The 121,896-nt window shown below is 47.8% G+C and overlaps 1 protein-coding gene and 1 pseudogene across 1 annotated transcript; both read right to left on the bottom strand.

Annotated features, from left to right (window-relative positions):
- Positions 1–243: 243 nt before the first annotated feature.
- On the bottom strand, positions 244–25,149 carry LOC133628627 (tRNA N(3)-methylcytidine methyltransferase METTL2-like). Its single transcript, XM_062017042.1, has 8 exons — positions 25,124–25,149; positions 22,730–22,864; positions 21,407–21,498; positions 8,131–8,492; positions 4,853–4,992; positions 4,400–4,472; positions 3,918–3,983; positions 244–787 (listed from the first exon to the last, which is right to left on the bottom strand). The coding sequence occupies exons 1-7, from the start codon at positions 25,147–25,149 to the stop codon at positions 3,954–3,956; spliced, it is 858 nt and encodes a 285-aa protein (XP_061873026.1). The 3' UTR covers positions 244–787; positions 3,918–3,953.
- Positions 25,150–28,302: 3,153 nt separating this feature from the next.
- LOC133628626 (integrin beta-3-like) lies at positions 28,303–65,996 on the bottom strand (annotated as a pseudogene).
- Positions 65,997–121,896: the final 55,900 nt, after the last annotated feature.

Genomic DNA, 121,896 nt, shown 5'->3' with positions numbered 1-121,896 from the left:
GTGTGGTTTGTGACCTGGGGGGCTGCAGTCAGTAAAAACAGCTTCATAGAATCATAGAATGGGAGGGTTGGAAGGGACTTTTAGAGCTCATCCAGTGCAATCCCCCCTGCAGAAGGAGCCTTCACACCCTCCCTGGGCATCCAGCCAGCCAGTTATGCCCTCATAGAAGGCATTAGGTTGGTCAAACAGGACTTCCCCTTAGTGAATCCACAGAGCCAAATAAAAAAAAGGAATATTTCAAGCTCTGATACAGGCTATTTTAATAAATATAGCAGATTTACTCTTTCAATGCTTTTTGTTCCCAAGACAAGAAGAAACAACATAGAGGCAAGGTCAAAGCTCTCCTTCTGTTTCATCGCAAAACCCCAGAGAAAGAGTGACTTGATACTCAACTGTATGACAGCATCACAGTTTCTGAAGTTGTTAAAACTATAAATCATTCAAACCAACTCAGATCAGACACATTTCAAACACTGCTTGGGTCTCTTCTTAAAGCATTTGCCCTTAGCAGAGCTCCCTTGAATTGATGCACGGCAACGTGAAAGGCACTGAGGTGCTGTGTGTGAGATGAACTCCATCAAAAACACACCTCACCAGGAGGAGACACCGAAGAGGTTCTAAACTAAACAGTTGCCCTGTTTCCTTGGAGCTGAGGGGCAGCTGGTTTTGCACTGGATCCACACTCGATACATGGTCATTTGCTTCCCTCAGTTCACTTGCAATCGTCGATCAACCAGGTTCTGCATCTTCTCCAGCCCAGCTGTTGTGAAGAGATCACTTAATTCATCTGAAAGCAGAGAGAGGAGGAGATTGAGGATGCCATAGCTTTTCAGTTCACCTGCTCACATTGAGGGCTAAGTGATGTTGAAAGATGGGCCAGTGGAAACTCACGGTCTCGCTCTGGCAGGACAATGTAAGGATCACACAAGACTCAACTACTGTGTTATGGGGGGATTAAGATCATGGTTTGTCTAGTTTCCTTTGAGTTTCCCTTCTATTAAGGAAGGAAATAATTGTTTGGAGGATCATCAGAATCACTGAGACTTGAGTGCACAATTGACTGGCTAGATGAGGGGAGAACAGTGGATGGCATCTGCCTTGACTTCAGCAAGGCTTTTGACACTGTCGCCCACAACATCCTCATCAGAAAGCTCAGGCAGTGTGGCTGGGATGAGTGGAAGTGAGGTGGATCGAGAGCTGGCTGAATGAGAGAGCCCAGAGAGTGGTGATCAGTGGCACAGAATGGAGTTGGAGGCCTGTGGTCAGTGGAGTTCCACAGAGATGGGTTCTGGGGCCAGTCTTGGTCAACATCTTCATCAAGCACCTGGGTGAGGGCACAGAGGGACCCTCAGCAAGTTCCCTGCTGGCACCAAACTGGGAGGACTGGCTGATTCCCCAGAGGCTGTGCTGCCAGTCAGCCAGATCTCAACCAGCTGGAGAGTTGGACACAGAGGAACCTGCTGAGCTTCAACAAGGGCAAGGGCAGAGTCCTGCAGCTGAGGAGGAACAACCCCCTGCAGCAGGCCAGGCTGGGGGTGACCTGCTGGAGAGCAGCTCAAGGAGGTCTCTACCTGGCAGTGCTGGGGGATAATAAACTGACCATGAGCCAGCAACGTGCCCTCGTGGGCAAGAAGCCAATGGCAGCCTGGGGGCATCCAGCAGAGTGTGGGCAGCAGGACCAGGGAGGTTCTGCTCCCCCTCTGCTCTGCCATATGTGCTGAGGCCTCATCTGGAGTCCTGTGTCCAGTTGTGGGCTCCCCAGCTGCAGAGGGACAGGGAAGTGCTGGAGAGAGGCCAGCACAGGGCCACCAAGATGCTCAGGGCACTGGAGCATCTTCCTGCTGAGGAAAGGCTGTGGGCCCTGGGGCTGTTCAGTCTGGAGAAGAGGAAGCTGAGGAGGGGATCTCATTCATAGTTACCAAGATCTAAATGGTGGGAGTCAGGAGGTTGGGGCAGCACTTTTTTTCTGTTGTTTCCAGTGACAGGACAAGGGGTGATGGGATGAAGCTGGAACACAAACAGTTCCATTTAAACATAAGGCCAAACTGTTTCAGTGTGAGGTGAGGGAGCCCTGGCCCAGGCTGCCCAGGGAAGGTGTGGAGGCTCCTTCCTTGGAGCTCTTCAGGACCCACCTGGACACATTCCTGTGTGACCTGATCTAGGTGGGAGCTGCTTCTGCAGGAGGTTGCACTGGATGAGCTCTAAAGGTCCCTTCCAACCCCCACCATTCTGTGATTCTATGACAAAGAGAAAACTGTGGTAGTTACAGACACGGGTTTTGCCTTTAGTAAGTGATTAAGGGAGCATCTTCCAGTGAGTAGTGACAGCTCCATTCCTCCCCCTTCCCTTTTCTCTCCAGAGGAACAAGAGCAAAGAAAAGGATCAACCCTACACTTTTAAATGGTGGCAGTAAGATCTGTGTTGTACAAGCTGGAGGGGAGGAGGATTCATTAAAGTTAAGTTGCTGAAGGCAAAAAGATCTCCTTTGAAAAGCACCACATCCTGTTGGGACCCAATCAAAGCACTAAGAGCTCTCAAGGCTTCAACACTTCTATGGGCAGGTATTCCTGACCAAGCAAATAAATGTCATGGTGCCCCAGCATTAACTGGCTCTGGGCAAAGGCAGACTTGAGCCCTGCTGAGCTTCAGAGAGAGCTTGTTCAACTGCAGCCTGAGAGCACGTGACCTGGATGGAGTTTCTGTAGCAAAGGTGTCAACAGGTCTCAAATTGTGCCCTTTTATCAGATGTTTGCCATGGTGAAACCTGTGCCAGACGTGCACTAAACATTCATTTTTGCTTGGGAGAAACAAGGTTTGTGCAGTGGGGAAAGGGGGGGGGGTTAGCTGCTTGTAGTTGTGTCACTGCTCTACAAGGGACTGTGGTGGAAGTGAGTGGAGATGGAGCTGCTGATAAGCAAGGGGGAATAAAAGCCATGCTGACTAGCAGCAGTAGAACTGGAGAGGCTAGCTCAGCTCTCTGCTCAACCACACCCTTCTTCTTTCCTTGTAAAACAGTAAAGAGGAATTCCTTTAAGTGGTGTCCATCCTCTGCAGGCAACAAGAGTTCAACCCAGGAAACTACAGGCCGGTCAGCCTCACCTCCATCCCTGGAAAGGTAATGGAACAACTCATCCTGAATGTTGTCACTAAACATACGAAGGATAAGATGGTTATCAGGGGGAGTCAACATGGCTTCACCAAGGGGAAATCCTGTCTGACTAACCTGATATCCTTCTATGAGTGCATAACTGGCTGGCTAGATGAGGGGAGAGCAGCGGATGTCATCTACCTTGACTTCAACAAGGCTTTTGATACTGTCTCCCACAACATCCTCATCAGAAAGCTCAGGCAGTGTGGCTTGGATGAGTGAAGGTGAGGTGGATGCAGAACTGGCTGAATGACGGAGCCCAGAGGGAGGTGATCAATGGCACAGAGTCGAGTTGGAGGCCTGTGGAGTTGCACAGGGATGGGTTCTGGGGCCAGTCTTGGTCAACATCTTCATCAAGCACCTGGGTGAGGGCACAGAGGGTGTGGAGGCTCCTTCCTCGGAGGTCTTCAAGACCCACCTGGACACATTCCTGTGTGACCTGATCTAGGTGGGACCTACTTCTGCACGGGGGTTGGACTGGATGAGCTCTAAAGGTCCCTTCCATCCCCCATCACTCTGTGATTCTATGATTCCTGAAATCCCAGGGTAGCACACACATCCCAACCTTCCTCTGAGAGGCTTTTCCACTCAGGAATTCACCATAGCACAACATTTCCATCAGTAACTGAGAAACCCAGCTCCCTGTGCAATGGACAGACACTTAACATTTCACACTGCTGCAAGAAAGACAGGCTGGAGGGAGCTAGCTGCAGCAAGAGAGGCTAAAAAGAGGTGAGGAGAGTCAGAGGGATATTTCCTAGCCTCCTACCTTGTGTGAAGAAGTAGACTCTGGTGCCATCACCTCTCACATAGAAGTTAGCTGAGAGACATTGACCTAAGGGCAAGAAGGATTTAAACAGTTACCAGCTATCACTTAACAAATCAACAACTGCCATCCAACAAGAGGCATTTCTCTTAGGGATAGTGACAAAACTCCTCCAGGGAAAGCAAATATCTTTCTTAAAGTGAAGCTGAGACAGGTCATAACAGCCATAATCTCATAACAAGATCATCCCTCCTGCTTTCAGGAGGCGACTCAGTCTGGTCACCACACTCTGCATCCTGAGGAAGCAACCAAACAGGAGAATTCAACCTTCTGCAAACAAAGGTGCTTGTTTGAAAAATAAGGTGGAAAGGTTTAAACAGCCTCTTTGGACTTTAAGAGCTCTCAAAAGCTGGCACTTGTCTGAGTGAGCTTTCTTAGACTTCAAGGGGTTGATTTGAGGTGGCTACTTGATTTGTAGCACTTACCTGGTTCTGCTGTTTGCCACAGCAGGGATTAACTGCTCTCTCTCTCTTATAATAAAAATGTCTCCACTGGGTTCTGTTAAAACAATTAACAAGTGAATGGGAAGCAAAATGGCTGAGGAATAAAAGCAAAGAGAAAGAGAACCCAGAGACTAGTGTAGGTTGGAACACACACTGAGCTCACAACAGGTCACACTCACACTGAGATCCCATCTTCCTTCTTGCCATCTCTCATATGAGACATCCATCAAGCCTCTGAGCCTCAGAGCAGCAGATGTTCCATAAATGGCTGCAAGACCACCTCTAGCCACTTAACACCAACAAAATCACACCCAAGCTATAGCAGGATTTGTTACCACAGGTCTGGACTCAATGATCTTAAAGCTCTCTCCCAGCTGAAATTATTCTAAAGCACCTGCACCTTTGATTTTGAGAAGCTTCATGGAAAACACTTACTTCTCTGGGTGAATTGCTAAGAGGACAAAGATGAGAATAACAACATCAAGGCTCTCATCTGGCATTGGGAAAGGACTTTGGTCATTGCACAGGTCATGGATGAATGCAAAGCAGCGAGAAGAATCATACTCTGCATTGTTCTGTAGTTAAAAAGGAGAGAAATGAGTGTGTTAGGAGCAGACTCATCTCAATATTATCTAGATATAGGAGCAGTTCAACTTTTATATCATCAAGTGATGTGTCCAGAGGTGTTTCAGCCTCACTGGACTCAGATAGGGTCAGTTAGGCTCCCTTGTCAGATAAGGAAGATGTTAAAAGCAAGTACATGTGGGAGATGTAACAAAGAGCTTTGGATTTGTTCCATTCTGACAATCAGCACAGTCAAAACCCCCAAACTACTACAATTTCAAGTCAGATGGAGGGAAGAAGTGAAGTATTTACACTGTTAAGCTGGAGATCTGTACAGAAGTGAGAGCATCAGGGTCTCTCTCTCTGCATCACTGAATGCAATATTCATCTCAACTACAAGCTGTCTACTCCCTATACTCCAAAAACCAATTCCATTTCAACCTCCACAAGTTGTGGATTCTTCTAAAGCTGCTGATCCAGACTCTAAATAGTGTTTGTGTCACCTTAAGAGGATGAAATGCTGCCTCTGCTGCTGTGCTCCCCATCTCATCAAGTGACTGATTGCATCTGCCACTTTCTACATCCTCAGCTCTGTGCTGAGCCCAAATTTATTATCAGTTATTTGTCCTTTCACTTGATTCCAACCTCCTGCTTCACACACAGCAGCATCCCTTCCTCAGCTGTCTGTGCACAAGCAATCCAGCCACATTCCCAGATAACACACAAACCAAACCCACCTTTGGTTCCTGTTAAAAAATAGCCTGAATGTTTCCAAGGTTCAGCGGTTAATCAGCTAAAAGAACACTGGATTTAGCTAAACACTGCCAAGCACAGGGGAAAGAACTGACTGACTTGTCTGCTGCCAAGGTGATACTTTGAGATCTCCAATTTCTTTCACTTCTACAACCTCTAATGAGTTGTTTCCCTGATTTCCCAATCCAAGGCTCATCAGGGCTGACTAAAACAGAAAGCAAGCTGTCAACCATAACCTGAGAGCTTGTGGCAGTCGGGATAGGTGTGTGTGAAACTGGCAGCATGGGCTTCCTACTGCCCTAAGTCACTATTGGATTTACCTGGACAAGATCCACAGCTGTTACAGAAAAATCACAACAATAAACAAAAAGGCCTGGGTCACTGAAAGAAAGGGAAGAAATGATCAGCATTTCTATAAAGGTGCTCCACAGGATTGAATAAGTGGCTCAAATGCACAGAGCTGGGAAGCCAGAAACATTGGGTTTTAGTCTACTCTTGTCAATAAGGCCTTGTGCAGAATGTGTTGGATCACAGAATGGTGGGGGTTGGAAGGGAGCTTTAGAGCTCATCCAGTGCAACCCCCCTGCAGAAGCAGCTCCCACCTAGATCAGGGAGCACAGGAACATGTCCGGGTGGGTTTTGAAGACCTCCAAGGAAGAAGCCTCCGCACCTTCCCTGGGCAGCCTGGGCCAGGGCTCCTTCACCTCACACTGAAACAGTTTGGCCTTATGTTTAAATGGAACTGTTTGTGTTCCAGCTTCATCCCATCACCCCTTGTCCTGTCACTGGAAACAACAGAAAAAAAGTGCTGCCCCAACCTCCTGACACCCACCATTTGGATCTTGGTAACTATGAATGAGATCCCCCCCTCAGCCTCCTCTTCTCCAGACTGAACAGCCCCAGGGCCCACAGCCTTTCCTCAGCAGGAAGATGCTCCAGTGCCCTGAGCATCTTGGTGGCCCTGTGCTGGCCTCTCTCCAGCACTTCCCTGTCCCTCTGCAGCTGGGGAGCCCACAACTGGACACAGGACTCCAGATGAGGCCTCAGCACATATGGCAGAGCAGAGGGGGAGCAGAACCTCCCTGGCCTTGCTGCTGGATGCCCCCAGGCTGCCATTGGCTTCTTGCCCACAAGGGCATGTTGCTGGCTCATGGTCAGTTTATTATCCCCCAGCACTGCCAGGTCTCTCTCCTTGAGCTGCTCTCCAGCACTGCACACCAGTGAAATGATTCCTCTACAGCCACAGAACAAAGAGCAACTCCAGAGCAACAACCGAGCACAGCTGTGAATGTCCCTGCAAGATCTGAGCATGTTCAGCTCTGAGGAGCAACCTTGAGCATTTGTGGGAAACAAATCTTACTAACAAGCTATATATTGTGTTTTGAAAGCTCTTAGTGTTGGAATCCCAAGCCTAACAACCACCATGAGTCACTGAAGCATTGGCAGAGGCCACAGATGAGTTGCCTTCCACAGAAAAATCAGAGCAGTGGAGCAAGAAGTTTGTTTGCCTGTAATTACATCCTGCCGTTGCAGAGTTCCCTTCATTAAATGTCTCTTCCTCAAGTTACAAGCAGGTCTGCGAAGCTTCTGCCTTATTATTCCTCTTGCTTGTTGCCATTTGGAGAGGGCTCACACAAATGGGTTGGGGGAAATTTGCCTCTGAATGTTTAAGGGGTCAATGGAATTGAATGATTGATCAGACAACACTCCTGATGGCTGGTAGTGACAGGGATTGGGGATAGTACTGAGGTGAGACAGGAAAGGCACAATGACCCGAGAACATCAGGAAGGGGATGGAGGGAGGGAGGGAGGAAGGAAGGACCTTCCCCAGAACATGAAGCATTCCACAAACGCAGAGCTACTGACAGTGAACAAACCAGAGGTGGCAGAGTACATGGTCATTGCCAGCTGTCAGGAGCCTACTCTTGAGAAGTCCTCCAGACTCTTGTGGGACAAACCCAGTCTGAGATTCCCTGTTACTACATGGGCCACAAGGACCAACCCAAACAGCATCTTTCTAGGCTTGCTTTCATTGTTTTGTTTCACACCTCGCAGGGCAAACACACAAGACATAAAAGACAAGGGAAAGCTTTATAGAGAACAAGGAAAAGAGTCAGCTGCTTCCCAAGATGACTTTTAAATGCTTGCTTCAACATCTGACAGGAAGAGTTGGTCTCTTGAACTCAAAGTTCTTTGTGGCCCTTGTGCTCTGCCTCTTCACAGACTGAAGAAAAAGACTCACAACAGGTTTCACTCACTTCTAAGCTGCCTTCTGCTTCTTTCTGCATTTTACTAACTTAAGGCCACCACTCCCTGCTTGCCAGGGATATACATTTCTCTGTCTAACCCTGGTACAAAGGACTGTTTGATGCCTGCCTCTGGTTTATAGCTCTTACCTCTAAAACACAGTAAGATGCAGATGATCCTGGGTAATCCCCATCATTTCCCTTCAACTCATTGCACTTCTGTAGAGCCAACTCTTCCCTGCAACTCTCAGGTGTGCTTTTCATCAGGTTGAACTGATCCTCTGCCTTGGTTTCCAATGAACAATGTCCATTTTCACAGCTTCTCAGTCCTTCAATGCTGGATTCTTCCTTGCTATTAAATTCATGCACAGAATCCTTCTTCTGACTTGTGTTCCTTTGAGGTGCCAGCCCAGGAAATTCAGTGAACAGCCAGTGTCTGTCCTTGAAGAAGCCATTCTCATGGATTTGATAGAAGTCATCCCAGTACCTTTTAGCATTCACCTCATACTCCTCTGTGAACACAAATAAAACCATCAGTAGTGGTCAAATGACGAGGTGTCAAGAGTTGAATCAGTTCAGCCAGAGAGGGATCAGTGCAGCCATCTCCTCAGCAATCTACTTTAGGGAGTCAGGTTAGTGATTGAAATGCCCCTTTATTTCAATTCTGCCATCCCATAGAAACACTTGATTGACTGTCATTTGGTTAGGAGGAACAAAAAGGGATGAGAGACAAGAGGAAATTGTCTTCTGGTAGGATTTAAAGGATGCTGGCAAGTGGAGTAAAGATATCCATCTTTTACTTTCACCTCTAACTTGTTCGGGTCACTGGAAGAATTAATTTGGAGCCTCATGACACTGTGGCAAGCTGTTAGAGCTTCTAAGGAATTCTGTGACAGCTGCCGGGAGCTGAAGAGTTTCAGTTCAACAGTTTGTTTCAGATGGAGAAAGAGGGAAAATTAGCTATACAGGGCCTGGCAGAAAGCTCAATACTCCAAGACTGCAGGACAAGTGTTGGTTAGTGTTGATTCTACAGGATTTCTTCTTCCATGGTTCTGTGTATGTTAGAGTCACACAGAGTCTGAATGTGCTGTGTATTGAAGCACATCAGTAATATAAGAGTCTCAAGGGTTAGAAAAGATCTCAAAAGTTCCTCCAGTGCAACCTCCCTGCCTGCCAGAGCAGCACCACCTCGAGTAGGGCACACAGGAACTCATCCAGCTGGGTTGGAATGTCTCCAGAGAAGGAGACTCCACAGCCCATCTGGGCAGCCCCTTCCAGTGCTCCCTCACCTCAACAGGGAAGAAATCCTGCCTTGTGTTGCTTTGGAACCTCTTCTGTTCCAGCTTGTACCCATTGCCCCTTGTCCTACCACTCGCAACCCCACCACTCAGTGATTCTGTGATAACCAGGGCAAGGGCATTAAAGCCTACAGTGGTTACCAGCTCCATGAACATGGAAATCCAGCCTCAAACTCACAAAGTCACAGAATCTGAAGGGTTGGAAGGGACCTGGAAAGCTCATCCAGTGTAACTCCCCTGCCAGAGCAGCACCACCTAGAGTAGGGCACACATGAACTCATCCAGCTGGGTTTGGGATGTCTCCAGAGAAGGAGACTCCACAGCCCATCTGGGCAGCCCCTTCCAGTGCTCCCTCACTCTAAAATTAGAACAAAAGAGGGCAATTGTTCTGGTTTAGCAAGGAGCAGCTTTTGGCTTAGTAACAGGGGGAGCGGGTTGCAGTGAAGACCCGGTAAAGAGTTTGCGGACCCTCCCCCGGCTCCTGGGTTCACACCCACCTCCGGCCCGGCTGGGCCAATCTGGCGCCTCTGCGATCACTATTTAGGGGACGGGAATTTGGAATGCGGGTCAGGAGGTGTAAGAGGGATACAAGATGGAGGCGACCACGCGGACCCTTCAGCCAGAGGGGGAAGGAAGGAGGAGCAGTAGACCGGAGACCCTTCTGCAAGCCGTGGCGAGAGTGCAGGCTGTGCCCCTGAAACCTGTGGAGATCCGTGGCAGGACTGAGAGCCACCAGCAGCTCCATGTGAGTGAGCCCGGACGGGCGAGGGACTGTGTGGGGAGATGGCCATGGCCCAGGCCGTGTTGGAGAGCCTGCGCGCCGCAGAGCAGCCCCACACGAGAGGCGGAGGGGAGCTGCAGCCTTTGGAATGGGTGCACGTCGGAGCAGCCCGTGCAGGGCTGCCGTGCGTGTGAGTTGCCCCACGGACTCGCAGGGAGGACTGGTGTGGAGTTCGCCCGTCCTGAGGAGGGACAGACGGCAGAAGCTATTGGGAGCAGACTGACTGAGACCTCCACTGCCTGCCCCCCCGAACCGTTCACGGGGGGGCAAGGTAAAAACCTCGGGATCAGGGCTCTGAGCCCGGGAAGAGGGGAGGTGTGGCGGGAAGGTGTTCTTAAAAAGGCTGGTTGGACTCTTCATTGACGTATTCCTCTGTGTTGTTTCGTTTTGGTTATGTTTTGGGTTTTTGTGGGTATGTTTTAGTTGATGTTGCATTAAATTATTTTCTGGTTTTTTTTTCTTCCCCAAACCGAGTAGCCTGGTCCGTTTTGTCCTGAACCTTAAGCGGCAATTAAGCCCTCCCTGCCCTTGAGCAATTCTCAGCCTCTTCGGTACTTGAGGCTAATCGTGGTCTTTGTTCCCTGATGGGCCTAAACCACGACAGCAATCAACACAATTGACCTTTAAAGTAAGAGTGGAGAGCTCAAAAAGATGAAGTTCCAAAACCCACTTGGCTTCCTGAATTCTCACATCAAAAGGATGAGTTGTCTGGCCTGGGAAATCAAAGCTGATGATCATCCTCTGCTTGGCATCACCTAGAGGCATGAACATCCACTGCCAGAGATCGCAGCTGCATTTTAAACACATACAATCTCCCCCTTAGCAACAAGTGCAATGCTGAATGCCAATGATTCTCCCACAATTCAAGATGATGGCTGGCTGTGGGAATGGATAACTCCTGTCCAACATTTCCCATAAGGAGGGATAAGAGGAAAAGCAGGGATCTTGAAATTAGACGTTAGTGTTACTATTTGAACTGCAGTTTGCGTATTAATCTCTCAGAAGCACACAAAGTGGTTAGAAGATATCTGTCATGGTTTTGCCCAGCCGGGAACAAAGAACCAGGAGGGTGCTCGCTCACTCCCCCTCCCGGTGGAGCGGGAAGGGGAACCAGAGAAAAAGGGGGAAAACCCACGTAGGTTGAAATAAGAACGGTTTCATAGAACAACAATAAGAAGAAACAGGTTCAGGGGGAAAAAGGAACAGTTTTAACAGTAAATGAGGGGAATATACAAGAGGAATGGCGTGTGCCGCGGCTGCTTACCACCCGGGACCCAACGCGACCCCCTCTGGCGGGCAGCCCCGCCTCTGCGCCCGAAGCCCCGCCCCCGACTAGCTCCCTGCCTATATGTACTGGGCATGATGTCAGTATGGTATCGAATACCTGTTGGCCAGCCCAGGTCAGCTGCCCATGCTGTGCCCCTTCCTACTTCCTCATCAAAGTTAACTCTATCCTAGCCCAAACCAGGACATTCCACCCCTTATTCTATACCATCTACATCATGCCTAGTTTCACAATATACAACATCTGAGCACCGCATTTCCTCTCCCTGAAAAAAATAGGGGCACACACAGAGAAGTATATCATTCCCTCAGTTTATAGGCCACCCCCTTAACATTCCCATTAAATCCATTTAGTCCATAACTTCAGGTCTTATTCGTCATAAATCTTTCACAGCAGGGCAGATGGTGTGTGTGTGGGGGATAGGTCACTGCATGCAGTATCAGGATTTTGCAGTTGGTCTATTAGGTGTGTCTTATCTGTAAGTTGAAAGCACTGATCTTGAGGACGTCACTGGGCAACAATTCACATTTCGCCATTCTGTATCTTGCTTGTTGTCGTGGTTTTGCCCAGCCGGGAACAAAGAGCCACGAGGGTGCTCGCTCACTCCTCCCCTCCCGGTGGAGTGGGAAGGGGAACCAGAGAAAAAGGGGAAAAACCCGCGTAGGTTGAAATAAGAGCGGTTTAATAGAACAACAATAAGAAGAAACAGGTTCAGGGGGGAAAAGGAACAGTTTTAACAGTACCCGAGGGGAATATACAAAAGGAATGGCGTGTGCCGCGGCTGCTCACCACCCGGGACCCGACGCGACTCCCCCTCCGACCGGTAGCCCCGTCTGTGCTCCCGAAGCCCCGCCCCCGACTAGCTCCCTGCCTATATGTACTGGGCATGATGTCAGTATGGTATCGAATACCTGTTGGCCAGCCCAGGTCAGCTGCCCATGCTGTGCCCCTTCCTACTTCCTCATCAAAGTTAACTCTATCCTAGCCAAAACCAGGACATTCCACCCCTTATTCTATACCATCTACATCATGCCTAGTTTCACAATATACAACATCTGAGCACCACATTTCCTCTTCCTGAAAAAAATAGGGGCACACACAGAGAAGTATATCATTCCCTCAGTTTATAGGCCACCCCCCTAACATTCCTGTTAAGTCCATTTGGCCGTTTAGTTCATAACGTCAGGTCTTATTCATCATAAATCTTTCACAGCAGGGCAGATGGGGTGTGTGTGTAGGATAGGTCACTGTATCAGGATTTTGCAGTTGGTCTTTTAGGTGTGTCTTATCTGTAAGTTGAAAGCACTGATCTTGAGGACGTCACTGGGCACCAATTCACATTCTGCTATTCTGTATCTTGCTTGTCCATGTCCATCTTTCGGTGATCTGGGTGGTCCTTACTGTAGTGTCAGTGATATGGCATAGAGCAACTATGGTAATGACGACATACAACAACAATGTTATTTAACAACTAACATAATACAATTTGATTCAACAAATTCACAGGCTATTCTCACCCAAAATCAATTTTCCTTGAGGTACACACTGGGTTGTCCCATCCTTACACATCACCCACCAAGTGTACCCAGGTCCCTGAGCAAAAACAATCCCACGAATGGGTTTACCTTTACCCAAGGTAGGACTCACCCATACTGCTTTCCCTAACAGATCTTTTACATGCACTACAGGGACTTTATCCCCTTCTACAGTATGTAAAAGTTCCGATTGGGCAGGGCCAGCTCTGTTCACAGATCCTCTGGAGTTGACTAGCCAGGTGGCCTTTTCTAAATTTGTGTCCCAGTGTTTGAATGTTCCACCCCCCATTGCTCTCAGTGTGGTCTTCAATAGTCCATTGTGTCGTTCAACTTTTCCTGAGGCTGGTGCATGATAGGGGATGTGATAAACCCATTCAATGCCATGCTCTTTGGCCCAGGCATCTATGAGATTGTTCCTGAAGTGCGTCCCATTGTCTGACTCAATTCTTTCTGGGGTGCCATGTCGCCAGAGGACTTTCCTTTCAAGGCCCTGGATGGTGCTCCGAGCGGTGGCATGAGACACAGGATACGTTTCCAACCAGCCAGTGGTCGCCTCCACCATTGTGAGCACATGGCGTTTGCCTTGGCGAGTCTGTGGCAGTGTGATATAATCAATCTGCCAGGCCTCTCCGTATTTATATTTCTGCCATCGTCCTCCATACCATATGGGCTTCCACCGTTTGGCTTGTCTGATTGTAGCACACGTCTCACACTCATGGACAACCTGTGCAATGGCATCCAAGGTTAAATCCACCCCTCGATCACGAGCCCATTTATAGGTGGCATCTCTGCCTTGATGACCTGAGGTGTCATGGGCCCACCGAGCTAAAAATAACCCCCCCTTGTGTTGCCAGTCTAAATCTATCTGAGCTGCTCCAATCTTTGCAGCCTTGTCCACTTGCTGGTTATGCAGATGTTCTTCAGTGGCCCTGTTCTTAGGTATGTGGGCATCTACATGGCGCACTTTCACAACCAGCTTCTCCAGCCGAGCAGCAATGTCTTGCCATATTGGGGCAGCCCAGATGGGTTTGCCCCGTCGTTGCCAGTTGTTCTGCTTCCATTGCTGTAATCATCCCCACACAGCATTTGCTGCCATCCACAAGTCAGTGTAGACATAAAGCCTTGGCCAGTTTTCTCGTTCAGCAATGTCTAAAGCTAACTGGATGGCTTTTACCTCTGCAAACTGGCTCGATTCACCCTCTCCTTCTGCAGCTTCTGAAACTTTGCGTAGGGGGCTCCACACAGCTGCCTTCCACCTCCGATGCTTCCCCACAAGACAACAGGACCCATCGGTGAACAGGGCATACCGCTTCTCATCTTCTGGAAGTTCCTCATATGATGGGGCCTCTTCAGCACGGGTTGCCTCCTTTTCCGGTGATATTTCACTGTCTTCACACTCTGGCCAGTTCGTGATCAGTTCCAGAATTCCAGGGCAGCTAGAACTTCCTACACGAGCTCGTTGTGTGATCAATGCGATCCACTTACTCCATGTAGCATCAGTTGCATGATGTGTGGAGGAGGCCCTCCCTTTGAACATCCAGCCCAGCACTGGCAGTCGGGGTGCTAGGAGAAGTTGTGTTTCTGTGCCGATCACTTCTGATGCAGCTTGAACCCCTTCGTATGCCGCCAGTATCTCCTTCTCAGTTGGAGTGTATCGGGCCTCGGATCCTCTGTATCCCCGACTCCAGAATCCAAGGGGTCGGCCTCGACCCTCCCCAGGTGCTCTCTGCCAAAGACTCCAAGTAGGGCCATTCTCCCCAGCTGCTGTGTAGAGCACATTTTTAACATCTGATCCTGTCCGGACTGGCCCAAGCGCCATCACATGAACAATCTCCTGTTTAATTTGTTCAAAACTTTGTTGCTGTTCAGGACCCCATTCAAAATCATTTTTCTTCCGTGTTACGTGGTAGAGAGGGCGCACAATCATACTGTAATTTGGAATATGCATCCTCCAAAAACCCACAACACCTAGGAAAGCTTGTGTTTCCTTTTTGCTAGTTGGGGGAGACATGGCTGCAATTTTGTTGATCACATCTATTGGGATATGGCGACGTCCATCCTGCCATTTTACTCCTAAAAACTGGATCTCCTGCGCAGGCCCTCTGATCTTACTTCGTTTAATGGCAAAACCAGCCTTCAGAAGAGTTTGAATTATCTTCTTTCCCTTCTCAAGAACTTCCTCTGCTGAGTCACCCCACACAACAATGTCATCAATGTATTGCAGGTGTTCTGGGGCCTCGCCCTTCTCCAGCGTGGCCTGGATCAGTCCATGGCAGATGGTGGGACTGTGTTTCCACCCCTGGGGCAGTCGATTCCAGGTATACTGAACCCCTCTCCAAGTGAAAGCGAACTGGGACCTGCACTCTACTGCCAAAGGAATTGAGAAGAATGCACTGGCAATATCAATGGTGGCATACCATTTGGCTGCCTTGGACTCCAGTTCATATTGGAGTTCCAGCATGTCCGGCACAGCTGCGCTCAGCGGTGGCGTGACTTCATTCAGGCCATGATAGTCTACTGTCAGTCTCCACTCTCCAGTAGACTTTCGCACTGGCCATATAGGGCTGTTAAAGGGTGAGTGAGTTTTGCTGATCACCCCTTGGCTCTCCAGTTGGCGAATCAACTTATGAATGGGAATCACTGAATCTCTGCTGGTGCGATATTGCCGCCGGTGCACTGTTGTGGTTGCAATTGGTACCTGTTGCTCCTCAACCTTCAGCAAACTCACAACAGAAGGGTCCTCTGAAAGGCCAGGCATGCTGGATAGTTGTTCAATTTCCTCTGTCTCCGCTGCAGCCACACCAAAGGCCCACCAGTACCCTTTTGGGTCCTTAAAATACCCTCTCTTAAGGTAGTCTATGCCCAGGATACACGGGGCTTCTGGGCCTGTTACAATGGGGTGTTTGTGCCACTCATCTCCAGTTAAACTCACTTCAGCTTCTAACAAGGTTAGCTGTTGAGATCCCCCGTCACTCCAGAAATACAAACAGATTCTGTCCCTTTACAACTTGATGGCATCAGAGTGCACTGTGCTCCAGTATCCACTAAAGCCTTGTACTCTTGTGGGTTTGATGTGCCAGGCCATTGGATCCACACTGTCCAATAAACTCAGTTGTCCCTCTCCTCCACCTGGCTGGAGGCAGGGCCTCCCTAGTACTGGCCATGGCAGTCATTGGATACTTTTTGTAGGAAAGAGCTAGAAGTCCCCTCGAGGGGACTAGAATAGAGCTCAACCCTTCTATTCTGTCTAGGGAGTTGCTCACTGGAAACTGGAGCAGCATCTTTCCAAGAGAAATTGCTCCTTGTAGCGGTTTTTCCTCGTAACTGCCGTGCCCTTAAGGCCGAAGTAGGTTGCCCATGCCACTTGTTCATGTTCTCTCCCTGGTCCTGCAGGTAAGACCACAAAGCACCTCATGGTGTCTGCCCTCTATATTCCCTCTCTTGAACAGAGGGACATCTACTAATAGCTGAAGTATGGACTCGGGCAGGTGGAGTGCGGGACATATCTTCTTTGAATTGGTGGAACTCTTTTGACATTTTATCTACAGCCGAGACAACAGCCTGTAGGGAGGAAGACAGACTTTCTTCATATTGCCGAAGTTGAACACCCATTTCCCCCACTGTTTTCCCCTCGCCTTCTTTCCAGGAGATGACTGCCAATGAGTTAGCATAAGATGATGGTGCACTCTGCAGAAATCTTCACCACATAGATTGTGTGCACTGGACCTCATCTGGGTCTGTTGGTAACTGCTCATTATAAATCATTTCCCGCACAGCTAACTCCCTCAGGTACTGGATACCTTTGTCCATTGTGGTCCACTTGCCTGGGTGGCATATGATATCTTCTTTGAAGGGGTATCTTTCCTCCACACCTGACAAAAGTCTTCTCCAGAGGCTGAGGACTTCTGTCTTCCTTCCAATCGCCTTGTCAATGCCGCCATCCCAGGACAGAGAGTCCAGCTGCCTGGCTTCCCTGCCCTCCAAGTCCAAGCTGTGGGCCCCATTCTCCCAGCATCGGAGCAGCCAGACAACAAGGTGCTCGCTTGGGTGGCGACTGTAATCTTTTCGCCCTTCTCGCAGTTTGCTCAGGGACAAGGATCGGGTGATTATCTCTGGCTCTGACTCTTCCTCCCACTCCCGTGATGACACTGGTTCATCTTCATCCCTCACAAGGCGAACTGATTTTTTTATGTGTTTCTTTTTCTGGACAGGAGCAACTGACACTGCCACAGGTTGATCCTCTGATTCAGGATCAGTGTCTGCTGTTGGAGTTAGGGCAGCAACAGCATCAGTTGCCTCAGTTTGAATAGCCACAGTGGTTGTTAGGGTGGCATTCCTAATCTGTACAAGTAAAAAACTCTTCCAATACCTGTTCACATTCTTCTGTATATCAATCCCTCCATAGCTGCCCAACCTCATAACAGTCTGGAAAACACATTTCGCAACTCTACCCAAGAAAAACACCCTACCTAGAGGACAGAGCAATAAAACCACAATGGCTGGGACATCCCAAGTGCATTCTGAATTGTCAAAAGCTATTGCAGTTAACTTGAATGAGTAAGGGAGGATGGAGAAAATGGAAAAATTATATCCCTCCATTTTTCCCATGAACTGAGTGTCATTACTGTCACTACATTCTGAAAATAAATGTCCAAGTTGCAGAAATGCCAACCAAGTCATGTACAAGTATTGGCCTAGCTCCATACCCAGTGATACAACCATACCATAAGCCAGTAACAACCAGTATATCAGAACGAGTGCTTTCGTCCCTTTCCCAAAGGACATAAACACTATCAGAGAGAATACATAGTGCATATGAGAAATTATGGGCCAACAGCATTTAAGCAAATACATCAACATTGTGACCATTGTTTCAGCCTACTGTGTCTTATTTCAACCCTGCAGGCCCCACGTTGGGTGCCAAATAATGTCGTGGTTTTGCCCAGCCGGGAACAAAGAGTCACGAGGGTGCTCGCTCATTCCTCCCCCTCCCGGTGGAGTTCCCGGTGGGAACCAGAGAAAAAGGGGGAAAACCCGCGTAGGTTGAAATAAGAACGGTTTCATAGAACAACAATAAGAAGAAACAGGTTCAGGGGGGAAAAGGAACAGTTTTAACAGTAAATGAGGGGAATATACAAGAGGAATGGCGTGTGCCGCGGCTGCTTACCACCCGGGACCCAACGCGACCCCCTCTGGCGGGTAGCCCCGCCTCTGCGCCCGAAGCCCCGCCCCCGACTAGCTCCCTGCCTATATGTACTGGGCATGATGTCAGTATGGTATCGAATACCTGTTGGCCAGCCCAGGTCAGCTGCCCATGTTGTGCCCCTTCCTACTTCTTCATCAAAGTTAACTCTATCCTAGCCCAAACCAGGACAATATCTGAAGAAATGAATCAGGAACACCTAGCAAAATCTGTAGCCTCATCCAAAAGCAGCTTGAAGGAAGTAGCAGAAATCAATGGTCTGTGTGTTTTTAGCAGCATCTATCCCTGGAGCACATATAAAAATCATCTCCACTTCAAGGACTTGCTCCTTTGAAGAAACCTTGTCCTTGAGCCCCAAACTGAAAGGAAGATCTCCTGTCTGCTACTAGACTACAGCAGGAAGTTTGTGCCATGAGCTCACTGTAAGTCAGCAGGGTCATGTCAGTTTACCATTTGCATAGGTGAACTCAGTGACTGCTCATGGTACTGAGGAAGGAACTTTACCGATTCACACCCTGGCACACTCCTGCCTCAACTGTCACTTCTTGTGGGTGCTAGCATGGACAAGACAAGGCTGCTGGAAGTGCTCTTTCATCTCTTCTGGTGTTAAGTTGTTGTTGAGACTTCATTGGATGCTACTGAACAGCTGCTCTATTCAACCCATGTATGTGGAAGGTTTATTTAAAGCTCCCTTACCTCCCAGCCCAGTGTTTTCCAAGCACTATCAGGACTAATATCAAGGCAAGAAATCAAGGGCCAGCTGACCAAGCTCATGCAACAAACCAAAGCAAACAAAGAATTGACCATACTAAGTTTTCCTGCACAAACTTATGCCACAAGAGCTCACATCATCCTTGTTTCAATATCCCTTTTTTGTGGTGTTAGCTCATGGGGACATGAGCCAGATTCCTCCAGAGACTTTCTTGATAAGGACTCCTGCTTCTGCAAGGGGGTTGGACTGGATGATCTCTAAAGATCCCTTCCAACCCTTCCCATTCTATGATTCTATGACTCCCGACTTTTCTCTTCCTCTTTGTTAAGGATAACCCCCAAAGCCAAGCCCATACTCACCCCTTTCACATTGCAGAAGAAGGGTAAACAAAAGGAAGTGTTCACAAAAGACAGGAAGAGAAGCAGGGACCCCCTGAATTGTATGAAGCCTCAAAAGGAAACCAAGGAACTCTTCCACTTCTTTCTTTGTTCCCAAGCCTGGAGAAACAGCTTCAACACACTCCAAAGAACTTCCTCTCCTCCTTCAGACCAAATCCTGACAGCCCCAAGAAGTCTCCAGAATAACACAGCCATAATGATCAATAGCCTGCTTTTGTTCTCTTGATTCTCAAGACACTAAACCCTTCAGGCTCATTTGGCTGAGCTGCTTTCCCTACATTTCAGCCATCCCATTGTGTCTAAACTGAATAGCAACCATCCCAATTGGACTGGTTTCCATTGTTCAGCCTGGGAAATCCATCAGGGAGACCTGACAAAACTGTTCTAACAGGCAATTGCTTCCCAAATGTCAGAGTTGTTACATAGGTTCTCCAAGCACACCAGGAAAACAGCCTTTAATGTTAACCAGATTTTGGATAATGAGCTCAAGACAGTCAAGCATCACAATAGAAACTGTTGGATGCTTTTGGGAAGCCAAGGAATTAAGAGGGTTTGCTCTTTTGGTAGAATTCCATGGAGTTATTGTGAATATAACTGAGTTATATGGGATGTGGCTCAACAGCTCCAGTAGTGTTCAGTGTTGCCCTTACAGATGACGCACTCAATGGAATTGGAACAAAAAGGAGCAGAGGCAGCCTAGAGCTGGGGAAGGTGGAATAAGATCATGATGAAACAAGCCTCTTATCACACCAAAGAACAGGAAAACCATCTCAGCTTCATTTAAGGGACTGGATGGTATCTAACAGGGCATTATTAACTAACTCAGAAGAGTGTTTTTTGGTAGCAGGGGGAGCTACATGGGTGGTTTCTTTAAACAAAGAGCTACCAGATGCTTCCTCTGTAGCTCACAGGGCTGATGCCAGTCAGTTCTAAGATGGACCAGTCTAAGGCCTGGCCAATTAGTGATGGAACTAACACCTCTGTGATTGATGTACTGGAGAAGGGGAAGAAGTTGCTGGGCAGTTGCTGAACTGCAGCAGCAACAGGGAGTGAGAGTGTGAAAACATCTCTGCAAAAAAGGTCAGTGGAGAAGGAGGGGGAGGAGGGTGCTTAGGCCCTGGAAGAAAGAGTCCCCTGTGATATGTGGTGAGGACCATGTTGAGGCAGCTGTGCCCCTGCAGCCCAGGGAGGCCCCAGGGAGCAGAGACCCACTGGCAGCCCATGGAGGAGCCCATGCCGCAGCCCACACCGCAGCGGGTGGATGCCTGAAGGAGGCTGTGACTCCGTGGGAAGCTCATCCTGGAGCAAGCTCCTGGCAGCACCTGGGAGTCTGTGGGCAGAGAGGAGCCCAGGCCAGAGCAGGTTTGCTGTCAGGGCCCCAGGCTGGAGCAGTCTGTCCCTGAAGGACTGTTCTCCCCATGCATGACCCACGCTGAGACAGGGTGTGAGGAGCTGCCCTATGGCAGGCTCCAGGCTGCAGCAGTTCCTGAGGAGCTGCAGCCTATGGGAAGGAGTCACGTTGGAAAAGTTCGTGGGGGACTATCTCCCATGGGAAGGGACCCCACAGTGTAGCAGTGGGAAGTGTGAGGAGGCCTCCCCCTGAGAAGCAGCAGCAGCAAAGTCCATCTGTGATGAACTGACCCCATCCCCTGCAGTATTAAGGGAGGAGGAAGAAGAGTCCAGGGAGGAGATGTTTTAAGACTCAGTTTTATTTCTCATCTCCCTGCTCTGATGGTTCATTAATAAATCAAACCTTTTCTCCCCAAGCTGAGTCTGTTTTACCCCTGACACTACTCAAAAACCTCTCTCTCCCCTGTCCAGTTCAGGAAGGGGAGTAACAAAACAACTTGATGAACATCTGGCACCCAGCCAGGGCTTAAACCACCTCAACCTTCAACAATATGACTTGATACTAGAGCTGTGCACCTTCAGTTTGATTGAGGCTCAGCTAAGCTTTGCATTTGGGATGTATAAATATCCTTTAAGCCAACTTTGGGAGGAAACAAAACCTGTGGAATCCCTTTTGTGTCTCACAAACAATGCAGTGACTCCTCCCAACCCAAACCCTTTGTGTTCAAGTAAAATGAGACTCTGGAGGAGGAAGAAAAGCCAAGGGAGAAGTAAATTAACAAGGAGAATGTAGCTCTAGCCTGATCGTTCAGCTCTTTGCATGCACAAGTCAAGATGTAGCATTAGAAGACTATCCAAAAGTACCTTGTTTATCTTGGGGCAAGAGCTGGGACCTGTTCTCTTGAACTTTACTCCTGGCATTGGCTTCCTGCTCTTCTGACCATTCCACATGATCCCTGTTGTGAAAAACAAAGAGAAGCTGCTCAGCTGAGAACAGCAGAGAGAAAACAGAAAGGTTTAGAGAGCTGGGGAGCTTTTCCACCTGCTCTAACTTGGCCAGAAGTACAAGAGCTAGCAGCACAGCTCCTGCTTCTAAATGGAAGGTCAAATGTTCCATCCCCATCAAATCCAATCCTGAGGAAAACAGCTTGAAAGCATTGAGGAGTATCAATAACCCCAATGTGGAGCTATTGAAGGGTTTCACTTTGTCTCATTGAAGTGAAGGAAAAGCAGAATACAAGGAACAAAAAGCACTATTCTGGCCTCAGGAGGTATGAAATCTTTCGATATTAACTCCTCAAACAAAGACTTGTGTGGAAAAACTTGATTACTAAGAGTTTCTGGAGGAAAAAAGACCATTGGGGAGCTGCTTTTATAACATCCCTTTTGCACAGCACAGTCTCAGAATGAACTACAAGATGCTACGTGCACATATGACTTTATTACAAATGAAACATCCCCAATTCCTAAGAGGATACAACAGCCAGAGACCAAAAAATGGATGCATTTACCTCCCAACATGCAAAATACCTTTACCTCAGAGCAAACTAGGTGGTCAACACAGCTTAAAACAACAGCTTTCTCCAAACAAAGAGCTCCTGTTCCACACTAACACTTCACACAATCTAACACATCATGAAATGACCTTTAGCTGGGTTTATACACCAGTCCCTGCTGGATAGAGATGGGGAAGGGTTATGTTTTCCTGAGGGCACATCACTCTAACTACAGCAAGGGAACAACTTCAACAGAGCAAAACAACCCCTTCTCCTGCAACATCAAAGGAGTTGATGGTTGAGGAACTCCAGCTGCTTCGGGAAGAGCCGAGGAAGGCTCGGGATGTCTCCACCCTCGGCCGGGGGCACTGAGCCTCCCCTCGCTGTCCATCCGCCAGCCCCGTGGCTTCCCCGGCTGCTTGGGAACCGGACCCAGGCCACGAATCAGATCTACGGGCCAGGCCCCACTGTGCACCGACAGTCCCGTGAAACAGCAGCTCGCCACATCCCACCTAAAGCCCAGGGGGGGGGGGGGGGGGGTGAGGAACCCCAACCCCCCCCCCCCGCCCCCTGCGGGCGGCCACCACAGGGCAGCAGCGCCCCAGAGCGCTCCGGCAGCGGCTGCCAAAGGCCAGGTGATGCTCAGCGAGCACGGATGGGGCGAGGAGAAGAAGGAAACGGCCACTCTCACCAGGCGTTGTACTGGAAGTGACGAGCGGGGTCGGTGAGGAGCCGCTTCCCGAAGGGCCGCCGCCTCTCTGGACGCCGCCATGATGGCGCGAGCGACAGCGGAAGCGTCGCTCCCCCAGTCCGACCCGAAAGAGGACTAAGAATCACGTGGGGGGGGGCGGTGGCGGTCTGAAATTACCTGGGGGCCTGTCCAGAGTCACTCGGGGGCGGGGCCTGAGGCAGCCGTTGCCCTCAGCGCGATGGCGGGAAGTGGCCGCCGCCATTAAGAAGCGTCTCTCCCGTGTTTCCTCCCCCGGCGCTTCACACACCGGGGCGAGCCCTATCCCGGCCTCAGCCGTCCCTGGGTGTCCAGACGTAGCCCTTGTTGCTCCCTAAAGGATTGTGTGTGTGGATCTGCTAATTAAGTTGCTAAAGAACAAGCCAGCTTGGCAGGGAGAAGGGGCTGGGGATCCTCGGCTGATGAACTGCCTCAGTTATAATGCTAATAAACACACCCACAGGGCAAAAAGACCCCTGCTCGGGTGAAGAGCCTGCCCCTGGGCATGCAGAGGCTTAAAATGGTGATGTAAGCTATATTAGAGCATCCTGGGGGCATCAAGAAGAATGTGGGCAGCAGGGCCAGGGAGGTTCTGCTCCCCCTCTGCTCTGCCATATGTGCTGAGGCCTCATCTGGAGTCCTGTGTCCACTTCTGGGCTCCCCAGCTCCAGAGGGACAGGCTGGAGAGAGGCCAGCACAGGGCCACCAAGATGCTCAGGGCACTGGAGCATCTCTGTGAGGAGGAAAGGCTGTGGGCCCTGGGGCTGTTCAGTCTGGAGGAGACTGAGGGGGGAGCTCATCAGTACTTAGGGTGGGTATCAGGAGCGGTGACAGTGTTTTCTGTGGTGGCCAGTGACAGGACAAGGGGGGATGGACATAAGCTGGAACACAAAAGGTTCCACTCACCCAGGAGGAGAAACTCCTTTGGTGCTGAGCTGAGGGAGCCCTGGCCCAGGCTGCCCAGGGAGGGTGTGGAGGCTCCTTCTCAGGAGGTTTCCAAACCCACCTGGACACGTTCCTGTGCCCTCTGAGTGAGGGTAACCTGCTTTAGCAGGAGATTGGGCTGGAGGAGCTCTGCAGGACCTTTCCCATCCCCACCATGCTGGGATTCTGTGATCAGGCTGGGCCTGGTGGGTTGGCAGAGACCACCCAACCCCACCAGGACAGGACCATGAGCCCTGTGAAGCTGCTGTGGGGTTCAGATCTGGAGAGGATGAACAGTCAACTACAACATTTCCAGAGCAATAGCCTTGGCAAGGGAACAACAGGGCTGCTCTTACATGGTCCTGGGAGGAGAGAGGAGAAGAGCGGGTGCTTGGGAACTGATGATGATTCCATGTCAGCCCTACAGTCATTAGCCACTTTGATTAGCAAGTTAAAATCTGTCATGGGACAAGCAGCCCATGGCCTCCAGAGCCCACACACCCCTCACAGCCGTTCCCTGGGAGCACACAGGCTTGTGCAAAGCTGAAATAAAGCAGCTGTGTGTGTGTAGATTGGCTCACTGCACACAAAAAGAAGACAGGAGGCATGTGGATTGACCCCACTGTGCATGCTCCAAAGGAGAAGTTCAACTAAGTGACACCAAGAAAACACTTCCCAGAGGGTCCCAAAGATCCCTGAAGACCACCAAAGGTCCTTGAAGACCACCAGAGACCTTCACAGAAGACCATAGGTAATTTGAATTAGTTTATCATTACCCTTCTGGCTTCGTTTGTCCCTGGCACTTAGGACAAAGTTGCTCCTTAATACCTGTGTCTAGTGAAAGCATTCATCACCCAGTTAATGGATAGGTTAGTTGAGCTACCAGCCACACTTAGTTCTGCTTTAATTAGAGTCCCCATATAACAAAGGTTGATGTGTGGGCATGAGAGCTGCCTCAATAGGGCAAAGAGGAACAGGCAGATGCCTCCTGCCTCTTGGTTTGCCTCTTCTCACTGGGGAAGGACTCAGTAAGACCTCAATTCCTCACTCCTCTGAACCATGAGAGGGAATAGTCCCTTTCTTTGTGTACTCCTGGTGATTGTCTCAGGAGGATCATGCAGTGCTGCAGGACCAAGCTCAAGGTTGTACAATCATAGAGCTGTTTTGGTTGGAAAAGACCTTTTAAGCTCCTGGAATCCAAGCTCTGTCCTCACCCTGCCAAGCCCACCACTAACCAACCCAGTTAAGGCTGATGGAGCTGGAGCAACAAGACAGGCACCAGTCCTCCCAGGCCTAAGGGACAGACAGTGCTGGAAGGATTGCCAGAGAAGAACTCACTACCCAGCTATACACTCACAGCCATGAAAGTGAATCACTGCCCAGCAGCTCACCTTAACTGCTCAGGGCTTCACAGGAACCAGAATGGGATCTCACTTGTCTTGAAGGTAGAACCCCTGCATGGTATCACCTAACAGCCCAGGGTCAGCAGTGTTCCCACACACCCTCTTTCCACCTTTGTGCTCAGCTTTTTTTTTTTTTTTTCCCTGGGAGGGGTTTTATCACCTTCTTTGTTTGGGGAGCACAGACAGAAGGAGCAACTCTTCCTAGATGTGGAAAGATTAAGTGGAGAGGCTTCCCTCCAGGCAAGATTCCTGTGGCTCTGGGGTCAAACAAGTCTGCACTGAGGCCAAATTATCCACAGTGGCTGTAACAAACCTCTGTTGGCAACCTCCTGTGCAATGCTGGCAGTCAGCAGAGAGAGACTTGGCAAGGAAAAGGTGACTAATAATAGTAATAGAGACTCCTTTGCCTTTCCCCTACCTTTTGTATCCCAGGATCTAAAGGACTGTAGCCACAATAATGCAATGAAACTCCCTCCCCCCAGGCAGGGTTGGATGCTGAGGCTAAGAAGGATTCAATTCCCTTTCCATGGCCATTCATCACCCATCACCTCCCCCTGTGCTGCACCACATGTTCTAGACACAACCCCCTTCTCTTTGGATATGCTGAGGGATGGCATTTGGATCTTGCTGAGACACACTGAGATCACCCTGTGCCCAAATGATGCAAAGCAAGAAGTTCAACATCAGATTAAAGGGGAGAAAAGTGCTGCTGTGCTCCTGTTGCTGGCTGGAAGGGCCAGGTAGGAGCAGAGAGGAGGGAGGGGAGTATCAATCTAATCCTAGGGGATCTCCATGATACCTCATGGATGTCAGCCTGGAGGATGGGGGAAGATGGGACTTAATCAACAGGGAAATATGTTTGTGGAAGAGGAGCCCAAACTATGACAAGAGTTTGCAGAGAGGCTCTTGCCTGCAGCTTTAAATGTCTCAGCCAAAAGAGAGACAGTTCTTGAGTTTCCAATGTGGAGAACCCTCCTGTCCACAAAGAACTGGGTGATTGTAGAGTCCCACCCCAAAAGTGCTTCTCAAACCAGAGACTGGTTCTTTCTCCTCATCTCCCTCAAAGCTTAAGCTTTCCGGCCCAGCAGATGCTCCAGATCATGAACAATCCTGAAGTGCTGATATACTCACCATCCATAGCCACATCCACATAAGGACTCTGGTCTGGGAAGTGGATTTCCACTGGTGGTGGGTGAGATTCCACCTCTCTGACACTCTCCTGCTTCCCTAGAATCAAGGGGAAGGTGTTTCAGGTAGTTTCCTAGAGACCTAGAAAGCACAGTTTTGGGGTTGTGAATGGGACAGAACATGCCTTAAATCATCTCCCAGCTGCATCAGGGAGCACTCTGCTCACCTTCAGGTTTATGAACTGGTTTGCTGCAGGAGCTGTGTGTATGGGATGGATTGCAGGGTGTCCCCACTCACTGGAAACCTCCATAGGGGAAGTTTCCCCGTCTGCAGTGGGAGATTATGAAAAAGCAGCATGGGAAGGTGGAAGCACCTGGCTGTGAGTGCACAGACATCCCCATCTAGTGGTTCCAGACACCAACAGCCTCAGTTTGCCCCAGCTTTGCAGGTTCAGCAAATTAGAGTCTCTTAAGGATCCTGCTTTTAGAATCACTGAATCACACTGGTTGGAAAAGCCCTTGAAGCTCCTGGAATCCCAGCTCTCCCCTCACAGTGTCAAGGCAACCACTACCCCATGGCCCTCAGCTCCACAGCTTTGGGATCCCTCCAGGGCTGGGCACTCCCCCAGCTCCCTGGGCAGCCTGGCACAGGGGCTGACAACCCTCTCAGGGAAACAGTTCTGCCTCAGCTCCAGTCTCAACCTCCCCTGGTGCAACCTGAGGCTGTTTCCTCTTGTCCTTTCACTTGGGAGCAGAGCCTGACCCCCCAGCTCACTGCAGCCTCCTGTCAGGGAGCTGCAGAGTGCTCCTGTCTCCCCTCAGCCTCCTCCAGGCTCAACATCCCTGTGCCCCAAACTCCATCTCCAGTTCACTCTGCCCTGGAGAAGCCCCAATCAGCTCAAGGGGGTCTCCTCCTCCTTCATGCTACAGACAGACACCCCTTTGCCTTCCCTTCAGCTCACCCTGAAACTGAATTACTCCTCCTGAGGCCAAACCCAACCCCAGAGCTCACTTGGATGCTGGAAATAGTCCCGTGAGCCCTGCCCAGTGCAGCTGGAGGTGCTGAGTGCTGCCCCAGGTGCCTGATCACCCTTCATGGGCTGGGATAGGGGTGTTAGAGAACCAGACAAACAGCTTTTGTGGCACCTCGTTTCATCCCGAACTGCTGCTTTGAAGGGTGGCCGCTGGGTGTCCCTGCAGCCCCGTGCCACATGGTGCTGAGTGCCTGTACAGGCTGGGTGCTGGGGACACATACAGGATCCTCCTCACGGGTTTAGCGCCTTCACCCTCAACCCAGCTCCCCTCCTCTAAGGGCTTCTCAGCACATTGGAGGGCTCAGAGGAACCTGGGGGGCAAGATTGGAGGCTGCTGGGGTTTGTCCCCCCTACAATGAAGTGAGGTGGCTGCCAGCAGTACCCACAGCTTGCCCTGTGCCCCCAAACACATCATCCCCACTCAGGAGGGCACCAATAACACAGCAGGGATGCCCATGGGAGCCCTACAGGCACTGAATCCACCATCCCTCACCCCATCTCTGCTCAGAGCAGCTCCTAGAGTCCTGCTGGTGTACCAGGGGCTGTCCCTGGGGCAGGAAGCCTGGGCACAGAGCACTGCGGACACCAACACTTCATGGTTTGAGGTTTACAAATGGTCTTTATTGGTATTTTAGTGGTGTGAATTGCTGCTGCTCTGGTGCTGCTCATTTAAACCCCCCTTCCCCAACCTCCCAGCCCCTGGGGACAGGGACACACAGCCACGGTGCTGCTGGGACCCTCAGGACCAGCCCCACACTGGGCACATGGCCTTGGTTGCTTTTTGGAGTATGGGAGGGGAGTAGAGCCCCAAAGCTCTGTCTGGGGCAGGGCCCAGGCAGCAGCACTGCTCCAGCCACACTCTGCTCCTGGGATGATGCTTACGGTCTTCCTCACAAGACAAAAGCATGAGTGATACACAGCCCCCAGCAACAGGACATGGCTTGAACCTTACCTGCTCTTCTAGAACCTTGGGCCGCCCAGAAAACCAACCCTGGTGCAGTTCTGCAGCCCCAAAAGCACAGGAAAGGGAGAGAAGGGTCAAGCTCAAGGGCTAAGAGGCATCACAACCCTCCCCAAGCTGCTGCCTGCACATCCATGTGCTTTGGGACATAGAGATGATGGAGGGGGACACAAGGGAGCTCAGCAGCATCTCAGGGGCTGAGCCAAGATGCAGCTGGCACCCGCATAGCTCATGCTACATAGAATTGGGCCAGTGGTGCAAAGTGAATGCACGTGAAGGCAAAGAGGAAGGGCACCTTGCTACTGAGGCACTGCTTTTCACCCTCTGTGCCACAGCAGCACCACAAATGGGTGGCTGCACGAAGCAGGAGGTTGCTGAAGCAATATCTTCAAGCCATAAAGCCACACCATGCCTTCTGCCTGCTGACAAGTGGCTTTAGCTGCCCTGTGCCCCAAGGAGGTGGCAGCTGCTGTGCCCTGAGGAGGAGATGGGCAGCTCCTGTGCCCCCCAGGGGCTGTATTGTCTGATACACACACACATTGGGAGCAGGCAGAACTTCATGGAGAAGAGCACAGCTCAGCATTTGGTTCAAGCAGCCACTGTTGAACTGATGAGCACCAAAGAGTTCACAGAGAGGCAGAGAAAGGCTCATTTCTCTGCATTCAGTGTATGGAGGGGCCTCCTATCACCCCTTGGCTGACCTACTGAGGTATAGAATGAGAGGAAAGCACATCCCTGCAGTGAGAGTGGGATGAAGGACACCAAGGGCTTTGGAGGCAGTCCAGGGACTGTTAAATTACACACAGACACACACAAGCTCTTCTGTCAGCTGGGCTCCAGAAGATCCCAAGGGTCAGCCCTTACATGTTCCCATGGTATGTGATGTTAGTGAAGGTTGATGTGGCCTCTTTGTATAAAGGGTTGTTGCCCTGGAAAGAGAAGAAAGAGCAGCATCACTTTGTGCTTGGCCATCAGCATTCAGTGCACTTTACAGCTGAGGCAGCATTTCAGCTTTGAGGGTTGGATCCATGCCTCTGCTCCAGGCTTTGGCTGAGCAGTTTAACAGCTCCCCATGAGGTTTCCGTGGGGGACAGCAGGGAAAAAACTGCTGTGGAGGAGAAGAAAGGCAGCAGGAGCTCAGGAGCAGAGAGGCCTCTTGAAAGAGGCACCCAATCCATCCCTTCCCTCTGGGGAGCTGGGAGGTGAAGGAGAGGTGGGGGACAGGTCCCAGCTCCCTCCCTTGTGCTGTGGGTGCCTCAGCCCTTCCAGCACCCCATGGCAGGAGAAACCTTCCTCCTTGCTCATGGGATGGAAACACTGGTGTGGGGGCAGTGAGTAAGAGGGTCATGCTGCTGACAAGTGCTGAGGAAGTGAGAGAAGCATCTGGAACATCTGCTATTGCCTTTACACAACCCTTGGGACCACAGCAAGGTTGAAGGAAAGGGGTGTCCAAGCTGGCAGTCACCCTGAGTCCTGGCAGGGACACCGTGCCACGCTTCAGACAGGGATGAGACAAGCTGATCCTTAAGGACCAGAGAAGAATGGGACAAGCTGATCCTTAAGGACCAGAGCAACTGGGCTCTTGTCCTCAGAGGCTGTAGGATTCAGAGGCTCCCTGCCCAGCACATCTGAGCCACTCACCGTGTCCCACCTGGCCCTGGCCTTCTCCTCCTCGAAGTGAGCGAACTCCCGACAATCGTGGATGGTGATGAGGTGTGGGGAGTTTTGTAGAGACTTGGCTAGAGAAAAGAGGACATGATAGAATACAGCTGGTTAGGCAGTAAGCACTAAGCGATAAGCTACTGGACTCCTGCTCAAGGCCGTGAGAGCAAGAGAGCTGTATGATAACAGGATGAGAAAAACAGGAGCCTGGTTTGGGTTGAGCAGCCACAAGCATCCGAAGTATGTTGAAATGGGGGGGGGGGGGGGGTTTGCACGTAATTGGGAACCAATGATGAGCTTTTCTTTTTCTTCCCCGGGCACGCGAGGGAAGAAAAAGAAAACACGGGAGAGAGTAATACCGACTGCGCCGCCGGCGCCGGGGACGGCACGGAGTGAGCCAGACCCCCCCCGCCCCTTCCATCCGCAGCCGCCGCCGCGCAGCCGCTTCCCGCGCCCGGTCAGTGTCTCCGGTGCCCCCCCACACACCGCGCCGACACCGCCGGCCCCGGCCCTCGCGGACCGCTGGGCTCATCCTTTCCATCCTCAATCCCTTGCCTCAAAGAATGTGGAAACTGTTGGTCGTGATGTTATGCCTTTTGCTGTAGATGTGATGATGAACAGTGGTTTTCTTACAGTGGAGGCTTTCTAAGGCGTTTTGGGTGTCGGGAATGGAACTTGGAAGAACAGAACATTTTGGCATTGAGAAGCTAAAAGGTGGTTTATGTTGATGCTTCAAATGATTGTAGTAAATGGTTTTAGACAATTTCAACAACCCAAGCAAAACATGTGGCTTACACTGGCCAAAGCAATCAATCAGTCTACAATATGTTTATCAATGGCCACTCCAGATAATCCTTTTTCTACCTGTTTGGTGGGAGTTCCATCAGATATGGCACAATGGCCTGTACCAAATGCATTAAAAACAAATCCCTTAGTTAAGGGTAATGGCAAAGTTGACAACTGGGATTTGATCATTTCATGGTTGCCAATGATAACAACAGAGCCACAGGAGTTAGAATTATTGGGATCTATAAAGATGGATTTTTGTGTTATGTTTAATTTTACCAGCAATACCAAAACATTTAGGACAGAATGTGGATCCCATCCTGGGCATGTATAAGAACACAACATCTTGGTGCAATTATACTTCACCAAAAAGATCCAGGTCTTCTGCCTGTACAGTTACCAAAGGGAATTTTTCTGATCTGTGGGGACCAGGCATGGCCTGGGATACCCTCGAGATTACAAAGGGGACCATGCAGTTTGGGACAACTGACGATCTTGATGCCTGATCACACAATGATTTAGAAACATCATTGTCCAAAACAATTTGTGCATGCATTTACTGGCGAATGTGATGACTATGTTACCTTTGGTCTCCCTCAACAATAATAGCAACTAGTATATTTGCTCCAGGTGTAAGAGTATCTGCTTTATTAACTCAGCTATGAAAATTAGGATACTGGCCTAGCAAACAAAGTAACCAAACCTCAATGACATTAGAAGACTTGATTAGTAATGTAAGTAGTATTAGCCATACAACTTTGCAACATAGACCTGCTAGAGATTTTACCTTTAGCACAAGTATAATAACTTTGTTTGTCAGCTGTGCTTTTTTTTTCAGTGTATGAGAAGAAGCTTACCAGGCATGAGTTGCTAAAACTAATGTGCAGATTGTCCTTGAGCTGCTCTCTACTGTGAGAAACGAAGAAGCAAAAATACCTACGAGATAACAACTTGGAGCAAGGAGGAGGCTGAGGCAGCGTGTGAAACTGCAAGGCTTCTCGCAGAAAACTACAGCTGGCTTTTAGAGAAAGGACCAATTAGAAGTACTATAAACACGATAGCTTTGCTGCTGATTATGGAGGTCTGATGCTTGTTAGTAAAATTTGAGTTATAGGCTGCCCGCAGGGGTCATGGACATACCAGCTATCCCCATGCATTGAGCCATGGTATCCCTCACACTAGTCTTAGGGAGGGGGAGAGCATGGGGTGTAGAAGATATGAGTATAATGGTCTACTGAGTCTCTCTTGCAGATTGATGTGTTTCTCGGAGTGCTTGCCGTGATGCAGATCAAGATGGAGTCACTCAACTATTGGCAAGATTGAATAGTGAAGTGGAACATGACCAGCACCTGATCATATCTTCCTGCAATTGGCTCAGCTAGCATATGTGCTGGGCAGACACGTTATGTATCAGCCCGTGCCACAGGATACTGGAGTCATCGAGCATAGGGAGGGGGAGATGTGGTAGGCGTCCGGAAGATCTCGGGTTGTAACGTGAGAGGTGAAAGGTACAGAAGAGGTGGGCACGGGGTGGAGTGAGAGGAGGTGCTGGTGGTGGCAGGTGTGAGCACATGGTGTAAACAAGGGGTTGAAGTTTGGCAGATGGATGTCACTCATGTGGCAGAGTTTGGAAGACTAAAATATGTGCATGTAACCATAGACACATGGAGCAAATTCATTTGGGCAACAGCACAGACAGGGGAGAGGGCCATACATGTGGAGCGTCATTTATATAGTTGTTTTGCAACAATGGGAATTCCTCAGAAAATAAAGGCAAACAAGAGGCCAGCCTATATAAGTAAAAGCATAGAACAGTTTATGAGGCAATGGGGAGTTAAACATGTAGCAGGGATTCCCCACTCCCCCACAGGACAGGCCATAATAGAAAGAGCTAATGGGACTCTAAAAAGATATCTTGGTAAATATGGGGATGTTAAAGACCCACATATGAAATTGTTAAAGGCCTTATTTGTTATGAACCACCTGTGTGTGTTTGGGGAACAGAAGCTACCACCTGCAATAATACATCATAATACAAAGGCACAAAAGGAGAGAAAGAAAGAAATATGGGTTAAATATCGTGACCCTAAAACAGGGATATAGCAGCCTCTGGCCAAAGTATTATACTGGGGACATGGGTATTTGTGTGTTGATTCTCATACAGGATCCATTTGGGTGCTGTCCTTGAAGCTGCAAAGATCAAATCATCTGATGAAAAAGGACAGGAAGAGATTGAAGAATAAATACACCCTCGTCTTGCAGTCATTGGAGGACTGGCTAACAATCAAAAGACTGAAGGTTATATAACAGAAATATAGCAATTTTTAATGAATAATAATGTAATGTTTTGTTATAACCATAGCTTCTAGTGTAACTATCATTGCTAACAGCTTGACACATTTTAATCAGCCTAGAGATAATATTTGGATAACCTTTGCTAATCGAACTGGTCAATCATCTCTTTATCTTAGTTTGGGAGGGGTTACTAATCCTTTTAAAACATGTTTGATAGGATTGCCCATGTGGAATCTGGAGGAATTTTGTGGACTAATAGATAATAACACCTTGTGTAATAGAACGGGGCTAAGCACAATTAGGATGAGAAACATCAATGTAAGATAATTAAGTCTTTTAATACCACATTAGCCTCACCCCCTGAGGAAATAGATCTGTTTGGAAGTGCCAATGCAAGCTTTGGTACTAATGGAACTGGGGGAAATTGGGTAAGTTTTATGTCATGGGATATCCACAATTTTAATAGAAATTGAAAATATTGGGCCACCTTAGACTCTTCTTTGAAGTCAGAAATGGTATTTAAGCAATTGTATTCCAGCTGTAATGGCTCTAGTATCACATCACCGAAGAAATTACCCATGGTTATATTTTTAACCTGTGGAGAAAGGGCCTGGAATGGAATACCAGTAAATCCCCCAGGTGGACCCTGTTATTTGGGGAAACTCTCTTTATTCCACCCTAACTTAACCACACTAATGCAGCTTGCTAACCATAATAACAGCTCTCGCAAAAAACATAGTTATTATGAGTTTGATTGTACTGATATTGGTCTCCCACGATTTTGGAGTGAACTGAAGCAAGTCATAGTTGCCACCCTTTTTGCCAGGAGCAGCAGCCAATAAGGCCATGAATTTGGCTAAACAGTTAGGATGTTGGATTAAGGACGAGGTCAATTAAACTTCAGAAATGATTGGTATGTTAACAGCTGATGTTCGAAGTGTAAATCATGCAGTGTTACAAAATAGAGCTGCCATAGGCTTTTATTATTAGCCCACGGACAATAGAAAGAACATTTGAGAGGATGTGGCAGGCTAATACCATTTTCCAAAAAGAAAACGGGGGAAATGTGGGGAGTTTTGTAGAGACTTGGCTAGAGAAAAGAGGACATGATAGAATACAGCTGGTTAGGCAGTGAGCACTAAGCGATAAGCTACTGGACTCCTGCTCAAGGCCGTGAGAGCAAGAGAGTGGTATGATAACAGGATGAGAAAAACATTAGCCTGGTTTGGGTTGAGCAGCCACAAGCATCCGAAGTATGTTGAAATGGGGGGGGGGGTTTGCACGTAATTGGGAACCAATGATGAGCTTAGCTTTTGCAATATGTATGAGCCTGATTATTGTATCTATAAAAGAGCTGTATCTTTGCAAATAAAGTTGAGACTTGTTGCACTACAGGGTGGGCTTGTCTCCCATCGTCTTCAGCAATGAGGAGCTTCCAGATGAGCAGGGCAGCGAGGCCAACGAGCAGGATGGCACCTGTCACTGACAGCAGGACCACCAGGATGTCTGGCCCCTTTGGGCAGTCTGGGAGAGGGAGGAAGGTAAGGTTTTTGGGAGGGGTTTCGGTATCCCCAAGGCAATTAAAAGCAGCTCTGTTGGAGATGGAAAGCCTGGCTATGGGTACAAGGGGCTCGTCTTGTCTCAGGAGGGTTTCATCCTCTCCTGTTGCCTCCATCCTCTCAAAGCCTTCAGCACAGCAGGATCTAGAAAGGAAGGGCTGCCAGTGCCATCCATGTGCTGAGATCTCTGAGCTCCTGTGCATAGGGCAGGAGTTTGCATCCAAGCCCAAAGAAGCCCAGGTCAGGGGCATAGAAGATCCTACTTAAGGTGGGGGATGACAGCAGAGACTAAGCCTGGCTAACAGGAGCCAGCTCTGATCTGCTTCTTGAGAAGAATCACACCCATGGAGTTAAAAACAGGATGATCAGGGCAGTGGGATGATTGTGCCCTATCCTTGGCCTCAAGTGTGGGGGTGAAATAACCAAGTAAGGTGCTGAAATGTGAGCCAGGCAGGAAATGTGGCACAGAGCAGGGAACAAAGGAGCTCTCAGCCCCTGCCTGTTACAAAAGGGACACAACCCCCCCTCCAGTTGAGCACAGAAAGCCACGCTACAGGCTCTTACCTGGCTCCTCAATAACATAGAGGATGGACTTGCCACTGGAGTCCTCGTAGTACTGGAACCTCACCACGCAATCCTCCTCATCCTTGTAGGTGCAGTTCACAGCATCTTTGCCTCTGTCACCTGCCAAAGCAAGAGGCTCAGAGCCCTGGCAAGCCAGGGGGTGCCCAGGCAGAAGGGAAGCAAGCAGCATATGCAGCCCCTCACCCTCAGGATTACCACACTGCAGGGCAGGGCTTGGGGAAGCCTCTTACCCAGCTCCTGCACTGTCTGGATCTTGTCGTGACACATGTGGCTGCAAGACTGGCCCTCTGCCAGCGCTCCCCTCTCAAACTTCTTGCACTCCATACACTCCCTGAGAAAAAGGAGGGAAGTACTGGGAGCTCCTTCATGCTCTCCAGGAAGACTGGCTGTAGACACAGATGTAGCTTGGACCAGCCAGCTTGAATAAAGATGGTAGGGATAAGTTAATGCAGCTGGCATACTACTTCAGAAACAGGTGCTGTAAGTTAATCAATTGGGCCCTGGGTGATCTCATGGGCAGAAGCAGCATATAAGGAGGTAGCTAGCAAAAGAAGGGTGGCTTTGAGTCAACTCTGATGGTTGTACTATGTTGCCCGTGTATGTCTCTGCATGTGCATTACTTAGACTCTCTACATCTTTGAGTGAATATTGCCTGTGCTACTACAGCATTTGGTGACCCTGATGTGATTTGCCAAATTGGTTGGATTAAGAACCCTTGGCAGAAAAGCACTTGCATTCCTGCTTGAAAAGGCAAGTGATCTGAGTGAACTGATATAATGGGAAAAATGATAAGCAAAGAGGAAAATCCTATTGACACCCTCCAGCATATCCTTGCTGAGAAAGAATTCAATTATGAAAAAGAGGATTTGCTAAGACTTGTAAGATGGGGACAGGAAGTAGGTCTCTTTGTTTCCCCTCAAGAAGTATATGAAAAGGGACACTGGGAGAACCTAGGAGACATGTTGAATAATGCTTTTGGCTTGTGTAAATCGGTATCATCCATTATACACCAACTAGAAGTTGAGCGTGTTGCAGCTGCTGCTGTGAAAGCAGAAACTGCTGTACCATCTGAGTTCCCAGTAGATGCTAAAAGGTTCTTTGGAGGTGGTGACTTTATAGTACCATCGGCTCCACCTCTACAAGAAAATATTAAGAGACTCTTTGGAGGGGATAATGTCGTAATACCCTCGGCTCCATCTCTAGAAGAGGAGAGCATGGATGTGAGCCCACCTCCCCCAGAATCCCCTAGAGCACCATTCCAGGAGCCGAATATGCGCATTGCTTCTCCTCCCCTCCCACCCACCCTTCACCATCCTGCCCCATCCCATCCTTCTGCTATATCTGAAGGAGTACCTGGCAGAGAACGAAAGGTACGTTTTACAAATGACAATGTGGATATGCCATTGCCCCTGAGCTCATCAATCCCTGAGTGTATTCCTCTTCCATCATCACCCCCAACATCTAGTGAAGTTGAAGATCAACAAAGACAATTATTAAAGGAAGAATTAATAAGACATGGAGAAGATATAAAACAGATTTTGGCCCATTTGGAGGAACTGATGGAAAAACCAAAAGCAACAGCTAATCAACTGTTGGAATGAATTAATGAATTAACCAAACCAGAGATTAAAGTTTCATCCCCACAGGTGCTCAGAGACCGCCAGCCAGATGACTATGGTCCGGCTAAGAAATGGAGAGGCCTCATACGTGATGCGGTAATTAAAGGAGAATTTATTCCACAAGCCTTTCCAGTAATAGTAGCACAAAGAGTCGTCACAGAAGATATGATATTGGGTAAAGGACCATTTGCTGACCCTCAGGTACAAGCCCGACTGCATGAAGCTATCTTGCAGCAAACACAGACACTGGCTCATCAAGCATTTAAGATTGTTCCTGACATGGGGGTGCCAGTTCCCTCATATACAACTATTATACAGAAACCTAATGAGCCTTTCATGACCTTTTTAGACCGTCTAAGAGAAGCTCTGGATTGTATACCAAACATGTCAACTGAAGTAAAGGCGGAAATAGGGTTACACTTAGCAGTTGCTAATGCTAACCATGACTGCAAAAAGATCCTGCAGGTTCTCCCGTGGACAACAACTTTGGTCGACATGATAGAAGCCTGCTCTAGGGTAGGATCGTCAGCACATTTAGCTGAAGCTATGGCAACAGCATTGAAACCTTTAGTTCAACCTCACAAAGGAAATCGCAGGCCAAAATGCTTTAACTGTGGAAAAATAGGACATGTGAAAAATCAATGTCGGTCCAGACCATTGGTATGGACAAACAGCTCCGCCAGACCATCTGGGTCCAACGGCAGATTTCATGGCAGTTGTTACAGATGTGGCAAGTTTGGCCATAGAGCCACTGAGTGCCGCTCTCGAGTGGCCAGACATACAATGCCTAAGGGAAACGGGTTAACGAGCGCAAAAAGGGCGAGTATGATGACACAAAAACGCCCTTCAACACCAAGAGCTGCCTGGATGGTCTCAGATCAGTCACTGCAGGAAGCGCAGGAGTGGATGTGGAAACAGCAGTAGATGTAACCATCCACAACACGGAGGTAACAGTTATCTAACGCTAACGGACCCCTTGGCTATGGATTAAGTGCTTTGCTTTTAGGACGGTCATCGGCCTCTCGACAGGGTATTTTTGTGCTCCCCGGTGTAATTGATGCGGATTATGAAGGAAATATTGGAATAAGGGTTAAAGCTTGGCAGCCACCAGTTCATATACCTAAAGGAACTAAAATAGCTCAATTAGTTCCTTTCAGAGCTAAAGTTCCTTTTGCAGGAAGTTGTAAGTGTTGAGATGGTGGTTTTTGATCCACTGGAGTACCTGAGGTAAGACTGGCAATGTCACTTTCACAGGGAAAGCCCACTCAGACGGTTGTATTCCAACATCCAAATGGTGAATACATGGTTGGGTACAACACATTACTGGATATGGGAGCAGATGTTACTATTGTTCCATTATCCTATTGGCCAAAAAGCTGGCCTTTAGAGAACTTAGACACTCCTGTTGTTGGAGTAGGAGGAATATAGATGACAAAAATTAGCACAGACCTGATTTCGGTATGCATACAGGGCAAAGAGAATAGATGTGTGCAAATTAGGCCCTATGTAATGAATACTGCCGTTTGGCTTTTAGGTAGAGACGCCTTAAGCCAAATGGGCTTTCGTTTGTCAAGTGAAAATTTTTAATGGTGGCCATTGATGGGCGACCAATCCTGAAGTTAACCTGGCTTACAGATAAACCAGTTTGGATTGATCAATGGCCGCTAAGCAAAGAAAAGCTCGCCCACATTCATGAATTAGTAAATGAACAATTAGAGAAAGGTCATATTAAGCCATCCACCAGTCCATGGAATACACCAATTTTTACTATCCCTAAAAAATCTGGGAAGTGGAGGCTGTTACATGATCTAAGAGCTGTTAATGCAGTGATGCAGGACATGGGTGCTTTACAGCCAGGATTACCCTCTCCTGCAATGCTTCCAAAAGAGTGGCCGCTGTTGGTGATTGACCTAAAGGACGGGTTGGTGATCGCGCCAGAGAAGGTACAAATGCACTCCTCTTGGAAATATTTAGGTAATATCACCGATGCGCGCATTTATCCTCAGAAGGTGGCAATTAAAACAGATATTGCTAACTTAACAGATGTTCAAAAGCTAATAGGTGATATCCAATGGGTACAAACCATATGTGGTATCACGAATGAGGATCTTGCGCCACTAATGCCTTTGTTAAAGGGCTCAGTAGAGGCTGATAGTGCGTGAAAACTGTCTCGGCAGCAAATCCAAGCAATAGAAAAAATAGGAAACAAGATAGTCAATAACTACAGTCACCGATATGATCCTGACTTGTCTATTAACATTGCTGTGATAAGTCAAAACCAGCATGTAATGGCAGTCTTGATGCAATGGGATTCAGTAGCGAAAGAGCCATTGAGGATCTTGGAGTGGATATTTTTGCCATATAATTTGCAAAAAACAATTACCACGAGGCTAGAGGCAATTGCGAAAATAATAGTTAAGGCCAGGAAACGTCTGCTGGAAATAGCAGGGATTGAGGCAGACGTCATTTTCGTTCCTCTCACAGATGAATTCTTGAACTGGGCACTGCAACAATCTCATGAATTACAGTGGGCCTTATTGTCATATCCAGGAACTATAAATAATCATTATCCGGCCCATAAATTGTTTTCTGTTAAATTTCAAATGGAAGACCGGCCGTTGAGATCAGCAGTACCTGTTAAAGGCCTGACTGTTTTTACTGACGCAAGTAAGATCCAAGCCAAAGCAGGAGTGGTTCGGTGGGAGAATGGAAAATGGCAAAATCTAACTGTTCACTCCCCAGGCAGTTCAGTTCAACTGCTGGAACTGATGGCTGTAGTTAAAACTTTTGAGAAATGGCCAGACATCCCATTAAACATCATCTCTGATTCCCTCTATGTGGTCGATGCCGTCACTCGATTAGAGAGAGCGTTGTTGAAAGAAATCTCTAATCAGAATCTGTATAACTTATTTCTGCGGCTCTGGCATCAGATAAATGAACGTCAAACTGCTTGTTATATTGGACATATTCGAAGCCATTCAGGCTTAAAAGATGGACTATCAGTTGGCAATGAAATTGTTGACAAGATAGTGGCAGCTCCTTTATTGATACCTATGGGGCCAATAATTGACAAATTTTCTCAAGCCTGAAGATCGCACGATTTTTTTCATCAAAGTGCGAAAATGCTGACGAAGCAGTTTGACCTGACCATATCAGACGCTCAGGGTATTGTTTCCACGTGCCCTGCATGCCAGAATCAAATCGGCCTAGGAGTAGGAGTCAATCCCAGGGGTCTGGCACCATTAGGAATATGGCAATCGGATATCACTGTCTATGCTCCCTTTGGACGATTTAAACATATACATGTCACTATTGATACTTATTCAGCCATGGTTTGGGCCACAGCCTTAACCAGTGACAGTTCTCGAGATGTCATAAGACATTGGAGGAGTTGCTTTGCAGTCCTTGGTGTTCCAAGAGAGATAAAAACTGATAATGGCTCGGGATATATAGCCACTAAAACATGTAAGTTTCTAAACTTATGGGGTGTTAAACATACTACTGGAATCCCAGGCAATTCCACCGGTCAAGCCATTATTGAATGTACACATCAAACCTTAAAAGGACTGCTAGAAAAACAAAAAAGGGGGAAGAGGGGGTAAGCCGTCAAGATAGACTAATGAAAGCCCTTTATACAATGAATCATCTCAGAATTGTGGCAAACCGGAATGAACCACCTGCATTAACACACTTTGCCCAAATGAGTCGGGATTTGGATTTTACTGACAAACCTAAAGTTTGGTATAAGAATCCCACTACTGGAGAGTGGCAAGGACCTGCAGATCTGTTAACGTGGGGAAGAGGCTCTGCTTGTGTCATTACAGATCAAGGTCCCCGATGGATTCCGGCAAAATGGATCAAGCCACATCAACAGAAAGGACTTAATGACTGTAAGACCAATGGAAAAAACAATCTTGAGGAAAGAACCAAGTGATCCACCCTCAATCCATCACTCAATTAAAATGTAAACCCTTGCAACTGTGGCACTACATACGCTGCTGTAAATTCCTTCAGCTATCTGTATTGCATTAAAAGAATTGAAGAACTTAAGATGACCACTGGGAACTTGAAAACAAAAATGGTGTATTTTCTACAGATGAAGAGATACTTCCATCTTACAGATAATGCTCACAGATCAGCATGCTAAAGGATCTGAAGAAAAGTCCAGAACTACATTCAGGAAACAGAAATATCAGTGGAGCTACCAAGAACTCATCCCTTCCTGCCAGTGTGCGTCCCTCCTAGCAACAGATATCAGATTATGGGTTTTTTTGAGTTTATGGATTTCTGTATTGTATTATTCAGCGATGTAGCTGTTATTGACCTTTTGTTGTAAACTCATGGCCATGGGTAAAAATATTTGTTTTCTTTATGTACCTTTAATTTTGAAATGTGTTGCTGAAGGCTGGCTGGTCCAAAAAAAAAAGAAAAAGGGGGGAATTGTAGGCACAAATGTAGCTTGGACCAGCCAGCTTGAATAAAGATGGTAGGGACAAGTTAATGCAGCTGGCATGCTACTTCAGAAACAGGTGCTGTAAGTTAATCAATTGGGCCCTGGGTGATCTCATGGGCAGAAGCAGCATATAAGGAGGTAGCTAGCAAAGGAAGGGTGGCTTTGAGTCAACTCTGATAGTTGTACTACATTGTCCATGTACGTCTCTGCACGTGCATTACTTAGACTCTCTACGTCTTTGAGTGAATATTGCCTGCACTACTACAACAATTGGCAAATCTTTACAGTCTCAGGCTGGGGAAATTGCTGCTTTTCCAACCTAACTAGGCTGCAGCTGGTGGGAGCTCTTGCTGCCATGGCTCCCTGAGAGGAATGGCCCATCCCAGCTCTCTGCTGGACCCCCTATAGAATCATCATGCTTGGAAAAGTCCTTGAAGCTCCTGGAATCCCAGCTCTCCCCTCATAGTGCCAAGGCAACCACTACCCCATGGCCCTCAGCACCTCAGTTCCATGGCTTTGGGATTCCTCCAGGGCTGGGCACTCTGCCAGCTCCCTGGGCAGCCTGGCACAGGGGCTGACACCCCTCTCAGGGAAACAGTTATGCCTCAACTCCAATCTCAACCTCCCCTGGGGCAACTTGAGCCTTTTCCCTCTTGTCTTAATCATTCATTACTGGGCAGAAGAGATTGACTCCCTCAGCTCACTGCAGCCTCCTGTCAGGGAGCTGCAGAGTGCTCCTGTCTCCCCTCAGCCTCCTCTTCTCCAGGCTCAACACCCCCATTCCCTCAGCCCCTTGCCAGCACCCTTGTGCACCAGCCCTTTCCCCAGCTCTGGCCATGCTCCAGTGTCCCTCTGGCAGTGAGTGAGGAGCCCAACACTGAACACAGCCCTTGAGCTGCAGCCTCCCCAGGGCCCAGCACAGGGGGGACAATCCCTTCCCTGCTCCTGCTGCCACCCCAGTGCTGATCCCAGCCATGATGCCCTTGGCCTTCTTGGCCAGCTGAACACACTGCTGCCTCCTGTTCCCAGGCTGTCCCAGCTCTCTGCCCTCTCTCACCTTTTGATGGTGCAGGCATCAGGGCAGGTTGGACAATTCTCACAGGTGTCCCCATAGGAGCCAGGCTGGGTGCAGTCGCACTTGCCGCAGACACAGGAGCCGTGGCCGCTGCACAGCAGCCCGTTGCTGGACACACATGTGTCAGTGTGGCTGGTGCAGTTGCAATAATCACCCGTCCCATCTGAGTCACACACACAGTCCCCACAGCTGCACTGCCCATGGCCTACCCATCAGAGAGTACCAGAATCATACAGTGGAAGGGGTTGGAAGGGATCTTTAGAGCTCATCCAGTGCAATCCCCCTGCAGAAGCAGCTCCCACCTAGATCAGGTCACACAGGAACGTGTCCAGATGAGTCTTGAAGAGCTCCAAGGAAGGAGCCTCCACACCCTCCCCGGGCAGCCTGGGCCAGGGCTCCCTCACCTCAGCACTGAAAATCTTCTTCCTTATGTTGAAATGGAACTTTTTGTGTTCCAGCTTCATCCCATCACCCTTTGTCAGAGCCAGAGGGCATCAGAACATCCACATGTCCCCATGAGCAACCACCCATGAGAGATGCCCATGTACCCAGAGTGGCAGCTCCACCTCTATGGGCAAAGCAGAGCAGCCACTCACTGAATCACAGAGTCTCAAGGGTTGGAAGGTACCTGAAAAGCTCATCCAGTGCAACCCCCCTGCCAGAGCAGCACCACCTAGAGTAGGGCACACAGGAACTCATCCAGCTGGGTTTGGGATGTCTCCAGAGAAGGAGACTCCACAGCCCATCTGGGCAGCCCCTTCCAGTGCTCCCTCAGCTCAACAGGGAAGAAATTCTGCCTTGTGTTGCTTTGGAACCTCTTCTGTTCCAGCCTTTACCCATTACCCCTGGTCCTATCATTGGCCATCACTGAGCATAGCCTGGCTCCAGCCTCCTCACACTCACCCTTGATGGATTTGTAACCATGAATGAGGTCACCCTCAGGCTCCTTCAAGCTGAAGAGCCCCAGGTCCCTCAGCCTTTCATCATCCCCTGTCCTTTAGGTGGGAGCTCACACCAAACCTCAACCTTCCCCAGTACTCCTCTTATTCCACCCAAAATAAGATGAAACTGTCAAAGCTCAGGCTGAGCTGCCCCAGCTGCAGATGTTCAATCAGATCTGTCTCTGAGCTACTCAAGCTTTGCCTTTGGATGTCAGATTGAGTTGGGACACCTGGTCAAACCCCTCCAAAAACCCTCCTTGTTTCCTAGTGCCAGGGCAGACAGGGGAAGCCCCACGAGCTCTGGGGATGGCTTTAATCAGACAGACAGACAGACAGACATATTCAACTCCTGCCAAGGCTTGGAGCTGTTTGGCTTGTGGTTGGATTTCATCTCAAAGACAAGACTCAGGGAGAGGTTGAAATGCTACTGAGACTGCACACACTGACCTGTCTCAAGGCCTGGGTGTACTGGGGTATGTTGGGAGCACTGGTCCCAGTGGGAGATCTTCTGGGCACTGTCATGGCCTCAGGGGCACTATCAGGAGAAAGAAATGTGTAACCCTGTTAATGAGGAACTAAGGCTGAGTCAGTGCTGTGCAGGGGTGATGAGGCATGGAAAGAGATGAGGAGGCTGGAGAGAAGTGGCTCAGTGGGACAGGATTGATGCCAACTGGAGTCAGACAGATCATGTTGATGAAACAACTTGCCCAGACAGGGGGGCAGTGCTTCATCATCATTGTCATCACCACCCTTGGCCTGCTTCAGCCCACAGCCCTTGTGCAAACAGGCAGCAGGAAGAGGGCCAGGCACCCAGCTCCCTGAGGGCACTGTCTGTTCAGGGTAGGGGAAAACCCAGGTTTCCAGCTTCCTTATCAGCAAGCTGTTGAGATAAAGGGTCAATCCCAGCAGCATAGAGTGCAGCCCTGAGGCATGAAGTTGGGCCCAGGTCTGAAAGACTCCATTTGTGGGGCAGTGGGGAGCAGAAACTGAGTGTCACCTGGCCAACAGGTTTCATCCCACCCAGCAGAATGAGATCAGTTTTGGCCAATGACATTTTCCTGTGGATTTTGGGGCCAGCAGCAGGGAAGTGGGAGCTGGGGACAGGGAGGAGGGATGGCTACCCCTCTTTCATTCCCCTCTTGAATCATTTCTGGGGTGCTCTGCTCCTGGAGGGGATACGCCACAGCTTTGTGCTTCAGTCCTGAGTGCTGGGTTTTCTCAGACCTCAGTACTTATTGGAGATATAAGTGAGATAACCCCTAGATGGGGGTTCTGATGGGGAAGAGCCTTGGCATGCTGGGGTATGTGAAACCACTCTTGAGATGGTTGTTTTGCAGAAAGAGGCTCCTTCCCTGGTCCCTGGCACAGGAGGAATACTCAAGGACATGGCTCTCTCTCCCTCCCCAGTATCAGCAGCCAGGGCTGGAGCGGGAGAATCTGGTAGCACATGGAGGAGATGAATATTCAAGAGGGCTGGTTCCATATGACCAGTGAAGGGGGAGGATTTGCTTCCTCACCTCTTTTGCCAGAGGAGTGGGTGGAGGATAAAACTTGCCTCTCCCCACCTCAGCAACTGAAGAGTGAGACCTCTGATGTGCCTGGGGCTATGATCTGAGTGGGGTCCAGCTATTCCCTGCCCTTTGCACCCCAGTGGCTTTGTTGCAGATACACAATTATTTTAGTTAACAACTTATCATCACAATAAGTAGTCAAGCACTTGTTAATCACCTAGTAATAGTTGCACTTGCAAATAACTCAAACACCTATTGATTAAGTATTCATTTGAATCACATAAGGATCAAACTGCAAGAGTGACATACCACATCTGATGGGGACCTGTTACCTTAGCTACCAGACCCTGGTGAATGTATTTGTTAGGTTACCTTGGCTGTTACCTTAGTTGTTACTAAAACAAAGGGACTGATATCTTTTTCTGACCAATCACTATGATTTTGGAAATGTTGTGCTTGTTGGGAACCAATCAAGGTGAAGGGCTAAATTGATAGATGGACATTTTATGCATGCTTGTGTTGGCAAATGTGATTCTTTTGTTTGAGCTGTATAAAAACCCTGAAATGGTAACTAACAACGAAGCCCTAGGACAAGCCCTAAAGCAACTGGCATCTCCTTAGGGCCACCTTTCCCATCCCCACCATGCTGGGATTCTGTGATCAGGCTGGGCCTGGTGGGTTGGCAGAGACCACCCAACCCCACCAGGACAGGACCATGAGCCCTGTGAAGCTGCTGTGGGATTCAGATCTGGAGAGGATGAACAGTCAACTACAACATTTCCAGAGCAATAGCCTTGGCAAGGGAACAACAGGGCTGCTCTTACATGGTCCTGGGAGGAGAGAGGAGAAGAGCGGGTGCCTGGGAACTGATGATGATTCCATGTCAGCCCTACAGTCATTAGCCACTTTGATTAGCAAGTTAAAACCTGTCTTTCACCAGGACAAGCAGCCCATGGCCTCTTGTTTGCTCCAGAGCCCACACACCCCTCACAGCCATTCCCTGGGACACCAACTGCTCTCACTTCCCTCTGCAGTCATAGGTTGGTCCCTGTGACCAAGCCATGACTTGAGCTGGTGGCATCTAGGGCTGTCCTGGGCACGTGATGCCAAGCAACTGAGAGCTGCTTTTTGCTACAGGAGAAGATTGGCTGGAGGAATGATGCTTCCCAGCTGCTGGTCTTCACCACAGATGCCAAGACCCACATTGCACTGGATGGCAGGCTGGCTGGCATTGTGCAACCCAATGATACCCAGTGCCACATTGACAAGGATAATTTCTACTCTGCCTCCACCACACTGGTAAATCCCCACCCCTTCTTGGGGCTGTGGAGCACAGAGCTGCTGTTGAGGGTCCCCATGGGAGGGGGAAGGTGGTCCAGCTGTGGTTGGGAGGCCATGATGGAGACCAGAGTGGTTGAAGGTAGATGTTCCCAGGGTATAGTCTCTCCTGTTCCCCAGGACTATCCCTCTCTGGGCCTGATGACTGAGAAACTCTCACAAAAGAACATCAACTTGATCTTTGCTGTGACAGATACAGTTGTTGGCCTCTACCAGGTAATATCCTTGGGGGGCTGGTGGGTCCCAAGGAGCATCTTCTGCAGCTGGCCATGGATGGTGGGACATAGCTTGGTGGTCTCCTGTCCTACCAAAGCTTCTTGAGAAGCTCCCCTGTGCCTGGACAAGGTTTGGCCCAGCCATGGCACATCCACCCATCACAAGCAGACTGTGCTTATCCTATTTCTCCAGAACTACAGTGACCTGATCCCAGGCACAACCATGGGCACCTTGTCCAGAGACTCCAGCAATGTCCTGCAGCTCATCGTGGACTCCTATGGGGTGAGTATTCAATGTGATGGGCCCCACAATAGCTCTCTCCCTCCCCTAAGAGCCACTGCTCCACAGTACAAACAGCCCACAGAGATTTGGCAGCTCCTCCAGCCCTGAACATCTCCCTGGAGCAGCTGTGAGTATCTGCCTCCACCCACACTTGCAGGGACCCCAGGAAAAGGAGATCACTGTGTTCACTGTCTGCCCCTTCCCATCCTCAAAGGCATTTCCCTGTAGGGAATGACATTAACCAAGTCCTGAGAAAAACTCAGGGCACTTGGCTCCTTTCCTCTGTGTGTGGGAGCACTGTGAGGCTTGGGAGGACCCCTCCCCAAGGCTGAGCCCTCCCAGCTTGTGCTGTCATCTTCAGCACTTAGAGAACTGTTTGGGCTGGAAATCCCAGCCCTCCCCTCACCCTGCCCAGCCCAGCACTACCCCATGGCCCTCAGTGCCTCAGCTCCAAGGCTTTGGGATCCCTCCAGGGCTAGGCACTCCCCCAGCTCCCTGGGCAGCCTGGCACAGGGGCTGACAACTCTCTCGGGAAAACAGTTCTGCCTCAGCTCCAACCTCAACCTCCCCTGGGGCAACTTGAGCCTGTTTCCTCTACTGTTGCTTGTGACTTGGGATCAAAGATGGCCGCCTCTCCTCCCCTCAGCCTCCTGTCAGGGAGCTGCAGAGAGTGCTCCTGTCTCCCCTCAGCCTCCTCTTCTCCAGGCTCAACACCCTCAACACATTCCCTCAGCTGCTTCTCATCAGACTTGTTCTCCAGCTTCTTTGCCCAGCTCTGGCCACACTGCAGCCCCTCAGTGTCCCTCTGGCAGTGAGTGAGGGGCCCAGCACTGAACACAGCCCTTGAGCTGCAGCCTCCCCAGGGCCCAGCATAGGGGACAGTCCCTGCCCTGTTCCTGCTGCCACCCCAGTGCTGATCCCAGCCAGGATGCCCTTGGCCTTCTTGCCCACCTGAGCACGCTGCTGCCTCACATTCAACTTCCCCAAGCCCTTTTCCTCCAGCAGCTTCCCAGCCCTTCTGCCCCAGCTTGGAGCTGCCTGGGCTTGGTGAATCCTAAAGGCAGGCCCCAGCACTTGACCTTATTAAACCTCATCCTCATTCCTCTCTTCCTCCCTAGAAAATCCGCTCCAAGGTGGAGCTGGAGGTGCGTGACCTCCCTGAAGAGCTGTCCCTGGCCTTCAATGCCACCTGCCTCAATGACGAGGTCATCCCTGGGCTCAAGTCTTGCATGGGGCTCAAGATTGGGGACATAGTGAGGATTCTCTGCTACTCTTGTGCTAATTTCTCAGATGGCCCAAATGTTTTGCCAGAACTGTTTCAGTTGAAGCACACAATCCCAGCATGGTGGGGGTTGGAAGGGCACTGCAGAGCTCATCCAGCCTCACTCTTCCTGCTAAAGCAGGTTCCCCTCGCTCAGGGGGCACAGGAATGTGTCCAGGGGGGTTGGGAACCTCCTGAGAAGGAGCCTCCACACTCCCCCTAGGCAGCCTGGGCCAGGGTTCCCTCATCCTACAGTAGTTTTTCCTTAGGATTAAGTGGAACTCTTTTGTGTTCCAGCTTTTGTCCATTTCCCCTTGTCCTGTTACTTGAGATAGCAGGAAAAAAGTGCTGCCTCATCCTCCTGACAAACAGTTGTTAGCTACTTGTGAGTGTTAATGAGATTCCCCCTCCCCCCAGCCTTCTCTCCTCCAAGTTGAACAGCCCCAGGTCCCACAGCCTTTCCTCCTCAGGAAGATGTTTGCATTCTTTACTGATGATGTTTTTAGTCACCATTTACACATTTGGGATGATGACATCCATGTTAAGATCAGGTCCCCTCAACATAGCACTGGTGGTTCTGACACCCAAACCCATCCCTTTCCCCCCCTCCAGGTGAGCTTCAGCATTGAGGCCAAAGTATGAGGATGCCCTGAGGAGAGGCAAAAATCCTCCACCATCAAACCTGTGGGCTTCAAGGACAGCCTGAGGGTGGTGGTGAACTTTGAGTGTGACTGTTCCTGCCAGAGCCACGCTGAAGCCTCCAGCCAGTCCTGCAGCCGAGGCAACAGCACGCTGGAGTGTGGCGTGTGCCACTGCAACCCTGGGCGCCTGTGCTCGCACTGCGAGTGCTCTGAGGAGGAATACAACCCTTCCCAGCAGGATAACTGTAGCCCTGGGCCTGGGCAACCTGTCTGTAGCCAACGTGGAGAGCATATCTGTGGGCAGTGTGTGTGTCACAGCAGCGATTTCGGGAAGGTGACAGGGAAGTACTGCGAGTGTGACTGACTTGCGGAATGAAACTCTATAACTCAAAGAGTTATAAAGAAGGTATGTGCGCCGTGCCGGGCGCACGGGGGATCGCTCCACCACAAATGTGTGCACTTGACTCGGCAACTTGCTTGACAAGGATATTAGCTGTTGCTGGCCTACTTCAGCCGATGGGTCCAGAGGAATGTATTTGCACATAGCAAGTCTTATTCTGTCTAAAAATTCTGAAGGGGTTTCAAAAGGGCCTTGTCTTATGGCATATAGCATTGACCAATTTTCCAACCCATATTTTATCCACTGTTGATATTGTTGCAACTGCTGATAATCGTCATGATCATTTGGATCCCACCCTGGGTCTGTCAAAGGTATACACTGATCAACTGTCCGTCCCACTAATGTCCCTCCCGTAATTTGGGCCTGTACTTGTGTTTTCAATACCAACAGCCTTTCTGTTTCGGTTAGTGCATCCAACATAGCATCTATGTCTCTCCAGTCTCGATCTAAAGTTTTAAGAATCATATCAAACCTTTTAGCAATGCCTATAGGGTCCTCTCAGTAATCTCTTACTGTTTCCTTCCAGGAATGTAAGTCATTAATGGTAAAAGGAACCTTTATTTTTGCAGGCCCCTTTGGGCTCATCGCCTGTCTCAGCGGGGCTTGAATTATTGGATCCACTTTACTCAGAGTCCTTGATGTAATGGGACTGAATCCAGGGCCCTGTGGCTCATTTTTCACTGTTCCTTTGTCTGGTATCGGTGGTGTTCCCATATTTACAGTCCTGTCTGGTCCCACAGAAGGACCAGGACCCATTGCAGGGCCAGGTAAAGTTCCTCTGTCATTCATATTTATACTCATTGTTGGAGGAGGGCCCTGGTTGCCAGTAGGCACGCCCATATTCACTGTCCCCTGAGGACCCATATATTCCATTCTCATTTTCTCTTTTATTACTTCTGCCCCCCTTTCATTAGGAGGGGGCATGGAGGGAGGTATATAGCCTTCTAGGCTTTCTAAATCATTTGCCTGATACACCTTATCTCTATTGGTGCAGCGTTGTCCGACACTGCAGGACAAACAGCACCTTTTCAGTTTTCCCCTGTTTTATCGTTCTAGGGCCAGTATCAGGGGATCTTGGGGAGGAGCTAACCCACAATCCTGCTGCCATTCTGGGTGATTTCTCAGAGGGAAAAACATGTCCACATAAGAAGCCTCATCCCATTTTCTTTCCCTCCTTAAAAACAACATTAACTGTAGGAGGGTATTATAATCCAGAGTTCCATTTTGAGGCCACTTCTCCCCATCGTCTAATTTATAGAGCGGCCACCATTGGTTGCAGTATTTTATAAGTGGTTTTTTTTTACTTTCTGTACCCCTAGTCCCCACAAGATCTTTCCGATGTGCCAATCAATATGCATCCTAATGGACTTTTCTTGACTCTCACACTCTGAGCGCTTCCCATTATTTTCCTATATTCTCAAATTACTCTTTGTAACTCTTTCTCTGAAATGTTTCTCAAAATAGGTAATCCCAACCCCCAACCACAAAACACGGTTGTAATCTCAGCTATGTGTTCTTCACACTCAGGACACCAGCACCAATGCTTATCGTAGTCACCACCCCTTCCAATGCTATTACAGTTATATATTCTAGCAAAAAGTACGCTTCAGTTTTACCCACCCAGTATGTTCCAAACGGGGCGTTTCAAACAGGGAATTTCGAATAGGGGCAGTGGATGGAGTTCTTGCTTCTCGTTCACGTTCCTTATCTTCTACCTTGATAGTGTAAAACAGTACTATTAAAATATTTCTTGGCTCCCTTAGTTCACATAAAACATATGTAGACAAGTTAACAAACACTACAATTACTTGACACGCTTCGTCCGTCTCCGGCCGGTCTCCTGGCGGAGATACGGAACCGCGGATAAGGACTCCGCACTCGCTTCGCAGTCAGACTGCGTCTCATTCATTTAACGCTCAATACACACACACATCACAACTTTACAATATCCGTTTATCTTAAATACAAATAAGCCCGGGTACTTCCAACGCCACAATACTATTATTATTATTATACCAGTTGTTATCCCTTCCGCAGCTGCAAACTAAAACCAAGATGTCATGCGAATTCGCCCTGTAACCATCCGAATCTTGGCTGGGGCCTCTGAGTTGCGAATACCAAGTAACCCCCACCCAATGTCGGCTGGGGCCTCTGAGTTACAAATACCAAGTAACCCCCCCCCCAATGTCGGCTGGGGCCTCTGAGTTACAAATACCAAGTAACCCCCCCCAATGTCGGCTGGGGCCTCTGAGTTACGAAAACCAGGTAACCCCCCCGCCCAATGCCAACTGGGGCCTCTGAGTTACGAAAAACCAAGTAACCCCCCCCAATGCCGACTAGGGCCTCTGAGTTACGAAAAACCAGGTAACCTCCCCAATGCCAGTTGGGGCCTCTGAGTTGCGAAAACCAGGTAACCCCCCCCCCAATGCCGATTGGGGCCTCTGAGTTACGAAAAACCAGGTAACCCCCCCCCCCAATGCCGACTGGGGCCTCTGAGTTACGAAAAACCAAGTAACCCCCCCCCAATGCCGACTGGGGCCTCTGAGTTACGAAAAACCAGGTAACCCCCCCCCCCCCCAAGCTGACTGGGGCCTCTAGAGTTACGAAAAAACAGGTAACCCCCCTCCCCCCCCAATGCCGACTGGGGCCTCTAGAGTTACAAAAAAACAGGTAACCCCCCTCAATGTCGAGATTCTTCCCAACTTACACCTACACAGGGACTCTGTCGTGTGCCAGATGTCTCTGCGCGACTTACCAATCGCCCCGACCGCGGTCCCTTTCCCTCTTTCACATACCTTGTCCGCAGGATAGATGGTCGTTGTCTGCTCCCGCAGTGAGCGGCTGGGAGCGGAGTTCCTCCGAAGAAAAAGACTCAGGCCGCGGCTAGGACGTCCGTTCCTTGGTCGCTCCTGCAGCCGAGCAGAGCGCGTCCCATCTGGGTCGCCAAAATGACTTGCGGAATCAAACTCTATAACTCAAAGAGTTATAAAGAAGGTATGTTTATTCGGCGCCGGGCGCACGGGGGATCGCTCCACCAAAAACGTGCGCCCCCCGACTCGGCAACTTGCTTGACTTATATTTGTTACAAAGTTACAAAATCATATGATGACATTATCCGCCTAGACAAAGACACAGCCTGTCCCCGATTTCGCGTGTAAATTAGGTCTTTTCTTCCTTTCATTTGCGTGATGTCTCCCGGTGATGGTCTTTGGGGCATTGGGAGATGAAGGCTGATAAGTCCTGAGGCTTTCTCACCCCGATCTTCAGATATCGCTTGGCCCCCTGCTTGGCCCCTCCCAGAACCGGTTTCTGCCCTCAAGGAAGTTGGAGGACCCCGGAGGTATTGTGTGAGGAGATAAGCGTGACCTTTTACAGCTTGTGTGAATTTTGTTCTGTCTGAAAAATAAGCTTTATACTATTGCGATAAGTTAGTATAAGGTTTATTAGCACATGTTCGTATAAAGCTCTACATCATGACGACTTCTCCTGCATCCGCTTCAAGGGTCAGATGTGCTCAGGTGAGTGTTGGCCTTGGAGGGGTGGCAGCTCAGGGCTTTTGGACTGCTCCAGGGATGAGGGGAATCAACAGAATCTCAAGGGTTGGAAAGGACCTCAAAGCTCATCCAGTGCAACCCCCCTGCCAGAGCAGCACCACCTAGAGTAGGGCACACAGGAACTCATCCAGCTGGGCTTGGGATGTCTCCAGAGAAGGAGACTCCACAGCCCATCTGGGCAGCCCCTTCCAGTGCTCCCTCAACTCAACAGGGAAGAAATTCTGCCTTGTGTTGCTTTGGAACCTCTTCTGTTCCAGCCTTTACCCATTGCCCCTTGTCCCATCACTGAGCACAGCCTGGCTCCAGCCTCCTCACACCCACCCTTTACATACTGTAATCATGATGAAGTTACCCCTCAGGCTCCTTCAAGCTGAAGAGCCCCAGCTCCCTCAGCCTTTCAGAACAAGGGAGATGCTCCACTCCATCATCTTGGTGGCCCTAAGGAGATGCCAGTTGCTTTAGGGCTTGTCCTAGGGCTTCGTTGTTAGTTACCATTTCAGGGTTTTTATACAGCTCAAACAAAAGAATCACATTTGCCAACACAAGCATGCATAAAATGTCCATCTATCAATTTAGCCCTTCACCTTGATTGGTTCCCAACAAGCACAACGTTTCCAAAATCATAGTGATTGGTCAGAAAAAGATATCAGTCCCTTTGTTTTAGTAACAACTAAGGTAACAGCCAAGGTAACCTAACAAATACATTCACCAGGGTCTGGTAGCTAAGGTAACAGGTCCCCATCAGATGTGGTATGTCACTCTTGCAGTTTGATCCTTATGTGATTCAAATGAATACTTAATCAATAGGTGTTTGAGTTATTTGCAAGTGCAACTATTACTAGGTGATTAACAAGTGCTTGACTACTTATTGTGATGATAAGTTGTTAACTAAAATAATTGTGTATCTGCAACAAAGCCACTGGGGTGCAAAGGGCAGGGAATAGCTGGACCCCACTCAGATCATAGCCCCAGGCACATCAGAGGTCTCACTCTTCAGTTGCTGAGGTGGGGAGAGGCAAGTTTTATCCTCCACCCACTCCTCTGGCAAAAGAGGTGAGGAAGCAAATCCTCCCCCTTCACTGGTCATATGGAACCAGCCCTCTTGAATATTCATCTCCTCCATGTGCTCCATTGCCCCTTGTCCTATCATTGGCCATCACTGAGCACAGCCTGGCTCCAGCCTCCTCACACCCACCCTTGATGTGTTTGTAACATGAATGAGGTCACTCCTCAGGCTTCTCTTCTCCAAGCTGCAGAGCCCCAGCTCCCTCAGCCTTTCAGCACAAGGGAGATGCTCCACTCCATCATCTTGGTGGCCCTTGGACAGACCCAACCACCTCAAGAGCTCAAGGAGCTGGTGAAGGGTCTTTTTAGGAATCAATCACATGGTCTAGAGAAAACTGGGCTCAGCCTCCATCCTGCTGGGATTTTTAGGGGTTTCTTTCTCTGAGCCTCAACACCTCTCCTGAAAGAACAGCTGTGACACTGTAAGAGCTTCTCAGTCACACTGATCCTTTTAGTTTACAGAATCCCAGGATGCTGGGGGTTGGAAGGGCCCTGCAGAGCTCCTCCAGTCCCACCCTTCCTGCTAAAGCAGGTTCCCCTGGTTCAGGAGGCACAGGAACGTGGCCAGGTGGGTTTGGAACCCTCCTGAGAAGAAGCCTCCACACCCTCCCTGGGCACCCATGTCCTTCTGAAACCTATTACATGCCTTCCTTACCACGTTCCAGTCATATCCCATCCACTTCTGGCCGTCCCAGGACTTCCTCAGCCTACCACTTACTCATAGCAAGGGTTGGTGATTGCTTGTGGAGGAGAGATGTACATGTAGGGCGAAATGGGCTTGTCCACAAAGGCCCCAAAGCCGATGCGCAGGTTGCTGGTGAGCTTACGCATCTCACTGGCCAGCTTGGTGCCCAGGTTCTGGATGTTCCTCAGATCATCCTTCATTGGGTTAGGTCCATCAGGTAGTAGATATCCACAGGGTAATCTTCCACTTGCCGTACTTGGACATGAGAGGTCTGGGAGTCATCTGGAACAGGAGAGGGCAGCAGAGTGAGAGATCCTCTCCTGGGAGGAACAAAGGGACAATGCACCACAGGACTTGGGAGAAAGCCAACCTTGGGAGGTCAGCAGGAGCCCAAGGGGGTGGTTTAAAGCTGCTGGGAGGAGAACAACCCAGTTCAACACAAAGGAGGTGGCAAATGTAGCTCTTGTACTTCAAATCTCTCATCACCAGGATGGGAGCAGATCCTCCTGCTCAGAGCCGACCTCCCTAAGCTGTCCTGTATGAACCTAGGTGGGACCTGCTTCAACAGAGGGGTTGGACTAGATGATCTATCTCTAAAGGTCCCTTCCAACCCCTCCCATTCTGTGATTACCAGTGTGGCCAACACATGCTGGATGGAGTGAAACACCCAATGAGTGGACAGCAGGATTTACAGGGGTTACCAGAGGTCTGCATGGCTGCTTCAACCTTCTCTGAGCTCCCAGAGCATCTCCCAGGGCCTCTCCCATCTCTGTTCCTTCCCTCTCCACTTGGCTCCTCTCAGCTCCTTCTGGGAGATGCTTTGGTGAAATGAAACCAAACCCTTCTCAGGTAGGACCTTGTGGGGAACAGGACAGTTTTTGATGGCTTTAGCACTTAAAACCCCCCTTAAACAGCTGAAAACACTTCAGGTTGACCTTTTCTTTCTGCCTTTTAGAAGAAACAAAGGTTGTTTCATGCTTTTCTTTGACATGGAAGCTGAGGCCTTCTCAGAACACCTCCAAAGGTTGAGGGAAGAAACCTGCAGACTGCCTCTATTCCTCTCCAGGGCAGCAAATCTTCCTGCCTCCTGCCAACTATCTTTAGACCTCAACAGAGCAAAGAGCAGTTACATGTCCCCACTGTGTGAGGACACTTCTGACTGCTGCCATTCAGCTGGGGCAGATCCAGGGGTGTACACAGCATGCCACATGCTACCAGTCACTGTGATACCTGGCTCCAGGGTTTTCCATCAGCACAAGGAACCCCAATTGTTCCTTGTTGAGGCTGGAAAAGTCACCCATGAGCTCCCTTGGGCTGGGCTATGTGTGGGGCAGAACACAGCGATGGCACAGCTCTCTCCATGTGCCCCAAACTGCTTTGGTGACCCTGGGTGAGTGCTGTCTGGTAGTTTTACCTCCTGCCTGCCATCCCTTGAAATTCCTTTGCTGCTGGCAAATGACCAGAAGACTTAATTGGCTCCAACCTGCCAGGCTGAACTGAGCCTGGGAAATTAAAGGGACCTGTTGGCAATCCAACCCCACCAGCTGCTCCACAGCTTGTTAAGACACCAGCTGATTCCCACCACAGCAGAGCCTAAACCCTGAATGGCTTTAGTTGTTGAAGTCACATCCCATCCTACCCCTCAGGATATTGCCAGATGGAACCAAGTTGCCTAAACAGCAGCAATCAGCTTGCAGACAACCTGACTGCTCATCAAGGATGTTGCTGGAGGCTTTGGTGTAGTTTTCAGCCTGGTCCTGTCCCTGATGGACACGAGCCAGCCTTGGGCAGCGAGGCAAAATGATGCCTTACTCTTTATTGAACCCTTTGGGTCATTCCCACTGCAGTTTGGAGCATCTTACCCAGCCTTAGGTTGAGCTGTATTTTCTGGGGGCTCATCTGGGTGGTGGTAGAGCTCCCTGAGCCTTTGTCACTGAGGGGTTGGTTCTCCAGGATGGTTACAGTGCTGGTGGGGAACTCGATGTCAGCCAGCCCACATCCGTTCTGCAGGAGGTTCTCACGCAGGTCACAGCGAGGGGATGATTGTGGCAAGACCTGGGGGAAGAGAGACACAATCAGGAGCCAGCTCCCCCCAGGAACCCCTGGATTATGCCAGGAGGGGGAGAGAGAGCGCCCCTTTTTTTATACCCAGGACCTTTGCTTCATCACATCTAATGCAAAACTGAGATAAGAAGCTTTTTGGGCACACAATTCTCTGCTTGAGGGAATGGATCCAGAATCTATGAGTCCTACAGGTTTTGGCCTGCTGTGTTGCATGAGAGCTCCCTGACAAGAAGAAGCAATGGATAACATCTCCCTGTCAAACCCTATCCTGTCTCTGAGTAGCTGGAGCCTCAGGTTTGGGGTTTGGCAAAGCTAAAGGGAAAGCCTGTCTCTATGGGATGGCTAGAAGAGGGTGAGGTGGGATGTGTGTGGCAGGCTGGGGGTGAGGTGGAACATGAACACAGCAGGCTGGGGGTGAGGAGAAGAGTCTGGGACTCCTCATATTCTTCTAAACTTTGGCAAAAGATGAGGCACCTTTTCACCCCATTTCCTTGACTCATGCCCTTAGGAATCTCTTCCTGAGCAAAGAACAGGCTTGTTGTGGGTGAGGCCATCATCCTTGGTTCCTGCCTGAGGAAGGTTCAGGCTTATCTGCAGTTCTCCAGTTTCCTGCTGGATGGAGCTGGCTGGGGGAAAAGAGAACCAAAAAAAGGAGTGAAAGAGAAAAAAAAAAAAAGGACACAGGGCTGGGGGAGAAGCTGTCAAGTGCACATCAGGGGCAGGAAGCACAAAGTGTGGAGTCATGGTGGGGTTCTAACCCCATCCTTCCTTTCCCAGAAAGCTCCCAGCTCCTTCCCCTTATCACAGCACATTCAGAAGGGCTCAAGTTGCTCCAGTTGCTTATGAAGACAAATACAGGAAGAATTTCTCTCCCTGGATCTGTTGCTGTCAGTTCCCAGCAGGGCAGCAGCCACCTTCCCTAGGAGGGAATTCCTCCTTCTCCTTCCTCCAGCCCAAACCTTTCTCCATTGCAAGTCCTGCAGTAGATGACCTTGCCCAGCATTTCCTTGAAGCAAACAGCAGTGCTACAAGTTCTGATGGAGGCTGACTCACCTCTTTCCCTGCTGGATCCTAACTCTGCAGCCTCTCAGCATTGCCAAAACTTCCTCAGCCACAACCTTGGCTCCACTAAGTTCAAGCTGGCTCAACCCAGGAATGAATTTGTGGGTTTGAAGCAAACAAAGTAGGGAAAGAAAAGAATGCAAACAGTCTGAGGAAGCCTCTGGAAACAGTGGCCAAGCCATAGCCAGTAAATACATCAGCAGGCATGTTCCCTCCCCCACAGGCTCTGGCTCCCACCCTGGCTGCCTGGACAATGTGCTGGGGGTGAAAAGGACAAGTCATCCTCCTAAATTAGCTCCTTCACACCCACCCATCCCCAGGCCTTGCTCTCTGATGGAGGAGGTGGTTGGTCTGCTCCAGATCCCATCCAGCATCACCCACATTCCTGGCTCATGCAGACAGGGTTTGAACTGTGGTGCTGGGCTCATGGGGAGATCCCAGGGGCTCAAATGTCATGGAGCACCTTATGGCATTTGCAGCAGCATTCCTACTGTGAGATTCTCATGGAGAAGCTGTTTAATCCCAGGGCTGCACCCTTCCCCTGGAGCCCCAAACATCAAGATTGACTCGGGATGGACATGAACCTCCCAAAAGGCAACAGTTACTGGGCTGTCAGTGGGACATTTGCCCATGAGATCCTTACAGCCTCCACATCATCTCTTGAGCAGATGCTGAGTTGTAAGCTCCTTCCCTGCAGTGAGACAAGAGGTGCCTGAGGGGAACCTGGAGCTCGGGAGCACCTCAGCCAAGAGCTTCTTACAGTCATTTCAGTTGGAAAAGCTCTTGAAGCTGCTGGAGTCCAAGCCCTGGTCTCACCCTGCCCAGCCCAGCACTAGTCTCAGCTCCACAGCTTTGGGATCCCTCCAGGCCTGGGCACTCCCCTAGCTCCCTGGGCAGCCTGGCACAGGGACTGACACCCCTCTCAGGGAAACAGTTCTACCCCAGGACAGAAATCCTGATGATTTTATCCCATTTACAGCCTCCAAACCCCATCAGGGAGGTGACCCTCCCTGGAGGCTGGAGGAATTCACACATCCCCAGGGCATCTTGTAGGATCAGCCTCTCTGCAAGAGAGCTCCTGAGATGACCCAAAGTACAGATGCCTCTGCAGGTTACACACTAAAAACCTTCCAGCAGCTTCTCTAAACCATCAAACCTTCACTTTTACCTCCAAAGGAGCCCCAAGCAGGTCACATTTTGGGGTGTCTGAGACTGTGTGTTGCTGATCTCCAAAGTGATTTGAGCCACATCTCAGGGTTGAGGCTGAGATGGAAAGGCCATCCCAAAGGAAAAGGGAGTGGATGGGCACAACTAGTTGTTGTTTAAGGCTGAAAGAAGACTTCATTCCCTTCTTGCCAGGTTAGAGCAGGAGTAACTGGCTCAAGCAGGCAGGGTGGATGGCAGAAGGGCCACAGGGAGAGCAGCAAGAGCACAAATAAAGACACTACCCCTTTAAGAAAAGGGAAGGAGGAGGGGGGTACAGCGTCAGAGCCCTTCCCTCCCTTAGGGAAATTAAACAAACCCACAGCCAAAAAGCCAAAGAGAGCTCATTTGCTAAATGAAGAGCATGTGGTGCAGATGTTGGAGGCAGAGCTGCTGAGTACAGCCTGGCTCTGGCAAGCAGAGCTGTTCCCTCACTGCTTGTCACTCTGTCCATGAGCACAGCACTAGAGAGATTTGCCTTTTTTGGAAGCCTTTGGTGATGTGGAGGAGGGAAAAGAAGAAACAACCAAACCCCTGTCACAGCTTCCACTGCAGCATGGAGCCACTAACCCAGCTCAGTGGGGTGGGAAGGAGGGAGAGCAGCCCAGCCCATTCCCCTTCTTGGAGAGAAGCTCTTTAAATCACACTGCATATTTCAGCCAGTCTTTAGGGGTGATAAGATAGGGCACAGCATCAAGATTCCTCACTAATCTGATGGGCACAGCAGGCAGAGACAGTTCCTCCCAGTTCACAGCCATCCCCAAAGCACTGGGCTATGCTGGCAGCAGCCAACAGTGTTTGCCAGCTTGGATCATTTCTTTTCTCAGGTGGGAGGGTACCACAGACATAAGTGCAAGCCCAAGGAAGTGGAGGTGCATGGATGGAGAAGCAGAAATCCATGGCAGAGGGGTAACTGCTCTGAATTGGTTCATTGAGGGGCTGGAGAGTGGCCAGAGTCAAGCAGAGGAGCTGGGGAAGGGGCTGGAGCACAAGGGTGCTGGGGAGGGGCTGAGGGAATAGGGGTGTTGAGCCTGGAGAAAGCTGAGGGGAGACAGGAGCACTCTCTGCAGCTCCCTGACAGGAGGATGGGGTTTAGATTGGAGCTGAGGCATAACTGTTTCCCTGAGAGGGTTGTCAGCCCCTGTGCCAGGCTGCCCAGGGAGCTGGGGGAGTGCCCAGCCCTGGAGGGATCCCAAACCATAGAGCTGAGGGCCATGGGTTAGTGCTGGGCTTGGCAGGGTGAGGGGAGAGCTTGGACTTGATGAATTTAAAGGTCTTTTCCAACCCAAACGATTCTAGAAGCTGCAAAGCCCTGGAAGAGGTTTTATCACCTCTCCCCATCCATCCCAGCCTCACCTCCTCTTGTCTCTGCCCAGAGGCTGCTGTCTCATCCTCTTGGGAAGCTCCCTCCTCTTACAGCTCTCACCCACCCAAACATGATGAATTTAGAGCCCCAGCTCAGCTCTGACATCCATCTTTACCTCCCTAAAGAACAGCAGGCACCTTGTCCTCCTTTCCAATGCAAAACCCAAAGCTTTTAAAGCCATACCGTGTCTTCTAATCAGTCTTCTTCCTTCCTCCCCTCAGGTTTCTTGCCCTTTCCAGCCCCTTCCAGCAATTAGACCCCTTTAGCCAGAGCTTGACAATGGATTTGCAAGAATTCAGCCAAAAGGAAGCTTGGACTTGAGAGACAAAGTGAATTCCTAAGGTGAACATCAGCCTGTCTCAATATCCTCAACTAAAGGGCAACACTTTAGGAGCAAGGAGGGAATGGGCAGCCTTGAGCCCCATGATGTGCATCTCCAGCTGTGGTCAGAGCCACATACCAGACAGGAATGTGTTTAGACACTGTGGGAAGACATGGAAACCAAGCTCCTGGCTGCAACACAAGAACCAGCAGCCACCTCACAGCCTCATCCTTTCCTCCACATGCTCTGTCCTGCTTGGGGACACAGCTCAGCCTTCCCTCAAAGCTCTTACCTCTGCAGAACACCATGCACAGAGAGGGCCAGGCATTGCTTGCAGGAGTTCACCCCCACAGGTGGTGCAGATGTTACCCCCTGAAACAGCAAAAGGGAGAGCACTTAGAGGCTGCAGAACACACAGGCCACATGTGTGCTGGAGTCACAGTACTCAGCTGAGAGCTTCCTGAGCAGACACAAGCCTCAGCACACCAGAACTCTGCTCTAAACCAATGCTCAACCCCTGTTATAGCTCCCTCCCTGCCCCTTTTATAGCCACCTCCCCAGCCCAGCACCAGCTGAGCTTCGTCCTGCCCAGCACTCAGCATCATTTCCCCATCTGCCAGTTCCTTAAAGGGTCTCCCCCACCCCTGCAATGTTGTGCTTGTGTTGAAGTGAAGCACTCAGTGCCTGGCCTTGACTTGGGGTCAAAGCCATGGAAAGGAGAGGAGGAAAATGGCATGAGTCCAGAAACGTGCTGGCAGCAGTTTGTGCTGATGCCCCAGGGCAAAGGTTGGGCTCTGCTGGTGGAAGTGGCATGAGAAACACACACTGGCATCAGTTGTGATGGTCACAAGCTGGTGGGTCCCTGTTAGGGGATTAAAAGGCCCCCCAAAGATGCCCGCAGGGACCCCAGGGCAGCAGCAGAACTCACTGGAGCAGGAGGAGCTGCTCTGGCAGAGGCAGAGCTGGGTGGCTCTGCACTTCCCAGGGGAAGCCCCAGATGGGGGCATGGCCATGGTGCTGTCACTCCCTCCCTCCCTCCACAAGCATCCCAGCAGGGTTTTAGGGCTCCCCAGGCAGAGGAGATCTCAGCCATGTGCCTGCTTGGCTAAGGGAGCCCAGGGGGTTGAAGTGGGCTGGGGGTCAGGCTCTGCTCCCAAGTAACAAAAGGAAACAGCCTCAAGTTGCCCCAGGGGAGGTTGAGATTGGAGCTGAGGCAGAACTGTTTCCCTGACAGGTTTCTCTGAGAGCAGCAGGCACTGGGGTGTCCCCTTTTGCCTTGTGGCTCCCTGTCTGTGCAGAAAAAAAAAAGCCTCATTTCTCCCCAGCCACAGGAAATGCAACACAAAGCAGGGAGAGGAAGTGATGAAATGATGTTGTCAGGTCTTTGGGCAGAACCCCAGTGACTTGTGCTTGTGCCTATTGGCACACAGCCTGGAGTGCCTGTGTGTGTGCGCGATGGATGTGTGTGTGCGCGATGGATGTGTCAGAGGCTGTGCTGGGCTGGAGAGTGGCCAGAGCCAAGGGAAAGGGGCTGGAGCACAAGGGTGCTGGGGAGGGGCTGAGAAAATGGGGATGTTGAGCCTGGAGAAAGCTGAGGGGAGACAGGAGCACTCTCTGCAGCTCCCTGACAGGAGGATGGGGTTTAGGTTGGAGCTGAGGCAGAACTGTTTCCCTGAGAGGGTTGTCAGCCCCTGTGCCAGGCTGCCCAGGGAGCTGGGGGAGTGCCCAGCCCTGGAGAGATCCCAAAGCCATGGAGCTGAGGCGCTGAGGGCCGTGGGTCAGTGCTGAGCTTGGTGGTATGAGATGAGTGATTAAACTTGATGATCTTCAAGTCCTGAAGGTTGACAGCTCCTTGGGGATGTGATCCCAGGACACCCTGTATGCCTTATCAGACTTTTGCCACTCACACTTAACCCCAACTGCCTGCCTGAGCATCAGCTTTGGGGTGGCAGCAGCTCCTCCATGGACGAAAACACTCAGCTGCAGTGAAGCTGCAAAAAGGTTTGAAGCTGACCATCACCCAAAAGAGCAACAAGTTGGTCTCTGATGCCAGAGGACACTCAGTGATGTGGAAACAACAATGTTACCTCCTGGAGTGGATGGGGTCAGGGGAGCCAAGGCTTGGCAAAGGGAAAAGGCAACCCCCACAGTGCTGGCTCCTGTTTCTCCTGCCTCTGTGCGAAATCCCTCCTACCCTGCCAAAAACCTGAGCACATGCCTTGGATTTGGGGCTGGTTGCAGTGTGGCTGCCAGTGGCTCAGCCCTCCAGGGAAGGCATTAGCCTGGCAGCCCTCAGGGACAAAGGCAGCCCTGGCAATTTGTGCTCAGGATTAAAGTCTCAGAGCTGCCAACCTCAGGGCTGGGAAGAGCTTCTGAAACTGCAGGTGATAGAATCATAGGATGGGAGGGGTTGGAAGGGACCTTTAAAGCTCATCTAGTCCAAATCCTCCTGCTAAAGCAGCTCCCACCTAGATGAGGTCCTTGGGGAGGGTTAGCATCCCCCTGCTTGGATGCTCAGGCACTGGAGGAGAGGTGCCAGGTGCCCACCAGCCCCATGCAGGGGTTTCATTACCTTCTGCTCTCAAATCTCTCCCTGTAGCAGCTGGGTCCTGCTGCTGCCTCATAGAATCCCAGCATGGAAGGGACCTCCAGAGCTCAGACAGCTCAAGCAGGTTCCCCTTGATTAGGGGGCACAGGAACGTGTCCAGGTGGGTTTGGGAACCTCTCGAGAAGGAGCCTCCACACCCTCCCTGGGCAGCCTGGGCCAAGGCTCCCTCACCTCAGCACCAAAGGACTTTCTCCAGTGGCACTCTTTGTGTTCCAGCTTACGTCCATCACCCCTTGTCCTGTGACTGGCCACCACAGCCCAAAGTGTCACCCCATCCTCCTGACACCCACCCTTTAGGTACTTGATAACATCCCCCCTCCTCAGCCTTCTCTTCTCCAGGCTCCTCAGTCTGATGCCTCATGGCTGTGGTGGTACCCATCCACCCAGTACCACTAGCTCCTGTTTAACACCAAGGTGGTGTTTGTTCCCTCAGGGCTGGGTTTTACCAGCACCCAGTGTGCTGGGGGAGTGCAGAGCTGACAAGGGTACAGCTGTGCTCCCAGGCAGCTCACATCAGCATCCATCCACATCCCACCTCAAGCACATTGCCCCTGTGCCTTGAGCCAAATCTCTCAGCTGCTCCCTGCCTCAGTTTCCCTCCTTGTGCAGTGCTAACTGCGGGCTCAGCAATACCCTGCTGCACTGAGACATGCTGGAGGGGAGGATTTGCAAGCCTGAGCCCTTGTCTACCTCTCCTTCACCTCTTCATGCTGAAAAATCTGAGCTCTGGGGCTGATGAGATGAAAAATCTGAGGCTGCCTCAAGTGCCAGCTCAGGGATGTCTACCCCAGATGGTCTATCACATGCAGGGGCTGCAAGACCCTTCCCTAACCTCTAGCCCCATTCCTGGCTGCATTTCACTTGGAGCTGGATGGAGCAGGGCCATCCCTTCCCCCTGGGAGGAGCCAGAATGCCCTGGGGTGATTAACAGCCAACAATTATCACCAGCCAACCAGGCAGCTGAGAGGAGGCAGCCCCCCCCCCCCCCCCCCCCCCCCCCCGCAGGGAAACATCCTTAATTGGGCATTTCCAGGCTTGCCTGTAGATAGGAGGGAGGGCCTTGGGGTGATGCAAGAGGAGAGCAGAGGCTGCAGCCTAACACCCCAACCTGGCCACAGGCAGCTTACCAAGACCTCAGTGCTGCTTAAACGAATCAATTCTGCCTTGAGTTCCTTTTTTCTCCCCCCTTTTTAATGTTGGGGGCTTCTTTTTCCATCCCCAAACAAAACCAAAGCACAAAAGCTTCCTTTATTCTCCTATGGAAGCAGTTGGTCTCACTTAAAGATGTGATCCTACAAACCTGAGGCTCTGGAATGGAAAAGAACCCCTGGCCCATGAAATACAAAGCAACAGGAGCCCGGGAACCATCCACCTGGGGCTGGGCAATGCTTCAGCCTCCAGCAAAGGGGAAATGCTGCCCTTGAAATGGCCCTTCCCTGTCTGGGGAAAAAACGACTCAGTCCTCAATCTGTACTGGAAGTGACCTCCAGGCCTTTGGCTTTTTCCTCTCCTCTGCCAATTCGAACAGGAATGTGCACACACAAAACTCGGTGAAGGTATTTGAACTTGTTAAACACACAGAGCAGCTTGACAGCCTCTCTGTTTGCCTCAAGGGATGAGGATTTGGGCTTTTCTGCCTAATCTCCTGCCCACTCCATCCTGAGGATGTTGGATTTTTCCTTCTGAAGGTCTTTCCCTGGCTATCAGAGTCTTCCCCAGAGGTGAGATGTCCCAAACTGAGCTCAACTGACACACGGGACCAGAGAAATGACCTGCACAGCCCCAAAACCTATAACCCCAAACTCTCCCAGGGCTTCTCTTCTATCCTGCCCTGCTGACAGCTAACTTCGGAAGATCAGAGCCTCAGGGCTCTGGGAATTCACCAAAGCCTGCAACAATGTGGTCCCCAAACTCCTTGGAGTGGCTTCAAAGACAATGGGATCAATTCAGACAGGAGGAGCTGAGAGCATCTCAAGGTTTAGCACTTGCAGGGGTTGCATTGTGCCTCAATGATGAGGATTTGGGCTTTTCTGCCTCATCTCCTGCCCACTCCATCCTGGGGCTGTTGCTGTTGCCTTTTTGCTTCTGAAGCTCTCTCCCTGGATGCCAGAGTCTTCCCCAGAGGTGAGATGTCCCAAAATGAGCTCAGCTGACACACAGGACCAGAGAAATGACCTGCACAGCCTCAAAGCCTCTTGCAGGGCTTCTCCTCTATTCTGTCCTGCTGACAGCTCACTGCAGCAGAAGATCAGAGCCTCAAGGCTCTAGGAATTCACCAAAGCCTGCAACAATGTGGTCCCAAAACAACCCTGGAATGGCTTTGAAAACAATGGGATCGATTCAGAAAGGAGGAGCTGAGAACACCTCAAGGTTTGGCACTTCCAATGGTTTGCTTTCAGCCCCCTGGAAACACACCTGAGGACAGATAACACTCTCCACTCTTCACAAAGTGGCATTTTACAGTTGGGGGCTTTGAAATACAAAGGCCATTTGTCCTGAAATCCCACGTTTGAAGGTGAGGGCTTTGGGTTTTAACATCCAAACTCTCTTTGTCCTGAATTGGTAGCGGAAAGTAAGAGCTCTGAAAGCCAAGCAATCAACTAACATGACAAAAGAAAGAGAGAACACGAGGCAGCTGACTGAAACACACCCCCAAGCCCTTCAAGTGATGGAGGCACAGCCCCAATCTGCCCTGAGAGAGTGTGTTTTTGCTGCTTAAAGAGGATGTCAAGTCACACCCTTAAGTGCTTCCATCACAAACCCCTTCCCCCCCACTTTGTTGTTTCCCCCAAGCCATGGGAATAGAGCCTTTAAGGCTTTAGGGGGAAATCAATCCCAGGCAACTAAATGAGCTTGAAACAAAGAGACAAAGCGCTTGGCTTGAAACTTACCCCAAGCTCCGGCAGCGCAGAGCATCAGGATGCCCAAAGCAACTGAGAGCTTCCCCATCTCCTCCTCCAAAGCCCGAGCAGCTCAGTCCCGGAACGATGAGAAGCAAAAGCCAGAGCAGCCAGAGCTTTTGAGCGCTTGAGGAGATGAATCATGAGGCTAGGTGGTTTATGACAACGAAGCGGGGAGAGGGGACCGACTGGAGGAAACTGAGCTGCCTCATCACTTGGGGTTTGCAGCTGGGAGTTGCCCCCGCCCCGTTCTTCTCTTGACTCCTCACGCTGCTGCTTTTTCCCCTCTCTCAGCTCGGAGACTGACCTAAGAAAACCTGGCAGTGAGTCCGAAGCACTGCTGACCAGCCCCCCTCCCTGAGCTGGGAATAGGCTCTTTCCTATAGGCTCTTTCTCTAATGCCTGGCAAAAAAACCCCCACCTCTTGCTCACTCCCTCCCTTCTTTTGCTTAACCCTTGCATGAAAGGCAGAAACAGCAAGGATTTAAAGGGCAACAGAGCAAATGCAGAGAGATGGGGAGGCTTCTCACTTCTCCTCCCTAAGGGAACTGTGAGAAAAGAGAATATCTGTGCTTGAAATGAAGCTGGGAGCTGACACAGCCAAGAATTGGAGCTGGTGAGGCCAGCAGTTTGGGTTTGGTCGTGGCAAAAGGAGAGAAGTTCAACTTTGGAGCTGATTTTCTTCTCATGTGTGTTGATTCCCCCCCCCCCCCCCCCGCCGTGTCCTCAGAAATTGCTCCTGTGCTGAGCAAGCCCAGGGAGTGGGATTTGCACAGGGATTGTCCTGGAGCTGCTGGTTGGTGCCTTTCAAAGGGATTTGACAAAGCTCTCCTTCAGTGCCAAGATCCTCCTCAGAGATGGGAGAAACTGAGGCACTCAAAGAGCAGGCTGCAGGGGGGCAAAAAGGGGAGAGAAAGGCTGTTTCTCTGCATGCTCTCTCCCACTAAGTGACAGGGCTTGGGGACAGTAATGACACAGGATGATCCAACACAGGGATGTCCTGAGAAGGAGCCTTCACACCCTCCCTGGGCAGCCTGGGCCAGGGCTCCCTCACCCCAGCACTAAAGGAGTTTCTCCTCCTGTGCCAGTAGAAGCTTCTGTGTTCCAGTTTGTGCCCATTATGCCTTGTCCTGGCACTGGGAACCACAGAAAATAGTGTCACCCCATCCTCCTGGCAGGTCCTGCAGCCTTTCCTCATCAGGAAGATGCTCCAGTGCCCTGAGCATCTTGGTGGCCCTGTGCTGGCCTCTCTCCAGCACTTCCCTGTCCCTCTGGAGCTGGAGAACCCAGACACAGGACCCCAGATGAAGCCTCAGCAGATATGGCAGAGCAGAGGGGGAGCAGAACCTCCCTCTACCACATAACAATGGGATGCTCTGGGGTTTGAAGCACTGGGATGAAGGCAAGGAGCATGCAGGGGGATGCTTGGGGAGCTGAGTGGTCCCACAGCCCTTGCTGTGGACCCTGGAGCTATGGATGGGTGCAGCAGGCTGAAGCTGAGCTGGGGTGCTGTGGGAGAAGCTGGAGCTGAGGCTACAAGAGGGAGCAGAAACTCCTCCAGGCTGGGAGGGAGCTGTGGAGAGGAGCTTCCTGCGGGGCTGAGGCACTGGGGATGTTTTGCTTTCTTCCCCTGGGGATTCCTCCTGACCCTCAGCTTCAACAGCACCAGATGCTCTTGTTCCATCAGGGCTTTCCCCTTCCCTCCTGTTGCAAACTATCCTGGAGAGAAAAGCCACGTGCAGAACAAGGAGGGAAAAAGCAACAGGGAAAACCCAAACCAAACAGGTTTTGAGCCCCTGAAGTCACAGAGGCTGAAGCAGGGGCACAGCCACCTCAAAGGTTTTTATCAAGACCTTTATCAAGCTCAGGCTCCTGCCTTCAGCTGCAAGTGAGCAGTTCTCATTTTAGGTTGATTAAAGTGCCCTTCAGGGGTTGGGCAAAGAAACAATGTCAAGATGTCCACAGATAAATCAGGGCAAGGTCCTCACATCATGGCAAAGGGCTGAGCTGCTCTTCCCTTCCATCCAGGCAAACAAAGCTGAGCTGTGGCACTTCCCCTGCCATGGGAAGTCTCAATCCTGACCCAGAGGTGCCTGAGCACTGACTGGCTCATGGTGGCACTTTGGGAGCTTAAACAGACACAGGGAGGGATGAAATTGCCTCTGGGGCTGTGTCAGTGGGGCTGAGAGGCTGTGATGCTCCAGCCCTGGGCACAGCAGTGATGCAGCTGTAGGATCCAGAGCTGGGGGACAGAGATTAGGGTGCAGTACCCTCCAAAGAGGTAAAGGAGCAGGAGGGGTAGAAAAGAGAGACAAAGTTGCTCAAGAAGGAACCCCCTCTCAGCTCTCCCCCTCCAGCCAGAGGATGCTAAAGATGCAGCTCTCAGCTGGAGGCACAGGACAGGCATCAATGAGCAAAGCTGGGGGTGGACTGGGCTGGATTGGGCCAGCACAGCTCTGTGCTGGGAAGAAGCTACATCTCTGATAGTAGTTGCAGGGATATTAACGGCAGTTGGATGCTGTATAATCCCATGTGTTAGGGGGCTTGTACAACAATTAATAGAAACTGCATTATCTAAACAAATGCCATTAGACCTTTCTCCCTACCATGAGATGTTCCTTCTCAAGGAACAAGAAGAAAATCAAGAATAGTCGTTGTTAAAAAATAACTGTGAAATAATGTTGTCTAACCTGGAAGAGTCATTGCAAAAAGCAACAAATGTATATACAAAAAAGGAAGGAATTTGTAGGAAATGTTAATGTTTTTGGAGGATGGAGCCAAGGGGATTAAGACAAAGAATTTCTACCATAACTGTTTCTTTGTATTGCTAATCAGATGCCCAATGAACTTTAAATTTTAGATAAGACTGTGGGGGTATGGGTGACAAGATAAGATCCTGACAAGAACCAGATATCCCCTGAGGGGATTGTAAATCTTAGAGTACCTAATTGATGGGGAGACAAGGCAGGGACCTTGCTGGGATAGGGAATAAAAAGATGAATATTGTATCTATCAGGTGTGCCTAGGACACCTGCTCTTGCAAGAACGCTTAATAGAAGTGCTTCACTGCAGAGTCTGACCTGAGTCTTTCTCAAGAAAACTTGTTTGTTTCTTACACCCATCCCTCCCCTCTTCCCGGGCTCAGAGCCCTGATCCCTGTGTCTTTATCTCCTCCCCACTGAACTGCTCAGGGGGGCACTGAATGGGGGTTTCAATAAGTCTGTTCTCGATGGTTTCTGCCATTTGTCTGTCCTCAGGGCAGGTAGCTCCGCACCAGTCCTCCCTGCACCTCCCCAGGATACCACCCACACACACCCACACTGCCTCTCCTGTGGGGCTGCTCTGCGGCACGCAAGCTCCAGCACGGCCTGTGCCATGGCCATCTCCTCACACAGTCTCGCCCGTCCGGGCTCACTCACATGGAGCTGCTGGTAACTCTCGGTCCTGCCATGGCCCTGCATGGGTTGCAGGGGTACAGCTGCATTCTCGCCACGGCTTGCAGAGGAGTCTCTGGTCTATTGCTTCTCCTTCCTTCCTCTTTCTCTGACTGTAGGATCCACGTGGTCACCTCCATCTTGTATCTTGAGTCCAAGCAAAAGCTGCTCCTTGCTAAACCATGACAATTTGTTTTGCTCTTTAAGGAAGAAGCTTTATTCATAGAGTATGAGACTTTTCCTCGGGATCTGGTAAAATCAAACAATAAATTCTACTCAGCCTCTTAGATAGAATGTAGTTTATAACTTGTGGATGTGTTCCTTTGATGTTTCATGGCACTTTGGTTCTGATACCTGTGATACATTCTCAACCAGCAACCCATAGCTGGTTTAGTAAAAGACATCAGTTATCAGGGCTGGTGATACCTGATCTGTGATAAGGTGATGAGCACTAAGGAATAGAAGCAAGTTTCTTTTTGTGGTCACTTTGAAAGCAGAATCATTGGTTTGTGCCTTTTGCTGTTGTAATGCCCTTTTAATGCACTACCAGTCAGAACTTTTGTTCTCAAGACTGAATAGCAGAAGACATATTTTTCTCGAGATTTTTTTAAGTTCTATTTTTAGATTATTTTTTTCCTCTATGAGAAAATGGCTTATTGTTTTTCTGTCTCCTCAATTTTTTAAGGAATCTTCATGTGACCTCGAATAAATACTATTTAATTACTTGCTCTCTTGCACAAGCCTTACTAGTCCAACAAATTATCCTGAAAATGCCCCCAGAGTTTAAGCCTATAATAACTTTGAATTGATACCTACATGAGTACTTGGAGCTTTGAGAGTTTACTGCTACTCTGTTAGTCTTAGTCCATGTGGTATGCAACTTGCTAGGAAGATAAAATGTATTCTAGATACTGCAAAAAAAAAAGTTGCTTCTATGCCTGTGCATGTACCACTATTTTTTGGTTAATTGAGATATCATCACGCCATTTTTTTGTTTTATTGAAAGGTTTTTGTATTATCTCCCAGAACATAGTTATCATTCAGGATAATATTCTTTGGTTTACTTGAACCTTATCATTACTGTCTTTCCAGGTAAAGGAAGATATACATCCGTATTACAAAAGTTGGCAGAGTAACTGGTGTTGCTTTTTAGCAATCAGACTGTACAAACATTAACGATCTTTGATACCTGAGTCTTCTATAAATTTTGGAAGGCTTTAGCCAGACCCATGGCAAATCTCTCATTTACTGCTCTTGGCAGCTTGAAAAAAAGTTTTAAGTGATTGGAGAAATTGGGTGAAAAGTGATACAGGCAGTTCTTTAGCTTGCAGAGTACTTTAGTTGTAATTAAAGTTACTTGCTTATATTTTAATTTCAGGATAGTTAGTCCTGATTCAAAATTGCAATGTCATAAGTAATGATGACAAATATTCATTGTTGTCGTGGTTTTGCCCAGCCGGGAACAAAGAGCCACGAGGGTGCTCGCTCACTCCTCCCCTCCCGGTGGAGTGGGAAGGGGAACCAGAGAAAAAGGGGAAAAAACCCGCGTAGGTTGAAATAAGAGCGGTTTAATAGAACAACAATAAGAATAAACAGGTTCAGGGGGAAAAAAGGAACAGTTTTAACAGTACACGAGGGGAATATACAAAAGGAATGGCGCGTGCCGCGGCTGCTCACCACCCAGGACCCGACGCGACTCCCCCTCCGACCGGTAGCTCCGCCTGTGCTCCCGAAGCCCCGCCCCCGACTAGCTCCCTGCTTCTAGGTACTGGGCATGATGTCAGTATGGTATCGAATACCTGTTGGCCAGCCCAGGTCAGCTGCCCATGCTGTGCCCCTTCCTACTTCCTCATCAAAGTTAACTCTATCCTAGCCAAAACCAGGACATTCCACCCCTTATTCTATACCATCTACATCATGCCTAGTTTCACAATATACAACATCTGAGCACCACATTTCCTCTTCCTGAAAAAAATAGGGGCACACACAGAGAAGTATATCATTCCCTCAGTTTATAGGCCACCCCCCTAACATTCCTGTTAAGTCCATTTGGCCGTTTAGTTCATAACGTCAGGTCTTATTCATCATAAATCTTTCACAGCAGGGCAGATGGGGTGTGTGTGTGTCTTATCTGTAAGTTGAAAGCACTGATCTTGAGGACGTCACTGGGCACCAATTCACATTCTGCTATTCTGTATCTTGCTTGTCCATGTCCATCTTTCGGTGATCTGGGTGGTCCTTACTGTAGTGTCAGTGATATGGCATAGAGCAACTATGGTAATGACGACATACAACAACAATGTTATTTAACAACTAACATAATACAATTTGATTAAACGAATTCACAGGCTATTCTCACCCAAAATCAATTTTCCTTGAGGTACGCACTGGGTTGTCCCATCCTTACACATCACCCACCAAGTGTACCCAGGTCCCTGAGCAAAAACAATCCCACGAATGGGTTTACCTTTACCCAAGGTAGGACTCACCCAGACTGCTTTCCCTAACAGATCTTTTACGTGCACTACAGGGACTTTATCCCCTTCTACAGTATGTAAAAGTTCCGATTGGGCAGGGCCAGCTCTGTTCACAGATCCTCTGGAGTTGACTAGCCAGGTGGCCTTTTCTAAATTTGTGTCCCAATGTTTGAATGTTCCACCCCCCATTGCTCTCAGTGTGGTCTTCAATAGTCCATTGTGTCGTTCAACTTTTCCTGAGGCTGGTGCATGATAGGGGATGTGATAAACCCATTCAATGCCATGCTCTTTGGCCCAGGCATCTATGAGATTGTTCCTGAAGTGCGTCCCATTGTCTGACTCAATTCTTTCGGGGGTGCCATGTCGCCAGAGGACTTTCCTTTCAAGGCCCTGGATGGTGCTCCGAGCGGTGGCATGAGACACAGGATACGTTTCCAACCAGCCAGTGGTCGCCTCCACCATTGTGAGCACATGTCGTTTGCCTTGGCGAGTCTGTGGCAGTGTGATATAATCAATCTGCCAGGCCTCTCCGTATTTATATTTCTGCCATCGTCCTCCATACCATATGGGCTTCCACCGCTTGGCTTGTCTGATTGTAGCACACGTCTCACACTCATGGACAACCTGTGCAATGGCATCCAAGGTTAAATCCACCCCTCGATCACGAGCCCATTTATAGGTGGCATCTCTGCCTTGATGACCTGAGGTGTCATGGGCCCACCGAGCTAAAAATAACTCCCCCTTGTGTTGCCAGTCTAAATCTATCTGAGCTGCTCCAATCTTTGCAGCCTTGTCCACTTGCTGGTTATGCAGATGCTCTTCAGAGGCCCTGTTCTTAGGTATGTGGGCATCTACATGGCACACTTTCACAACCAGCTTCTCCAGCCGAGCAGCAATGTCTTGCCATATTGGGGCAGCCCAGATGGGCTTGCCCCGTCGTTGCCAGTTGTTCTGTTTCCATTGCTGCAACCACCCCCACACAGCATTTGCTGCCATCCACGAGTCAGTGTAGAGATAAAGCCTTGGCCAGATTTCTCGTTCAGCAATGTCCAAAGCTAACTGGATGGCTTTTACCTCTGCAAACTGGCTCGATTCACCCTCTCCTTCTGCAGCTTCTGAAACTTTGCGTAGGGGGCTCCACACAGCTGCCTTCCACCTCCGATGCTTCCCCACAAGACAACAGGACCCATCGGTGAACAGGGCATACCGCTTCTCATCTTCTGGAAGTTCCTCATATGATGGGGCCTCTTCAGCACGGGTTGCCTCCTTTTCTGGTGATATTTCACTGTCTTCACACTCTGGCCAGTTCATGATCAGTTCCAGAATTCCAGGGCGGCTAGAACTTCCTACACGAGCTCGTTGTGTGATCAATGCGATCCACTTACTCCATGTAGCATCAGTTGCATGATGTGTGGAGGAGGCCCTCCCTTTGAACATCCAGCCCAGCACTGGCAGTCGGGGTGCTAGGAGAAGTTGTGTTTCTGTGCCGATCACTTCTGATGCAGCTTGAACCCCTTCGTATGCCGCCAGTATCTCCTTCTCAGTTGGAGTGTATCGGGCCTCGGATCCTCTGTATCCCCAACTCCAGAACCCAAGGGGTCGACCTCGAGTCTCCCCAGGTGCTCTATGCCAAAGACTCCACCATTCTCCCCAGCTGCGGTGTAGAGCACATTTTTGACATCTGATCCTGTCCGGACTGGCCCAAGCGCCATCACATGAACAATCTCCTGTTTAATTTGTTCAAAACTTTGTTGCTGTTCAGGACCCCATTCAAAATCATTTTTCTTCCGTGTTACGTGGTAGAGAGGGCGCACAATCATACTGTAATTTGGAATATGCATCCTCCAAAAACCCACAACACCTAGGAAAGCTTGTGTTTCCTTTTTGCTAGTTGGGGGAGACATGGCTGCAATTTTGTGGATCACATCTATTGGGATATGGCGACGTCCATCCTGCCATTTTACTCCTAAAAACTGGATCTCCTGCGCAGGCCCTCTGACCTTATTTCGTTTAATGGCAAAACCAGCCTTCAGAAGAATTTGAATTATCTTCTTTCCCTTCTCAAGAACTTCCTCTGCTGAGTCACCCCACACAACAATGTCATCAATGTATTGCAGGTGTTCTGGGGCCTCGCCCTTCTCCAGCGTGGCCTGGATCAGTCCATGGCAGATGGTGGGGCTGTGTTTCCACCTCTGGGGCAGTCGATTCCAGGTATACTGAACCCCTCTCCAAGTGAAAGCGAACTGGGACCTGCACTCTACTGCCAAAGGAATTGAGAAGAATGCATTGGCAATATCAACGGTGGCATACCATTTGGCTGCCTTGGACTCCAGTTCATATTGGAGTTCCAGCATGTCCGGCACAGCTGCGCTCAGCGGTGGCGTGACTTCATTCAGGCCACGATAGTCCACTGTCAGTCTCCACTCTCCAGTAGACTTTCGCACTGGCCATATGGGACTGTTAAAGGGTGAGTGAGTTTTGCTGATCACCCCTTGGCTCTCCAGTTGGCGAATCAACTTATGAATGGGAATCACTGAATCTCTGCTGGTGCGATATTGCCGCCGGTGCACTGTTGTGGTCGCAATTGGCACCTGTTGCTCCTCAACCTTCAGCAAACCCACAACGGAAGGGTCCTCTGAAAGGCCAGGCATGCTGGATAGTTGTTTAATTTCCTCTGTCTCCACTGCAGCCACACCAAAGGCCCACCGGTACCCTTTTGGGTCCTTAAAATACCCTCTCTTAAGGTAGTCTATGCCCAGGATACACGGAGCTTCTGGGCCTGTTACAATGGGGTGTTTGTGCCACTCATCTCCAGTTAAACTCACTTCAGCTTCTAACAAGGTTAGCTGTTGAGATCCCCCTGTCACTCCAGAAATACAAACAGATTCTGTCCCTTTACAACTTGATGGCATCAGAGTGCACTGTGCTCCAGTATCCACTAAAGCCTTGTACTCTTGTGGGTTTGATGTGCCAGGCCATCGGATCCACACTGTCCAATAAACTCGGTTGTCCCTCTCCTCCACCTGGCTGGAGGCAGGGCCTCCCTAGTACTGGCCATGGCAGTCATTGGATACTTTTTGTAGAAAAGAGCTAGAAGTCCCCTCGAGGGGACTAGAATAGAGCTCAACACTTCTATTCTGTCTAGGGAGTTGCTCACTGGAAACTGGAGCAGCATCTTTCCAAGAGAAATTGCTCCTTGTAGCGGTTTTTCCCCGTAGCTGCCGTGCCCGTGCCCTTAAGGCCGAAGTAGGTTGCCCATGCCACTTGTTCATGTTCTCTCCCTGGTCCCGCAGGTAAGACCACAAAGCACCTCGTGGTGTCTGCCCTCTATATTCCCTCTCTTGAACAGAGGGACATCTACTAATGGCTGAAGTACGGACTCGGGCAGGTGGAGTGCGGGACATATCTTCTTTGCATTGGTGGAACTCTTTTGACATTTTATCTACAGCCGAGACAACAGCCTGTAGGGAGGAAGACAGACTTTCTTCATATTGCCGAAGTTGAACACCCATTTCCCCCACTGTTTTCCCCTCACCTTCTTTCCAGGAGATGACTGCCAATGAATTAGCATAAGATGATGGTGCACTCTGCAGAAATCTTCGCCACATAGACTGTGTGCACTGGACCTCATCTGGGTCTGTTGGTAACTGCTCATTATGAATCATTTCCCGCACAGCTAACTCCCTCAGGTACTGGATACCTTTGTCCATTGTGGTCCACTTGCCTGGGTGGCATATGATATCTTCTTTGAAGGGGTATCTTTCCCTCACACCAGACAAAAGTCTTCTCCAGAGGCTGAGGACTTCTGTCTTCCTTCCAATCGCCTTGTCAATGCTGCCATCCCGGGACAGAGAGCCCAGCTGCCTGGCTTCCCTGCCCTCCAAGTCCAAGCTGTGGGCCCCATTCTCCCAGCATCGGAGCAGCCAGGCAACAAGGTGCTCGCTTGGGTGGCGACTGTAATCTTTTCGCACTTCTCGCAGTTCGCTCAGGGACAAGGATCGGGTGATTATCTCTGGCTCTGGCTCTGACTCTTCCTCCCGTTCCCGTGATGATACTGGTTCATCTTCATCCCTCACAAGGCGAACTGATTTTTTTATGTGTTTCCTTTTCTGGACAGGAGCAACTGACACTGCCACAGGTTGATCCTCTGATTCAGAATCAGTGTCTGCTGTTGGAGTTAGGGCAGCAACAGCATCAGTTGCCTCAGTTTGAATAGCCACAGTGGTTGCTAGGGTGGCATTCCTAATCTGTACAAGTAAAAAACTCTTCCAATACCGGTTCATATTCTTCTGTATATCAATCCCTCCATAGCTGCCCAACCTCATAACAGTCTGGAAAACACATTTCACAACTCTACCCAAGAAAAACACTCTACCTGGGGAACAGAGCAATAAAACCACAATGGCTGGGACATCCCAAGTGCGTTCGGAATTGTCAAAAGCTATTGCATTTAACTTGAATGAGTAAGGGAGGATGGAAAAAATGGAAAAATTACGTCCCTCCATTTTTCCCATGAACTGAGTGTCACTAGTGTCACTACCTTCTGAAAATAAATGTCCAAGTTGCAGAAATGCCAACCCAGTCATGTACAAGTATTGGCCTAGCTCCATACCCAGTGACACAACCATGCCATAAGCCAGTAACAACCAGTACATCAGAACGAGTGGTTTTGTCCCTTTTCCAAAGGACATAAACACTATCAGAGAGAATACATAGTGCATATGACAAATTATGGGCCAACAGCAGTTAAGCAAATCCATCAACATTGTGACAATTGTTTCAGCCTACTGTGTCTTATTTCAACCCCGCGGGCCCCACGTTGGGCGCCAAATATGTCGTGGTTTTGCCCAGCCGGGAACAAAGAGCCACGAGGGTGCTCGCTCACTCCTCCCCTCCCGGTGGAGTGGGAAGGGGAACCAGAGAAAAAGGGGGAAAACCCGCGTAGGTTGAAATAAGAGCGGTTTAATAGAACAACAATAAGAATAAACAGGTTCAGGGGGAAAAAAGGAACAGTTTTAACAGTACACGAGGGGAATATACAAAAGGAATGGCGCGTGCCGCGGCTGCTCACCACCCAGGACCCGACGCGACTCCCCCTCCGACCGGTAGCTCCGCCTGTGCTCCCGAAGCCCCGCCCCCGACTAGCTCCCTGCTTCTAGGTACTGGGCATGATGTCAGTATGGTATCGAATACCTGTTGGCCAGCCCAGGTCAGCTGCCCATGCTGTGCCCCTTCCTACTTCCTCATCAAAGTTAACTCTATCCTAGCCAAAACCAGGACAATTGTCTAGATTCTTTCAGAAGAAATGTCAACCCTATGAGCTCTCTCAACCACCTGCCAAAGTGGAATGAGATATATTAAGCTATCCCAAACAGTATGTGTGAAAACACTAAAGAACAAGAAAATGCACTCTAAACACAAGTAAAACCAAGGAAAACTAAATAAATAAATAGATAGCAGCAAACAGTAGCAATAGTAACAGATGCAATTGGTCAGGAGAATTGTGATGTTTTGCAGTTATTTTTTTAGATATGTCTTGATTTAAATGGATTGCTTGACAATCAAAAAAAACTTTGTTCTTGTACACGATCCTTTTTAAAAATGGAATTCTAAATAGTATGATGCTATGCTAAGGGTAATTTCACTGAAATGCATGGCTCTTCTTTGTAGCCTTTGCACCACTGAATTTGGTATCCCTGTCTGGATTACTGGAAGGAAACTTTCTATCTTCATGTTCTTTTAAGTAGCTCTAGAACATAAATAAATTTATTCATCTTAATATTTAAAAATTTTTACTAAATTAAAAATATTTTTTTACTTCAGGCTTTTAAAAATTCTTCCAAGCAAAAGTGTAAATGTTTTGTATTTATTCAATAAAACCACTCTTAACATTAATAAAAAAATCAAATTAACTAAAACTAAAAGAATTAAGAACCCTTCTATTTTTCACAAGAAAAATTAAAGTTAATACATTAGGGGGGGAAGAAAATACTAGTATCTTCTGCATGTTATCTAGCCTATTTCTAAGCATCCTTATTTTATTTAACTTCCAGGTTGAGTCTTATATCTGTATAATTCAGGTTGAAGATAAAGTGTTTTGATTCACTAACTCTGATCTATGTAAAGTAATAAGATAATTTTATATTTTAAGAACAATGGAATTCTTCCTCCTTTTCAGCCACAATAGAGAGTAGAAATGTTTCATTGGACTTTTTTTTTTTTTTTGTTTGCAGATCCTATGGTAGTTGCTTGCATTTATTTATTATAGTAGTTACTTCACTAATTGCCAAAACTTACCAAGCTGAAAAAAATGAGGCATATTTATTTGTTCTTTCAAATTGAAGAACTTCTTGCATTTCTTACAGTTAGCATTTTAGGCAGTTGTGTTGGCATTGCATAAGAGAATATTTTTTACAGGATGTCAGACAATTTAAATCTTAACAGTAAACTAATTGGGGAATGTGGTCCAAAAGGTTTCATGTGATGTTAGTAAGATGTATGACTTACAATGCAGAGTGGGATGGGTCAGGGAAACTCTTTTTTTCCTGTTTTTTATAGACATAAAATATTTAGACTGCAATAACTATGGACTTCCGTAAGTGTAGTAGTTGCTCTGGAAGACAAATGTCATAAATCACAAATGCCTTCCCTTCCTCTTCCCTTCCCTGAGCCTTTATTGCTGAGCAGACATCTGTTGGTCAGTTTGGGTCAGCTGTCCTGGCAATGTCCCTTCCCAAGATCTTACCTCCCCCTCCCCTCCGCCTACTTGGGAAGGGAGGGAGAGATACAGTGGTGATATTTGACAGACAGCTTAATGCTGTGGGAGCACTGCTCAGCAGTAGACAAAACACTGGTGTGTTATCAGCACCTTTCTAGCTACCAATACAAAGCACAGCACTATGAGGGCTGCTATGGGAAAATTAACTCCATCTCAGTCATACCCAATGCAATACTGAAGAATTGTATTAAAATGTAATTTAAAAAAATTTCATTATTATTAAATAAACATAATTCACCATCAGCATCTCCACCAGCAACAAGCAATGGGCATGGTAAAAAGAAGTGATGAGTGCTTGTTGTGGGTGACTCATTGTTAAGAGGCATCTGTCGATTGGATAAGGAGTCACATGAGGTATGCTGCCTGCTGGGAGCCAAGTGACTGAGAGAGTGCCACGGCTTGTCAGGGACGTGGGCTACTATCCCCTACTCCTCTTCCACGTGGGGATGAATGATGTAATGAGGCATAATATTTCCAGAATCAAGAAAGATTTTAAAACCCTTGGGGAGCAAGTGAAGGGTTGGAGGGCACAAGTTCTTTTCTTTTCCATTCTGTCCACCAGAGGAAAAGGGAGAGTCAATAATGCAAAAATTGCATGTTATTGCAGATATTGCATATCTGGTGGTAGCAGATATAAGCACATGGTGTAAACAAGGGGTTGGAATAAAGTATCATCCATGCTGAGTGTGTAGTGATCCTTGTCCCCTCAGTGGGGGGGTTGAGTGATCCGTGCGGACGGCCTGGTGGTGTTGCTGGTGGTGGCAACACAAGTTAACTCCTGGCTAAGAGGTTGGTGTCAGCGGGAAGGTTTCAGTTTTTATGACAATAGAACCTTCTTTGGGGACTATAATTTGATAGAGCAGGATCAAGGGCACTGGAATATTTGGGAATAGGCAGGACAACCTCATCATGAGGGCTTTAAACTGAAGGACTTGGAGGGTGGGGGAAGAAATGACAAAAACCAAGCCATACTGTCTAGCAGGAAAACAGAGCAGGGCAGGGAATGCAATGATGAGTGCCCCTCAGCCACATACCATGATGAGATGCAGAAGGCTGACCACCCTGAGGGAGTATCAAATCAGGGAGGATCTGTTGCCACCACTGGCAACACCACCAGGCCACCCGCACGGATTACTCAGCCCCCCCGCTGAAGGGACAAGGATCACCACACACTCAGCATGGATGATACTTAATTCCAATCCCTTGTTTACACCATGTGCCCACATCTGCCACCATCAGCACCTCCTCTCCCTCCACCCCGTGCCCACCTCCTCTGCACCCTCCACCTCTCACGTTACAACCCGAGATCTTCCGGGCGCCTACCACAAGGATCCTCTTGCATCCACCCAGGGAAACCTGTGTGCTTGAGTAACCCCCTGCGCTGCCTCTACATCAACACATACAGCCTAGGGAATAAGCAGGAAGAACTGGAGATGTGAGTGAGTATGTGGGACTACGACCTCATTGTGGTTCCTGACATATTGTGAGGCAGCTCAGACTGGAGCACAGACATGGATAGCTATGTATTGTTTAGGAAAGACAGGCCAACAAGACGAGGAGGTAGAGTTGCTCTCTGTGTGAGAGAGCAATTAGTGTGCACTAAACTCTGCCTGGGTGGGGATGAGGGACAGATTGAATGTTTGTGGGTGAAAATTAAGGGGCAGGGTAATGTATGGGATGCTGTTGTAGGAGTTTGCTAAAGGACACCTCATCAGGAGAAGGAAGTGGATGAGGCATTCTACAAACAACTGCGAGCTGCCTCACAGTCACAATCCCTGGTCCTCATGGCCACTCAGCCAAGCATGCACAGTCCAGGAGGTTCTTACAGAAAAGGGGATAGGGACAGAATCCTAAATGGTAGAAGTGCCCAAGAGAGCTGGTCCATCTTCAAGCATCATTTCCTCCAAGCCCAGGATCAGTGTGTCCCCACATGTAGAAAAGCAGAAAAAGAGGCAGGAGGCCTTCGCGTATCAAAAAAGATCTGCTGGGGCAACTCAGGAAGAAAGCAGCCATCTATGAGAGGTGGAAACAAGGCCTGATTTCTTGGGAAGAGTATAGGAACATTGCCAGAGCTTGCAAGGGTGAAATCAGGAAGGCTAAAGCCCTTCTAGAATTAAACTTAGTCAGGAAAGTAAAGGAAAACAAGAAGGGGTTTTTCAGGTACATCATCAGCAAAAGGAAAACAAGGGGGAATGTGGGCCTGCTGCTGAATGTAGAGGGTGCCCTGGTGACAGAGGATGCAGAGAAGGCTGAACTACTGAATGCCTTTTTACTTCAGTCTTTGTGGCCAAGACTGGCCCTCAGGAAGTCCATCAAGAATAGTAGGACAGTCTGGAAAACAGAGGACTTGCCCTTGATGGATGAAGAGGATGTTAAAGACTTTTTGGGCAAGCTTAACGCTCTTAAGTAAATGGGTCCTGATGGGATGCATCCAAGAGTGCTGAGGGAGCTGGCTGATGTGGTTGCTAAGCCAATCTCCATCACTTTTGAGCATTCAGGGAGGACAGGTGAGGTGCCTGAGGACTGGAGAAAGGCCAGTGTCACGCCAGTCTTCAAAAAGGGCAGGAAGGATGACCCGGGAAACTACAGGCCAGTCAGCCTCACCTCCATCCCTGGAAAAGTGATGGAACAACTCATCCTGAATGTTGTCACTAAACATATGAAGGAAAAGATGATTATCAGTGGGAGTCAACATGGATTCACCAAGGGGAAATCCTGTTTGACCAACCTCATAGCCTTCTATGAGGGCACAACCGGCTGGCTAGATGAGAGCAGAGCAGCGGATGTCATCTACCTTGACTTCAGCAAGGCTTTTGACACTGTCTCCCATAACATCCTCATCAGAAAGCTAAGACAGTATGGATGAGTGGAAAGGGAGGTGGATCATGAGCTGGCTGAATGAGAGAACCCAGAGGATGGCGATCAATGGCATGGAATTGCGATGGAGGCCTGTGGCCAGTGGAGTTCCACAGGGATCGGTTCTGGGGCCAGTCTTGTTTAACATCTTCATCAATGACGTGGATTAGGGGACAGAGTGTACCCTCAGCAAGTTCTCTGCTGGCACCAAACTGGGAGGACTGGCTTATTCAGCAGAAGGCTGTGCTGCCATTCAGCGGGATCTCGACCAGACTGAGAGTTGGGCAAAGAAGAATCCTGTCAGAAGGCAAGTCAGAGTCCTGTACCTGGGGAAAAAGAACCCCATGCACCAGTACAGGCTGGGGGTTGATGCAGCTCTGCGGAGAGAGACCTAGAAGTCCTAGTTGGAAACAAACTAAACATAAGCAAATAATGTGCCCTCATGGCCAAGAAGGCCAATGGCATTCTGGGATGCATCAAGAAGAGTGTGGCCAGCAGGTCAAGGGAGGTTCTCCTCCCCCTCTACTCTGCCCTGGCAAGGCCTCATCTGGAGTATTGTGTCCAGTTCTGGGCTCCCCAGCTCAAGAGGGACAGGGAACTTCTGGAGAGAGTCCAGAGCAGAGCCACTAAGATGATCAGGGGATTGGAGCATCTTCCTTATGAGGAAAGGCTGCAGGACCTGGGGCTGTTTAGTCTAGATAAGAGGAGACTGAGGAGGAATCTCATTAATATTTACAAATATCTAAATGGTGGATGTCAGAAGGTTGGGGCATCACTTTTTTCTGTTGTATCTAGCAACAGGACAAGGGGTAATGGGATGAAGCTGGAACACAAAAAGTTCTATTTAAACATAAGAAAAAACTATTTTACTGTGAGGGTGACAGAGTACTGGAACAGGCTGCCCAGAAGGTTTGTGGAGTCTTCTTCTCTGGATGTCTTCAAAACCTTCCTGGACATGTTCTTGTTTGACCTGATCTAGGTAGACCTGCTTCTGCAGGGGGGTTGGACTAGATGATCTCTAAAGGTCCCTTCCAACCCCTACCATTCTGTGATTCTATGATTTTAAAGATTTTCAAATAACACCTGTTCATATCCTATGGGATTCAGGTTGGAAGGTGCCTCTGGAGGTCTTCAGTCTAGAGTCCTGCTCCAAGCAGGGTAAGCTATGATATCAGATCAGGTTGCACAAGACTTTATTCAATTGAGTCTTGCACAACCTGTTGGGCAATCCACTTTACTGGTCAACTGCCGTCACAGGGAAAAACGGTTCTCTTTATAGACAGTTGAAATTTCTGCTCAGCATTAAAAAAAATATTAAACTAGGGGAACAATTATTTTAATAATATCATACTAATATTCAGTATGTTGTAAAAATAAAAAACATCAGTTCAGATCACTTATAATACAAAGGACTAGTCTGTCCATTCAAAAAATAATGGATTTATTCTTTCATAACATTTGTAGAGGAAATCAAACTAACTTCAGAAATACAACTGCAGGTGTGTGTGGAGGGTTTTAGGATGTTTGGGGTTTTTTTAAGTGTCTAAATGCTTAGTGGGCCTCATAAAAGTCCTGAAGAGGAATTTATTTTCCCTCTTCAAGAGAGTTTAGCTTTGGAAGTCTAGCTTACAAAGTTAAGGCTTGAATAAAGTATGGAAGGTGAAAACAACTATGGAATCAGCAAGGAATTATTTTTAGCAATCAGGTAGTTTTAATATGAAATTAATAATTTAATTTTAAGAATTCATACACATAGAAAAAAACCTGACAAGTGCATCCTTTTGCAAGACACATTGCTGTTGCTGCAACCTATTTTATTTCCCAGTTAGTATTGAGTCTTCTGGGATTATTTTTTTTTTTTGGGAAGGGGTAAAAGTACTAATAAAGTTACACCGTTGGTTGCAGCTGTCATTAATAAGTTAAAAAAAAATAAGCTAGACAAACTGATAATGTATGTCATGTAGACGTTTTTTTGTCTTGAACAGAGCAAATATTTCTTCTTGCTGTGTATTGATTATTGAGAATAAAATGAAACAAATATTTGCATTTTTTTTTTAATTGGAAACCTGAATTTTACTTTTTTATACAGACAGACTTCAGAGATCAGACTGGTTCAGGTATTCCATTTTCCAGTACATTAAAAAAACCCCAAACAAACAGTCAAACAACAAAACAAATTAAGGTCCTTTTGGTCTTAACAGAGAAGGACCCTTGGATACATGCACTGTCACAAACCCTGACAAGATCTCAGTCATGTTATTCCTTTTGTAGATTTATTCTCTATTCACTTTTAAAATTTACCTTTGTTACAACAGTTGTTGCTTTTGTCTCTGTTTCATTCTCTCACTGGGCATTTCTCTTACCCTCAGTTCACAGACAGTCTACAAAATTACCTTGAAATTTTTTTAGCTGTTGAACACAGCAGCTTAATAGAGTATATGCTTGTCATCTGGAGAACTACTACAGATGTCCAGCATTTGATTGGCTTTGTATTGTCCTTTAAGCACTGACAATTAAATTAGTTGCTGTAATTTCTGAAAAGGAGAAACCCTATATTTTAATCTATTGTAACATATGCTTATAGAAACAAGCAGTGAACTTGTAAAAGAGGTAGTTTTCAGTTTACTCTTGAAGTTTTAATACTAGTCAGGGTAAAAATCCTTTGAATGGAGTGATGATTCTTTCCTTTTTATCTTAATAAGAAGTCAGAAAATAGACTTTATTCTATCGACTACAGTTTTTAAATGTCGTATTAAGCTACTGAAATCTAGCTCTCCATGTAAATACAAATCTCTTTTATTACCCAAATACATTGACTGTATAGTTGGACTCAAGAACAGGGCATATTTTTCTTGTGCTCAGGAAAAATAAGTTGTAACAGTACATGCTTAAGAGTTTCAGCTCTTTTTCAAGAACTTTTTGTAAAAATATCAACCAGAAGTAACAGAAAAAAAATTTACTGCTTCTCTTTTATCTTTGAATTCTTTCTGCATTAGCACTAGCACAAAGCAGCTACAAAGCTCCCAAGACAACAATAGAATTTTTCTGAAAATATTTGGGCTATATCTACAATGTGTTCTTAATCCAGCAAATTTAGTATTAACAGTTCCTAGGAAAAGAATAAAGAACTTTATAACATTGAGTAAATTAGGTACGATATGCCCATGTCTTGAATCATTTGTGTCATTCTAACCCTATTATCTGAAAAAGGTTTTAGGAGAATTGGAAAAGAGCAAGGATGTTCTGAAAATACATGACTTTCCTCCCAAGGAATGACTAAGTTGAGCACTCTTGCTTAGAGGAGTGAAATTTTGGAAGTCAAATTTAGAAGGATATTATAGTGGTATATAAAGTTACAGATGATATGGAGGACATGAATAAGGAACAGTTCATTATCTCTAAAAGAAATAGGGAATAACCAATAAACATGAGGAGAGGCTCAAAACCCTCTGTCCCCTCTAGCTGGGAAACAGGGCAGGACAGGGAATGCAATGATAAGTGCCCTTCATCTGCACACTGGGCTGAGATACGGAAGGCTGACCACCCTGAGAAAGAGCCAAACTGGGGAGGAACCTCCTGCACCTATCCAGGGAAACCTGTGTGTTTGAGTAAGCCCCTGCACTGTCTCTACACCAATGCACGCAGCCTGGGGAATAAGCAGGAGGAACTGGAGATGTGGGTGCGGATGCGGGGCTATGACCTCATTGCAGTCACAGAAACGTGGTGGGACAGCTGCCATGACTGGAGCACAGTCGTGGAGGGTTATGTATTGTTCAGGAAAGACAGACTGACAAGGCGAGGAGGTGGAGTTGCTCTCTATGTGAGAGAGCAATTAATGTGTACTGAACTGTGCCTGGGTGGGGATGAGGAGCAGGCAGAGTGCTTATGGGTAAAAATTAATGGGCAGGGCAAGGCAGGTGATATTGTTGTAGGAGTCTGCTACAGGCCACCTGATCAGGAGGAGGATGTGGATGAGGCCTTCTACAAACAGCTGAGAGCTGCCTCATGATCACAGTCCCTGGTCCTCATGGGGAACTTCAACCACCCTGATATTTGTTGGGATAGCCACACAGCCAAGCACACGCAGTCCAGGAGACTCCTACAGATTGTTGATGACAACTTCCTGTTGCAGATGGTCGAGGAACCAACAAGGAGGGGTGTGCTGCTGGACCCGGTACTAACGAATAAGGAAGGCCTGGTTGGGGATGTGAAGGTTGGAGGCAACCTCGGCTGCAGTGACCATGAGATGGTAGAGTTCAAGATCCTGTGTTGAAGAGGCAAAACACAAAGCAGGACTGTGACCCTGGATTTCAGGTGAGCTGACTTTGGCCTCTTCAAAGATCTACTTGGACGGACATCATGGGATATGATTCTAGAAAACAGAAGTGCCCAAGAGCACTGGTCAATATTCAAGTACCACTTCCTCCAAGCCCAGGATCAGTGTGTCCCAATGTGCAAGAAAGGAGGAAAAGGAGGTAGGAGGCCTCCATGGATGAGCAAGGATCTGCTGGGACAACTCAGGCAGAAAGCAGCCATCTATGAGAGGTGGAAACAGGGGCTGGCTTCTTGGGAAGAGTATAGGAATGTGGGCCCGCTGCTGAACACAGAGGGTGCCTTGGTGACTGAGGATGCAGAGAAGGCCGAAGTACTGAATGCCGCCTTTGCTTCAGTCTTTACGGCCAAGGCCAGCCCATCTTCATCATGATGAACATCTTCATCAATGACCTGGATGAAGGGACAGAGCAAGTTTGCTTAATGACACCAAACTGGGAGGACTGTCTGATTCCCCAGAAGGCTGTGCTGCCAATCAGCGGGATCTCGACTAGCTTGAGAGTTGGGCAGAGAGGAACCTCATGAGGTTCAACAAGGACAAGTGCAGAGTCTTGCATCTGGGAAAGAACAACCCCATGAACCAGTACAGGCTGGGGATTGACCTGGCGGAGAGCAGCTCTGCAGAGAGACACCTGGGAGTACTGGTTGATAATAAAATGAACATGAGCCAGCAATGTGCCCTCGTGGCCAAGGCCAATGGCATCCTGGGATTCATTAAGAAGAGTGTGGCCAGCAGGTCAAGGGAGGTTCTTGCAGATAGTCTTAGAAAGCAGAAAATTATTAAAAAGTCTAAATGTATTCCTTAAAATCACAAGACTTTAAAGCTAGTTCTCTCTTTGAAATGGTGTATAATTGCCTAGGGTGTGTCTCAAACTGAGAACCATGTCAGGCTCTTCATCTTGTTTTTGGAAATATTTTTGTTACAGACTCATGTAGAAAGAACTCTATTTTCATGTAATTACTATATTTTGCAATAGTTCTACTGTATGCTCACATGACACACCAAGACAGTTTTGAAGAAAAACCTCTCATATATTTTTCATGACATTAATTAAAAATTTATGTTGAGAGAAGTTTTAAAAAATCGTAATCTCAAAATCAATTTTGTACATATTTCCTAAATGCACCGATGATACTACTGATTATGGTAAATTTGCAACCGCTATTCTAATGTTACATTGCCAAAATTGAATAAGATAAATGGCAGCATTAAAAAAAATCATACCTAAATACCTATATGATGTATCTTGTCTTACAGGGGCACTGGAATCTTTGGGAATAGGCTGGCCAACTTGATTATGTTACCTGTTGAAGTAACTTTTTAATTTTCTCTTAAATCATATTAATAAATTGAGCTTTGTCAGCGTCTTACCCCTATAATGTGGCCTTTCTGTCACCTTTGATTTCTAGGCCTTTTAAGACCTCCTGAACTTGATAAAGAGGGCTTTAAACTGAAGGACTTGAGGGACGGGGCACAAAACGGCAAAGTATATGCCATCCTATCCAACAGGGAAACAGGTCAGGACAGGAAATTAAATGATGAGTGCTCCTCAGCCATACACCAAGATAAATCCAGTTGGCGGCCAGTCACCAGTGGTGTTCCCCAGGGCTCACTGCTGGGACCTATTGTATTTAACATCTTTATCAATGATCTGGATGAAGGTCCAAGGAATTGATTGTCCCCCTGTACTCTGCACTGGTGAGGCTGCACCTTGAATACTGTGTCCAGTTCTGGGCCCCTTACTACGAGAAGGACATTGAGGTGCTGGAGCATGTCCAGAAACAGGCAACAAAGCTGGTGCAAGGTCTGAAGAACAAGTCTTATGAGGAGCTGCTGAGGGAGCTGGGGTTGTTTAGCTTGGAGAAGAGGAGGCTGAGAGGAGATATGATGGCTCTCTACAACTCCCTGAATGGAGTGAGGTGGGGGGGTCGATCTCTTTTCTCCAGTAATGAAGGTTATGACAAAAGGAGATGGGTTCAAGTTGCATCAGGGAAGATTTAGATTGGACATCGGGAAGAACTTTTTCACCAAGAGGATTATTAAGCATTGGAATTGACTGCCCAGGGAGGTGGTGGAGTCACCATCCATAGAGATATTCAAAAGATGCATAGATGAGGTGCTGAGAGACATGGTTTAATTTAGTGATGGGCCTGGCAGTGTTAGGTTTGTGGTTGGACTCGATGATCTTAAAGATCTTTTCCAACTGTAATGATTCTATGAAAATAGCATAAATACCCCTACTGCCCATGAGAGAAAGTTGCTTTTCAGTGCTGGAGTAAAAATTTCTAATCTAGGAAAATGTTATATTAGAGGTACTTTCAGAAGCTGGTTGTCACTTCCTCAAATCCTCATTCTTTAGTGATCAGAGCTCTTTATGTTTGGTCAAATCTCAGGTGCACTGTAGGACCTGAGTTTGAGTGAGATATTTTCTAGAAGAAACACATCTCCAAGAAATACTGTTACAACTAGTAGGAAAAAAATCCAATCTGAGGTAATAGGGACACATATATCAAACTTCAAAATATGAAGGACAACTAGGATGAATTGTACTAACATCACTTCCCATCAGCTTTCCCATGAACAGATCTCCAGTTGATTTTGTCATAACTGTTTTATCTATGGTGACGATGTCTTCCATTTTCAACTATAGCAGGGCTGACACAGACTCAAATCTACGTTGTATGAACACTTCAGCAGCATCCAGAACATCCTTGCCAGATGCCTATGAACCTGCTAGATGCCTAGGACTGTCTGAGAATGATGACTTAAAGTTCTAGAGACAGTTTAACTTTTTTTTAATTAAAGGAGTAAATTTACTGGATGAGATACATAAGACAGTATATAGATACATATTGTCTTCTTTTTTATTAAAGAAACATTGTTTTAGGTCTAACTATGTAATACTGCAGATATAAAGGAAGGGTATATGTTTATATATTATTTTAAAAATTCTATTTATTAGCAACATTTTATTGCTAAGCCATTCTCCATCATTTTTGAACAATCATGGAGGACAGGCATGGTGCCTGGAGGACAGGACTGATACATGGGGTTGTTCCTCCCCAGGTGCAGGACTTTGCACTTGCCCTTGGTGAACCTCACGAGGTTCCTCTCTGCCCACTGTGGAGAAAAAATGAGGGAGCATGGACATGGATCCCGGGGTATAATGCTAGGCCTGTTGGGGCAAGGCAGCCTGGGCTCTAGTTATATGGATTTGGTGCACAATCAAGACCAGAGTCAGAGCCACGGTTAAAGTAGTTGCTGTCACGTAGACAGCAGGCTGCTTTCTGTTCCCTCAAGGTCAGACTGTTCTTGGCTAAAGGTGGTAGACAACTTCGAGGAAAAACAAGATGTGAAAAAATGAGGGAGCTTGCTTATGGCAGAAACCGCAAGTAGGATGAACATGAAAATGTGACCTATCAGTTGCTGTTGCTGAGCTAGCTTGAAGCCTGCAGTGTATATAAGTCAGAGCCTGCTTTCAATAAAGTGAAGATTTCTACTATAACTCACATTGAGTAGGACTGGATTTCTTCCCACCCAGTTGAGGATCGGACCCTAGGCTAAGAGCCACAAAACTTCCCAACAGCCCACCTCTCAAGCCGGTCGAGATCCCGCTTGTGGTAGTTTGAGCCTGGCTGGATGCCAGGTGCCCACCACACCGCTTTACCCCCCACCTCCTCAGCAAGCCAGGGAAGGGGAGAAAATAAGATGGGAATCTCGTGGGTTGAGATAAAAGCAGTTTAATAAATAAGCAGCAAAGCCGCGCGCGCGGGAAGCAAAGCAGAAGCAGATAAAGCTGTTACTCTCTACTTCCCATCAGCAGCGATGTCCGGCCACCTCCCGAGAAGCAGGGCTTCAGTACGCGTAGCGGTTGCTTTGGGAAGGCCAGAAATGAATCTCGCCTCTCCTTCCTGCTCCTTTCCCCCAGTTTATATTACTGAGCTGACGTCATATGGTATGGAATATCTCCTTGGTCAGCCTGGGTCAGCTGTCCTGGCCATAGTCCCTCCCAAGATCATGCCCACTCACAGCTATTGGTGAAGGTGGGGGAAGGAATGCTGGAGGGACAGCCCCGATGTTGTGCAAGCGGTAGTCATAATATTGATATCAACAGTAAGCACAGCACTGCAGGAGCTGCTGTGGAAAATCACTACCATCCCAGACCCACTACAGTCTCCACCCCTTATTCCATACCATTTATGTCATGCTCAGACAAACCATCTTAACAATCCATATACATTCTTATATACTCTCATTAACCAGTACCCCCACTCTTCAACAGACAAACATCATTCTTGTATTCCCTCTTGCATCTTGCATCAAACAAACAAACAACATTCTTATATCTTTCATCCTCTGTAGATGTTCACTGGAGCAGGTCATAACTTCTGTCTCATCCATCAAGATGAATATCCAGGCCAGGGGAAACAGTATGTTCAGTGTTGGGCACCAGCACCGGCTTGGTTTGTCCACTTGTCTGGTTTTTTCTTGAAAAGTTCATCTACAACAGATAACTCACATAACAGGTTATTTTTCCCCCAAGGTTAAGTCTCCTTGAGGTACACATCGAGTTTCCCCATCCTTTCTCATCACCCACCAAGTACACCCAGGCCCTTGAGCAAAGACAATCCCATGAATGGGTTTGCCTTTTCCCATGGGAGGTGCAACCCATACTGCCTTCCCCAGCCATTTCCCTGGGTGCACTACGGGGACCTTATCTCCTCCCACAGTATGTAGTGGTTTTGTTTGGGCAGGACCAGGACGGTTAGTTGAACCTCTGCTATTGACCAGCCAAGTGGCTTCTGCTAAATTTTTATCCCACTGCTTCCATGCCCCATTGCCCAGTGCTCTCAACATGGTCTTTAGTAACCCATTATATCTCTCAATCTTTCCAGAGGCTTGTGGGTGATAGGGGATGTGGTATATCCACTCAATGCCATGTTTCTTTGCCCAGGAGTTTATGAGATTATTTCGAAAATGAGTTCCATTATCTGATTCAATTCTTTCTGGAGTGCCGTGTCGCCACAAAACTTGCCTTTCAAGACCCAAGACAGTATTTCGGGCAGTGGCGTGGTTTACAGAGTATGTTTCCAACCAACCAGTAGTTGCTTCCACCATGGTGAGTATATACCGCTTGCCTTGATGTGTTCGTGGTAGTGGTCCAACATAGTCAATTTGCCAGGCCTCACCATACTGAAAACCCAGCCATCGGCCTCTGTTCCAGGGAGACTTGATTCGTGTGGCTCGCTTGATTGCAGCACATGTTTCACATTCATGGGTGACCTGTGTGATGGCTTCCATGGTCAAGTCCACCCCTCGATCACGAGCCCATCTATATGTTGCATCTCTTCCCAGATGTCCTGATGTTTCATGGGCCCATCGAGCTATAAATAGCTCACCTTTACGCTCCCAGTCTAGATCTACCTGAGCTAGTTCAATTTTAGCAGCTTTATCTACCTGTTGGTTATTCCATTGTTCTTCATTGGCACGGCTTTTTGGCACATGAGCATCTACATGACGTACTTTCAGAGTCATATTTTCCACCCGAGCAGCAATGTCTTGCCATAATGCAGCAGCCCAGATGGGTTTACCCTTGCGCTGCCAGTTGGTCTTCTTCCATTGCTGTAGCCATCCCCATAGAGCATTAGCCACCATCCAGGAGTCAGTATAAAGATAGAGTACTGGCCACTTCTCTCGTTCTGCAATCTTTAGAGCTAGTTGGATAGCCTTCACTTCAGCAAACTGACTTGACTCACCTTCTCCTTCAGTGGCCTCAACAACTCGTCGTGTGGGACTCCACACAGCAGCTTTCCACTTACGATGATTTCCTACCACGCGGCAGGATCCGTCAGTAAACAAAGCATAATGCCTCTCATCTTCTGACAGTTCATTATATGGTGGTGCCTCTTGGGCGCGAGCTACTTCCTCAGGCATTTACAAGGTCTTCCTTGAATGGGTATCTTGCCCGTACACTTGAGAGGAGTCGTTTCCAGAGACTACAAACTGAGGTTTTCTTTCCAATGCCTTTATCAATTCCCCGGTCCCTAGCAAGAGATCCTAGCTGTTGGGCTTCTCTGCCTTCCAATTGCTGACTGTCAGCCCCATTATCCCAACATCGGAGCAGCCAGGCACCAATCCGCTCACCTGGCTGGCGACTGTAATCTTTTCGCATATCTCTAAGTTCTGTTGAGGTGAGGGACCGAGTAGTTTCCATTTCCTTTTCGATTTCTTTCACTTCTCCTGATCTCCTTACCGAAGGACGAGTTTCTTCTTCTAGCCTTTCCTCTTCCTCCTCGTCTGCCCTTACTAATCGATGATATGGACTTGACCTCCTTATCCACTGCTTCTTTTTCACTACTGGGGCAACCACTGTGGTTGTTGTTTGGTTCCCTGACTCAACCATGGTAGTCTCAGGTATAGTTTGAATTTCCACCTCGGCCATAGTTCTCTGAGAGGGCTGGACTGCGACTGACTCAACTATGTTGGTCTCAGGTACCGTTTGAGTTTCCATTTCAATCACAGTTCTCTGAGAGGACTGGAATGCAGCTCGGTAGGCAGAGGCTAGGCCCCAATATAGTGCCTGAACCTGATGGGCCTCATTAGGGTAGGTAAGACACCCTTCTATCAGGTAGCGTGTCAGTAAAGCAGGGTTTTTTATCTGTTCAAATGTAAAATCCCAGGTTACAGGAGGTGATAACCGTCCTAGGAATTTGCCTAAATTCATCCACATACCCTGCCACCCAGGGACTGGCCGCTTCAGGGGGCATTTTAACATGTTTCCATCACAAATTTGTACTCTCTGATACCCAGATGACTCCAGATTCCACAAGATATATAATATACCAACCATGTTAATTAGTAATATTAAAACTCTCGTATAAGGGTGACTAAGGACCTGGGAAGTCTGTGTAACAGAATTGTCTAGATCAGTCCGAGCTGAGGAGAAAGAGGTGCTTTGCCCCATGGCCTCCACAAGATAGCTCCCACAGCACACTAAATTCATCAGTAACAGAATGAGACTTGCTATTATTATTTGGGCCATCATGTTCCCAGGCCCTTTCATCCTCTTCACAAAATTATATAGCCAGCTTAGCAAAGCTATTAAGGTTAAAGCACAGCCGAGAGTCAATGTTAGGAGCATCGTGTTCCCAAACATTAGAAAGTGTAAGATAAGCTGCATAACAGCAAGGCTCCGTGACCAGCACAGGAACTTTGCTCTCATTGGTTTACTGTAATTGCAATGCAGTTAATGTAAATCTGCTATTATCGAGCCCCACGTTGGGCGCCAAAAGGGCTGTGGTAGTTTGAGCCTGGCTGGATGCCAGGTGCCCACCACACCGCTTTACCCCCCACCTCCTCAGCAAGCCAGGGAAGGGGAGAAAATAAGATGGGAATCTCGTGGGTTGAGATAAAAGCAGTTTAATAAATAAGCAGCAAAGCCGCGCGCGCGGGAAGCAAAGCAGAAGCAGATAAAGCTGTTACTCTCTACTTCCCATCAGCAGCGATGTCCGGCCACCTCCCGAGAAGCAGGGCTTCAGTACGCGTAGCGGTTGCTTTGGGAAGGCCAGAAATGAATCTCGCCTCTCCTTCCTGCTCCTTTCCCCCAGTTTATATTACTGAGCTGACGTCATATGGTATGGAATATCTCCTTGGTCAGCCTGGGTCAGCTGTCCTGGCCATAGTCCCTCCCAAGATCATGCCCACTCACAGCTATTGGTGAAGGTGGGGGAAGGAATGCTGGAGGGACAGCCCCGATGTTGTGCAAGCGGTAGTCATAATATTGATATCAACAGTAAGCACAGCACTGCAGGAGCTGCTGTGGAAAATCACTACCGTCCCAGACCCACTACACCACTGAATGGCAGCACAGCCTTCTGAGGAATCAGCCAGTCCTCCCAGTTTGGTGTCATCAGTGAACTTGCTGAGGGTACACTGTCCTCTCATCTAGGCCGTCGATGAAGATGTTAAACAAGACTGGCCCCAGAACCGATCCCTGTGGAACTCCACTGGCCACAGGCCAACTCGATTCCGTGCCATTGTTCACCACCCTCTGGGCTCTGTCATTCAACCAGCTCTCGATCCACCTTACTGTCCACTCATCCAATCCACACTGCCTGAGCTTTCTGAGGAGGATGTTATGGGAGACAGTGTCAAAAGCCTTGCTGAAGTCAAGGTAGATGACATCTACTGCTCTTCCCTCAGCCAGCCAGCCAGTTATGCACTCATAGAAGACTATCAGGTTGGGCAAACAGGATTTCTCCTTGGTGAATCCATGTTGACTCCCCCTGATAACCACCTTTTCCTTCATATGTTTGGTGATGACATTCAGAATGAGTTGTTCCATGACCTTTGCAGGGATGGAGGTTAGGCTGACAGGCCTGTAGTTTCCTGGGTCGTCCTTCCTGCCCTTTTTGAAGACTAGAGTGACATTGGACTTTTTCCAGTCCTCAGGCACCTCGCATGTCCTCCATGATTGTTCAAAACCGATGGAGATTGGCTTAGCAATCACATCAGCCAGATCCCTCAGCACTTTCAAATGCATTCCATCAGGACCCATTGATTTATGTCCTGGTTTGGGCTAGGATAGAATTAACTTTGATGAGGAAGTAGGAAGGGGAACAGCATGGGCAGCTGACCCGGGCTGGCCAACAGGTATTCGATACCATACTGACATCATGTCCAGTACATATAGGCAGGGAGCTAGTCGGGGGCGGGGCTGTGGCAGCGCGGGCTTGGCTGCCTGTCGGGAGCGGTCGTGTCGGGTCCCGGGTGGTGAGCAGCTGCGGCACGCACCATTCCTTTTGTATATCCCCTCATTTACTGTTAAAGCTGTTTTTTTCCTGAACTTGTTTCTTCCTATTGTTGTCCTATTAAACCGTTCTTATTTCAACCTATGCGGGTTTTTCCCCTTTTTCTCTGGTTCCCCTCCCTGCTCTGGTGGGAGGGGGAGGAGTGAGCAAGCACCCTCGTGGCTCTTTGTTCCCGGCTGGACAAAACCATGACAACTTATGAGCCTTAAGTTTGGCCAAAAAGTCTTTGACCTCTATGGAGAAAAAATGAGGGAGCATGGACATGGATCCCGGGGTATAATGTTAGGCCTGTTGGGGCAAGGCAGCCTGAGCTCTAGTTATATGAATTTAATGCACAATCAAGACCAGAGTCAGAGCCATGGTTAAAGCAGTTGCTGTCATGTAGACAGCAGGCCGCTTTCTGTTCCTTCAAGGTCGGGCTGTTTTCAGCTAATGAGCTAACAGCTCAAGGTGGAAAACAACTTCGGAGAAAAACAAGATGGGAAAATGTGAGGGAGCTTGCTTATCGCAGAAACCGCAAGTAGGATGAACATAAGAATGTAATCTATTAGCTGCTGTTGCTGAGCTAGCTTTGAAGCTGCTGTGTATATAAGTTAGAGCCTGCTTTTAATAAAGTGAAGATTTCTGCTATCACTCACATTGAGTAGGACTGATTTCTTCCCATCCAGCTGAGAATCGGACCCTGGGTTGATCGCCGCATGAAGTAGGCTTAGAGCTGGTTTTTCAGGCTTCGAGCCTGGGTTTTTCAGACTTCGAGTCTGGTTCATTTTTCAGGCTTCAAGCCTGGTTTCAGGCTTCGAGTCTGGTTTTCAGACTTCGAGCCTGGGTTTTTAGGCCAAGAGCCGAAAACTTCGCGGCAAACCTCTTCCTTTTCCACCCAGAGCAAGTCCTCTGCTCTCCAGGCCATCTTACTATCCTCCCAAGGGCTGGCCTTGATCATAAAGACTGAAGCAAAGAAGGCATTCAATACTTCGGCCTTCTCTGCATCCATGGTCACCAGGGCACCCTCTGTGTTTAGCAGCGGGCCCACATTCCCCCTTGTCTTCCTTCTTCTGCTGATGTACTTGAAAAACACCTTATTACTTTCCTTAACTTTCCTGGCTAAATTTAATTCTAGAAGGGCTTTAGCCTTCCTAGTTGCACCTCTGCATGCTCTGGCAATGTTCCTATACTCTTCCCAAGAATCCAGCCCTGATCTCTCATAGATGGCTGCTTTCTGCCTGTGTTGTCCCAGCAGATCCTTGCTCATCCATGGAGGCCTCCTACCTCCTTTTCCTCATTTCTTGTGCATTGGGACACATTGATCCTGGGCTTGGAGGAAGTAGTGCTTGATCAGCTCTCCTGGGAAATTCTACCTTCTAGGATCTTATCCCATGAGATCCCTTCAAGCAGGTCTTTGGAGAGGCCAAAGTCAACTCGCCTGAAATCCAGGGTCACAGTCCTGCTTTGTGTTCTGCCTCTTCCACACAGGATCTTGAACTCTGTGATCTCATGATCACTGAAGTCAAGGTTGCCTGCAATCTTGACATCCCCAACCAGACTGTCCTTATTTTTCAGTACTAGGTCCAACAGCATATCCCTCTTCATTGGTTCCTCAATCACCTGTGATAGGAAGTTGTCATCAACAATCTGTAGGAACCTCCTGGACTGCGTGCGTTTGGCTGTGTGGCTATCCCAACAAATATCAGAGAAGTTGAAGAAGACGGAGGTTCTGCTTCTCCTCTACTCTGCCCTGGTGAGGCCACATCTGGAGTACTGCGTCCAGTTCTGGGCTCCCCGGCTCAAGAGGGACAGGGAATTTCTAGAGAGAGTCCAGTGCAGAGCCACCAAGACTCTGGGGACTCAGGGGACTGGAGCATCTTATGAGGAAAGGCTGTGGAATCTGGGACTGTTCAGCTTGGAGAAGAAGAGACTGAGGGGGAGACCTCATTAATACTTTCAAGTATTTAAAATGTCTATGTCAAGAGAATGGGGCAACACTTTTTTTTCTGTAGTGTCCAGTGACAGGACAAGGGGTAATGGACAAAAGCTGGAACACAAAAAGTTCCACTTAAGGAAAATCTTCTTTACTGTAAGGGTGACAGAGTCCTGGCACAGGCTGCCCAGGGAGGGTGTGGAGTCTCCTTCTATGCGTTCCTGAGTGACCTAATCTAGGCGGACCTGATTGAGCAGGAGGGTTAGACTAGATGATCTTTAGAGGTCCCTTCTAACCCCTACCGTTCTCTGATTCTATGATTTTGTGATTTACTTTGTTGTCTCAAAATGATCAGGCCATCATTTCATCCCGAGATTTAAAATATATTTATTTTTAAAATATGGAAAAAATTAAGACCTTGTAAAATATTATTTGAAGTATAAAATTAACAATACTGAAATAATTTGTCTAACAGTAAAGCATTCCAATCAAGGAAAACTAATGTAAAAACATTTCACAGATCTTAACAAAAGTGTAAGAAGAAATGGAGGTGAAGAGGAAGATTATAGAATCCTTCGGGGCATCATGAATTTCCAAAGGAAATCTGAGCTCAGAAGTTTGCTTCCTGATTAGAGGCAATACTTTCTACTTTGATGTACAGTGTAGAGACCTGTTGAATTCATATTCCAGCTTTGTGTGGCACACAAAGCTTACTTGATGTTACTCTTGTGGAATGAATAACTGGATAGCTATAGTAATGTAAACCAGGAGGAGAAATTTGTGCTCTACTTTTTCTAATATTCCCATAGGATTCTGCTATTTCCCTGTAAGAAAGTTCAGGTTTTTTAATAAGCTGCATTGTTTTTCAGTAAATTAGAATTTGCTGTGTTTTTAAGAGCTCCATATGTTATTTAATACTAAATTATTCTAATATATCAGGGTTTTTTTATTGGGTATTTGATCATCAGTCATAACTCAAAGCGAAGAATGATATTTAGGAAGTAAATGGGGGAAAATGTTGTGCTAAAAGCAAGATAAAATTATGTTTCATTTCATGGCAGGTATGCTTACTATAAGGTTACTAATATTCAATTAGTTTGTTTCCCAAATTTTCAGGGAAGTAATATGTTTTGGTAAAATCAAAATTGTAAATTCTGCATTACTTCAGAATAAAGGATTAGGGATACTCCAAACCATATGATGATCTCCAAATGCAGGAAATCAGCAGTTAAGGTTAAAATCCACATTAAGGTGTGGAAATAGAAAGTAAAGTAACTTGATCCCTCTCTTGAAGAGAACAATGCAATATCAGGAAGTTTCAAAAAATGCTATCAATGTTTGTGATTTCAAATTAAAATAAATGGATTCTTTCAAGACCACACTTTCTAACTATTTTTTTTTTCCTTATAATGTTTTTTAAGGGTGAGTTGCAATTTTCATGCAATTATGAAGCTATAACCATTACTTTTATAGCATTGGCTAGAAATATACTGAGGTCTTCCAATGAGCGAGGGAGGGGAGAACTTTCTCTTATGACATCGTATGGGTAGACAGCTAAAAAGTGCTGACCTTCTATTGCTATTAAAACATGAAGACTATTTTCTCAAAAAATATACCATAACATCATATGAATTCATAAAGATTACACTGCTAGTAGGGATGAAAATAACTATCTATATTTTTTTAATGTTCGGTTGACATCATTCTTGGCTTGAGAACTTAATTTTTTCTTTTCTGTGGTTACTGAAGAATTTACTGAAGTCCTGGTGACAACTATGAGCCAATTTCACATTTGGACTGATTTTTTTGGTGGTGGAGCTGGTTTTTTGTGCTCATAGAATCACAGAATCCTTTCGGTTGGTAAAGACCTTTAAGACCATTGAGTCCAATCACTAACTGAACAGTGACAAGCCCTATGCATTTTTGTCATGGTTTATCAAGGAGCAGCTTTTGCTTGGTAACGGGGAGCGGGTTGCAGTGAAGACCTGGTAAAGAGTTCCCGGACTCTCCCCCAGCTCTTGGATTCAGCCCCAACTCCAGCCCAGCTGGGCCAGTCTGGTGCTTCTGAGATCACTATTTAAGAACGGGAATTTGAAGACTGAGAGTCACCAGCAGCTCCCTGTGAGTGCATCCAGACAGGTGAGAGACTGTGTGAGGAGGCAGTCATGGTGCAGGCCATGCTGGAGAGCCTGAGGGCCGCAGATCAGACACACAGGAGACGCAGAGAGGAGCTGCAGCCTTTGGGATGAACGTATGTTGAAGCAGCCCGTGCAGGGCAGCCATATATGTGTGAGGTATCTCGGGGAGGAGCAGGGAGGACCTGCAAGGAGGCTGCCTGCCCTGAGGAGAGAAAAACCGACAGAAGCTATCAGGAATAGACTGACTGAAACCCCTCCCTTCCCTGCCCCCCTGAGCCATTCAGGGGGAGAGGAGATAAAGATACCCTGATCAGGGCTCTGAGCCCAGGAAGAGGGGAGGGATGGGAAGAAGGTGGTCTTAAAGGGCTGGTTGTACTCTTCATCATTGTACCATTCAGTGTTGTTTTGTATTTGTTATGTTTTGGGGGTTTATGGCTATACTTTAGTTGGTGTTGGATTAAATTATTTTCTGTTTTCTTCCCCAAGAAGAAACCTGGACCATAAGTGGCAATTAAGCCCTCCCTGCCCTTTAGCAATTCTCAGGTCTTTGGTACTTGAGGCTAATCATGGTCTTTTGTCTCCTGATGGGCCTAAACCAGGACAGTCTTTAGACTATGTCCAGGGATGGGGACTACACCCCCTCCCCGTGCAGCCTGTTCCAATGCTTAATAACACTCTTGGTGAAAAAGTTCTTCCTAATGTCCAATCCAAATCTCCCCTGGTGCAACTTGAGCCCATTTCCTTTTGTCCTGTCATTTATTCCTGGGGAGAAGAGATCAACTCCCACCTCACTACAACCCCCTTTCAGGTAGTTGTAGAAAGTGATGATGTCCCCTCTCAACTTCTTCTCTAGGCTAAACAACTCCAGCTCCCTCAGCCATTCCTCATGAGACTTGTTCTCCCAACCTTGCACCAGCTACGCTGCCCATCTCTGGACACGCTCCAGCACCTCAATGTCCTTCTTGTAGTGAGGGACCCAGAACTGGACACAGTATTCAAGGTGCAGTATTCGAGGTGTGGCCTCACCAGTGCAGAGCACAGGGGGACAATCACTTCCTTGGTCCTGTTAGTCACACTAGTTCTGATAAAAGCCAGGATGACATTGGCCTTCCTGAACACCTGGGAACACTGCTGGCTCATATTCAGCCAGATTTCGATTAACACTCACCAGGCCCTTCTCTGCAGGACAGGTCTCAAGCCACACGTCCCCAAGCCTGTAGCATTGCCTGGGGTTGTTGTGGCCCAAGTGCAAGACCTGGCACTTGGCCTTGTTGAACCTCATGTGATTGACCTCGGCCCATCAGTCTCTCCAGGTCCGTCTGAAGAGTCTTCCTGCCCTCATGAATATCTACACACCCACTCAGCTTGGTGTCATCCGCAAACTTCTTGAGGGTGCACTCGATCCCTTCACCCAGATCATTGATAAAGATGTTAAATAGAACAGGCCCCAGCCACTGATGACCAGCCGCCAACTGGATTTAACTCCATTCTCTGCCACTCTCTCAGCCTGGCCATCCAGACTGTTTTCCACTCATCACAGAGTAGTTCTATCCAAGCCATGGGCAGCCAGTTTCTCCAAGAAAATGCTATGAGAGACTGTGTCAAAGGCTTTATAAAGTCCAGGAAGACCACATCCATAGCCTTTCCCTCATCCACTAAGTGGGTCACCTTGTCATATAAGTAGATCAAACTGCTCAAACAGGACCTGCCCTTCATGTTGACTGGGCTTGAAGCCTTGGTTGTCCTGTGTGTGCCTCAGGATGATCTGATCCATAACCTTCCCTGCCACTGAGGTCAGGCTGACAGGCCTGTGGTTCTGATGTCGTGAAGAAACCAGTCAGGATTCAATAGCCAATGAGGCTATTAAGCAGGTATTCTTTATTGCAGCGCTGGGGAACACGGGGGATTTCTTCACCAAACGAGCTCACTCCAGCCTTTGGATTTTCAGTTTATATTTGCAGGAAACATGAATATTCATCACATTTCCAGGAAAGGGCCCACCCATAGTCCCATCTTGGTCCACCCAAGTTAGGCCTCCGTCATGCTTCTTTCGGTGTCCTCCTGTTTCCTTCAGTGGTCATTAGGGATTGCTGTTGGATTAATATTCCTTGCGATGTATCTTTACTCCTGGGTCCTTGGACAGGATGAAAACTGGCCTAAAACCTCTGCCATCCCAGATAACAGTTTTGTTTAGGGCTAGGCAGGCCTTGTAATTATCAGTGGTATACAATGTCCAAATGTTCAAGTGCAGAACTAACAAAATAGCTTCACTATAATAATTTTGTCTAGGTACATACCAGTCTTGAAACTATCAGTGCTAAGCAATAGTTATGTTGTTAGTAGCACTAGATACAGTCCGTCCCATTTCTCCCAAAGAGGATCATCTGAGGATTTTTTTTTTTTTAACATAAACCCAGTCTCCTGGGTTAAAAGGATGTACAGGGTGATCCAAGCCCCTGATTCTAGTTCCCACTACATTCTTATTAATTAGTTTCAATTGCTTTCCCAGAGCGATTATATAATTATGAAGGTAAGAATCTCCCAGTTGACTCAGATCCTCCCCCTTATACTCAGTGTGGTATGGCCTCCCATACAGTATTTCAAAAGGACTGAGATTTCTTTAACTTTTGGTTTTACACATATCCTGAGCAAAGCTACTGGCAATGCTTGATACCAATGCAGATTTGCCTCTTGGCATATTTTGGCTATTTGTTGTTTTATTAAATGGCTCATTTTTCCACTTGTCCATGTGCCTGAGGCCTACAGGGAGTGTATAATTGCCAATTAATTTCCAATAGCTTGCTCACCTGCTGCACTATTTGTGCACAAAAATAGGGACCTCTGTCTGATAAAATGTTTATAGGTACCCCAAACCGAGGTATTATTTCATTTAACAATAGCTTAGTTACTTCTCTGTCTTTGTTGGTCCTACAAGAGAAAGCTTCTGGCCCTCTGGAAAAGGCACCTGTCAGTAAAAACATGTACCAATAACCCTATTTCCTTAGAGTTCTGGAAAATCAATTTGCCAATTTTCTCCTGGAGCATTTCCCTTCTGAATTGTACCCAATTGTATCCAATTCCCAGTATTAGGATTACTTCTCAAACATATTTCACATTGTCGTGTCACTTGTTGAATTGCTGTATATAAATTTCTCCCTATCCATTTTTGATTAAGGTATTTGTACAGGACATCTGCTCCCCAGTGGATTTTGTTATGTTCTGCTCTAACCAGACCTCAAATTAAGATGGAGGGCATTATTGTCCTTCCATCTTCTAGTTGTGCCCATCCTTTAGAAGGGACTTTTATCCCTAGGCCTGCCATTAGTTCCTGATCTAATTTGGAATATTTAACATCTTTTTGATCATCCAGTTCGTTGTTTTTGTTTGTTGGGATTAAAGTTGAAATATGGATTTCACATTCTCTTTCTGCTGCCTGCTTAGTCTCAATATCAGTCAATCTGTTACCTTTTTCTGGATCACTGTTACCTCTCATATGTCCATGGCAATGCATAAGAGCAACTTTGGCTGGTAATTGCACAGCTTCAAGAAGACAAAGTATTTCTTCCGTATGTTTAATTTGTTTTCCTTGACTGGTGAGAAGTCCACATTCCTTTCAGATTGCTCCATAGGCATGTACAACTCCAAAAGCATACTTAGAATCTGTCCATATATTTATCTCTTTCCCCTTTGCCAGTTCTAATGCTCTGGTTAGGGCAATGATTTCTGCCTTCTGAGCAGATGTTCTAACAGGTAAAGATGCAGATTTGATTACCTTGTCAGTGGTGGTTATTGCATATCCAGATTTATGAGTACCTTATTGGACAAAACTGCTACCATCTGTGAACCAGGAATCATGAGCATCATCCAAAGGCTCCTCCTTTAGGTCTGGTCTGCTGGAATATACATCCTCCATCATTTCTAGGCAAACATGGGTCAATGGCTCGGTAGTTGTCTCACTAAGGAAAGAAGCTGGGTTCACAATATTAGTGACTTCTATTGCAACATCATCAGATTCCACCAGGATAGCTTGATATTTCAAAAATCTGGATGAGGAAAGCCAGTGATTTCCTTTTTGCTCTAGAACAGCTGATACAGTATGAGAGACCATCAAGGTCATTTTTGGCCTAGAGTAAATTTTCGAGCTTCCTCAATATTCAGTATTACTGCAACCACAGCTCCTAAACATCCTGGCCAGCCTTTGCTTACTTCTAGTTGTTTGGAAAAGTAGGCCACAGCTCTTTTATGAGGTCCTAGATGTTGGACCAAAACTCCCAAGGCAATGCCTTGTTTTTCATGAGAAAAGAGACAGAAGGGTTTTGTAATATCTGGCAATCCCAAGGCTGGGGCTCTCATGAGTTCCATTTTCAGAACATCAAAAGTATTTTGAGTCTCTTTTGTCCATAACAATTTGGCAGGGCTATTTTTCAAAAGTTCATAGAGATGCTTTACTATTATGTCATAGTTATAGATCCACAGCTGGCACCAACCTGTTATTCCCAGGAAGGTTCTGAGTTCCTTCACCATTCCAGGTAGTGGAGTCTTACAAATAGCCTCCTTTCGCTCAGGTCCCAGTTCTCGTTGTTCTCTGGAGACTTCATATCCCAGGTAGGTCACTCACCGCTGCAGCATCGGGGCCTTCTGTTGAGAAACTCAGTATCCATTTAGTCCAAGAAAATTTAATAGGCTTACAGTCCACTGTATATAGTCTGATTCTGTTTCAGTTACTATCAGTAAGTCATCTACAGGAGAGTTCTTTCCTTAGAGGGAGCTTCCCAACTTTCTAATTCTCATGCCAATTGATTTCCAAAGATTGTTGGGCTGTTTTTAAATCCTTGAGGTAACACTGTTTAGGTAAGCTGGGTTTGGCCTTCCAAAAGCAACCGCTACACGTATCGAAGCCCTGCTTCTTGGGAGGTGGCTGGACATCGCTGCTGATGGGAAGTAGAGAGTAACAGCTTTATCTGCTTTTGCTTTGCTTCTCTCGCGCACGCGGCTTTGCTATTTCTTTATTAAACTGCTTTTATCTTAACCCACGAGACTCTCATTTTATCCCCTTCCCTGGCTTGCTGAGGAGGGAGTGATAGAGCGGTATGGTGGGCACCCGACATCCAGCCAGGGTCAAACTACCACAGCCTTTTTGGCGCTCAACTTGGGGAGAGATAATAGCAGTTTTACATTAAATGCGTTGTAACTATAGTAAGCTAATTGTGGGGAGTTTTGTAGAGACTTGGCTAGAGAAATGAGGACATGATAGAATACAGCTGGCTAGGCAGTGAGCACTAAGCGATAAGCTACTGGACTCCTGCTCAAGGCCGTGAGAGCAAGAGAGTGGTATGATAACAGGATGAGAAAATCAGGAGCCTGGTTTGGGTTGAGCAGCCACAAGCATCCGAAGTATGTTGAAATGGGGGGGGGGGTTGTACGTAATTGGGAACCAATGATGAGCTTAGCTTTTGCAATATGTATGAGCCTGATTATTGTATCTATAAAAGAGCTGTATCTTTGCAAATAAAGTTGAGACTTGTTGCACTACAGGGTGGGCTTGTCTCCCGTCGTCTTCAGCAAATGGTGACCCCGACGCGATACACGAAGGACGTGATATACCGACTGGGCGCCACGGCGGAGCGACGAAGGGGTTCGGGTCCTATGCATCAAGGACGGCAATAAGCGTGAAAATTGGGAACACGCCGTGCCCTGGGTGACCGTATAGACGAGCCCGGCCGATACGTGCCGCCGGACCTTGAAGGGCTGCAACAGCGCGCTGACAAATAGGTATGGAAAGGCAAGCGGCATATAATTTATTTACTGCATTCTTGCAGAAGCAGCAGATAAAGGGTATAGATCTGCAAAAAGACCTACCAGGGTTGTTAGCTTATGGGTATGCTAAGGGAGTGTTTCAGAATCCACATACAGTGCATGAATTGAGCGAATGGCGTAAATTTGGGGATTTGCTGTGGGAAGCTACCCTGGAGGACGATGAGATAGCTGAAAAGTTAGGGAAGCTTTGGAAGATAGTGTATAATGATTTATTGCAACATCAGGCAGAAAAGAAGGCTGCTGAGCACGCATCAGCAGCACAGAGTAAGAATAAAAACTATGAGCATGACCGGTTCCAATCCACCTCGCTGGCTCCTACTGTTTCAAAAGTAGTTCTCCCCCGCCCGCGTGTAGAAAATGACCCTGAAGGCACGGATGGGGTACGAGAACCATATGAGCCATCAGCCCCTCCTGGGGAACGAGAGTGCCGGCCTAAAGAGCCCCCGCCTCTCCCCCCGCCACTTAGTGAGCCTGTCCCTGGGGCAGAGAGTGAACTGGCAGAGGCACCTAGAGTAGCGCCGGGAGAAGCGCCGGGAGAGGGGTTGAGAGCAGCGCCGGGGGCGGCGCTGAGGCGGATGATACCGAGAAAAAAGAAAAAGGTTCTTCTCTACACAAGAGTTTTTGCAAAGTCAGGGAGGCGAAGGGTCTTCGGAGCAGAGCCCCCGCGGGAGAGCTGCTTCCCATTCGAGCCCAACCCGCCGAGTTACCCCTGGGACGACTTTCAGGGGAATGCCAAGTGGGCGGAGTCGGGTGGGGGTGCAGCGCAGTTTGATCAGAGGAGAGTGGGGGAGCGCGACCCCATGTTAGACTGGGCACCATCGGGCACGCGGGGGAAGAAAAAGAAAACACGGGAGAGCGTAATACCGACTGCGCCGCCGGCGCCGGGGACGGCACGGAGTGAGCCAGACCCGCCCCGCCCCTTCCATCCGCAGCCGCCGCCGCGCAGCCGCTTCCCGCTCCCGGTCAGTGTCTCCGGTGCCCCCCCACACACCGCGCCGAGACCGTCGGCCCCAGCCCTCGCGGACCGCTGGGCTCACCCTTTCCATCCTCAAGCCCTTGCCTCAAAGACTGTAAAAACTGTTGGTCGTGATGTTATGCATTTTGCTGTAAATGTGATGATGAATAGTGGTTTTCTTACAGTGGAGGCTTTCTAAGGCGTTTTGGGTGTCGGGAATGGAACTTGGAAGAACAGAACATTTTGGCATTGAGAAGCTAAAAGGTGGTTTATGTTGATGCTTCAAATGATTGTGGTAAATGGTTTTAGATAATTTCAACAACCCAAGCAAAACATGTGGCTTACACTGGCCAAAGCAATCAATCAGTCTACAATATGTTTATCAATGGCCACTCCAGATAATCCTTTTTCTACCTGTTTGGTGGGAGTTCCATCAGATGTGGCACAATGCCTGTATCAAATGCATTAAAAACAAATCCCTTAGTTAAGGGTAATGGCAAAGTTGACAACTGGGATTTGATCATTTCATGGTTGCCAATGATAACAACAGAGCCACAGGAGTTAGAATTATTGGGATCTATAAAGATGGATTTTTGTGTTATGTTTAATTTTACCAGCAATGCCAAAACATTTGGGACAGAATGTGGATCCCATCCTGGGCGTGTATAAGAACACAACATCTTGGTGCAATTATACTTCACCAAAAAGATCCAGGTCTTCTGCCTGTACAGTTACCAAAGGGAATTTTTCTGATCTGTGGGGACCAGGCATGGCCTGGGATAACCCTCGAGATTACAAAGGGGACCGTGCAGTTTGGGACAACTGACGATCTTGATGCCTAATCACACAATGATTTAGAAACATCATTGTCCAAAACAATTTGTGCATGCATTTACTGGCGAATGTGATGACTATGTTACCTTTGGTCTCCCTCAACAATAATAGCAACTAGTATATTTGCTCCAGGTGTAAGAGTATCTGCTTTATTAACTCAGCTATGCAAATTAGGATACTGGCCTAGCAAACAAAGTAACCAAACCTCAATGACATTAGAAGACTTGATTAGTAATGTAAGTAGTATTAGCCATACAACTTTGCAACATAGACCTGCTAGAGATTTTACCTTTAGCACAAGTATAATAACTTTGTTTGTCAGCTGTGTTTTTTTTTTTCAGTGTATGAGAAGAAGCTTACCAGGCATGAGTTGCTAAAACTAATGTGCAGATTGTCCTTGAGCTGCTCTCTACTGTGAGAAACGAAAAAGCAAAAATACCTACGAGATAACAACTTGGAGCAAGGAGGAGGCTGAGGCAGCATGTGAAACTGTAAGGCTTCTCGCAGAAAACTACAGCTGGTTTTTTAGAGAAAGGACCAATTAGAAGTACTATAAACACGCTGGCTTTGCTGCTGATTATGGAGGTCTGATGCTTGTTAGTAAAATTTGAGTTATAGGCTGCCCGCAGGGGTCATGGACATACCAGCTATCCCCATGCATTGAGCCACGGTATCCCTCACACTAGTCTTAGGGAGGGGGAGAGCATGGGGTGTAGAAGATATGAGTATAATGGTCTACTGAGTCTCTCTTGCAGATTGATGTGTTTCTCGGAGTGCTTGCCGTGATGCAGATCAAGATGGAGTCGCTCAACTATTGGCAAGATTGAATAGTGAAGTGGAACATGACCAGCACCTGATCATATCTTCCTGCAATTGGCTCAGCTAGCATATGTGCTGGGCAGACACGTTATGTATCAGCCCGTGCCACAGGATACTGGAGTCATCGAGCATAGGGAACGGGAGATGTGGTAGGCGTCCGGAAGATCTCGGGTTGTAACGTGAGAGGTGAAAGGTACAGAAGAGGTGGGCACGGGGTGGAGTGAGAGGAGGTGCTGGTGGTGGCAGGTGTGAGCACATGGTGTAAACAAGGGGTTGAAGTTTGGCAGATGGACGTCACTTGTGGCAGAGTTTGGAAGACTGAAAGATGTGCATGTAACCATAGACACATGGAGCAAATTTGTTTGGGCAACAGCACAGACAGGGGAGAGGGCCATACATGTGGAGCGTCATTTATATAGTTGTTTTGCAACAATGGGAATTCCTCAGAAAATAAAGGCAAACAAGAGGCTAGCCTATATAATTAAAAGCATAGAACAGTTTATGAGGCAATGGGGAGTTAAACATGTAGCAGGGATTCCCCATTCCCCCACAGGACAGGCCATAATAGAAAGAGCTAATGGGACTCTAAAAAGATATCTTGGTAAATATGGGGATGTTAAAGACCCACATATGAAATTGTTAAAGGCCTTATTTGTTATGAACCACCTGTGTGTGTTTGGGGAACAGAAGCTACCACCTGCAATAATACATCATAATACAAAGGCACAAAAGGAGAGAAAGAAAGAAATATGGGTTAAATATCGTGACCCTAAAACAGGGATATAGCAGCCTCTGGCCAAAGTATTATACTGGGGACGTGGGTATTTGTGTGTTGATTCTCATACAGGATCCATTTGGGTGCCAGCCAAGTGGACAAGAGCTGTCCTTGAAGCTGCAAAGATCAAATCATCTGATGAAAAAGGACAAGAAGAGATTGAAGAATAAATACACCCTCGTCTTGTGGTCATTGGAGGACTGGCTAACAATCAAAAGACTGAAGGTTATATAACAAAAATATAGTGATTTTTAATGAATAATAATGTAATGTTTTGTTATAACCATAGCTTCTAGTGTAACTATCATTGCTAACAGCTTGACACATTTTTAATCAGCCTAGAGATAATATTTGGATAACCTTTGCTAATCGAACTGGTCAATCATCTCTTTGTCTTAGTTTGGGAGGGGTTACTAATCCTTTTAAAACATGTTTGATAGGATTGCCTGTGTGGAATTTGGAGGAACTTTGTGGACTAGTAGACAATAACACCTTGTGTAATAGAACGGGACTAAGCACAATTAGGATGAGAAACATCAATGTAAGATAATTAAGTCTTTTAATACCACATTAGCCTCACCCCCTGAGGAAATAGACCTGTTTGGAAGTGCCAATGCAAGCTTTGGTATTAATGGAACTGGGGGAAAATTGGGTAAGTTTTATGTCATGGGATATCCACGACTTTAATAGAAATTGAAAATATTGGGCCACCTTAGACTCTTCTTTGAAGTCAGAAATGGTATTTAAGCAATTGTATTCCAGCTGTAATGGCTCTAGTATTACATCACCGAAGAAATTACCCACGGTTATATTTTTAACCTGTGGGGAAAGGGCCTGGAACGGAATACCAGTAAATCCCCCAGGTGGACCCTGTTATTTGGGGAAACTCTCTTTATTCCACCCTTACTTAACCGCGCTAATGCAGCTTGCTAACCATAATAACAGCTCTCGCAAAAAACATAGTTAAACTGAGTTTGATTGTGCTGATATTGGTCCCCCACGATTTTGGAGTGAACTGAAGCAAGTTATAGTTGCCACCCTTTTTGCCAGAAGCAGCAGCCAATAAGGCCATGAATTTGGCTAAACAGTTAGGATGTTGGATTAAGGACGAGGTCAATTAAACTTCAGAAATTATTGGTATTTTAACAGCTGATGTTCGAAGTGTAAATCATGCAGTGCTACGAAATAGAGCTGCCATAGACTTTTATTAGCCCACAGACAATAGAAAGAACATTTGAGAGGATGTAGCAGGCTAATACCATTTTCCAAAAAGAAAACGGGGGAAATGTGGGGAGTTTTGTAGAGACTTGGCTAGAGAAATGAGGACATGATAGAATACAGCTGGTTAGGCAGTGAGCACTAAGCGATAAGCTACTGGACTCCTGCTCAAGGCCGTGAGAGCAAGAGAGTGGTATGATAACAGGATGAGAAAATCAGGAGCCTGGTTTGGGTTGAGCAGCCACAAGCATCCGAAGTATGTTGAAATGGGGGGGGGGGTTGTACGTAATTGGGAACCAATGATGAGCTTAGCTTTTGCAATATGTATGAGCCTGATTATTGTATCTATAAAAGAGCTGTATCTTTGCAAATAAAGTTGAGACTTGTTGCACTACAGGGTGGGCTTGTCTCCCGTCGTCTTCAGCAGCTAATGAGCTCAAAGCTCCTGTGCTGGTCACGAAGCCTTGCTGTAATACAGTTTATCTTTCACTTCGCAATGTTTGGGAACATGCTGCTACTTACACTGGCTCTGTGTTTCTGTGTTGCGCTTCAATATAGATAGCTTTGCTATATTGGCTGTATGACTTTGTGAAAAGGTTGAAACGGCCTGGGAACAGGATGGCCCAAATCATAACTGTAAGTTTCATTCTTTTACTGATGGATTTACTGTGCTGAGGGATCTATCTTGAGGTAATGAGGAAATGTACCTCCTTCCCCTTAGCTCGGACTGATGTAGACAATTTTGTTACACAGACTTCCCAGGTCCTTAGTCACCCTTATATGAGAGTTTTAATATTACTAATTAACATGTCTGGTATATTACATATTCTGTGGAATCTGGACTCATCTGGGTATCACAGAGGACAAATTTGGGATGAAAAGATATTGAAATGCCCCCTGAAGCGGCCAGTCCCTGCTTGGCAGGGTGTGTGGACGAATTGGACACCTGAACAGATAAAAAAAACTGCTTTACTGGCACACCATCTGATAGAAGGGTGTCTTGCCTACCCCAATGAGACCCATCAGGTTCAGGCACTATACTGGGGCCTAGCCTCTGCCTACCGAGCTGCATTCCAGTCCTCTCAGAGAACTATGATTGAGGTGGAAACTCAAACTGTGTCTGAGACCGTCATGGTTGAGTCAGGGAATCAAACAACAACCACAGTGATTTCCCCAGTAGTGAAAAAGAAACAGTGTATAAGGAGGTCAACAAGTCCATATCATAGATTAGTAAAGGCAGAAGTGGAGGAAGAGGAAAGGTTAGAAGAACAAGCTGCTCCTTCAGTAAGGAGATCAGGAGAAGGAGTGAAAGAAATCAAAAAGGAAATGGAAACTTGGTCCCTCACCTCATCAGAACTTTGAGATATGCGGAAAGATTACAGTTGCCAGCCAGGTGAGCGGATTGGTGCCTGGCTGCTCCGATATTGGGATAACGGGCTGACAGTCAGCAATTGGAAGGTAGAGAAGCCCAACAGCTGAGATCTCTTGCTAGGAACCAGGGAATTGATAGAGGCATTGGAAAGAAGACCTCAATCTGCAGTCTCTGGAAACAACTGCTCTCAAGTGTAAGGGCAAGATACCCATTCAAGGAAGATCTTGTAAATGCCTGAGGAAAGTGGACTACAGCAGATGAAGGCATCTGGTACCTAAGGGAATTAGCTGTGTTGGAAGTCATGTATGGTGATCTAGATAATGCTGAGGCCTCCACAGATGCAGACGATGTCCAGTGTACATGGGCCTTGTTGAGAAAAGTGATTCAGAGTGCCCCAGCTACGTATTCTAATATCTTGGCAATGGTGTATCACCCAGACATGGATATACCAACAGTGGAGAGAATATCTTCTTGGTTGCAAAGCTGTGAAGAGAGTCTCTGCACCTCCTCACCAGTGTGGAATGATGGCCTGACTGTCAGAACTGCCCCAGTCATCCACTGCCCCAACCAGGGGAAAAGGAAGTCCCAGACGTAGGAGTACGCCATGAAATGAACTCTGTCTCTTTTTGCGTGGCCAAGGAGAGGATATGAAGAAATGAGACGGTGAACCCATTTTTAAGCTGGAAGCGCGTGTACGTGAACTAAGGGGGAAGACAGCTGTTAGAAAAGGATCACCCAAGAAGGCTGTCAGCGTAGTAGCTGCCAGAACAAAAGAAGACAATCAGCAATCTCCCAGACATAAAAGAACTGCAATCACCTCCTTCAATGCCAATGAGGAGACTCCAGGTCTGCAATTGCAAGGATCAGATAGCGAGTATTGTGATGAAGAACAGAAATAGAGGGCCCCTGCTGTAGAGAGTTTTGTGGAGACTTGCTGCGAATTCAAGAGCAACAGGTAACAATTGCTACCTAGATGGTGCACCGGAGGCAATATCGCACAAACCGAGATTCCCTGGCTCCCATCTGTGAGTTGATTCATCAACTGGAGGCTCAAGGAGTAATTAGCAAAACTCATTCCCCATTTAATAGTCCCATATGGCCTGTGAAAAAATCTGATGGAGGGTGGAGGTTAACAGTAGACTATCGTGGCCTGAATGAAGTGACACCACCACTGAGTGCTGCTGTACCAGACATGTTAGAGCTCCAGTATGAACTGGAGTCAAAAGCAGCCAAGTGGTATGCTACTATTGACATCGCTAATGCATTTTTCTCAATTCCATTGGCAGCAGAGTGCAGGCCACAATTCACCTTCACATGGAGAGGTGTCCAATACACCTGGAATCAATTGCCCCAGGGGTGGAAACACAGTCCTACCATTTGTCATGGTCTAATTCAAACTGTGCTGGAAACAGGTGATGCCCCTGAACATTTACAGTACATCAAAGACATAATTGTATGGGGCAATAAGGCAGAAGAAGTGTTTGAGAAGGGAAAAGAATAATTCAGATTCTCCTAAAAGCTGGTTTTGCTGTAAAAAGGAACAAGGTATAGGAACCTGCACAAGCGATCCAGTTTTTGGGCATAAAATGGCAGGATGGGCGCTGGCATGTGCCTATGGATGTTGTGAAGAAAATAGCGACTATGTCTCAACCAACTAATAGGAAAGAAACTCAAGCTTTCCTGGGCCTTGTGGGATTCTGGAGGATGCATATCCCAGGTTATAGTCAGCTTGTGAGTCCTCTTTTTAGAGTAACCAGAAAGAAGAACTGTTTTGAGTGGAGCCTTGAGCAACAACAAGCTTTTCAGCAAATTAAACAGGAAATAGCTCGTGCAGTCGCTTTTGGGCCCATCCGTACAGGACCAGATGTGCAAAATATCCTCTTCACTGCTGCTAGAGAGCATGGTCTCACCTGGAGCCTCTGGCAGAAAACATCTGGAGAAACCCGAGGTCGACCATTAGGGTTTTGGAGCCAAGGATATTGAGGATCAGAAGCCCACTACACCCCAACTGAAAAAGAAATACTAGCAGCATATGAGGGACTTCGAGCTGCTTCAGAAGTCTTTGGCACAGAAGCTTATCTCCTTTTGGCACCACATCTGCCTGTGCTACACTGGATGTTCAAATGGAAAACCCCTTCTATACATCATGCAACCAGCGCTACAAGGAGTAAGTGGATGGCGTTGATTACACAATGATCTTGGCTGGGGAAATCTAATCGCCCAGGAATCCTGGAAGAGATCATGGACTGGCCAGAAGGCAGAGATTTTGGAGCATTGCCTGAGGAAGTAGCTCGTGCCCAAAGAGGCACCACCATATAATGAACTATCCGAAGATGAGAGGCATTATGCTTTGTTTACTGATGGGTTCTGCCGCGTGGTAGGAAATCATCGTAAGTGGAAAGCTTCTGTGTGGAGTCCCACATGACGAGTTGTTGAAGCCACTGAAGGAGAAGGTGAGTCAAGTAAGTTTGCTGTAGGCACAAATGTGGCTTGAACCAGCCAGCTTGAATAAAGATGGTAGGGACAAGTTAATGCATCTGACAAACTACTTCCAAATATCAGAAACAGGTGCTGCGAGTTAATCAATTGGGCCCTGAGTGATCACATGGGCAGAAGCAGCATATAAGGAAGTAGTTAGGAAAGGAAGGGTGACTTTGAGTTAACTCTGTTGGTTGTACTAGATGGCCTGTGTACATCTCTGTATGTGCATTACCTAGATTCTCTACATCTTTGAGTGAATACAGCTTGCACCACTTCAACATTTGGTAACGCTGATGTGATCAGCCAAATTTGTTGGTTTTAGAACATTGGGTGGAAGATCGCCTGGATTCTTGTCTGAAAAGGCAAGTGACCCGATTAAACTGGTATAATGGGAAAGATAATGAGCAAAGAGGAAAATCCTATTGACACCCTCCAGTATATCTTTGCTGAGAAAGGATTCAACTATGAAAGAGAGAATTTATTAAGGGGACAGGATGTAGGTTTCTTTGCCTCCCCACAGGAAGTATATTAAATGGGACATTGGCAAAATCTAGGAGACAAGTTGAATGATGCTATTGGCCTGTATAAACTGGTATCATCCATTCTACAACAGCTAGAAGTTGAGCAGGCTATGACTGCTGCTGTGAAGGCAGATGTTGTGGTTTAGCACAGCAGCACCACGACAGTCTCTCGCCCGGTGTCCCCATTCACCTCCACCCTTGTTAGGATGGAAGAGGCCCCAGCAAAATGGGAGTAAAAAGATAAGCAAGATTGTTATGGATTAAGACAAGGGTGGGGAGGGCTTGCTGCCAATTACGGTTCTGGGCAAAAGAGACTCCAGTACTCAACTTAGAGAGGAAAGTAGGAAAGTTTATTCTACAAGAAACAGAATGGAATAAAAGCAAAAAGGGAGTAGGATGATGGGAAAATTACAACCAGCACTTTAAGATCTCCCTCCCCCATCCCTCCTTTCTTCCCAGGCCCAGCTCACTGCTCCCGATATCTCTACCTCCTCCCCGCTCAATGGCTCAAGGGGGCAGGGAGTGGGGGATGTGGTCAGTCTCTCACAGATGGGCTCTGCCACTTTTCTCAGACTCCTGGAACTCTTCCCCTGTTCCAACACGGGGTTCCTCCCCCGGGACACAGTCCCTAACAAACTTCTCTGGTGTGGGTTGCTCCCAACAGCTGTGGCTTCTGCCGATACAGGGTCCCTCACACGGGACGCAGTCCTTGCTGAATATCTCTGGTGTGGATTCTTTGCCACAGTTGCAGTTTCTGCAGTTACAGGGTCCCTCTCTCGGGACAAGGCCTCTTCTGGGCATAAGTTTAATGAGCTACTTTGTCGTGGGTTCCTCCCCACAGTTACAGCTCTGGATATTGGGTCCCTTCTTCAGGACACGGCCTGCTCCAGCCACAGTGATAAAGGGTCCCTCCCTCGTGGCATGACCTCTTCCAGCCATAGTTTTAAAGAAGAAAATCACTGTCCCTGGCTTGGGGCCTTTAATGAAGTGAATCGCTGCCCCTGGTCCGGGGCCAGCTTTAGCAAAATGAGTCTCTGCCCCTGATGCGGGCTCATTATCAAAATGAGTCTCTACCGCTGATGCGGGGTCTTTAAAGAAATGCAAATAAATCTCAGCTTCACCAGTTCTCTCCATAGAATGCAGGGGAGTCTCTGCTCCAACACACCTCCTCCGCTCTTTCATCACTGACCTTGGAGTCTGCATGGTTGTTTCTCACACTGTTCCTACTCCTTGCACCACCACCAGCCAGAAGGAAAAAAAGAAGCAGAAGAAGGAAGAAGATGGAGGAAGAAAACCTCCTCAGAAAACCTCCTCTTCCAGCTTCTTCTTAAAAAGTGATCGTGGAGGTGTCTAATTGACTCAGCCCCAGAAGTGGATCTGGCTCAGAGCTGGGGAGAGTTGCTAGCAACTTCTTACAGGAGCCATCTTTACAGCCCCTTCCCCCTTACCAGAAAAGGCTATCATGTCAAACCATGACAGCAGAAAATGCTATAACATCTGCGTTCCCAGTAGACGCTAAAATGTTCCTTGGAGGTGGTGACTTTATAGTGCCATTGGCTCCACCTCTAGAAGAAAATACCAAGAGATTCTTTGGAGGTGATAATGTCGTAATACCCTCAGCGCCACCTCTAGAGGAGGAGAGTATGGATTTGAGCCCACCCCTCCCAGAACCCCCTAGAGCATCGTTCGAGGAGACGAATGTTTGTTTCTCCTCCCCTCCCACTCTTCACCGTCTTGCCCCGTACCATCCTGCTGCCATACCTGAAGAAGTACCTGGCAAAGAATGAAAGTTACGCTTTGCCCACAATACTATGGATCTGCCACTGCCCCTGAACTCATCAATCCCCCAACATCCAGTGAAGGGGAAGATCAACAAAGACAGTTGTTACAGGAAGAATTAATAAGGCACGGAGAAGATATGAAATGGACTTTGGCCCACTTGGAAGAACTGATAGAAAAGCCAAAAGCAACAGCTAATCAACTGTTGAAACAGCTTAATGAATTAACTAAACCAGAGATTAAAGTTTCACCCCCACAGGTGCTCAGAGACCCCCGGCCAGGTGACTATGATCCGGCTAAGAAATGGAGAGGCCTCATATGTGATGCAGTAATTGAATTGTTTGTCAAGTGAAAATTTTTAATGGCGGCCATTGATGGGCGACCAATCCTGAAGTTAACCTGGCTCACAGATAAACCAGTTTGGATTGATCAATGGCCGCTAAGCAAAGAAAAGCTCACCCAGATTCATGAATTAGTAAATGAACAATTAGAAAAAGGTCATATTAAGCCATCCACCAGTCCATGGAATACACCAACTTTTACTATCCCTAAAAAATCAGGGAAATGGAGGCTGTTACACGATCTAAGAGATCTTAATGCAGTGATGCAGGACGTAGGTGCTTTACAGCCCTCACCTGCAATGCTTTCAAAAGAATGGCCCCTGTTGGTGATTGACCTAAAGGACTGTTTTTTCACAATTCCTCTACATGAGGACGACAGTGAGAAATTTGCTTTTACAGCACCATTTATTAAAAAACAAGATTTGGAAAAACATTATCAATATTTTTAAAAACGTTTTACCTCAGGGAATGAAGAACTCACCAACTATTTGTCAAACTTATGTTGCCTGGGCGCTAGCACCTCTGCGCAAAAAATACCTTCATGTTTTATTTTACCATTATATGGATGATATCTTGATTGCAGGGAAAGACCTGGACCAGCATCAGATTCTACAAGAAGTGAAGCAACAGTTGGGCATCTCTGGGTTGGTGATCGCACCAGGGAAGGTACAAATGCACGCCTCTTGGAAATATTTAAGTGATATTATCACCAGAGCGCGCATTTATCCTCAGAAGGTGGCAATTAAAACAGAAATTGCTAATTTAACAGACGTTCAAAAGCTAATACGTGATATCCAATGGGTACGAACCATATGTGGTATCACGAATGAGGATCTTGCGCCACTAATGCCTTTGCTAAAAGGGTCAGTAGAGGTTGACAGTGCGCAAAAACTGTCCCGGCAGCAAATACAAGCAATAGAAAAGATAGGAAACAAGATAGTCAATAACTACAGTCACCAATATGATCCTGACTTGTCAATTAACATTGCTGTGATAAGTCAAAACCAGCATGTAATGGCAGTCTTGATGCAATGGGATTCAGTAGCGAAAGATCCATTGAGGATCCTGGAGTGGATATTTTTGCCATATAATTTGCAAAAAACAATTACCACAAGGCTAGAGGCAAGTGCAAAAATAATAGTTAAGGCCAGGAAACAGCTCCTGGAAATAGCAGGGATTGAGGCAGACGACATTTTTGTTCCTCTCGTAGATGAATTCTTGAACTGGGCACTGCAACAATCTGATGAATTACAGCGGGCCTTATTGTCATATCCAGGGACTATAAATAATCATTATCCGGCCCATAAATTGTTTTCTGTTAAATTTCAAATGGAAGACCCACCATTGAGATCAGCAGTACCCGTTAAAGGCCTGACTGTTTTTACCGACGCAAGTAACATCGAAGCCAAAGCAATGGGAGAATGGAAAATGGCAAAATCTAACTGTTCACTCCCCAGGCAGTGCAGTTCAACTGCTGGAGCTGATGGCTGTAGTTAAAACTTTCGAGAAATGGCCAGACAGCCCATTAAACATCATCTCTGATTCCCTCTATGTGGTCGATGCCGTCACTCGATTAGAGAGAGCGTTGTTGAAAGAAATCTCTAATCAGAAACTGTGTAACTTATTTCTGCGGCTCTGGCATCGGATAAATTAACATCAAACTGCTTATTATATTGGACATATTCAAAGCCATTCAGGCTTAAAAGATGGCCTATCAGTTGGCAATGAAATTGTTGACAAGATAGTAGCAGCTCCTTTATTGATACCTATGGGGCCAATAATTGACAAATTTTTTCACCAAGGTGCAGGAGTCAATCCCAGGGGTCTGGCACCATTAGGAATATGGCAGTCGGATATCACTGTCTATGCTCCCTTTGGGTGATTTAAACGAATACATGTCACTATTGATACTTATTCGGCCATGGTTTGGGCCACAGCCTTAATGAGTGACAGTGCTTGAGACGTTATAAGACATTGGAGGAGTTGTTTTGTAGTCCTTGGTGTTCCACGAGAGATAAAAACTGATAATGGCTTGGGATATTGTGGTAGTTTGAGCCTGGGGATGGCTACAGTACTGCAAGAAGTCCAACTGGCAGCGCAGGGGTAAACCCATCTGGGCTGCTGCATTGTGGCAAGACATTGTTCCTCGAGTGGAAAACATGACTCTGAAAGTACGTCATGTAGATGCTCACATGCCCAAAACCTGTGCCACTGAGGAACACTGAAACAATGAACAGGTAGACAAAGCTGCCAAAATTGAAGTAGCTCAGGTAGACCTAGACTGGGAGTGTAAAGGTGAGCTATTTATAGCTTGATGAGCCCATGAAACATCAGGATATTTGGGGAGAGATGCAACATATAGATGGGCTCGTGATCGAGTGGTGGACTTGCCCACGGAAGCCATTACACAGGTCACCCACAAATGTGAAACTTGCTGCAATCAAGCGAGCCACACGAATCAAGTCTCCCTGGAACAGAGGCCAATGGCTGGGTTTTCAATATGGTGAGACCTGGCAAATTGACTATGTTGGACCACTACCGTGAACACACCAAGGCAAGTGTTATATACTCACCATGGTGGAAGCAACTACTGGTTGGTTGGAAACATACCCTGTAAACCATGCCGCTGCCCGAAATACTGTCTTGGGTCTTGAAAGACAAGTTTTGTGGCAACACGGTACTCCAGAAAGAATTGAATCAGACAATGGAACTCATTTTTTAAATAATCTCATAAACTCCTGGGCAAAGAAACATGGCATCGAGTGGATATACCACATCCCCTATCACCCACAAGCCTCTGGAAAGATTGAGAGATATAACGGATTAATAAAGACCATGTTGAGAGCACTGGGTAATGGAAGCAGTGGGGTAAAAATTTAGCAGAAGCCACTTGGCTGGTTAACAGCAGAGGTTCAACTAACCGTCCTGCTCCTGCCCAAACAAAACCCCTACATACTGTGGGAGGAGATAAGGTCCTTGTAGTGCACCCAGGGAAATGGCTGGGGAAGGCAGTATGGGTTGCACCTCCCATGGGAAAGGGCAAACCCATTTGTGGGATTGTCTTTGCCCAAGGGCCTGGGTGTACTTGGTGGGTGATGAGAAAGGATGGGGAAACTCGATGTGTACCTCAAGGAGACTTAACCTTGGGGGAAAAATAACCTGTTATGTGAGTTGTCTGTTGTAGACGATGAGTTATGAACTTTGCAAGAAAATGGACAAGTGGACAAACCAAGCTGTTGCTGGTGCTCAACACTGAACACACTGTTTCCCCTGGCCTGGATATCCATCTTGATGGATGAGACCTAAATTATGGCCTGCTCCAGTGAACATCTACAGAGGATGAAAGATACAAGAATGTTGTTTGTTTGTTCGATGCAAGAAGGAATACAAGAATGGTGTTTGTTGAAGAGTGGGGGGGTATTGATTAATGAGAGTATATTAGAATGTATATGGGTTGTTAAGATGGTTTATCTGAGCATGACATAAATGGGGTGGAGACTGTAGTGGGTCTTTGGTGGTGGTGATTTTCCACAGGAACTCTTGCAGTGCTGTGCTTACTTGGTATTGATAGCACATCAATGTTGTGACTACTGCTTGCACAGCATCAGGGCTGTCCCTCCAGCATTCCTTCCTCCACCTTCACCAATAGCTGTGGGTGGGCACAATCTTGGGAGGGATCATGGCCAGGACAGCTGACCCAGGCTGACCAAGGAGATATTCCATACTATGACGTCAGCTCAGTAATATAAACTGGGGGAGAGGAGCAGGAAGTGGGAGCAAGATTCATTTCTGGCCTTCCAAAAGCAACCGCTATGCGTACCGAAGCCCTGCTTCTCGGGAGGTGGCCGGACATCGCTGCTGATGGGAAGTAGAGAGTAACAGCTTTATCTGCTTTTGCTTTGCTTCCCGTGTGCGTGGCTTTGCTGCTTTTAAACTTCTTTTATCTCAACCCACAAGACTCATCTTATTTTGTCCCCTCCCTGGCTTGCTGAGGAGGTGGGTGATAGATCGGTATGGTGGGCATCTGGCATCCAGCCAGGGTCAAACCACCACAAAAACATATCTAGTGGTTTAATAATATATAGGTTTAAGATAATTTTAATTTTTAGATTGTTGAAATAAAACAATGTAATAATTTATACATTTTTCTAGAGGCTATCTACAAAAAAAAGTCTATTTAAAATATCTTTGGGGTGATAAATACAGTATTATTTTTGGGATGCCTCTTTGGCAGATCACATTATGCAAAGGCTTTAAAATCTGTATGTAGTTGGTTGACTCTGTTCCTGATCCATCAGCAAACTTCTTTTGACCTTTATTGTTCCTCTTTAAGTACTCAGTGTCCCACCACTGTTCTTTAATGGCCCTGTTTCCTGTAAGTACATCCAAGGCATACCTTGTTGTTTTTTTTCTCCTTTACAGATTCACACCACACACTTTATTTTCAGACTAAGGAAAATATAGATTTTTAATCCATGATTTATAGCATAGCATTTGGATATATTCCACATTTTAAATTAAACTGGAAAGTTAATAATGTCAAAACATGGCTTTTACACATGTATGTAACTTTGGTTTTGTTTTTGTTTTCCTCTTCGACCTGTTAAACTATGTAGATGTGATGATCACGCTGCACAGTACACTTTTGTTCTTAAATCAGTTTCTAAAAGTCAAACAATCATAAGTAATGAAGATGTAGGTAATCTTGGCTTTATGTTTTCTGCTTTCTTTTTGTTTTAAAGGTTTTGTTGGGATGCCTTTGTAGTTAAAAAAAAAAAAAAAGAGGTTGACACTTAATTGAGGCAATAGTTAAAAGACGTTAAATCTTCATGTGACATTACCAGTCCTCTGAATTGATATAGTGTATTGTATTCCATCAGTGTGACCATGACTTCTACATGTTTCTGACTCCCCTGCTCCTTTTTTAGTAATAGGATTCAGACTGTATATTTTTATACAACAGATTATTGTAGAACTCTAGTAATATTTCTGAGAAGAAATCATATGCACTTAAAATAATATCTAAATTGAAAAATATACGGTGCCAGCGGGAAGGTTTTGGATTCTTTGACAACGGATCCTACCTTGGGGACTACAGCTTCATAGGATGGGATGGGATTCATCTCTCCCATAAGGGCGCTGGAATATTTGGGAGTAGGCTAGCAAACTTAATAAAGAGGTCTTTAAACTAAGGGACTTGGGGGATGGGGGAAGAAGCAAAATAGAACAAGCTGTCCCCTCTAGCTGGGAAAGAGGGCAGGACAGGGAATGCAATGATAAGTGCCCTTCATCTGCACACTGGGCTGAGATACGGAAGGCTGACCACCCTGAGAAAGAGCCAAACTGGGGAGGAACCTCCTGCACCTATCCAGGGAAACCTGTGTGTTTGAGTAAGCCCCTGCACTGTCTCTACACCAATGCACGCAGCCTGGGGAATAAGCAGGAGGAACTGGAGATGTGGGTGCGGATGCGGGGCTATGACCTCATTGCAGTCACAGAAACGTGGTGGGACAGCTGCCATGACTGGAGCACAGTCGTGGAGGGTTATGTATTGTTCAGGAAAGACAGACTGACAAGGTGAGGAGGTGGAGTTGCTCTCTATGTGAGAGAGCAATTAATGTGTACTGAACTGTGCCTGGGTGGGGATGAGGAGCAGGCAGAGTGCTTATGGGTAAAAATTAATGGGCAGGGCAAGGCAGGTGATATTGTTGTAGGAGTCTGCTACAGGCCACCTGATCAGGAGGAGGATGTGGATGAGGCCTTCTACAAACAGCTGAGAGCTGCCTCACGATCACAGTCCCTGGTCCTCATGGGGGACTTCAACCACTCTGATATTTGCTGGGATAGCCACACAGCCAAGCACACGCACTCCAGGAGGTTCCTACAGATTGTTGATGACAACTTCCTGTTGCAGATGGTCGAGGAACCAACAAGGAGGGGTGTGCTGCTGGACCCGGTACTAACGAATAAGGAAGGCCTGGTTGGGGATGTGAAGGTTGGAGGCAACCTCGGCTGCAGTGACCATGAGATGGTAGAGTTCAAGATCCTGTGTGGAAGGGGCAGAACACAAAGCAGGACCGTTACCCTGGATTTCAGGCGAGCCGACTTTTGCCTCAAGATCTACTTGGACGGACATCATGGGATATGATTCTAGAAAACAGAAGTGCCCAAGAGCGCTGGTCAATCTTCAAGCACCACTTCCTCCAAGCCCAGGATCAGTGTGTCCCAATGTGCAAGAGAGGAGGAAAAGGAGGTAGGAGGCCTCCATGGATGAGCAAGGATCTGCTGGAAAAACTCAGGCAGAAAGCAGCCATCTATGAGAGGTGGAAACAGGGGCTAGCATCTTGGGAAGAGTGTAGGAACATTGCCATGAGATGCATCCTAGAATGCTGAGGGAGCTGGCTGATGTGATTGCTAAGCCTCTCTCCATCTTTTTTGAACAATCATGGAGGACAGGCGAGGTGCCTGAGGACTGGAGAAAGGCCAATGTCACTCTAGTCTTCAAAAAGGGCAGGAAGGATGACCCGGGAAACTACAGGCCTGTCAGCCTCACCTCCATCCCTGCAAAGGTGATGG

Source organism: Colius striatus, chromosome W (assembly GCF_028858725.1).
Source record: "Colius striatus isolate bColStr4 chromosome W, bColStr4.1.hap1, whole genome shotgun sequence".
Classification (NCBI taxonomy): domain Eukaryota; kingdom Metazoa; phylum Chordata; class Aves; order Coliiformes; family Coliidae; genus Colius; species Colius striatus.
This window is presented reverse-complemented; position numbering and strand designations above follow the sequence as displayed.

Bases quoted from the DNA above. Each gene is read 5' to 3' on its own strand.
- LOC133628627 (XM_062017042.1), bottom strand. From the start codon at position 25,149: ATGCAGGGGTTCTACCTTCAAGACAA. The intron at 22,865-25,123 runs GTGAGATCCCAT...CGTGATTCTTAG, and splicing joins GGGTTCTACCTTCAAGACAA to TCCTCTTTCGGGTCGGACTG. The intron at 3,984-4,399 runs GTAAGTGCTACA...TCTTGCCCTTAG, and splicing joins GTGGCAAACAGCAGAACCAG to GTCAATGTCTCTCAGCTAAC.